The sequence below is a fragment of the Strigops habroptila genome, chromosome 8 (genome assembly GCF_004027225.2).
Source record: "Strigops habroptila isolate Jane chromosome 8, bStrHab1.2.pri, whole genome shotgun sequence".
In the NCBI taxonomy this organism is placed as follows: Eukaryota; Metazoa; Chordata; class Aves; order Psittaciformes; family Psittacidae; genus Strigops; species Strigops habroptila.
The window spans coordinates 19,699,403-19,843,581 of record NC_044284.2 but is presented as its reverse complement, the minus strand read 5'-3'; the positions used below and the strand labels follow the sequence as shown (position 1 = coordinate 19,843,581).

At 38.5% G+C, this 144,179-nt stretch overlaps 2 protein-coding genes across 7 annotated transcripts; one reads left to right on the top strand and one right to left on the bottom strand.

Moving 5' to 3' along the window:
* The first annotated feature begins 32,669 nt into the window (after positions 1-32,669).
* On the top strand, positions 32,670-104,966 carry SPHKAP (SPHK1 interactor, AKAP domain containing). 6 transcript variants are annotated; one of them, XM_030494860.1, is made up of 12 exons: positions 32,670-32,867; positions 52,217-52,319; positions 59,110-59,220; positions 81,893-81,952; positions 85,216-85,350; positions 88,126-88,381; positions 88,661-92,399; positions 95,699-95,878; positions 97,786-97,872; positions 99,881-99,933; positions 100,018-100,202; positions 102,786-104,966. In XM_030494860.1, exons 1-12 carry the CDS (start codon positions 32,806-32,808, stop codon positions 102,927-102,929), a joined length of 5,115 nt encoding a protein of 1,704 aa, XP_030350720.1. In that variant the 5' UTR covers positions 32,670-32,805; the 3' UTR covers positions 102,930-104,966. The 6 variants fall into 6 exon arrangements, with proteins under 6 accessions (XP_030350720.1, XP_030350724.1, XP_030350725.1 ...); XM_030494861.1 differs by having other exon boundaries at positions 32,811-33,161; positions 102,786-104,962; XM_030494862.1 differs by lacking the exon at positions 32,670-32,867 and adding an exon at positions 32,978-33,085 and having other exon boundaries at positions 102,786-104,962.
* Positions 104,967-131,957: 26,991 nt separating this feature from the next.
* Positions 131,958-134,103, bottom strand: CCL20 (C-C motif chemokine ligand 20). The gene is made up of 4 exons (XM_030495409.1): positions 133,982-134,103; positions 133,607-133,721; positions 132,780-132,857; positions 131,958-132,483 (listed from the first exon to the last, which is right to left on the bottom strand). The coding sequence occupies exons 1-4, from the start codon at positions 134,061-134,063 to the stop codon at positions 132,456-132,458; spliced, it is 303 nt and encodes a 100-aa protein (XP_030351269.1). The 5' UTR covers positions 134,064-134,103; the 3' UTR covers positions 131,958-132,455.
* Positions 134,104-144,179: the final 10,076 nt, after the last annotated feature.

Here is a 144,179-nt window from a genome sequence, read left to right as displayed (position 1 = left end):
GAGAGTGCTCTAAAGAAAGATACAGCTCCACATCAGCCTGTTACTACATTCGTCGCCCTTTAGGGTGCTGTAGAAGAAAATAGTAGTATCATAACTAGAAATTGAGTTGCTTGATTTATTCCTCCTTTCTATTTTCTCAGACTTTTTGGATTTGTCATTTTACATTTGTTCCTACCAATGATGTGCTCTCAAGCTATTTCCCATTACATACTTACTCACTTTACTGTTTTCAATATTGAGCTATAGTGACTTAATTCCACCCACACTACACAATTTCTCTAAGGCCCCATCTTTGTTATGACCAAATATACCAGTATATGGTAGTTTTTACCTCTAGGAAGTTAGTACTTTACAAATTTAAGAATAAATTAAAGAGTAAGGAAGATATTAAGACACTATGTAAGATCTTTGGAGAAATGAGAAAAATGCCATTCGGAGAAAATTAAAATACCACTTACCACTGTGGTTCATACTCTTGAATGGGAAAGTGCAGAAGCTTTCAGTTGTGATGAGCACCAATTTCTCTCTCAGCTGCATAAACGCCTCTAGCATACATTGTTTGCAAGGACCCTAAAAAGCTTCTGCAAGCCATCAATGACTGCCTCTTCTTTATGATGGGATACAGACAGGAGGGATGCACAACCCAGCCACACTAACGCTGCACCCCAGGGCCTTCCTATGCCTATGGAATTCTCCACCACCACAACACCAGGGCAGCATAAAAAGGCTAGCACCCAGGACAGCCTCTGGTAACTCTTTCAAAGTGACTTATTCCTTTTAAAAGTATAGATCTTGTAAGTGAAGCATCCAAGGTTATTACGTCCAAGAAGTACCTATTATGCGAGCAGCTGTCATTTCAGACAAAAAAACATTTAAAACAGGAAAGGAAAAAACAACATTCAACAAGCTAATTCAGCTTATATCACTACTGCCCAAACTATTTCCTCTACAAACTGTTTTTTAACCCATTCATACTCAGAGAAAGGTTTGTGACCTACTTAATTTTCTGAAATGAGCTTCTGAAGATAAAGACAGTTCTTAAGAACTTACCCTCTAAATCAAAGCATTTGAAACAGCTGGCAATATCTGAGTCCAGGTTATGAAGGTACTTTGTAATAGATTTTGCTAAATTCACAAACATGTGGCTACACCCTATAACTCAAAGATGTGCTGCTAGGGTTCACACCAAACAAAACAGTTTTCTGGAGCATTACCATATCCTTTACTCTTCCATCAGACAGGTACTGAGAAAGAGCTTTGCAGTGGCAGAGCTATGCAGGACACACACAGCTCCTCCTGCACTGCTTCCAGATGGGTGGCAACGATGCCACATGGACCTCTGACTGTGGTGGAATCTGACCAACCAGTCTTGATATATAGAGAGCACAGAGAGGAAGCAGAAAAAGACACAAATTAGTGAGTTCTCCTAAGGTTGCTTGGACTGCTCAACATCCAAGTAACAAGTTGTGGATCCTCAGACCTGTGTAAACAGCTTAGCTCCTGGGCTTTCCTATTTCTTTTCTCTTCCCTGAAACTTTTAACCTGCTTCTTCACAACTCCTTTTGTCCTGAATTTGGCTGGAATGGAGTTAATTTTCTTCCCAGTAGCTGGTACAGTGCTGTGTTCTGGCTTTAGTCTGAGAATAATGCTTACAACACACTGATGTTTTAGTTGTTGCTCAGTAGCACTAACCCTGATCAAGGACTTTTCAGGCTCTCATGCTCTGCCAGTGAGGAGGGGCACAAGAAGCCGGGAGGGAGCAGAGATGGGACACCTGACCCAAACTAGCCAAAGGGGTATTCCATACCACAGCACGTCATGCCCAGTATATAAACTGGGGGGAGTTGGCTGGGAGGGGCAGGTTGCTGCTGAGGGTCAGGGGTGGGCATCGGTCAGCAGGTGGCAAGCAGTTGTATTGTGCATCACTTCTCCTTCTGGAGTTTTAATCCTCTCTTTCCAATTATTATTATTGTTGTTATTATATTTTATTTTATTGCGATCATTAAACTGTTCTTATCTTAACCCACGAGGTTTTTACCTCTTGGAGTTTTTTCCAGTTCTTCTCCCCATCCCACTGGGGAGGAGGGGAGTGGGTAAGCAGCTGTGTGGCACTCAGTTGCTGGCTGGGCTTAAACCACACGCCTTTCAGTAGTTATCTCCACTGTAACATTCTGGATATATTCCAATGTAACTGAGAACAGAATTTTCACTTTACACCCAGTTTGACTTTTGTTTGATTTTTTTGTTTGTTTGGAGTTTTTTTGTTTGGGTTTCTTTTGTTGGGTTTTTTGTTTGTTTGTGGTTTGATGAGGGGGTTTGTGTGGTTTGGGTTTTATTTTGGGGTTTATTATTATTATTGAAGATAATTCAAAAGTCACCTTCAAGTGATTTCAGTCATGTATAGAGCTGAGAATAAACATGATGTAAACCAAATTACACCTGAAATAGGAACACACTGTTCTAAATGACATATGGCTACTGTACGGAACATTGTGTAGAAGTTTAAAAGACTAGAAGCTGGGGAATTGACTCTGCATCTAACAATACAGGTTGCTATGGTTGCTCCATTTATTTGAGTATTTTTTAAAAACAAGAATGAAACAAGGTTGATGCCACATTTATACTGGCATCACATATTTTAGGTGAGCCACTTACAAAGTATGCAGAGAGATATGGCATTTTAACTTCAGAAAAATGTATGTTTTAAAAACCAGACACATCTTTGTTGGGGCAAGCGCAGAATCACATAAAGTGAATATCAAAACACTCAACAGCAGTTTTGCCTCTGAATTCAATCTAAACTAATAAATTTGCTGTGCCTCTGCCTTCTCTGTTCACTTTGCCTCTTACCTAAATGCCAAGTCATGTCCATGTGTCATGGATAAGTATAGCATAGTGTCAGGAAAATCGCAGAAGCATCCTAAGTTCTGACAGACAAATCACAGTAGATGGAACATTACTTTTTCTTTGGTTATTTGACAGTGTCATCTGTAACTCTAACTGATTTTCATGTGCTACTCAGAGTGACTGTTTTCCTTTTGTTGAGATGATAGCAAGAGCTAGCCATCATCAAGTCAACAGTTAGGGCACCCATTTTTGTGCAACTTTTCAAACACTCCTACCTGCAACATGAAAGAGAGACAAAATGCCAAACAACGTAGATGAGGGAGTAAACAGACTGACAAACAAACATAAATTTAGGAAAAGATTTGTGCTCAATGTTTTGTGATTCAGGAAAGTGTTATAATTACACTTGACTTGCTTTGTTCTTAAGGGCTAGAATAGGCACTTGATTGGAGTATCAGTATAGGGAACAACAGGCTTACGTGGCTGAATGCGCACAATCTAGTATAGAAACAGTCTGATGCATTACATATGAGTGAAGCCATTTCTCCCTTCTCTCTGGAAAATTAACATCAACTTCCTCCATGACATTTACCCCACAATGAGGCACAAGGCTATGGTAGTCCAGTAAACTGGAGAAACTTATAACAGGAAAGACCTAGATATGTATGTCTTCAAACCAATAATTGCAGAGACACTGACTGAGCAGTTCCAGTACCTCACGTATTGCAGGAAAAGGTAAGAATGGAAGGAATCTTCTATAACAGTATCATTGTCAAGGTATAAAAGATAGTCTTCTCTACTAATGCTACACTACGAAAAGGTGGACTTGGTCTCAAAATTATTAAACACATTGATAAGGTTCATCTTGTATGTGCAAGACCACTGTGGGAGGACTGAAGGACTAGAGTGTACCAGACATGCATAGTCACATGCACAATTTCTACCTGACTTTTCCTGTGATACTGATTAAATCAAGACAACCTTTTGTTTAAAAGTGTCTCCCACAGCATAGATTTCTGCATTCTAATGGCTTTTTCTACCTTCCTCTGCTCAAATAAGGTATTAGTCGTCAATATACACTTTGCAAATAGATCAGAGCAGCTGTACTCTTTGTCTCAATGGTGGTAAGACATGACACAGGGAACCCAAATGTTTCTAACACTAACGCAGCAACTAGCTTTCTGCATGAACTAGAGTACACTTTGCAAACTGGATGCTTAAAATCAGATAGGCACATATTTAGAACTAGCATTTAGCTGCATATGCTTAACAACTCTAAGAGGCAAAAGGGACTTCAGTACCTAAAAGCTGTTTAGACCTGACTTCCAAAGACATACGCAAGAGACTGGGTACTTTCTAAAGTTACAACGAAAGAACCACAGTCTAAATTTCAGAGTGTGTTTAGGTTTAAGCAAGCATGTTTGAACCACTTAGTCTTAATTGGTTTTTTTTCTGCAAGCTTTTTTTGGACTAGTCAAAGTAAAAAAAGCTCAAATCTTTGTCATGCAAGCTATGATGGATGGTATCCCTTTGGATGCTCTCTTTCTCCACTGCAGAGATTCAGAAAGAGTATCACTCTGTTGCAGAAATTCACCACAAAAAGTCAGATGCCTTAATAGAAGAGATGTGTTTTTTTAGCTTTCTTATGAATTAAAAGTTGCGCTTAAAGTAAAAGAATAAGTTCCTCAATGGTCTTACAGAGCATGTTATAGTCCTTGAGCTGGCAATAACATACAAAATACTGCAGAAAATCTAACCTGTCATGTTCTGTCCTAATGCCAATGATGTAATCATTCTTGTCAGAAATGTTATTGTGTCATACAGTAAAATTTGAGCATATTAAAATACCAGAGCAGAGATTTGATATTACAGACATTGCTCATGAAATTACTTGCTGCACATTGACAAAATCTGAAAGCCCTGTGGGCTTATTCCTTTAAAGTGATACATTTGATTCTGAAAGGAAGAAATTTAAAGACATTATATACAGACTAATTTTCTGGTAATAGCAGAAACACAAGTCATGCTCAAAAAACAAAAATCCAAGTACTGTAGCCTTTGAGGATTACATTGAACATAGTGATAGATGAAGTGTGAGTAGGTGAAATTCCCTGTATGAAAAAATAAATATAGGGATTACAGAAGTCAGAGAAAATCCTGCACAAGCAACTCTCTAGTGCATTAATATTTTCATTTATGTCAACTTGTAGCATCTTGTTTCTTTGAAGCTGTAACAAGAACCATATAAATTCTCCTGAAGCCATTAGGCACAGAGTGATACTAAGATGCACCTGTAAGTGCAGTCAAGCCAGAAGTCAATGTGTAAATTAAAACAATTAAATTAGGAAAAAAAATTTGAAGTTTTAGTATGGAGAAGCAAATGATGACTCAACAACTGCTAAAGGCTAAATATATCTCTTCCTTTTTGATGGAGTTCTTAAAAGAAACAGGACAGCATAGCAAGCTGGGAGAAGCTTAAAAGGTCACCTCCCTCTGCATTACATTCTTAAAGATTAAACTAGAAATACTGAGAGAAGCATTGTAAAACACAGGTCCTCCTCCTCGAGCCACACAAGCCAGCTTCCATGTAAGGAACTTACATTTGCTCCTAAAGAAGCATTGAACATATTCTTTTAGTCTCCTCTCATCACACTATCATTCCAAAGAGAGGTACATATTTAAATTAATCTCTCCAAGCCTGTTTGTCAGATCCTTTAAAATGCTTTCTCTGTCTAGTGTCAGACTGCTCTTCATGCACCTAGAGGCCTTTCTGACAAAGGACGACATTGGCCACATCTAATCAAAGAAGAAAAAAATATGGGATGCCTAAGTGCCACAAAGAATTCTGCACCCAGATTCCTCCCATCCTTCCAGGATGTCCCAAAAACATGGCTTCAGCCTGTTGGTAAGAGATAATTTTTTCCCCCCAGTCCTCTTTTTCTGCTCTTCTAATAGTACTCCCTCTTGAATAAATTAAAACATTTTTAGATACATAAAGCATGAAAAGTTGGAATCATTTTTTTGACCTAAGTTTCTTTTTGGTGCAGCTAAACCTATTTCTATAGTGCATGCCAAAATACAATTCTCATATGATAAAGCAACAAGACATGTCTTATTCTTACCCTTACGCATTGCGTAAAGCTAGAGAGCTTCATATCAAGGTTATTTTTTCCATTATGTTAGAAATCGCACATCCCTATCACTCTCACTGTTTCCTCAATCCAGAGCTGTCGAACCTCTGATAAAAAAATGTTGTAGGTTTTTTGCTGGGCAAACCTTTTATTAGTGACATATTCCTACATTTTGATTCATCACTAGGGGCTCTGATAAAAGAGTTTCTTGTTAAAGAGCATGAGTAATCTCCAGTGTATCTGGCCTGCACTTCACTTGCTTGTTGAAGATCATCCAGCGTACCTAACAAGCACGTGATCAAACTGAATACATAGATGTGCAAACACTGAGATTCTGCATCAAAATAAGCATCAAACTGGAAGAAGAACACTTAGGTAATTGTGGAATATAAATAGTTTGTTTCATGAAAAGTGTGGGCAACACCAAAATAAATAAATTGTTCTTTTATATAGACAGAATTTAAAGGGTAGGTATTTTTAGAGCAGCTGACTGGGAACATTTCATCTGAGATGTACTCTGAACACAGGGACAGGTCAACCATTTACACTAATGAAAAGTCATAAACGTCTCTATTAAAGAGTTATTTCCTGCATAAAAAGGAGTAAGGGAGTAGGGGGTCTCATAGGTGAGTGCAGAAGGAGTAGGTAAGCTATTTTTCATATAATAGTTCCAAACCAAGCACTGAACAAGAGGTCAGGTTTGAAACCCCTGTCTGACATTGATGCAGGTGCTAGCTTGAGGCCATGCTGTGAATAAGTGTAGTATAACTCTCTGTATGGAGCACAACAGGTTCAACTACCACAGCAACAGCAACAAAATTGCATTAAAAAAAATTAAAAGCTGCTTATTGAGCTCTTCTGAGGCTGTAAAATCATGTGACTTTGTGCCAAAACCTCCATGAAAAAAACAACCAAACAAACAAAAAAACCCAACAGATTTATTTTGTCTTTAAGAATATTTCCTCTGATAAGATTCCAACACTTTTAAGAACAGTATCCTAATGGAAGACAATATTATATAGGTCTTAAAAAAAAAAAAAGAAAAAAAAACCAAAAAAACAAAAAAAACCCAACAAACCAAAAAAAAAACCACCACCAAAAATCAACATTCTACAGCATCACTTTCCACAAGCACCACAAGGCTGGTGACTGATGGGCCTGACCTTCAGACGCTTGAGAGCATAACCTGCAACAGATAACTTCTACTTCTAAATATAAGACTTCCAGTAAATATATTCACTGATGGGAGGGGGAGGCAATGAGAGGGATAAAAATCTCCCTTAAGCTTTAAGGGAATGGCATACACAAGACTTTTGGATTGTGCTCAGATTTTTCAAAGTTAACTTTAAATCATCAGCTTATTATTGCCACCTGCCAGGGGTTATTTGTAGATCTCTGGGGTATTCAGAAGTAGAAAAGAAGAGCTTTTACCTCACAGCGATACTGGTAATCTGCCTTCCTGGCCCCTGAAATTAACTGAGAGAAGTTTTATACAAGCTGCAGTCGTCAGCAGGTGTTCTTTACTCTGGGCCATATTTTACAGCTTTAAGTCCTTTAGCTGTGTGCTGTGATGTTATCTCATTTGTTGACTCTGCATTCATACTCATAGGACATAGAATGGTTCAGGCTGGAAGGGACCTTAAGGATTGTCTAGTTCCAACCCCCTGCCATGGGCAGGGACACCTTCCATTAGACCAGGTTGCTCAATGCTCTGTCCCATCTGGCCTTGAAACACTCACTGCTGAGAAGCTGCTCATAGCTGCTTCCATGCCACTACTTAACTGCCCACTATTTGCAAGCTTTATATAAAAAAGAATAGCAAAGAACTAATAAGTCTTTAAAGAAAGGCATTTTAATACCCTTCCTATCATTACATTGTCATGTTCCTTTAGTCATATTAAAATCTCACAGATATGTTAAGCCTTTTCTGGTAATGTTACACTTTTTTGCCCTTCATTGTTTACAAAAGAAACACACATGGCTTTTCCTCTTGTAATTGCTCACCAGAGCACCAGGGCCAGGCAGGCTCGGGGCAGGCAGGGGCCAGTGCTGCTGGAATGGCAGGGTGGAGAAACCCCTGGGCCACAGGCATTTGCTGATGTTACATCTTTACCCTTCGTTTGCCCAACAGACTCTTTGCACAACCCGTTTTCTGCTGCCACAGGCCCAAGGACACAGAATGGAAACTCTTTTGCAAGAGATGCATTTTTGCCTAATGCATTTTGAGTATCAGGCAAGTACTGGCCTCAAAGAATCCAGTAAATTTCCCATATGTTTTCTGCCTTTTTTTTTTTTTTTAATGAATGAATTTTGATTATTCTGGTGGAAGTAGTCTTTCAAGCCTGGACAATCACAGATTATTTTTCACCTTCAAAGAAAAACATAGTCCTTCAGTCTTGCACACTACAAATATCCAAAGGGATCACACATGCACTTTTTTATTTAAAGGGATGGACACAGCTCCAAGGTGAGGGGGAAGCTGCTGGGAACTTGAAGTCTGTCCCATGGACATGTTTTAGAACATATTTAAGGTAACACAGATCAACTCTATCACTGACTGCAAACCACGGGTTTCTTCTACGGGATCTAGAAGCCCTTATAGTAATTAGTCGATCTTTAGCACTACAGAGCTCCAGCCATCAGGAGGCTCTGAAAAGAATAATTATAATTACATCCCTCTCTAAACCACCTTTTATGGTTCATCCATGCAAGGAAAATGCTTCATGGCAGGGTAGCCATCAGACTGCTGCAAGGTGAACACCCTAAGCACATTTCACACACCTTACTGTTATGGGGCAGGGGATAGAATGTTATTGTTTGCTATAAGTTGGCCTGGATCCTTGCAGTACTGCCACATCCCAACACTATGATATAACCAGTGAAGTAGTAAGGGGATTTTAGTACCTGAGCTGAGATGAACAGTGGTAGAGATTCTGACTCTCTAGGTGTCACAATCCCAGCTGGAGCTTTGCACAGATGACACGCCTGGCCTCATGCTCTTGATCATTCTGAAAAGCATCATACTAAAATGACAGTTAAGAGCTGAACACTGCTGGAGCTATTTTAAAGTGTTTGTTAATTCAGGTGCCACAGTTACACTAAGAAAAAACAAAACCAACATTATTGCTAGCGCTGTCAGGCAGGCAGCTTGAAGAGTCCTCAGCAAACAAAACCTACCTGCAACTTCCATCCTACTCCCTCTACTGCAACACTGGTAGGCCAGCTTGCTATTCCTGACACTCACTTAGCTCTCTTGTTATCTTAGCTTAAAAAAGAAAAAAAAATCCTATTATTCACTCTGCTATCTTGTTTTGAAGAGATATGCAGCTGTTTTCAGTCTGGCTATTTATAAGGAACATACTGTTGGCTATAGCAGATGCTGGTTCCGATTCAGTAAGTTTACACGCAGAAAAAGACTACGAAAACTTCAGTCAGGTCAAGAATTCAGAAAAGGGTCACAGAAGAAATATCTAAATATCTTTAAGTACCAAGTTAATTTATGACCAAGCACCAAAACCAGCTAATGGTGCAAGCAGCTGAGACATGAAATCTATCCATTTCAACATTTCCCCTGAAACATTTCATAAAGCTGGAGGAGACTGGAGCTCAGCCTGACAGGATTTGGATCTCTCTAAAACCAATCTAGATAGTAAAATAAACACTGTGTGGGGGGGTATTCTGAGGAGGGGGACAGTTATCTAAAGATAAAGCTTTGAATTTGAATTGTCATTTGATAGAATTCTGCACTTACAGAGGAAAGCCTCAGTTGGAGAAAACACAAGATAAAGGCACCTTTGTTAAAATATCTGTTTCCTTCACATCTGATGTTGCAAGCCTAAATCCATACTTCGATCATTTAGTACAAGCAAACTTGTCCTATTTCTATGAAAGGTAAATATACATACAGCTGAACTGCTAAAAACTTGAGGTCTTAAACACTACCAGTAATTTAGGAGTGTAGAGCAAGGCTGGAAACAGGATATTGATGGAGTTGTTTAATAAATACTTCTGTGCAATGTCAAGACAGTGTTGCTTATTCCCTATTCTGCTTCAAGTTTTGTGCTATTTGGTTTGCTTCCAAAAGGCACAGCTTCTGACATGAGACATTGAGAGCCTTAGCTTTCATTAAAAACAAAAAAATACTGTAATATTCATGACTGAGAGAAAAAATAAACTTCAAAGGAAAAGAATCTAGACGTGAATATAACACTATATTTTTTTTTTTTTTTTAGTCTCCTATTTGTTTACACAATCAATACACAATGTTTGGGTGGGGGTTTCTTAATCCTTGAAGTAGCTAATACTGAAATTTGTACTTGGCAATTTTATTGCAGATCCTTTCCAACAGAATTAGTATGAATACAATTCAATTCACTTGCTAGTGTGGATGACCATATCCCAAGAATTGGAGAGATCCATTCCGCTTCAAGAATTTTGTTATTTTGCACTGCTCTGCACGTTACAAACCCCAGTATATTCTATCAGTTACTCAAAGAAAGGTTCATAGAGTAGTTTAACTAACCAAAAACAACAGCTTGCCACTAAAAACAAACAAGACTCTACACACAGGCACATACTGGTTATTTTTATCTTGTTGGTCATGCGAGTGTTAGTAAACACACCTTGCTTTCTTTCAACAAATACTTTCATATACAGTCATATGTACAGAGAAATCTGAATCCTTAAACCCCCACAAAAAAAAGGAACATAACTATATTCATTTTCTAATGCCAAAATTCTTAATTATAAGCAAATCAGTAAATAGCAGTAAGCAAATAATTCCTGATAAGCATCTCTTTAATCTATTCTAAGATCTTATTTGTAGTACTGTACCACACAATGTTCTCAAGCAATGATCAGACAAATGGCAAAGTCATAGATATTCCCATCAGTAGAGACAATTCCAATAGGAAAAAACAGGGCAGCTTGAGAATACGGGAAAGAGAGGCTACTCAGGCAGCTGAAAAACTTTGGGAAAGCCCATGAGCTAAATTGCAACAGAGGGACATAAATGAAAATCATGAGCAAGCAATGCTGCCTACAGGTAACGTTACAGTGTCTAGCATTATAAGGCATAATGTTATAATGGAAGTATCAGACAATTTTAGAACTTTGTCATATTGCAAGAAATGGAGCTGAAGATTCCCACATTATCTGTCCCCCACTAGCAATTTGGACTAGGTCTTTTTTTGAGACATTGCATCAGAAGTATTCCTGTCATTTGTAAAAATTAGCATTAGTAGAAACTTGTCTTTTGCCCTTTCACAGATTTCGCGACACAACTATTTTCTTAAGCAGCTTGCTATGTATGAGTGTTCCTTGTCATCAGGAACTTATTTTTCACCATTTCTATGAAAAATACTACTTAGCTGTTTCCACGCAGTTCATGAATGCTTAGTCTCCTGGCACTGAGCAGCTACAGCCTAGGCTGTTGAGGTAATAGGCATAGAAATGCAAGCAGAAATGCTCTCTCGCTTCTGGGTTTCAATGCTTCTGCTCCTCTCAGCCAGGCAATACAGTGGGGAAAGCTGACTGGCAGGTGGGACAAGAGCCAGGATGAGAGGGTGGAAGGAAGCACAGACTGAAACAAGGAAGCTGCAGGTGGAATACCTAAAAGCACAAAGTAACTGCAATATTTTTTTTGTTTGTTGTGACTATATTTGACTGGTAAGTTTGTAACCTTACTGTCCTCCTAGATAGCTTCTGTGATATGAAGTCAAATGTTTTACTAGATTTCTTTTCTTGGTCTATATTTATCTGTGCATCATCAGACTCAAAGGACAACATGACCGTTTAAGTAGTCATGTCTTCATCTGCCACTGCGTACGTGTTAAAACCTCCACATATGTAGGAGTCTTCATCTCTGCAGTGTTTTCAGTAAAAAAATATCATGTTTGTGTTCATGCTCAGTACAACTTTAAATATAAAGTGACAACATATAAACAGTGCTAATTCAAAAGGATGACTAGGTATTCCTAATAGCACTCCTACTTAGATGTAAACATCTTTTATAGGATAACCAAGTATTCAGTGGCCTCCTAATATCTGGAACAACAGATCATATGGGCATATGAGAACTAAAGATTAAATGATGCTTCTACGCTGAAGTCTTTGTTAGAACTTGACATTACTAACCCCTTGGAAATGCACGTGCACCCCAGGTATCTAACTGACATGACTGACATTTGTGATGTTGAAGCAGCAGATTGTTAACCTCAGCTATAACTAGGTTTAGCCTGCAATATAAACCCACTATTCTTTCTGCTCACAAGACTAGCTTTGAAATGGTCTGTGCCAACACAAGTAACTAGGATGTAAATATCATGTAAAATTGGTTTTGGAACAGCTCCTCATTTCTCCTAAGACCTGTTTACAGAGACACTCTTCATTACACCTCGCTCACTCTAACGGCTTTTTGGGTGCCACGTCACATGCATTGATCCTCTCTACCTTCATGCATTTAGAAGGAAAATTCAGTGCATCAAAAGCAGTGAGTCAATTCAATTATATAAATGACTAGCAGCACTATACATACACACTTGATACATCATCCCATCAATCCCCCAAAAAGTGAGAAATCAAAAAGCACCACTGCCCCCACACCCACACACTTTGTTCTTGACTAGGATTTGCTATATTTGCCTCATTCGGCCTTTCCCTTGGGTTTGATATTGGCCTAAATAAAAGAATAATGACCCTGGATATGAAACCTTCTTGCTGTCACACAAATAATAATCCAACAGATCTTCTGTATACTCAAATTTTCTTTCTGACATCTCTATTTATACTAGTAGCAGTAGCTGTTGCTTTCTCTGAGCCACATAGTCATTGCAAGAACCAAGCTGGCTTTAAGCACCTGGGAACTGCTGCTACCGACTTGCCTAGTACTGTTGCATATCACCTACAGCTTCTAGGAAGCAGCCCTTTTTCATTTACCCTTAGCACTCCCGTTTTCAAAATTACAAGGTCATGATTCTTTTACAAGTTTATGCTTGCATTTCTGCAGCTTGTATAGCCACTGTGATCTAATAAATGACTGTTCAAATTCAAATTCCCAGTAGCCTGGGAAGCCAATGGAGTAAAATTTGGAGAGAAACCTGTAGTTAATCGATCACTTGGATCCCAGCACATGCATTCCAAACAGTGCTTGTTCTGACTTCAATGAAGTTGGCTTTCACATGGCTAATTAGCATCAAAACATGACCAATCAGGGCATCTGCTACATCACCAGTGAACATCTGATTGACAGAGCAATTAAGGTGCTTGTAGTCATCTTATGTTAAAACTGGCCATATGAACACAATAGCTGCTGTATGTTTTGTGTGGCAATTACGTTACAATTAGGACAGCAGCTACACATCTGTCAAGTATTAGACAGTTTTCACATAGACCCTCTGCAGAAAGATCACTGAATGAAATCCTTTGGGAGATGCCTGTTCAGTCTAATCACAGGATAAAGCAAGATATGTGAGTGTAACTGAACTGTGAAGTCACTGTGCTCATCTCTCATGTCCATCGCCAAGAGATGGGAATAAGCATTTTGCCTGCCTGAAGCAACACCACACTCCTGCAAGAAAAGTCTCCACAGCTTTGGTCCTTTCCATCCTATGGACATTGCAGGCAGCTGACTATTCTAGGTCATCTATCCTGAATGAAATGTTAATGCATTAGAAAAGCTGATTAGTTGAACTGACCCATCTTTTTGTCAGCTCTTCACTCTGGCTTCAGAAATCCCATAATAGGATTTACTCTTCTCCAGCAGTTTGCATAGGAGGAGTTTCCATCCGAGGGCTTTTACTGCAGGAAAATAAGCTGGTATATAATTTCACTGCAGTACCTTTTAAACACAGCGAAAGCACAAAGTGTATCCAGGTTCAGCACTGATTTGCATGAGGTCATATGAACATGAGCATTATTCCTGTAAAAAGCACATGTGTTGTAGCAAATTCAAACTGCACTGCAGGAACATGATGAAAGGGGACATCTAATGGAGTCCTGGATTGTAACATTCTATTCTATCTTCTATTCTTTACTCTTCCCGAACACAGGTCTGTCCTGACTTTGCTCCTTGTATACATTCCCGAGTCCCAGGAACAATAAGGAGGAAAGGAGAAGCATGGCATGAACTTTGTCAGCTTACATCCAGAGGGGTCACATTAAATCAAGAGGGAAAAGTTATTCTGCCTAACTTTCAGCTGTTACGTAAAGGAGGCAACATGCCCAACAGAATAAAAAAAAAAAAAAGGGGAAAAAAAAAAGAAGAAAAAAGAAGCTCCGATAGGCTCTGGCTCTCCCAGACAGTGATTCAGAGTTCAACACCTACTCAAAAATCCTCTGAAGGTGTTTCCATCTCTCCTAGGCAGACTAAGAAACAAGCTGGCAAACACAGAAATCCAAGCAAAATGGCTAAATTTAGGCAGATAAATACCCTTTCTTTTGCAGATTGGAAATAAAGACAAAGCCTAAAGAGAAAGCCATCCAATAAATTGCTAGTGATTGCTTTTAAACTGCCCAAGAATGATGGTATTTTATCACATCATCACATTAATAAATGGAAAATGCAATTGAGTCACTCAGTGGGCAATTTGATTTGAGTTTTCATTTCTCTTTGATGCTTGTAATTCCATCTTATATTAGCAGCAGAGAGGGTTGGGCTGTGACAGCAATAACAGATAATCTACTAGTGCATATTTTTGCCTACAACATCATGAAAGTAGCAAGTCGTGATAACCCCTAGCAGCAACAAGGACTAAAATTGACACTTTCACATGGGGGCTTTTGCACTATTACTGACATCATTATGCTACCACTCTGTAGAAATCAGATGGCATTTTTCAGTATAATAGAGCAACATTCCTTCAGCAAAATGCTGGTGCTAGCTGAACTACTCTGCAGCTCTGGAAAGCCTGAAAAGGCTCGTTTATACAGAGGTTAATGGACTGAATTTTGCACTTGTATACCCAAAATCCAAGCCTCCATGCAGATATTCTCCCAGTTTTACTACCATTCAGCAATCTTTGCCTTCTGTCTGTCTGACCAAATACAAATTGCATGGATTAGCCATTTTAACAGCTGTATGAGCTACTTGAGCCAACGACTACCTACCTTTCACAAGCATAACAGCACTCATATCACAATCCAGGCACATACTTCACACATTGCCACTTCTAAAAGTTCTTGAATTGATGTAAGTTCATAATTACCCAAGTATACACTTAATTGTTTTCAGAGCAATTTTTTTTTAATTTTTTTTTTCCCCAATCTCCCTCAATTAGGTCAATTTAAATGTTTCCAGCTGAAACATTCTAAGATAAATACTCTTGTGACTACTACAACAATAGACAGTTCAGAGCACAGCATAAGTGTAGCAGAATTTACCTGTTTGGGAACACAAAAGTAAGATAGTGTCTTGAACTTGATAGTTTAATCAATGAAGTTATGCCTACCTGTCTCCTGCTGGTTTAATACAGTGAGTACTCTGTATTTCTGAACTGTGGTACAAAGACAACTGCTATAATACTGAAGGGCGTTGCCTATCCAATGCTCTAAAGAGCAGGAAGAGATTACCTGCAGCGGTAATGGAAATGTCTAGCAGTGAGAATTTTTAAGAATACATTGGACAAACTGCTTCTGACAGTTGCTGAAGTATAGTTGACGTTATTTTCAGAAAAGTGGATTATCGTTCATGGTTTTTCCCAGACCTGTTTTGTAGAATTTCATGGTATAGCAACATTTAAACCACAGTACAAATTTATAAAACAGCAGCAGTTTGGATACTTGTTAATTTGGTGTGACTATATGGCCTTCTGAAGTTCCTTCCAGCCTGAATTATCCTCTGATTCTCTGTACAGCTATATGGATTGCTACATACCAAACTGTTCCCCCCTCTGTACTCCACTGATTTTAGAGGTCAAAGCATCAAAGATGGAGAACTATACAGGAGACTGGTAACATACATGCCTGCATAAATCTGATTTTTCTACTGTACATTTTATACGCTTAATCTTGGTGTCTGTCTGTATATGCATCCCCAGCTTTTTCTTCTGACTTCACTGCAGTCTGCTTATACTCCCCCTCTATTTTTCTCATTTGTTCTCTTTTCCTCTGGAAAGCACCATATTCTAAGAATTTCAATGGATGTTTCAGTCTTCACATCTGACTGAACTGTATGTACAGATGAACACTCAGAACAATGAGAAAAGAATATTTGTTTGAAATTTAATTTGCGGTGAAAGTAGCATCTTGGCTGCTACAGCAATAGGCTTTTATGTAACTTTGTGAGGCAGTAAACACTTTTCCCTATACATAATGGTTAAGAGTATGTAATACATAGAGCTGGCTCTAAAATCAACACAGAAATAAAGACAAAAACCCAAAGAAATTATCACTTTGGAAAAATGCAACAATTCTTCAGTTCAATCTTCAGTGTAACTAGCTTCGTAATATCACTAGTATAAACAAGCTTTTGATAAATGGTGTAATTTACATGTACTTATAGCATGTTCTAAACCCACGCAATATTTTTATTTCTTTCTCTAGAATTTGCTTCTTAGCAAGTGTTTTCTGACAAGAAAAACAGCTTCATAACTCCATAAGAATGAGAACATTTGGAGATTGCTTCTGGTGACAGACAAAATTTAGCTATGCCCAAAGCACCATTAAAACTGTAAAGCTAGTCTATTTCTTTTTCTAAAATTTAAGGACTATATAGCTGGTATCTCAAAGACAAATTAAAGTTGATTTGATTTTTTCCTCATTATAATTATTGCTTAGGTTAAGAAGGATGACAAGATTCTGAGAACTGAATTGAGATGTGAAAACCATGCAAAACACCATACTTCATACAAAACAGATCTTGGTCAAGTTTAAGAGGTTCATGTGATCTGCCCTTGTTCGTGCAAGTCAGGGAGGAGAGGAGCTTCCACTAAATCACATGGCATCAATAACTTTGTATTCCAATCACAAATCAACCAAGTCTGAACAATATAAACCTTAGTTCAGTCTTATGTTTATTTCCTGCTGTTTTCCTTTAAATGAAACATAAATTAAGTATGAAAGCAGAGCTTTCTTTTAGATTTGTTAAGTAAAAAATTAACAAAACTCCCAATCAAAACCAAACAAAAAAACCCACACCCCTTTTCCATAAAAAACCCCAGCCACTACATATCGCAAACACACAAAATAAGCTTACAAGCTGAAATTCCAGTATTGCACACAAAGCTGAACCCTCTTCAGATCCCACTGGCATGTCAGCACTACTTTTTGGTTTACTGAATGCAGGAGCTAGGCACCTGTGTAGCTGTGTGGTGTTACATACATTTAAGTTATTAAAAAATTAAACCAATTTTACCAAATTAAAGAATTTTAACACAAAAGCTCTACTATTGCCATTTTCCTGTGTATTATCATTTTAAAGAAATATGCCAAAACAATTATTTTGTAAGTCCACCTACAAGAATGAATAAAAGCCAATTGATAAAGACTTTAAAGACTTTTAATGTGAGCATTTTAACAAGCTTTAAATTACTTTATTAAGGGAGAACACCATTTTTCAGAGTTATTTCATAAAAGGAATTAAATTCTCAGTTTAAACTCATGACCTCATTTTAAACAAAAAGAACTAATTTTTTAGGTTAAAACAACAAAAAGAATTTTTAAGAACCAACTGAATTAGAAACACAAACCATGAAACTGCTGGTTCCACTGCTTTAATAGGTTTGCATTCATTCCTGGATTATTCCACATGTAGATCTATACTAATCCTTCAGAATACCTTTCCTGACATCAGGATAACCTTACTAACCAGGCTTGCAGACATCCTTCCCAAACACTGGTCAAGTCAATCTAACCTGGTTGGACGGAGAATTATGACCATATCACTTGAGTCTTTAAAAGCATCTTTATAACATGTTGGGGAAAAAAAAAAAAAAAAAACAGGGTTGTTCCTGAAGAAACTGTAAGTAATGTTTATATTTCACCATGAGGAACATGATTTAAAACCTATATTATGATTCCAGAAAAACACTGGATTCCTGAAAACCACAAAAACACTGACTTACACCTTAAATATAAGGAGGACTTCATACCCACGGTTGTTTTTTTAATGAAAAGACCAAACATGCTTGGACCAATATCTACCAGTTTTACATCAGAGGCAAAGATCAAGCACTTGTGCGCATGAATATGTAGCGAGAGCCCCTCATCACAAGGACTTCCAGACATTTTGATATATAACATCTGACACAGAAGAGTTTAGGTAATATACAAAACATTTTGATGTTCCTTCCGCTGAGAAACATCAATAAACTACAACCAAACTGAACATATTTGCTTCAACAAGCATGATAAAATCACTGCATTAATGATGGATTTGAAGATAATTATACAAGATACCACATAGCATATATGCAGGTATATATTCAAATATTTCTATTTTATCCAAAAACTTACATATGTACTAATGTTTGACCTTCAGATTAGGCACCACATATTAATCTGCATTTTTTAAGTGTTTGAAGGTATTGGAGTGACACTCATTTCCCTATGCACACTCTTGCCCTCCCTGCTCCCCAACCCCATGTGTTTAAATGCAGCCAATGAAGTATAAATAGTATGGCTGTCCCAAGAATTTCATAAAGCAGTCTCATATATCCAAACAAGCAGTATTTATTTGAGTCTTATAAGACTCAAACTGTGCTAGGGAAATTCAAAAGAGTTCTGTCATTGGCAATGGAAAGTGCAAAACTGGATGTTAAAGTGGATTCAACAATAGAAAAATAATCCTGAGAAGCACAGGACCTGGTAACATTACCCAGTGTTCAGCTTTATATAAAAAGAATAGGGGAATGGTTGCATGGATTTTGGCTTGGAAGACTGATAATAAAGAAATTTGAACTTGTACTATGGAGCAGTGCATAAATGCATACTCCTGAGGTCTACTCCAAATGTTTTATAGTATGCATTTACAAAGTGTAACCAAAAAGATCTTCAGTGTGGCATAAAGTAAGAAAGTAGATCATTCAGAGAAGACATGATATAGTTAGCATCATCTTAGTCTTTCCCCAAGGTTTATGAACCTGTAATTGAGAGCCATGGGAAAAAAAATGAAGTAGGTTTAATTTTATCAAGCTTTAATTAAACTACTGAACTACTAACTCAGTTTAACAAAGCTGGTTTTTGTATGGCAGTATTGTTACTCCATTTTGACTTTTTTTATAATAAGTGAAATACAAGTCCTACATTCAGGAAATAATTTAAACCTTAGTTGTAACGATGGACTACCCTTAATGAGATCTACACGTGCTTTACAGTATCTTGCAGAAGATGCTTAAGAATAGATGCTTAAAACAGTATAAAAATAAAACAAAATAAGAAGAAAGAAAAAAAGCACTAAATGAGAAACTTAAAGCCCAAGTCTGCACCTACTCCCACTTGGGCTCCACTGCTGCTGTGCTATAGGTTTGAGCTGCTTGTTGGATATTCAGGTTGTCTGAATTGCATCCAGAAATATGCTGAACTACGAACATGGCAGATGTCAGAGAGTTGCACAAGTGGAATCTCTGGTGTGTTTAGCAGGAAATTTTAAGTTTAAAATTGGCTATGAATTTCAGGAATCTAAAGGCAGGTTTGTATGCTCCAATTTGAATCCCTGTAAAGGCACAATGAAACAGCCCACTCATTTCTGAAGTATAAATATTTTGGCAAGCCAAAAAGGTGCAAAAGTCAAATAGAAGCTCTGTCCTACTGTATGTGCAGCTCACTAACAGGAGTTGTGAATGGCACTAAAAATTAGAGGAAAAGAGCAGCCTCTATCCCTACTCAGCCACTCCCAGCAACAGGTATATTTGGAAAGATTGTACAGATGCTTCTGAGAGCTGAAAATTGAGCTGTTAGTGCAAAATTTTCAGGTAACACTGTCACAATTTTAAACATAAAAATCATACATGATAATTAATGTCAGGAGCTATGCAAAGAATTTTTGCATTGGCCAAAATATCCCCAGCAGGTGGCATGATCACTAAGCATAAAAAGTCCAAAATCAGTGTTAGCATGTACACACACCCAACACCAGAACATAGCTGCTATATGGATGGGTTTAAAGGGCAATAAGAAGTCAGTGCAAAAGGAGTTTGTCTGTTAGCTGTTCTCTTTTCCGAGAACATTTCAGGAGCGCTCAGGGAAAAAGATATAGACTAGATTAATTGCATTGGTAACATCTGTCTCCGCCTCTAAAAAAAGCCCCCAAACTCTTAGGGCAAATGTAGAGTATAAAAAGGTTTGCTGGCATGCCAGGGTAGCAGAGCATATAAGGAAAAAATTCAAGATTAGGCGAGTTACATTTCTCCTGTATGTGCATATACACACACAGAGAGCACTTTTGTTGTTCAGGAGATGCAATTAGAAGAGAGAAGAGGTACAATTTACAAAGAAGAAAAACTTTAATCCTGCAGAGGACCAAAATGAGTGTGCTGTGCCTATGAAATGGCTTGCATAGAATAAGGCGTTTTCCAGATTCAAAACCAATTGGCAATTCTAGTTTCAAAGGTTTTAATTATAGTCCAGCTTCGCTTTGCAAAAAGTAGTGGAGCTGGCACGGTATCTTTCATGCTTTTAGATGATCAGGAGAGCAAATATGATAGAATGACAGAGAAAAGTCTATAGAGAAAGATGAGACTATCTTAAAGATTACAGAACTATCACACTGGGATGGGGAAGGGTGGATAACGCTGACTGCTTTTGAAAAATCTGAACCATTGAAAATGTCATACAGGAAATGTAGGAAAAGCCACCAGGCACATCATAAAAGCCAAAGCTACATGTGATAAACACTCAATGCAAAATTTGAGCGTGGTAAAATTCTGTGGTTTTGTATGGGATTTTCACACAACTCTTCTGAGCCATTAAACTTGGAATAACCTAGGTTTTTGCAGTGGTTTTTAAATTATCATAGTTTTCAAATTAATTATGCAGTAACTCGTTACAAACTTCAGTAAGTAGCAATACTGCACCATTTTAAGTCTAAACTTATTCTTAAAGGATAACAAAAGCTCTTCCTGATTTTAATAGACTTAAAATGGTATGTGCATGACATATTTTTACAAACTCATTCTGTTATAATTTGTGGTCTTGATTTCTGCTGCAAAATACTTTTCCCTAGATGCAATATTTTCATTTCAAAACCAAATATGTACTAATTAATGTTTTTTGCTTTCGGTGGGGTTTTTTGTTATCTTTCTTTTTTTTTTAAGCAACCTAAACTCCAATCCTTCCTATTCCAAAATAAAACAAATAACTATCTATTGCTTATCTACTTGATAATAAGCACAGCTCAGCTTTGGAAAACTGAAAGGTTAGTCACAGGCAATAACTAATCCTTATAAGTCATCTTTACCAGTATAATAAAGCATTTCCATTTTTGTCAGACCTTTTGTCATATTGTTATGTACTTTCACCATCAGAATATCAACATGCAAGAATGAACTTCTTAATAATAATCTTCATGTTATCTATAGCTCTTTAAACAGAGCCATTTTTTTTCTTTTCTTTCTCAGACTGAAAGCTTATTCTTACTTTAACACACACCTTTACTGTCACTAAATTACTGTGACCTGATTAAAGTTTAATGACATGGCTACTCTGGTGATGAGTCTCTAGAGATTACCACCTACTGACAGACCTATGTTTCAAAGCCAGCAGAAGTGCTAAAAGTATATAAAAGCAGTAGCTGTACAGTGACAAATTAGAAGCACTGTCTTCTTTAAGCCTGTGATGTTGTTTGCACACTGCTCATGTGGGGAGGTGGGGAAAATAAATAAACAAAAAGAAACAGCCCCAACCAACCAAACCCACATAACACTACACACACACATCAGGTTAGATTAAAAATTACAGAGGCCTTCATTATCAATAGCTAGAATTTTCTGAGAGGACTATTAAGAGCTTTGCCTTTCGGAGATCCATTTCATCAATTTGAATAGCATCTTTATCACATAAGCAATTTAAACTGTACTACAAAAATCTCCAACGTGCAATAAAAAAACATCCAGTATTTACAATGGCTTTCTTCGATCTTGTTTGTTCATACTACAGCAAACTAGTGACAAACTAGCCTCTCCAAAACTGACAGATCCCCTTCTACAGCAACTAAAAACACTAACCAGAATCTCCTAATGCAGACTCAAATTTTCACATTTGCATCAGAGAGATAACAATGGTATTAGCAACAATGTATTCTTAAAACATTACAAAAGCAAGTGTAGATTATCTAAATTAATAGCATATAAATAAGAGATCAACCTAAGAAATTCATTTTCTATTGGAGGCCTTTGACATTAAACAGTATGCTCATTTTCAAAAGGTTATTATTTATATACTAAAGATTAAAATCCATTCTGGACAACAACCAAAAAGCACTAGCTTATGCAAAACAAACTTTCATACAAACCTTATTTTCTCACCTCTCGGCAACAGTCATTTTACCAATTCTGTAATAATTTCTTCACGGTTAGGGCCAAAGATGCTATTACCTTGTCATAGCACTTTAGAAATGCATTGGTGCAACTGTGAGCAGAATCTAATCCAATGTGTTAAAATAGTTTTAGAAAAGTTTTCAAGATGCAATAATTACTTCACATGGACAACCAATAAACATCTAGTAGGAGTCAGTAAAAAATCAGTAACAATACCTTCAGCTATTAGAAAGACTTTACCTATAAGCCAAAACTGATGATTTCTGCTATTTTTAACATTACCACTTCACTTCAAAACCAAAAATAAGGCCAGATATGAGCCATAAATCCTACAATTGTCATTCCTGAAGTAGGAGGGCCTGCATTAATACATTCTTTCTCCATATCCTCTGGAAACTGAAGGCTAGATGAGGCTTGTCATGCTTCCAGCTGGAATTTCTTGGTGCAGGCAGTAGAAATATAACCCTTCCAGTGAGAACCAGGCATACTGTGCATGTGCCATGCACACAGTCTGTGCATACACTGTACATCTAACCCTGTCACACATTAAATATACTTCTCATGTAGTGATCACCTGTGTAATACATTTTCTATAAGTTAAACATTTCTGCACACCATGCAGTTTCTCAGCATGTGCATTGTAGGAATACCTTGGGGTTTTCAGCAGGCAGCAGCCCAGGGGAAGCTCAGTACAGCAGTTCTTGTTGGACTGCCCAACATACAGAAATGTTAGACAAATTGCTAATCCACACAGACAAAAATCAACAGCCTGAGGAGACTCCAAGGCAAAAATCAATGCACATACGTCTAGAAGCAAGATCAAAAGCCCTGACAACTCTCTAAGGGAACCAATCACCTATTAGACTAGCTTCATGTTCACCTCCTGCCCTGATCTATTTATGCACTTTTCACGCTTCTCTGACAAAAAACTTAGAAGCTATTCACTCAGCTATATACTTAGTGGATGAAGCCTGTAAAATTAGTGTGATCCTTGAATGTTCAATAGCCTGCCAATTAGAACAGTAATCCAAAAATTTACAACCTGGGTCTAATATCCTTCAGAAAGTTCACAATCATATAAGCAAACTGTCAGGGGGATGCTCTAGTCATCCCAGGCAACACAAGATGGCAAAAAACATCTTCCCTGCTGAAGCTATGCCATTTAATGGAAAAAGATTTTGAGAATCAGTGGGACAGAAAAATACCAGAATGGGAACAAAACTCACCTGGGAATGTACACCTTTGACTCCATTAGACACCCCAAAGCTAATTATCCGTTTTGAATGAGAATAAGCACTATTTATATGTTGTCCCTTTGAGCCTACAATCATGAGCCTGAGGACAAATAATTAATTTTCAGTTCGATTCATTCAGTTCATTTCAATTCAATTTTCATGATGTAAATAGTTGAGTGCTGCACAAATATACACACAAACACACCCCAAAGCCAAAACAACCTGTAAATGCTTAGAGCTTTGCAGAGTAGTTTTTTGCATCAAATCATATACATTTGCCGATGACATTTTACTACAACACAAAAAGGTGAACTATAGTTTACAGCAAAAAATGCTACATTTACTCCAATCTCATTATTTTCACATAAGAATACCATAATCTTACATTTTAAAATAGTATCAGCATTATATTTGTATGACTTAATAGTTAGTAACACAGATCCTTTCACCATAATGAAAATTCAATGGCATTACTTATCTAGATCAATTTTTAACGTCGCATATAAACAGTAAGGGCCTGATCCTCCCTTCATGTTAGTTTACTGTATCTTAACTCAATGTCAGAGCCAAACTCACCATTTACAGCAGCATCAGACGATAATCTCATAGGAGAGGTCATTAAAGTGTGACTCCTTCCCTGATTATGCTGATACAGTTGGGTTTGCAGTTTGCAGGGTTTTGGTTTTTTTTTTAATCAAACACACAAAATCCATTATGAATTTTCTCACTTTTCATGTAGAAAGTGGTACCAGAAAGAAGCTAAAGAAGTCACCTGGTCCATATTGTAACATGGTTGTATATCTTATTCCTTTGTCCTTTACAAATTCACTACGTATGATGTGATCAAGACTTCTGTTAAACAATTACAACTAGCATTCTAAAAGCACTCTGAATTTAATGCAGTCTAAAACTTTCTACAGACAAAAATCTTGATTTACCATTTTCCTTTGTATCACTCTCTTTCTGTTTATTGAAAATGAGAGGTGAGGGAGGAGGAATAAGGTGTTTCAAAATTTTACATGAAAAGACAAACTTTATTTCACTCATTCCTTTTCCAGTCATAAGCAGCTCATCCAATTAAAGTGAAGTGGCATTGAGCATCCACATGAATCACTTATTTCTCAAATACACCATTCCCTAGATAAGACTTCAATTATATTTTTAAATTAAGCATCTCTCTGGCTCCAGCTAATGCTGTGGTTAGCAATTAGAAATCAGATACATAGCAGAGGTATACATGTCTTGCTTCATTTTTATTAGTTTCCTACATCAAAATGGAACTTCAATGCTGAAGTGCAAATTCACTGGCAGAAGTCAAAAGGCATATATTCAAAAGCAGAGGTTTGTAAAATGAAATGCCTGCTTTCACATGCAGTTATGAGATCTTAATTTTGATTTTTCCTCATAAAACAGAAAAGTATTTCAGGACCTCACCAAGCTCTGAACACTCCCTCTTTCTCCCCAAATCTATATAAACTCTTTCTATTCAGAGATATAAATGAAATTGCCTTTACCTTCTTGAAACCTTCCCAAACTTTGCCTTATTGTTAAAGTTATACATCTGTCTTATTTCTAGGTTGTCCTACAAGCAAATTTTCATTCAAAAATGTTTAAACTCTCTCAAGTTTAGGCTGTTATGCAATCCCAGTTCTTGTGGATATCTCAAAAAGTTATCCTGTAACTAACAATTTTACAAGCTTCCTGAGAAAATACAGAGAATTATTGGTGCAGGGACTGTTCTTTAAATTTTCCTAAGAAAACAGAGTAGGTCTCTACTACACGAAAAGGGGCTGTGCTTTCATGCCTGTGGCTCAGCTGTACCTGTTACTCTGGAAATATGCATTTTAGTTTAACAACGGGTATTTATGATTCTGGAAGTACCATTAGCTCTACTATGGTGATGCAAATTGATTTTATAGTAATTCTGAAGCAAACTTTTAACTCCATAGAATTTTGTACATGACTGTTGGCATCTATTTACAATCTTCCCTCCTGCAGCTATTTAAACAACTGTGCATGGTAATTTAGCTTCCGAAAGTATCAAAACCAGGAAAGGTCACAGTTATCACATGTAAGTCCTTCTGGTTTGCACAAAGGTTGCTAGCTTTTTGTTATTCTCTTGAGAGTTCAGCCAGAGATGTCCAAAATGAGATTGAAGGACAGTATATAGCCAAGAAAAAAATTTGGTTTGTTTTGTTTTTCACTGGTAGTGCCTTCCGTGCTCTTTTCATACACCTGCAATTTATTGTCAGTATAACCTGTCACTTATTCAAATATATTGCATAAGCAATTTCTCACATTGCATCTCATAAATACATAATCCACGCAGAACATTAACACAGAGCAGTTAGTATATGCTTACATGAAAAATCTGCCAAAAAAAGCAAACCATTTCCTTCACATTTTAATTGTATGTTCTCACCATCTATGCAATTTTAATACCTCAATAGCCATCTTAGAGAGTACAGAACACTATAGTTACAGAGAACCCTATCAAATTAGACTTACTTCATTATCTACTGCATTGGTCATTGAAATTTTTTTTTCAGCCTCTTTTTCTGAGCTCTTCCAGTTTTTCTTGTTTTCTGCTTGCCTGTCCACATGAGGAAAACTGAATAATTCTTATTCATAGCTGTTGTGAAACCCTTTCAGTATGTCTTATGGCCTCACCTCTTCTTCTAGGGACATAAGAAGTATAATTCTTTTTTAAAAACAAACTGCTCCCAGCACTTGAAATTTTCACCCAAGAGAACAGCCAAAAATATGAAGCCTGAGGGGAACATTATGTTGGAGGATAAAACTTCCAAAAACAGTTTAGTAATGAAAAATTCCAGTGGTTTTCAGGTAGACTGAGAATTCCAGACCCCCTTTTCAGTAATTATTCAGAGAATTTTAGTATTCTGTATGTATTCTCAAAACAAAGCTGACCCATATAGTCACAGCCTTTTAAGTAAGTACCAGCACTGAATGACCTCTGGAGTTGTAGGAATGGACAAGAGTGAGCACAGCAATATGCAATATATTCTCACAGCTCATGTGACATTAATTTTAGATGATCAGAGAACAGGGGGAAGCCAAAAGCATTTTTTCATCTTTATCCAAAAACCCAGGACAGCATAGATGAACTCAAAGAGTATATTTGTGAATGTTCCTCCTTCTGTCTACCCTATATGCATCATCACCTTTCGATGCCTAAAAGATTTCAGTTAATGCTACAGATGATGGCTCATTGCCTGCCAGCTGGTTATTATTATCAGCTTCTAGCCCAATTCTGAATAAAAGTGAGTGCATTAGTTTTGACCTAAGAGGAACTAAATGCCTCAGTTTGAGTTTATTGCAAACACCTCTTTCTTTCCTTGTGGAATGATAGCAGTTGAGATCATAGAATCATAGAATCATAGAATAGTAAGGGTTGGAAAGGACCTTAAGATCATCTAGTTCCAACCCCCCTGCCATGGACAGGGACACCTCGCACTAAACCATGTGGCTCAAGGCTCTGTCCAACCTGGCCTTGAACACCGTCAGGGATGGAGCATCCACAGCCTCCCTGGGCAACCCATTCCAGTGCTTCAACAATTATTTCAGATTAACTGAAACGATTACAGGAGCTCTGGCTCCTATAGTTTACTGGCATGAGAATGACAACAAACCAATCAGAATTTCAAAAATCTGGGAACAGCTTGATATTCTTGATTTATCTTCCATAATTTAAATGCAATCTCCTATCCCCTTCTCTTCCCCCTGTCTTCTCTGGGAATGCAGATAGGCTGAAAATAAAGTGTAGGTTTGGGAGTTAGAGAAGGTTGAATATTTAAACTTGTATAGTAATTCAAAAACTTTGAGGTTATATTAGAAAAAAATCTCTTCGTAGTTACAAATATGTATACAGATGAAAAAGAAATACATCTACCACCCATCTTCTACAGCAATGGTCTACATTTATTAAATGGGGAGCCATGTCACACTAGTTGAAGGAAAAGGACTTTGATCGACAGAACAAGATTTTGTAATTAGATCACCAAAATGAAAATCCTGTTTTTATACACATGCATGACATGCTTAGATTTCCACCTCTATATTTCTAATTAGGAGAGTTTTGTAAAAAAGCAGCTCATGGGACAAGCAAAGGGAAGTGAAAAGCAAAACACCATTATCCCCACCCCTTTACAACATTTATCTATCCCTGAAAATACCATCCAGTTACAGAATAGGTATAGGCTGGATAGATTTCTGGGGGCAAATCAAGTCATGTGTAAGCACAGTTTTCAAGGACCGTTTTTTACTTGAAATAAAATTTGAAGCTGCAGAAACACAGAATTGCTTAATTTGAAAGTGATCTCCTGAAGTCATTTAGTCCTGCTCAGCATGGTCAGCTAGAGCAGGTTCTCCAGGACCACGTGCAGAGGGGTTTTGAATAGCTCTAAGAATGGCTGGAACCAAATCAGTCTTAGTTTAAGTTTGGCTCCCTCTGACTTTTCAGGAATGATTGACATATTTTCTCAGGTGACAGTCGACTGTGTTTGGTGCTATTGTTTCAGTTTCTGTCCGCTCAAATTAACAACTCTGCAGCAGCTTACTCTGCCTGTCTTCTCAACAGGGCTGATAAATTATTTTTAAGTTGCTCCTTAGATTTTTATAAAAGCCTAAACCAGCAAAGTCTTCAGGCAAACAACTGAAATACTCTGTATCCAAATTATCAGAGTATTGCATTCTCTGGCTGTGACTTTCTGTTACCCAGTATGGGAACAGCGTCCTAGGCTGACATGCAAAAGACAGCTAACTAAAATGGCACAGGATTCTCTTCCTGTTGCCAATTCATATCTAAAAGCTGAAGGAAAAATATACTCCCAGTGACAGCTCTGAAGTAAGTCAATGTGTGACTGTAATCAGTTCTCTTCTGTCAAGTCAGGTTCCAGGAAGAAGTATAGGTTTTTTAGGCTATATGCCAACACTGTCAAGGAATAAGACCAACGGCACAAAGTAGTATTTGACTATTTCCCTCAGAAATGGAGATTATAGGCTTTCAGCAAAGAGAAGAGCTGGCTACCTGAAACGAAAAAAAATTCTGGTAGATTGTGAGGAAATCAAGTCATAATGGCTGGCTCAAAGATGGGCTCTGAAATGGTGAGAAGCAATAGAAGAGCCCATGTCTGTACAAGACAGGTTTGTGGAGTTCTTGCAGAATGGTGGAGCCAGACAATAAAGAGTTACTAATGCAAAAAATGGAAAGATAGAAGGAATCAAACTACAAGATAAGAATCAGAGGGCTTCACATCAACTATAAGCATGTGACAAAAATCAGAGCAAGAACCAGTATGTGTGTAATCTCAGTGCTACCTGCCAGAGTAAGGGACAGATGAGTGGCAGTGTCTATGATGGAAAAATAATGGTTCAGAGCCATATCGCATCAGGGAACAAAGACCAAATGTAAAAGTGAGACGCATATCCTCGCCTCTCATGAGGAAAAAACTCTCTGCCTCTCTTTTTCTGTCACAGAGCTCTTCCCCCGACAACTCACAAGAGCAGACAATCTGAAATTAGGGAGTAGAAAACCTATTATAAACTTCTAGAGTACAAACATCACTGACAGAAAATGGTCATTTCCTTTCTCTGGGATGTGTCTAGCTAAACGTGTCTCTGTCCTTGTCTTTCACAACGGAAAAAAAGCATTTCAACAATACTGAAGAAGCTGTTATGAAACCCAGAAACAGGAATGTGAAAACCATTATAAATTTAAAAGGACTTAGAGCAGAATAGTTGAGAGGCCAGAAGTAAAGTGAGTAAAAAAAAAAAAAAAAAAAAATTTTAAGGGAGTAAAAGAAGTAAGGGAGAAAATGGGAGAGACAGAGAGAGTGAAAAGAATTGTGCTGTACTAGGGAAAAGAAGAGTAACACAAGAATTAAGGATAAAAGATGATGTGAGATAGTCAAACAGAACATCTGTACTCAAGTAATGTCTGAGCCTCTTCAAAATCCATGAAGAAGATAAGTAAAATATAATATCACAGGGATAAGTTAACATTAACCGCCTCACCCTTCATGGTGGCAAGGTTTAAGTAACTACGTACATAAACCCATGAAACTAAACAAGGGATATGCAGAATGGGGAGATGTTGTGATGCTTGGGATGTGTCCAACAGAAGGTATCAGAAAAGTCAGATAAGAAATCTGAGCATATTAATGACTGAAATAGACAGCCATGTTACATGACTGGTAGTGTCTGTATGCGCTGTCTATGTGTGTTTAGTCTAGCATAGCCCCATGATCAATTGTACTCTTTAATTATTGGTGTTTTCCGTTCAGAAAAACAAACCACCACCACCAGTCTCGATGAGGTCACACTGCTTTAAAAACTAAGGGATTTTAGGCATTAGCCATGCTCTACCCTCTACCCATGGGGCTAGCAAACATCCCAATGCAAGCTAAGAGAAATCTAGGTAAAGTCACATGTGGACTCAATCTGAGCTAACAGTAAATATCTGGGGCAGAAGAAACGCTTGAACAGTGACAGTGACAGAAAGAGGATAAGAAAACGACAGCAAAGGAGGAGCAGGCAAGCTACTGAATGAGAAGAATGTGTGAAAAATTAGAAGTTTGATGGCAACAGAATTGGATTTATCAGAAAGGGAATACCATGACAAGGAAGAGAAAATAGGACACTTACAATACAGAGCTTGAGATGCAAAGTCATGCAAAAACAACTTAAAGAAGATACATGAAATTAAAGTAACTGATCAAGTGGAAGCTGATAGAAAAATCTTAAGTACTACATAGGTAGGGCAGTGGTGTCTATGAGAGAAGAGCTAATGAGAGAGTCAACAAGATTGAGGGACATGACAGACCTGGGAGTCTGAGTGATGCCAAAATGTGGAATGTGCGTGGTGAGAACTGAGGAGAAAGAAAGGGTATTACAGCCTGTTTCCTGGAATGGAGGGGTGCAAGGGCATTAGAAGAGCATGAGAAAGTTATAGCACAGTGCTGACAGGGTCATGTCAGACAGGTTGACATTCAAGTATTAAACAGAGTGGGTAACATTTCCTGCAGGCAACCAGTTTCAACACTAACTTTGGCTTGCATTTAAGAAGGTAAACTCTGTGCTTTATCTGGCTCTGGATTTCAGAACTTTCCACTCATTCAGAGCCTGAGAAGATCCCTCAGGTCTCTATGCTGTTACATGGGCAGCCTTTCAGCATAATTCAACTGCACCCCTAAGATGCTGCTATGTCTGTAAGTTTTCTCAGCTTCTCCACTACTCAATTAAAACCCAGTACTCTCTGTTGCTTTGATTCCCTTTTACTCTTAACCATGACTATGTACCTATCAGGCTTGCCATCTCTCATTTGTCACTTCACAAGTTGACAGATGACTGCTATGACAGCAGGCATAATCCATATCCTTAGCATAAAGTCTTAAAAATCATTTAAAGATTAACAAGAAACTTTCACTTCTTGGTTATGCAAACCAAGGACAAACCCTTCAGGTGGCCTTTTTAACAATGAAAAATGTGGATTCAGTAGTTACATGATACCATGCCTCTGGCTACAAAGTTGGTTTAAGAAATTTCTGCACTGTAAATGAGAAAAAAATATATATACATAAAATAATTCCACATGCCCTAAGCCCTTCCAAAACTCAATAAACTTCACAATTTCATAACACTGTGGCAACTAAAGGGCATAGCAAAGTGTAGAAAAGACACAGGAATGACACATTTCAAGGAGAGAAACACGGAATCTTTATTGCAAATTAAAAAGATGGTTGTCAAAGCTCAGCTTTAGTTGCCCTTGCCACTTGCCCTTTGTCTTTGAATTCACTCAGGAAATCCCTGAACACTGCAATGACTAAAGAACAAGGCTCACCATACCCAAGTCAAGCTTCCAGCAGTATTTGTGGAAAAGTCTAAGTTCTTGCCATGGTTTTACTGAATTCCTTTGTCAAGCACAGTGATTGCTAACTTAACTAAAACACTCATCGCTTGATAGAGCAGACCTTGGGCTCTGACCTAGATCTTAAACGTATTAAAAACAAATCTCAGCAAAAGGTGGACCTTGCCAGCAACTTCAAGGTGATGATACTTGTCTCCAGTCCTGCAAATTCACACCTGAGCCAAAGGGCTCCTACTGAACCCAGGAGGCTCTGCATACGCTCCAGCTCAGAATTTGTAAATAATTTATGTTTGCACCGTGCATCGCTTGTGACTCAGATGCTTTTAATCTCACCTCTGCACGACTACAAACCGATTCTAATAATTTGTACGGCACAGATTTTCAGATGTGGGTGCACAAACATGACAAAACCAAGCCACAAGACATTCAGTATTTTCTTCGGGGGGGGGAGGGGGAACGAAAGAAAAAGGAAAAGAGAAAAAAGACTGCTGCAATTGACAAAACAGTCTAAAGGAGCTGAAAACGGTTATAAGTTGTAGTTACCTAAGTAGGCTCCTTTTCTAAATTCTCAAGTCTTGTATCTAAGGCAGAAAGAAAGAAACCCCCGTCATTTAAATCACGTGGTTTACGGGGCTGGGACTCTAAGAACATCATGGCATTCATAATGAGGAGCCAGCAACGATCGCCTGTTTCTCGCTGGAGTCACCCAAACACCTCGCTGTCAAGTCCCAGTTCCCACACCACAAACACAGCACACGACCAGCAACTTCTTCAGGTGTTCTGAACTCGGTGCAGCCCTCTACATCCCTTCAGCGAAACCGAAGTAACCCCGATCAGCGGCCTCCAGCATCCCTCCCTCGGGTCACTCTCCGGCTGGTCACACGCAGCCCGGCGGCGGGTCGCAGGTGCGAAGGGTCCCAGGGACTGCGCTGCCACGGGTGACGGCGGCTCGCCCGGCCAATCCGTGCCTGAGGTGCCGTTTTCCGACCCGCCGCAGCCCGCACCAGCCCGGGCGGGAGCCCACGCTGACCGCTGTCCCGCGGAGCGCAGCCCCCGGCCCGCTGCCAGCGCGGGACCCGACAGTGAGGGAGGGACGGAGGAGGCGGCCGGAGCGGGTAGGGGAGGAGTGAGGCGGCGGGCAGGGCCGGGAGGCGCCTCACCGCAGAGCGCCGGGGCCGCGCTCTTGCTGGCCCGACACCGCCGGAGAGGAGGGTCCCGCAGCCGTCACTGTACCCGCTATGTCCGGCCGCTCCGAACCGGCCGCCGCCGAGACCGGTCGCCCCCCGCACGCCGCGCCCAGGTAGGGCCCGCGCCCCTCCCCGCGAGCCGCCGCCTGCGCGCTTGGGGCTGCGCCGCGCCGTAAGGGGCTGCCGCCGCCTGTGGCGAGGAACGGCTCCGGTGCCGCCTGCCCCTGCCCGGCGAGTGACGGCTGCCGTAGTTCCCTGCTTGGGTGCCCGCTGCCTGCCCAGTGAGTGACGGCTGCCGCCCGCCCCTGCCCGGGTGCCCGCTGCCTGCGCGGTGAGTGACGGCTGCCGCCGGTGCCTGCCCGCTAGAGAGCGGCTCCGGGCGCCCGCGGGTCCCGGCTGCCTGCGCGGTGAGTAACGGCTCCGGGCGCTCGCAGGTCCCCACCTGGTAAGGAGCAGTGCCGGGCGCCCGCCGCCGCGGACTCCTGCCTGTGCTTACCACAGCACGGGAATCGGGAGCCCGCAGGGAAGCGGTGTCCCCGGCCTGAGCGCGGTCGAGGAGAAGCGGAGACTCCGCAGCGGGGCAGCCGCGGAGGCACCGCGCTTCGCTCCTGCGGTACCCGTGGGGTAACGCGGCCGAGTGACCGCGGGGAAGGCGGGGGTGGCCGGGTGTGCGGAGCCGCTGCCGACGAGAGAGGCCGGGCTGGGGATTGGGAGGGAAAGAGAGCAGCCGGAATGGGCACCGCAAATTCGTGTTCAGCTGCAGAGGGAATGGGAATGTGCAACTACTCGCCAGAAGGTGGTCAACCACCATGGCTTTACTCCTACACGAAAAGCAGAAACTAAAGGTCTTTTCTTAAAAGAATAATTAAAAAAAGGGGGGGGAGGGGGAGGGGGATTTGTCATCTAATTTTGCTATAACAGCTGGTTTTCATACCGTAGCTTCTTAAGAGACTCGGTAAGTTAATTAGTGCTTAATAAAATACCTTTAGGATATTGTGCTTAAGCCACTTCGATGCACGTACGCTACCTAGTGAATCAGAGTATTTCACAACGGAAGAAAAAGCTAAAAAATCACTGTACTTTTCTTATCCCAGCTCATGTATTTATAGCCCTTATGAACAGCAGATCAGAGAAAAACTTCCTTTAAGACGGAAATTGATGCACAGATAGAAGTAGCCTACCGGAGATGCAAGATGTGGTTAAGCATAATTTTCAACAATCACAAGTAAATTGCATTTTGAGGATGGCAGACAAAAAGCGTTATAGAAATTGTAGCATTTAAGTATGATACAGACTATCAGAGATAAAAAGCATATGTTGCAAATTATTACAATTTGTTTTGGTTTAGTTGCTTCCAGCGCAGTGTCCCAATGAGAAATGAATGGTAAAAATAATAAAGTTCGGAGAAAACACAGACATAAAAAGAAGGCAGTGAAACCTGAATACTCAAGAGGAACTGGCTGGGGGAGGGAGGGACGACGACGTTTAAATGGGTGACAACCACTTGCAGGAGAGATAGCTTTTGTTTACTCGGAGGAAACAAAAAGCTTTAAAGCAACCCCTCAAAAGAGAATTGACTGAGTAGTGTTTCATATCAATAAATATTTATGGACTAAAGCTTAATAATGTATTTCCACTTTGATCTGAATTGCCTGATCTAGAAGTAGCCCTTCCGATTTTTGCCTTGGCTTTTCAGGTGAGGTGAGAAAGATTCAGCTTGTTGTTGTTAATCTTGGTTAGTAATCTTATATGCAACTTTTATACACCGAATACCAAGGTGATTGTACAAAGTTTAGGATTTTATGGGAAGCCAATATCTGAAAGTGAGAGGGACTCAGAGTTTAAGGCCAGAGAGACTTCTAGGTTACGTGATCTGACATCCTATATTTCACACTCTACAATAAAAAATGGGTAGAATGTAATCTTGACCCCAGTAACCTGGATCAGGACAAAACAGATATTCCAAAAAGACAGTCTTACAGATATTAAGAAATAGAAAAGCTGCCACTACCCTTGCTTGTGATCTTGCTTTCATTGTTGCACATTTACCTCCTTATAGGCATACAAACATCTTCCAACTCCACACAATTGTTGCTAGGCTTTTCATCACTGTGTAAAGCTGAAGAAACCAGTTCTACTCCACTCCAGAACTCTGCCATCAGGCCATCTCTTCACTTCAGCTAGGCCTATTACCCAAAAATCATAATCTATTTCTGTAGTAAGGCCAAGACTTATCTTGCTTCTGTGAGTAGCATACCTGTTTCTTCTTCCTAAAGAGTGGGAGATTTTTTCCTTCCATAGCTTAAGCAAGTCCGACTTCTTCATCAACAACGACAGTTTTCTTTGTCATCGCTTTTATCTCCTGCAGCTGCTATGTTGACAGTGGCTTGTTACTTGTTAATCAAGGCAACCCTTTCTTTGCTGAACAACTAAGCAAGCTTCATACTTTCTGTGAATAAAGGTAGGAGAACTCCAGGAAAAAAGGTGACCAGAACAGCAAGTAATTTATTCAGACCGTTCCTGTATTCACCAGGAAACCTTTGGGAAAAAACACACCTGGGAATTCAGGTGGCAGATAACTTGTCTTCACACACCTTCAGCTCATCATGCCCACCATAAAATATTTGGGCAACTTTAATCAGGAAATAGTTACAGCAGCTGTGAAGAAATACAAACAATGAGTGTTAGCATTTAGGACTTAGCTTTACAGACCTCACCAAAGAAAGTTTTCACTACTGAACTGTTATAAATCAAATAGTATTTTGCATCTTCCCTACAGAATCAGTTTGGGCATTGGCCTGTTTCTGTGGCTATTCACACCTGGTCTCACTCAAAAAAGCTGCAGCTCTGCCCACCTTGCTCACTCTCCTATCACACACTACGATCACTACCTGAGTTCAGCATAAACCAAGAGTGCATGTTAATTCCTGCTCAATACCTTCCCTTGCTTTGGCTTCCATACCTGAGGCAAAAACAAGCCCCAGGTATGGATGCCTTGCAGCTACTGTGGAGCACAGCAGAGCAGGCCAGTGGCCTTTAGGCATCTACTGGCATAGATAAATGAACATTTCTGGCAGTTAGCTTCTTGCAGTGAATGCATACCCTGAGGATCGAACAAGCAGCTGCAGAGAACTGCACAGAACCGGTAGCTGTCACTTTTTATTCAAGCGGCTGCAAGACATTTTTGATGCACATCACAGCTGGGAAGCTGGAATTGTGGTCTATAATGATTTATTGGGGGTTTTTTATGGTGGAGAAACAAAACCACATTAAGACCTGAAACATACTATCTCACATTTTGCCTCTTCAGGTGAGAGGCAGGAAGAAAAACACTTGAATTTTTTACATATGAGCCAGGAACATTTGTCTTTCTGTCCCCTGTGTAAGCCAGTGACTATTTGGGGTGCTGTTGAAGAGCTGCCTAAGGAGATAGAGCTGCCCCTTTTGGTAAAACTGCAGTTTTTCTGCTCAAGCTTGTGAAACTAAACCTATATATGTATGCAATTTTTGGCCAACCCTGTATATTTGAAAGTAGTCTTACCTGACCAGTAAGAGTCTTCAGACATGTCTTTTCGAGTGGCATATGCTTTCAACACACCTTTTGTGTGATTATTAGAAAGAAAAGGAGAGATGATAAGTGTTCTTCAGTTCAGAATTAGAAACAGTACTGGAGCTTAGAAGTGATATTAGACTGAACACTAGTTCAAAAGAGTTAAAATGCATATCCATCCAACAAAGCTGAGAAGTGACAGATTGCATATTTTAAACCATGAAAAGACAAGCCCAGAGAATGCCTGGCCAAAAGTTTTGTATCACCAATACAAAATGAAATCTGTACTACCTCTCAGTAAAATCTGGCATGGCAAAAAAAACTTCTGTACGTAGAGCTCTGAGAATAGTTAAGAAAAGCCTTTCTAGTTTTATAAGGTTCTGTTGAAAACCAAGCATTTTTTACTCTGGATGAACATGCTAGGGCTTACCACAGATGCAAAGAGGTAAGTTAAGATATTCAAAGAAGAGATCGAAAAGCTGCAGCTGTATTAGACCTTTTCTACAGACAGTAGCCATGTGGCACACACTCATGGCCATTTCTAACTTACACAGTAACACTAATGTCACAGACTTCAGCTGGCAGCTGTGCTTGTGGTCCAGCAAAGCAACACACATCTTGTATAACAGAGAAAATGGATTTGGTGGCTTTGTACTAAGAAGCTTTTAGAAACAAGTTAAATAAAGCTTTGATCCTTTAAGGAAAAAAATTTTAAGCAAAGACTCAAATTATGAAGTTCAACAGTCACGGGTGTAAGCTAGAGATAACAGTTTCTTGCAAGAAATTGTTAATAAATAAATAAGAACTTCCACAACAAAAAGAACAGCAGCACATAAACCAACAGGAATCTGTACGAAGGATTTATTTTGAACAATTGTCGTTGATGAGTGGAATCAAATAAGCAAAGACCCAGGAGATGATGGGTGGTATTTGGTGAGACTGGTGAGACATAGCTTGCAGATCTGTTCTCCATATTTATCCACCTATATGAGTAGAAGAGAAACAAATGTATTACAAATCTTATTTAAATAAGAGAAGGCAAATAAAGAAATCCCCTGAACAAGAGTGTAATATCAGAACTTCATTATCAAGACAACTGCATGCATTAGAACAGTAGCTGATGTCACATATGAGGGTGAAATTTGCTTTTCTGCACTCCTGCAGAACCAGTACTGCAGCCCAATCAGAGGAATCAGTTTAATACTTGCTGGGTATGCTTTTCATTTGCAAATTAGCAATTAATTTACCAGATGTTTTGAGTGAAGTGGCCAGAAAATTTATCTAATGCTATGTGATCATTTTGGATTTCACTACCTTCTTACAATGCCAGTTTGATTGTCAGTGGTGGGAATTCTTGAAATGACATGCTGCATCCTGTTTTCATGGTGGATTACTTTAAACAGTTAATTAACCTGGCTAACCTATGTTGTCAAACATAGGCAACAATCATCAAATATGTTTTCCTTCAGTGAGGTAAGGGCAGAAAAATTTCAGCTAAAACAGGAAGGAACTGAAATTGTCAAAGGTCTTAACTCTGTAGATAAGGAATCCCACTCCCTTCAGAGTGGGACTGTGGGTAACAGAGGAAGGGAGACCTAGAATCATAGAATCAACCAGGTTGGAAAAGACCTTTAAGATCATCAAGTCCAACCATTACCCCAGGACTGCCAAGACCACCACTAGACCATGTCACTGAAGGATTTCTTGACTACTTTACTTGCAGAAGTAGTAAAGAAATGAACTATATAATTTCCACGCTTTGTTTCACTAACCCGATAGGCACTGCAGTGACAAAACCATATTGCCTATTTCCAGACTTGAATCTCCACTTCTTCCTTTATTTCACCAATTTCACCTATTTTGAATTCTTTAATCAAGGCTACCCTAGCCTCCTACACAAACTTCACACTTCGTTTCCTGAAAACATCCATTAATCTCTTTTGGTTCCTGTTCTACTCCCATACATCACTTCTCCCCTTTCTGACTGCAGTGCCTGCCTGTAATAGTGTCAGTCACTCTGTTCACAGTTCTGTCTATATGTACCAACCCCTCTTCTGCATTATTTAGTCCCCTCCTCTTTGAAGTTCTTTCCCCCAAGATTGAGTTGAGAAACCGTAAAAAGTATCAGTGACAGTTTGAGATGTCCATAATTTGTTGCTAGGCTGTTGACTTTGTAAATGATTTAGACTATGACTTCCTTCCACTAATCACTGTAAGCACACTCTTCAGGTTAGCAGGGTTTTGCCATCTCCTTCCTCAGCCCTATGTTATCTACTTTACTCTTTCTTGTTACATATAATCTCTTCAGCTACACCCTGAGTAGGAGGGAGTGAGGCATAGTTACACTGGTGGAAGCCTTTAATGTACTGTGGATGACAATAAAATCTGCTTCAGGTCACTCCCTCATGCAGCTGTCATTCCCTGACAACAAACGCTGTAAATCGGACAGCCTCTAAAGAACAGTATTTTAAGCCATGATTGGCACCTTTAACAGCCAGAAGTCAGAACAGTAAAGTGCCATGTTCAGACAGCAGAGTGTCGTCTTGTGCTAGAGGTCCTGAGGAGCAGACACAGGCTGATAGGAGAGCTCCCTCCATTGAGGATACCAACCTGGGATGGCAGGGATTCTGGCAGTGGTTCCTCCAGGTCCACTGCTCTATGTTACACTTGTTCAAGCTTGGCTGGAATGCTGCAGCTGCCCCTCAGAGACAATACGTGCTTATTTAACCTCACAGAAACAGCTTCAACCTGAAGGACCAGGAACCGAAGCACTAATAGCCAAGAAGTTTTGAGCATCTACCCAGAAGTGGAATAGGCAAGTTTAGTTTTCTCTCAGAAGAAGAAACATGAATAAAACTTCTACATCAAAACAACAGCTTTAATTACCAGCTCATTGGATAAAATACAGCAGCAGCTCCCCCTCTCCCTGCGTGTTGTGCAGGTTCCTGGCCGGTGCTGGCTGTGCTCTCTGGGAGGAGCAGGAAAGGAAAGCCAGCCTAGCACCAGCAGTGACAATGCACTTTGAAACTCTTTATATATATCAAGAGCTCAGTGTCAGGAAATTATGGGGGTTGTTTCCCTATTTTTTTACCACATCTTTGCTTATCAGTGGATTACATAGTGCTTCAGACTGCATGTACAGTATAACTTCCCTTCCTCCTGCTTCACTGAAAACAGAGGGGAAAAAAACAATACAGGATATTTCTGGTTTTCTTTTAATGACAAGTATAAATTTAGTATGTGCAGTTTAATGCTATGATTGCTAGGATCTATTTGGTACCCAGTACAAATTTTAAACCTTTTTTTTAGTCTTGTCAACCTTGGATTATTTTCATTAATCTCTTTAGTTTCCCTCATTTTTCTTCACTTCAAGACTTGCCTGATTATTATTAAATATTTGTCTGCTGCCAATGCCCATGACACATGATAGGTTATCAGTGTCTTTTTGTCAAAGCTATATTTCTTCTTTGTTGTGGCACTACAATTTATTATATATCTAATTATTCTTGACTGCTACATGAGAAAGTTTCCTTTGTAAACCTTGCTTAAATTTAATTTATAGCTGAAAGAAAAAGGTCTTTAAAAAAAATTCTAACATAGAACCTCATTCTGCAGTGCACATATCACTGCTAATGAAATTCAGAACTGGTCAACGAGTCCTGTATAACTCTAAGTGGTCACTTTGAAGACTAGGACCTACCCTGTATGCTCTATTCTGAGCTGGCTCTATGCACTTGCAATAACTAGTTTCTAAATATTACAGGAGGGGTTTTTTTTTTTCTGGAAAAGTTTTGATTTATTATATGAATTGCTGAAAATCTGGATTTCATTGAACTAAGACATCTTTGTGTTACAGTTCAAATTTTTCAAACAGAAAGATGCATGGAGTTTAGGACGCCTAGACATGGATAATAGTTTAACTTCAATGACTAGCTGTCCCAAGGGTACACCAGACACACATGTGATTGGATATTGTATAGAATTAGTTACTCAGTGGCAACTATGTAACCAATTAGATTTGTAGTCTCTTTTTTTTTTTTTTTAACTCATGGAGTTTAATCTTCTTCTGGAGTGGGTTAGGTGAGTCCAGAAAGCTTGAGCGTACCGATTCAGCCCAGGGACTGGTTTGTTGGAAAAGGAGCGTTCAGCAGGACAAAGGGAGCTGCAGTGCTTGTTTGTGCAGTAATCATAAGTTGCTTGGATACTGAATTTTTACTTCAGCAAAGGCTCAGTTTGCTTAGAACATCACATAGGAGTGGACTTGTATTTTCTTTCATCAGTGAAAAACTTAGATTGTCTTCTTGTAGTCCTTGCGCGATGGCATAGTTGTCAGAATTCCATATACTAGGCACAGTGCATCACCAGAAGTGGAGCTGTTCAGTACATGCAGCAGCTCTTAAGAATATTAAAGGGAGAAAGAAAAGGTGTCTCTCAGTTTTCAGAGCTGTGTTTAAATTCAGTTCAAATCCTTTTCCCCCAAGATTCATTTATAACTGTCTATGCTATTTCAATTTGAAAAGTGAAGAGATCAAATCAGCAAAGCAACATTTCAACAATGTACTTATAGATTGTTCCTCCTCTATGTTGTCAAGGCAGTGTCTTCCTTCTCTGTGAAAAATGCGCATTACCATTGTAGACATCCAATAAAAATGAACAGCTCATTTATTTTGAAAAGGAAAAGATTTGCATGCTGTGATACGTAAACAAAAAACCCATCATCCTCACACAAATTCTGGGATAAGGGTCTCCCCTCAACTAGAAAAAATAATTGTTCCTTGAATAGGTATAACTACAGAAGTAATAGCACAGCTGTTAAGGAGCTTAGTTAAATGGTCACACTGTATCTGCTAATAAATTCAATCCTAAGCACAATATATGCCATAAATTCAGTGAAAACCTATGGTCACATTATTCACATTCTTCAAAGTAAGTAGCATATATGAAATGCATCAGTGGTTTGCATAATATAATCTAAATGTTAGTAGAGTTACCAAATACAAAGTTTTAACACTTTAAAAATTACATATTTCTAAGACTATGGAAATCAATACTGTACATTATGAAACAGCTATATCCAAGTATAAGAGAGAGATGTCTTTGGGTACTTCCATCAGTAGCAGAATTTTATTTCATACAAGTAAAATTAATTCATAGATACGCACATATTTGCTGAGTAAAACAAATGATTTTCTGATTCAGAAGACATGGCTTTTAAGGTACTCTGTATTAGAAAAATATTTGAGTAATCACTCCAAAAATAGAGATGGACCATCAACAAATAATACAATAATAATCCAAATCCACTAATTAAAACAATCAAACCAAACCAACCAAGCAAAAAAGACGCCATAGGATGAGATTTATTTTGGCATGGATTGCTTTTGGATACGTAGAACTAGAACTATTATACTGCATCTTTCTCTAGCTGAAGTTGTTACAGTGGACTCCCCTTAGTAAAACAAAAGTAACTTTGCAAAACCTGGATTTAGAGTGCATACCTCTTGTTTTGTTCCTTTGAATCAAAAGAACTTGGACTTTTCAGTGCTGATCAGAGTAAAACCTAAATGCATACAAAGACACGAAGCAAGAGGCAACCTCTGCTCATAATGAAGTTAATAGGAGGAGCATGCCAGCTGCTGGGCTCTGCTGAACAGGGTGATGTCACTGCCCCAGGGGTAGTAAGCACCTTCATCTTCCTTAGTACTGTGAGTTATGGTTATTTGGCATTTTAGGATGCATTATGAAATACTAGAATTTCATGCTGCAATATTTTTATTTTTTATGAAAGAAACCTGGACAAGCTAACGGTTGTGATGCATATGGTTGATTTAGATACCTTTTTTGCTGTACAATCCAACTGCATGGTCAGCTTCACTGAAGTTATTGTAGGATCATTCCCGGATTGTGGTGCGAATGAACTTGTCTGTATCTGAACTAACATCTAATTGAAACACTTCTATCTGCAAGGACCAAGCATGAAAAAGAACTAGTAACATCAAAGAGCAATTTAATCTCGCTCAGATCCTCTGCAACCAAATTGCCTCTTGATTTCTCAGTGGATAGCTGAAAATCCATGTCTACACATAGTCTGGTCTATATTTTTGCATTAGGTGTAAATGCAAGAATACTAATTAAGCAAGTACTCAGTTAATCACACTGCAGGCAATGTTAAGGTTATCTGAAAGCTTAACCTGAGCTCAGTGGTGCAGATGGTCCTGCTGGACCTTGTGCATCCCAGTGAAAACAAGTCAAGCATTTCAAGCCCAGTTATCACAACAGTTTCATAGTTACTCTGAGTTCATTGCAACACAGTGTCTGAAAGAGCTCTGAAGTTTATCTATATCATGCCAGCAGGTGGAAAAATGAGATTAATTTAATTAACAACACATTGATCTGATTCACCTTTAGACACTCAGAGAAAATGTTCTATGTTCCTTACGTATAGTTAGAAAGTCAGTAGATCTTAGGAGGTAGAAAGAAGAAGGATTCATCATGCCCAAAATAAAGCCCCTCAATCGCAATTTCTTGGACTGAAATCTTTATTCCTTAGGCTGGTATAAGATAGGAAAAAAACTGAAAACATTGCCTTTATATACTACTCAATCCTGTTACTCACATTGCAGTACATTGAAAAAAAGTTTCACAAATTCAAGCAAGCTAAACCAAAGACAATGTTTGTAGTATCTTGACAAAATTATACAAAATCATTTTGTATCATATTAGAAGCCAAGATAACTAGAGGCAGTTTCATTTTGTTCACATCTCTGACAACGTTATTTGCTTTTTCAAATACCCCATACTTTTAAACAAGTGGGTTTTGAGGCCTTGTTTTCTCTAAGTTATCATAGCTTGCTATTTATTGACATATTAACTTAGCATCAAAATTGTTAAGATTTTAGTTTCTTTGTAATATTAGTAGTGAATCAGAATTGTTCAGGAATATTTCAGGCATGTGAAATAAAATTAGATTTGTTTTGAATTCGCAATGACAGAATGTATTCTTTGGCATTAAAATAACTTCAGAATGTACCCTGATGTTTTAACTAGATAGTTTACATATATAAGTGCAGGTGGTCATAGAAACAATACTGTAGTAAAGAGAACAGGAAATTTCTATGAATATTTTAGATGAAGACCCTTATTTTTAGCCTATTGTTTTACTTATCATTAGTTAAGGTAAAAACACACTGTTTTCTGAACACTATTACAATCTTAAACGTTTTGAAAGATTTAGCGGGAATCTAAACCAATTTGGCTTTCTTTCAGATAAAAGGAGCTGGAAACCAGAATGGAGTTGAGGAAATAATACATTTACTAGTTAGGTACTTTTGAAAGTACTTGAAATACCGTTAAAGTAAAATGTTTACCATAATCAAATTAAATTTAGTAGGGACCAACATCACAGATACATAGAGTAGGTTTGACCAATTTTTTTTTTAATATAGAGATGTGTGGGTGAAGCTGCCTGTCCAAGGAAGTAAATGACAATAGACTATGAATTTCCTTATTTTTTACAGCTGTAGAAATGATTTTGCAATTAGGTAATGTTATTTCTGAGAACTGAGGAAAAAGCTTAGACTCTCCATGGAAGAATATCTACCAAAGCTTCCAGATTTGCTTACAGCACCAAAGTCTTGGTTCTCTCAGGGGTAGGCGGAAGGGAAGAATTCAGTCAAGTGGGTTCAAAATACCTACTTAGATCTGCTGCCAAAAAGAATATCAAAATATCTTTGGTGGCTCATCAACGTATCTGCAAGCCACCATTATGTCGAGGATGAGGGTAATCTGTCCATTTCACTTAACATGCTACTCCCTTCATGAATTAGAACCACCATACAAGCTAACATGTTTATTTGGTGGTTGGAGGGATCATTCTGCAGTAGCACTGTCCTCGTGTAATAGAAGACTTGGTATAACGCCAGCTCAGCTATTTGCATGCCACGCAGATTTCTGATGATAAGATCACCTCACCCTATTCTTTCTTCTCCTACTTTGATCGACTTGTACCTCAGAAATGCTCCCGCCTCCCCAGCCCCAAAAAAAGAAAAAAAAAAAAAAGGAAAAGGAAGAGGAAAAGAAAAAAAAAAAAAAGAGAAGAAAGAAAAGGAAAAGGAAAAAGAGCTTGAAATGCTTTGCTGATTAGTTCTGTGGCTTACTGGTGGCTGGGGAGTCTTCGGGCAGTTAGAATAAATATTTTATTATCATTTCCTTTAAGATTCAGCAACATTAACTTCTGTGATATGAAAAACTGCATCTTCAACTATGCTATGCTGAAGTCAATTCTAAGATCTCATGACCTGTAATGAAGGACACTATACAGCATGATATGATGGCCTCTTGACTGGTCATACACATACTTTTCTTCCAAGAGCTCAACCTGTTGTATAATTCAGATTCAGTGTTTAACAATTATTTTTTTTTCCAGTATCACCAGTCCCTTTTCAGTAACAGCTTTGCCCTTTACCTTTTTTAAAATTGGTTGAAGTGATTTTGTGACAGTAGGAAATTCTCAAGCTTTTCCCTTAAATATCTGGGGACAAGTCAGTCCTTTGTTAATCTCAGATTTCCAAAGCCAGATTTATTATTTCTCAGGAAATCTGGTACAAAGAATTTCAGAAACTGACGAACGTTAGAAACACACTGTTCAAAACATGAAAGCTCTGTTCACCTTCCTATCACGCATATAATCCTGAGTACCTACCAAATTTCAATAACACTTTTATGGTCTACTTGATTTGTAATCAATCTAAATAGGAAAACAGTGCAACAGCGATCAATTTTTGATTAGCTACATGCATTTTCTATCCAAATAAAATCATGACACGCATTCACTTTTAAGTTATGAACATCTTCGTCATGTATCCTTTCAGAAATATGTAGTATCTGCCTTGAATTTAAAAAATGAAAAGCTTTTATGAGTAGATTTGAGATCTTTAAAAGGTAAACTTTAAGGAAAGGTGTCGATAGTGTAATACTTTATTGAGCATGCAGCTTGTTTTGTCAGTAGTCGCCTCTTGTTGCTCTAATGCTCAGAATCAGAAGTGCGCTGCATGGGTCAATGGTAAAAGCAGGTTTAGAAGCCTGACTGTGAGGTTCGGCTATATAATATAAACAAGATGCCAGAAAATACTCAGCAAATCAGTTAAGCCAAGATTAACATCCTCCACACAAAATCACTCCTTTCTTACTATGTCATGTTCTACTGGTTCCCCTGAAATGCCAACCTGACAGTTTGTGCATAGGAAAAGGATGAGAGGAGCAGTCAAAGAACACAAGTTTTTTGTCAGATACAAGAGACATTTAAAACAGACTTTAAAAAATTTGTGGTTTATGGCATGAAAGCCTAATTTGCAACATCTTTGACTTCATCTTGAAAAATGCGGAGAATTTCCATTTCTGGTTGAAATCTGTGGGAGAAGGTTGCACATTTCTTATGTATTTAATTTGGACCAAATTTCACCAGATTCCAGCTATGTCACAATGTTTTTTCTATTACCTTTGAAAGAAGTAAGATCAAATAATATAACATACTTGGCATATTACACTGTGCTGCACTAACAACATAATCTATATTAAGAATAGCGTTGCCATCAAAAGTGCAGTTATAATGTAAGTTGCTTAATAAATACACAGTCATGAACAGTCTTGAACAGTCATGAACATTGTTTGAGATGAAAACCAAGTGTTTCCTCTATGCCCTCCTTTCTATAGCACAAGGACAAGTGCTGTTGTAGCATATACCTACATATGTTGAGTGAATAAGGAATTTTTTGTGGGACATCTTTTTAAGAATATTTCTGGTTTTATATTGCTTCTTGCTGACTTAGTATGCTTAAATAGTGGCAAACCTATTGCTCTCCTATAGAGGAAATGAAACTGCCTTATTCTGTTTTTTCTGTAATACTTCTGACTAGATATAGTGAGTTCAGTCTTTATCTCTCTAAAACCATCTTCCTGATCAGCACTGCCCACTTCCTAATCAGCGGTGCCCACTTAAGTTATGTACATACAGAGTAATTAGTTTGAAGAATCTTATCTTTCCTGCAGTCAAACCTCAACAGTGCCTTAGTTTCCCGCCTAGTTGGCACTCCAGATCTGAGTATAGATCTCAGATCTAAATTCCTTGCTTTTAGGGCAGAAAAGCAGTCTTGACTATCTTTCAGTCCACCTCTGCAAGGTGCAGTCCTTTGCCGTCTAGGAATCTAATGGTCTGTTCCTTAATCTTTCCCAGGTTCAGTCATTCTTTGTCATCAGACCTTGTCTAGTACCTAGTTGTTGATCCAGGTCTTCTTTTTATACCTTCTAAAAATCCTTGAAATTAGGAACTTTTCAAAAATTATTGTTACCAATACTGCATCCTACATATCATTCTAGGCATATTCTTTCATTGCCTTATGCACCCTACCAGGAAGGTATCTCATGGTTTCTTGTGTGCTTTTTCTGTAGTCTCTTCTAAGGTCCAAGCCTGTCCTTTCTAGAAGGCTTTCTTAGTAAGTAGCTATTCTACCAGCATAACAAAGGTCCACCAGGAATTGTCCTAAAGTCATGTCAAAACCAAGGATAGGTGGGAAAAAGGCAGAATGCCTATCAGCTATGTGCAAAAGCACAGCTGATACTGGGTTGTCTCTCTGCCAGTAAACTACTGAAATATAGTTAAACATCAAAAAAGCTCCAACATGGTCACCTGTCATTCAGGTCCTGATTGCCAACTCTATGATTTGATTTGATTGTCAACTCTTTCATCAGAGTATACCCTGCCATAACTATTGAATGTGGGGAAGTTTGTCAGACTTCTACATAAAACCTTGTTTTTTTCCTTTGATAATTCAATTAGTAAATAAAGGAAGGAAGGACTATTTCTAAGTAGATCATATAAAATTTAGTTAGTTTGGTTTACATTCATTCTTCAGTAAAACTTGTCTGGGTATTTTTTATAGTATTTTTAAAACATGATTTGAAAGAAGGCTGATCATTGCTAATTCTTGCAGAGGTTTCTAGATTTGTTCGCCTTTTTTTTTTTTTTTTTAAATTTAGAGCGGAATAAAGGGCGTTCAGGGCTTGAACATACGAACATGGAAGGAAAAGGCTTTTTTGTTGTGTGGTGTACCATAGTATGCATTATCTTTGCTCTTGTTTTTCATTAAAACTTAACTAATGACCTGGCTTTTTGCAGCTGTGTCACAGGTAAAAATGAAATGTAAATCAAGAGTTCCAAACAGACATTAAGAAATGAGCAATCTGAACATAAAGCACTTAAACTTCTACTCTTTTTAGTACAGATATGTAAAACTAGCAATCCAACCCTATACCTGTTGGACACTCAGCTCTGATAACAATGGGAAGTATTCAGTATTTTCAGTTCCCAGTGAAGTCAATAGTAGCCAAGAGAAACTGAAACAAATCTATGAATACCTTACAAGATCAGACCCTGATATTGCCAGTGATTATATTCTGCATAAAGGTTCCAAATCCATAACAAGAAAGATGTTTGTTTGAGGTATTTATAGAACTTCTGCTTGACTAACCATCTGTGCTCTGATTGAAGTATATACATAGATCAGACTGAATAAAAAACTATTATAAGGATTAAAATAGTAACTTTGACACTGTTACATCTAAAGATTTTACTGCTAGTGACTGTTGACCTGTTTACATGTAAAGGTAAAATTTAAAATCATAAAATCTGAAAGGTAGCATGAAGAAAGAGTGTGACTAGTCTGTCCACTTCAAAAAGGCTTTGAAGTTAAGGGATGCTGTTTGAATGCGGCATGCCTTTTAAAACTGCTGCTTGTTTAGGGTCTGGATTAAGCTAGCTACCTTCCTCAGTTTCTGAGTAGCTTTCAAATAGATTTGTGAGTGTAAAGATAAGAATATTCTAGGGTGTTTTGCCATGCTTTCTTGTCTCAAATTTTTATTCCAAAATGAAATCCATTCCTTTTTCTGTTGTTCATGGGGTTCAGTACAATATTAGCAAAACATTACAGATGTAACCATTTGATTGTCAACTCTCAATTTACTCCAATAGCTTGGAGTAAATTGTACTGAGAAACCTTGCAGTGTTAGTTCAGTTTGCTTCTTTCATCAAGATTATCTTTTTCATGGATCAGTATGTTTTATATGTTCAAAATGCTGAGATTAGGAATCATAATGAAAAGATGAAAAGCACTAGGCTATGATAGGATTGGTTCAAAAAAATACATATAATGGTCACTTATTATTTATTGAAGTTGCTCCTTAGGAAAGATTATTGAACAGCATATTTTTGGAAGCTGGTTATGCTTGTGCAAGATGGTAGGAAATTGAAGTTTCTGATATTGCTTCACAAGATTAATTTTCTTTAGTGGTAACCTGGGGAATTCTTCAAATTGCCTCATCTTAGTTGATGTAGCACCATCTGCCACATCTGCAAAGAAGAGAATTATTTTTAGGAGCAGTTGCGGTGTTTTGGGTTGTTTTTTTCTTTTATTAAGTCTTGAGTCACCAAGGTCAGTATTTTTGGATTATTTAGTAGGAAAATAGAGGCAATTGTTTTGCATTTTGGTCAATAATAAAGGATGTGTTATTACAGTTAGTGCCATAAACCTCATAACTATTTTCTACAGTTCTCTAATTTCCAAAAAGAAGTTTGTATTTTTCATGAGAGCATTTAGCTTTGTAGCAAAAAAGTATCAGTCAAATTCATGAATCAGTAAGACAGCACCTGGTGGCAAATAACGGACTGTGGAGACTTTTCTGGTGAAGGAAATATCAATGTGAAAATGGCGTACTTCTTAACGCCTATGGGGTCATAGGTCCAGGTTCCCAGCTTCAGTTTCAAAAACTGAATTGTAAATTAGGATCTCTCACATGAGCCATCCTTTGACAGAGATTGCTTCTTATGCCTGTGGCCTACAGTGATAGTTCCAAATCAGATGAGCACATCTAAGTCAGATAAGCATTCTCCATCACATAACAAACAAGGGAATCCAAGGCAAGGTGAGAATTAGGACCTAAAACCTTCAGCAGCTTTTTTATCTTATAGTGAAAAGTCTCAGATCTGTGCCATATGCCTTATAAGTCTTAAAAGATAACAGCTTTGTATAAACTCTTAGAGTGAAGTAATGAATATAGTAGGTGAATACATAGCTATCATTTGATGATGAGATGGCTACATCTCCACAGCAGTTTCTTTCAGCTTCCTGCTGTTGAGAAACTAATGAGAGCAGGCAGCTTCTCAAAGACAGAATAGTTTTTCTCTTGGGAGTTAATGAAAAGTAGGTTTATCTTACTGGATTTGCTACAGAGCGAAGGTGGCAGAGCTGTATGGCCTGAGGAGGGTCTCTTGAAATATCACATACATTTTGAAAAATAAAGCTTAGAAGGGGATAAAGAAAGAGAAGAAACCTTGATCTGGGATAATTGAAAAAGAGGTGTTGAAAAGCCAAACCTGTGTTCCATTTTGAAAGAAAGACCCATGAATCTGAAGGTATCTAGACAGAACCTCATACCCTGCACCGTTCTGAGTTATGGAAGACCCAGGTGTGTAACATTTCTTTCACTCACCATGCACTTTTAGCAAACTTTTCTAGATTTACAAATGAAAAGTGGGCTTATTTTGGAAATAACACAGATTTTAAAGGATTAAGTAGATTTTAAAGATCTTTTCTGCTTTCCACATGACTAGGTAGACAACTTCTGTGTGGAACACATAATGTGCTACTGTTTACTGAAGCATCATCCAGAGAAAGCACAAATTTATTTATACTCCAGAACATGACTCCTCAACTATATTTTCCAGCTATGCTTTAATGCACTATTCTATTCTATTTGCACTGCTTAATGAAGGTCCAAAAAAGACCTTTAGTTAGTGGCCACACTATCATCTTTGTTGCTTTTAGACTCAGCAACACTTGATTCACTAGAAGTTCAGTTCCCTGCACACAGTGTAACTGAGAGCAAATAGACACTATCAGCATATCAACTCCCTGTAGGGCAAAGCAATGGCAAAACCACTCAGTCTTTCTCTCAGTGAAGAGCAGGAGAAAACAATGGCTCTTGTACTTCAACCTGAAGGTCAGACTTAATTTGTAATTTACTATTAGATTGCAGAAGTGGTACATCTTATAAAAAGAGGCAGTGCACAGCTTCTTCTGGGAGTACTGAGCTGTACTTAGTGCAGAGGCTGGACGGAAGGTACTTAACTTATACAATATCTGACCCTCTGAATATGAGGGTTTATTTTTAATGAAGGTAGAAAACCAGAACAACTTCATATGTTTAATGTCCCTCATTTTGTTAAAGAACTCTGTATAAGGCCTATAAAATGTTATTTTGCTTTGTCAAATGCCAGAAAAAATACTGCCCAGAAAAGCTACCTTTTATCTAGATAATATGAACAATACAGCAGAATTTCGTAAACAGGTAAAAGTCTCCCTCCTAGATGCAAATGTTGCTCGTATCTTAGAGAGTGTTAAGCGATATCACACTTCTCAAGTGAAGTCAATTAACCTACTCGTCTCACTTGTGCATCTGTATTCAATCATCCCATGCAATTCATGAAGCTTTTCCCCAATTCGCAATTAATAAGTGCTAAGTTAGTTATATATTTTTCATTCACTTTTCTAATTCCAGCATACAGATACATACAGATACTTTTTTAAAAAAGTAATAATTTTGGAATAGCACCACATGTATCAACAAAATTCTTATTGACAAAGTTATTTATCAGTGGGAGTGGATATATTCATAACTGGTCCTAAGCAATATCAAATGAAATATACGTATATAAATCTTTAAGAGAAGGGTAGCCTTACTGACAGATTGAGGCAAAAAGTAGAAACAACCTCCTTTTAACATATTGGCTTAAGATCCAGCAAAGGTGACTTATGAAAATGCATTTTAGTTTTTAATTGAGCATACAAGGAAATCGCACATGGTCTGTTAGCCTGTTGGAACTGATGAAAGATTACTAGTTAACCTGGTTGTTTGTTATGGTCTATCACAATGCGTTCCATATCTTCTCATAGATGACTTGCAATAAATTAAAAGCAATCTGGCAACCCAATTTGGGAAGCAGAACTTGAATGTGTAGGGCATTCTTTCCTTAGTACATTCCTGGAGAAATAACGCTTCAGCACTGTGTCATCTTTAACTGTAATCACATCATGTCCAGAAAGAGAAGCTTCAGAAAGCTTGCAACAATTTGACTGTTATATGGAGGGAGATCTTACAAGACTGGCCTGAGCTATTCCAAAATAAGTGTGAGGGGTGGTACCAACTGTACATGCAAATAACTTGGCTGAGGGAGCTTGTTTCTATGGGGTTTGTATTTCACATCTGCACAGTCCCAAAGCAAATATTGTTGCATCTGTTGTATATAACTGACTCTCAAAACAGAGTATGTGCATGACTTACCTTTGCTCTAAACCTAAACCGTATCAATCTATTCCATCTATATTACAGAATTCAACCACTTCTGTTGTGTTTTTTACATTTTAATTACTACCCCTTTACCTCTATCCGGGCAGGTAAAAATGCAGCAAACATTTCTTTTTTCTACCAAGCTGAATTAATGCAGAGAGTATTTCATTTGCTGCTACAAGGTGCCTGCTTGTGAAAACAAGCTAGTACCACTTTTTACAGTGTCATTCAAGACAGGCAGATATAATTATAGGCAGCCATATGCTATCCACTAATCTTCAAAAGACTCTGGTCTGCTATTTCATATCCAAAGTACGTAGCTCAAGAGAGTCTTCCAAAATGTAAAAATAGAGTAATAAATAGACTAGTAACATCAGCAAGGAGAGCATAGACAGCTTCTTGTAACCTAAGTTACGTCTCTATACTGAACTGTATTTTGTTATTAGTTGAGGCATCTATGTAGCCGAGTCACTGGAAAGGTTTTGGGGCATCTGTGTCTTTTTTGTTCTTCAGCAACTTTGAATCTCCGCTGATGCATGAAGTTCCAGAGCACCAAGGCAGCAGCACAGACAGTTCAGCAAGCAGTTTGGGAAGCTCTGTCACAGCATGTAAGAAGGTAACGTCTAAGTTTGTTATATTCAAAGGCAGATACATCCCAAGTTATAGCTTTGCTTTTTAGCTTTTGTCTTTATTGGAGAACACAAAAATTAACCAATACCTAAAAAAGAAAAGGACTGATACAGAAAAATAAATTCAGGGGGCTGTTATGGTATCTTGGAATTTTGTCTACCTGATCTATGCTGGTCTGGTCCTAAAATATATTATACATGTACAGGAGATAATCCCCTGCTGCAGATTTCTGCTTTTCCTCATAAACTGAGAATACGAAATAAAAGCAGTGCATGGAAGAAATACCTTCAGGACTGATCTTCAATAGGTGGCAAGTTTCTGGGATCCAGTCTGAGGGTCCAGAACTTTGCTTCTCTCAGGCCAATATAGTGGAGGGTCCTTCATGAAACAGCTTCTCTGCCTTCCCCCGTATCTGACTGGGAAGGTTTTCAGCAAACCAGGAGGTCATATAGATTTGACTGATGCTGGCTTTGTTGCCTCAAAGTAGGTTTATATGTAGTTATGTAATTTAGAGGATGGGGGGGAAGGGTGCCTGTATGTATGTCGTTAGAAGGAGCCAGATATGACTGGCATTATTTTGTGCATGTAGATAATTTCAGTACAACTGAGAAGACACAGGTGAAGACCATGGATGACTGCTTTTATTCCTTCTCCACAGGGACAGATTATTGCCGTATAGTCTGAGGGAAAGAGGCACTACCAAAGACCTGTTGAGGAGGGCAGGCCATCTTTCATCTCTCACTTTGCAATAACCCTCAGAGATCTGTTGTCTCCCACAAGCATAATTCTAGAGTTGATAAGAAAGCATTTGTTCTAACACAGAAATTTTATAAAACTTCACATTTCATTCAGTTTTCCTATAATTCTTTCTTCCTTTTTCTTTTCCTTCCACGAGTAATAATAATGTTTTCCTTTTGTGGTTTGTTTGGTGGTTTTGTCTGTTTGTTTGTTTAAAGAACAACTATATATATTTATATACGTAAGCAGAGAGAAAGAAAAAACATGTAGAAGGTAAAGATTTTTCTTCAGCATCCTGAAAAACCACACTGTGGGTGTGGGGTGTGAGTATTGTCTGTCTACAGATATTTTGTTAAATGTAAAATCATGATATAAAAAAGAACTCAATAGAGTGATGTATATGCTGGGACTGAGCTTCTCTGAGTCCCCCCAAAAAGACAAAGTGTCAATATTTCATTTGGTCTAATGGTTTGTGTATTTGCAAAACAGTACCTGATTATTAAAAAAATGCTGCTGACTCTAATTGGAATCTTCATATACGCATAAAAAGGCAGAAAATTCATTGTGTGGGAGAAGATCTTAGATTGTCATTTAATTTCAGAGTTGTGTATTCTATGTAAGACCGAAGGACAGCAGCACAGCACTGAAGTGCCACCACTGTGTTTACAAATGCTTCCAGCTTGGTCACCCTCAGAAGCACCTCTCTCTTTTAAAGGCTACCTTTACCACAAGATTTTAAGCTGCTTCACATGTCTGATCATTTGAACTTTTCATTGTAACACAAGTCGATTTTATGATTGTTGGCACAGTAAAAGAAGTGATTCGCTTCTACCAATTCCTCTGACAAACAGCAGGAGGTTTTGGGCTTCTTTAGAGCATTGTCACAGAATGTGTTACCATTCTCTTTTTTTTTGTGTGGAAAAGGATAAAAAGTTACCAATAGCCCATTATACTCTCTTTTAGCCTCTGTTAGTTACAGTGAATTTTTAAGTTAGATGTGCAATTGGTGGTGGAGAAACGTTATGGGTTCCTGCTGCAAGGCAGCAGTTTACACAGTTGACTTGCAGGTTTGAGTAATTGTATGTGACATGAAGGGCTCCTGTCAGAAACCGTATGATATGTGGCCTGCTAGAACACAGACTAATCTGAAAAATGCAGAAGATGTACCCCTTGATATCTCATCTTGTTCTGTATGTCCCACTTTCATATCTTTTTTTGATGAGTAGTAATTAACCAAAGCAATTAGGATGATCAGCCATGAAGGCGCAGATGTTTCATTTGTGGAGCAGAGCCTTTTTAATGTTCTCTCAGTTATAGATATTTACTGTATTTTAATGTCTTATGATCTAAATCAGGGAGCAGGAAGCTGTTACACTAAACTCATATGCAATATTTTCCGCTGGGAAAGAGTGACTTTTCTAATCCACACTCTGCTAGAGGCTGATTTAGTTCATTGATTCACAACACACTGAGTAATGCTGACGGCTGAGTCTCTAGATAAGAATGGAAAACTTTTTTTTTAGAACCATGTATTACTGCTGATTTCACATTTAGTGCATGATGCAAATTCATCCTGAATTATTTTCCGAGTGTGATGATCCTGCTCTGAACCAGATATACAGCAGTATAGTGTGTGCAGCTGTTAGACATAAGTATGGTCAATGAATCCAGTTCTGCTTTCAATTGTACTGTTGCAAATCAGAAGCAACCTCGCTGAATTCAGCAAAATTGCTAAAATGTTTGTCAGTGAGATTGGCCCAGAACTTGTCTCAACTAGAAAATAATGAAGAGAAGTCTAAGATAGGAGGGGGAAATTTTGTCCAGTGATACTGTTTGCCTTAAAAGTGCAGGCTACATAAAGAAGGATGCTGACTGACAGCTGAAGTAGTACAGGTTTAGGTTTCTTATCCTTTGGTACAGACCAGCTCAGTATATTTCTAAAATACGCTTATATGCAAAAATGAAAATCGGAATGTACTGATAGAGTTACATCTCTGAGAGATACCAGTTCTCACATTGCATTTGATTAATTAATTAGCCCTGTTAATTTAGACCAGCTCCTTCAACTTTCAATCATTACAGTCATACATTATTTTACTATAAGGACTTCGGTATAAGGACTTTAAAAGCATGAATATCCCACAAAGATTTAATACATATGCAAACTCCCATTTTATATAAACACATGCACCTAGTCAACAGGGAGAATTGCCTCATAATAGCAAGATGCAAGTATTACATTCATTCTTACTGTATGTTTGTCTTTGACTCTGATAACATTGGTGTCTTACCAAAGAAATATGCCACAAATTCACATAGCTTCTATAAGTGCATTTTTGCATAGCAGGCATATGATCAGCATTGTGGGGTGGCCCAAATTATCCTTCCTCCAAAGAAGTACTAATGGAAAGATTCTGAGCAATAACAGGTCTGAAATGGTCATAATGCAGAAACTTGCATTTCACAAGGTAAAGTTTAAACTCATTCAAAATTTACACCTCTAATTCATATAATCACCTCTAATATGTATAATCACATAGAATCACAGAACAGTTTGGGTTGGAAAGGACTTTATGATTATCTAGTTCCAACCTCCCTGCCAAAGGCAGGGACGCCTCACACTACACCATGTCACCCAAGGCTCTGTCCAACCTGGCCTTGAACACTGCTAGGGATGGATTCCTGCCACTGCTTACTCAAATGCCACTTTCTGTCTCCTGAACACCATTTGATACATGTAAAACTAGACCGTATGCAAGGAGGTCTCTCCCACATGTTCTTGCATGCCTCCCTTACCCACAGTGCTGTCTTTTCTAAGTAATTTCTGGAAACTTTCTAGATGACTTTCGGTCAGCCCGTGTTCCTTAGATTGCTGACCTCAGCTAGCTTCTGCTGTGTGTACTCAAGTATGTCTGGTTTTGGTTTTCTTACCTGTCTTCTTCAAAGCCAAATTGTTGCAAACTATTTTCTCCAACCTCCACTAGTAAAAATGTTATGCCATTATACCTTCTTCACATTTCTGGCTGCATTCTCAAGTGCATGTGCAGAACTACTTATACACATGAGAGCAGAATCTGGCCTAGAGAAAACATCATACAGCTAACATTTTTGATTTCCTTGAAGTTACTTAAAAAAATCACATGCTGTCCAAAACTTCCATGTAAGAATTTCTACCCCGATTTCAAAATCTATTATGAAAAACTACATATGAAAATAAACTTATATGTAGTATAAAGCCTTGCAACTTATAAACCATCCTGGAATGACCAAAGATTGTCAGCTGTGGCCTGAGCTGACTGAAAGATTTATCAGGAAAGTTATTTCTTCTGTTAGTGCTTTACCAGTATTTACTTCTTGATAAAAACATCCTCTGAAAGAAAGATAGAGATACCAAGGATCATTTAACGTCCCACAGGTGGAAAACTAGGTGAAGTTTGGACTGCCCAGTTCATTTTGTGGGTTTATCATCTACAATATACATCTGTTATGATCTAGCTATTCTGAAACGTTGGATGTGCACACCAAGTCCTTATGAGACAGGAAGTTTGTTTCTACATGATAATTTCTGGTTTCTCAGAAACTGACTGAGATTTGGGAAAGAAAGATCTGAAGTGATTAAGGCTGAAGACAAATGCACTCTGATTTTTAGGGAAATGAAACAAGACTGCTTGTAACAGCAAAATCTATTTGAGCTAGAGAGAACTGTCTCCTATGTATGCAAAATTATGTTTTAACAGGTAATTAGAACTTCAACCCTTGAGGATGAGAAGATCTAGAATTAGATTAAATCTGAAATCAGATGTGTAGATGTATCATAGAACGGTTTGGGCTGGAAGGGACCTTAAAGATCATCTAGTTCCAACACCCCTTCCACTAGACCAAGTTGCTCAAAGCCCCATCCAGCCTGGCCTTGAACAGTTAGAAGGATGGGGCAGCAACAACATCTCTGGGCAACCAGTTCCATTGTCTCACCACCTTCACAGTAAAGAATTTCTTCCTAATCTCTAATCTAAATCTACCCTTCTTCAGTTGTAAAGTGATTCCCCTTGTCCTGTCACTACACACCCTTGTAAAAAGCCCCTCTCCAGATTTCCTGTAGGCTCCCTTTAGGTATTGGAAGACTGCTCTAAAGTCTCCCTAGAGCACGTCTTCATAAAAAACCCAGAGGATGGTAATTTTTGGATGGTAATTTTTGGAAAAAAATGCTTGATTCTAGATTTTACAAATCAGTTTACAATGGCTCAGCATTTCCACATTTGAAAACATTTCTTAAAAAAAAAAAAATATATCGTTTATAACACTAACAGAAAATGGTTTCTTTGTGATATGAAATATATTATTTTCCACATCTAGTCTCAGCATTACTTATGGTGGCAGGAATCTTTTTGCGCTGAGACAGGAGGTTATAAAATTTATTGAGTGCAGAGTCATTTAACTGGTAAAAAAGGTTAGCTAGCAGTCTCTCAGAAGACACTGGTGTTGATGTGAAACATTCATGAGCCTTTGTCATTCTCAGAACAAAGTCTTTGGGCACAGTACTTTTCTGAATACTTTATGAACCTAAAATCTGTATTCAGAGGCCCTTTAGAAGAAATCCCATAGCAAGACTGGAGTACCAAGAAACACGCTGGAGGGACTGAAGCAGGCCAAACTTTACAGACTGTGGTGTTCCCCATTACCTCCTTATCCATCCTCTGCTGACTTTTAGTAAGCAATCAATATAGAATAACACAGAGAGTGCAGTATTAATTATCTAACTGTCTTGATGCCAGAAAGATAAAAACTGTAGCGGGTGTTAGACTGAGGGTGGCAATAAGCTTACTTCTGGATTGCCCCTGAGTATTAGAAAATTGTGTCAACTGGCCAGATCAGCTTTCCACAGTTATTTATCTTCACTGAGAAATGAAGAGGCCTCACAAGTTCTTCTCACTTCTCTTCCCAAGGAAGGGATCTAGGCTTATGGGTCAAGTGTTCTGAAGTAGGACAAAGTCATGTCAAAGCAAAACATGCAGCAATGTAAAGGAAAGTACTGTGCATAGATTTTTTTTTTTTTCCAGGTAGAGCAATAGATTTCTATTTTAAAATAACATAATCAAAATTAAAGGCTAAAGAGCTAGAGTACAGGCTGTTTCCATGCAATGCAAGAATAGCAAGAAGCACAACTAAAACATACATCCATTTCACAAACCTAATTCTTAACTTTGCTGCCTGAAGACAACAATAACCCATATGAAATGTTCTATAAGTAGCATCATTGTTGCAGCTATTGTTTACCCCCGTTACCTAGTTGTTTTAAAAATACTAAGAGTCACTCTTTTTTGTGAAAAACTATTAGTACAGAGCCAGCAAGTAAGGAATTCAGTACAATCTAAGCATCAGACTTGCAAAACTGGCTTTCTCTTTTTGAGTCTACAAATATCTGTAAGCCCATTTCGGTTTTGTTTGAGCAAAGCTTGTAGCATAAGTCATAGGACTGAGTCAATACACAGAGATTAAATACAAGCTGACTTGCTCAGTACTCATTACAGAAGGTCTTAAGTACTTTAGCTTCTCACAAAACAGAAAAATAAAGAGTTCATAGCATAGGCAGTCCCGGAAAGAAGGCTGCTGGTAGAATGGACACTACTGATCTATTGTGGAGAGAGATACAGTAAATCACAAAGGTACAAGTTTGCACACTCTGGTATAGTCAAATAATTTGGTTTCCCAGCATCTATGTTTATCACTCTAACACGGAACAAAACTTCTAGCAAGATTTTTCAATTAAAATATTTGGATTAGGCATCTCCTTTGAGTATCTCCAAGGACTTTCAGTTTTGAAGGAAAATATGCTGATACTTTAGGGGATATATAAATCACCTGATTTAAGGTACATTAACTGGACATGACCAAAAGGAGCAGGAGTCCCAGTCTTGCCCTCCCCAAATTCTGTAGGCAAGTTTTCCTTTGAGTTACAACAATAGAGTTCAAGCCTCCAAACCAAAGTAGGACTGAATAATTTTTTAAATTATTTTAACTATTTTTAACTATTTTAACAGATTCTCTGCAGTAACAGTCTGCTAGAATCAACAGACTACTGGCTGCAGAATCAGAGGACACCATGCCAAATTGGCTTTCTGGAAGACAAGTCAGAAAGCAACTGTGCCTCAGTAAGTACTCACTATAATCTCCTCTGTGGAAAAGTCTATTGAGAGTTATTTGGGTATAATGTGGGGCAAATCACAGTACATATTAACTTAAAAAAGTCAGTGACCAACTGACACTGAAATTATGGCAATCTCTCTCTAGTTTCTGTAATTTCTAGCTTTCTGTTAAAAGCAAACCTACAAAGCAAAAATACATACAGATTTCTATACAGAGCACATTAATAAAGATTATTGGTTTCCCCACATTTGGCCTTCAGACTTTGTGGTCCTCCTTACTTTTTTATGCTCAAAATCTGCAACTGACAAGAGAGAAAAATCAGCCAAAGAGAAAATTATTCCAAACCATAACTTGTTAAGTGGCAAGTTGGAAAAAGCAGATGTTTAAAAGGCTGCTCAACATTCTTGAAGGCAGAGAGATACAATTAAAGAGAAAACTCTTTCCATATTAGATGAGAAGAAGCAGCTAAAAAATTCAAACAGAATTATTTTACATCTGAAATAAAATTTTAATCTCACTGTTGTGGGTTATAATGCAATTAAGAACAGCTTTTGGTTAAGAGCATACATGAAGAAATAGGAGTTATTTTGGTTTACACAGTCTACATGAAACTGGATGGAATAGGTTTTTATTTGATGAATGACTCAGGAGAGCAGATCCTTACTCTGAAACTCATTTGATTGCTACTCCCTGGCCCCAGTTGAGCCAACAAGTGCTTCAGAAAAGAGCAGTTTTATCTCAGGCAAAAGGTTTCCAGCACTGCTTGTGCTGCACACAACCTGAAGACTAACTGAGGGTTCTCATGGAGTCTGCTGGGATTCCCTCAAGGACATGAACATTTCAGCTCTAGCTGATGAACCCCGACACCTGCTGTCAAGAAACTGAATCTCCATCCCGTGGTGGCGATGACTGGAATCTGTGTGTCTTGCCTGGGGGTGATGCAGCATGCTTGAGAACAGCAGGAGTGCTACAACAGTCTAACTGCTGCAGTTAAAAGTTAGGAATGGCCAAAGGTTATAATGGTCCATGCACTGTCATGCTGTCCACTGGACTATCAGTTTCCACAAGACAAAGTGAGCATAATACACAATCTAATCAGAGTGTGCTAGTAAGCAACTATACAAGGTATAAGGTGAGAAACTAAACAGACACTTGTGTCAATTTTGGATGATGCTGGGTTAAACAAGGAAGGGGATATTAAGGAGTAATATTTAGTGGTACTAATTTCCTAAACTCCCAAAACTAGACAGCAGTTTCCTGTTCTTTGACCATTCTGCATATATTCTCAAAAGAGTCATAATATTAGAAACAGAAACGTTGTTCAATTGCAGCTGAAATGCTGTCATTTGAACAGTATCCCGAATACATTCTTAACCAGAATGGGGTCACCAGTATCGTTGTTTGATAGAAGGATTGCTTTTAAAGCAAAAAACACTGACCACAGTCACTTGGTTTTACTGTTTAGCTAGCTGCTTGATACACACTTCTTGCCATGAAAGCACAGATCAGGTTTTATCTAGCCCTGGTCAGTCCCCTTGCAGGGAAAATAAGCATTACTCTTACTATTCTGCAGATGCAAGAGAAGAGGTAGAAGTACAGAAATTACTTTTCATTACAATCCCAAAAGGAGATTCTAAGAGAGGTTTCAGCAAGTCACAGACCCAAATCCCATATGTGTTGAATGCCTGCAATTTTCCCTGGCAAAGTCATGCAAGGTGATAATTTTCTTTTAATCCCCTCTTTGTTGAAGAAAAGACAAAAATGACAAAGCTCTTTCCAATGGGTAAAGGTACTCCGCGAAGCTTTCAGTTCCCCCACAGTTCCTAATGCCATTCTAATCTACAATACCATGACTGACTGCTTTCTTACACTGGAGAAATATTAGGATATGCTTTGAAAAAAGGTCTGCCAAGTCATCTTCTCCCATTGCCTACTCCTTGCGTAGTGTGCATATAGGACAGGCAGCTTTCCCTATGTAGATTTCTGAACACAGTGCCAACTCTACACGCACAAAAAGTTTTGCAATCTTTGAAACAAAATTTTAGTACCTAGTTGATTATGCAATTTACAGTTACAACTACAGAAGAAAAGAGATTATACTGAAAGAATTTTGTATTAATGAGTTTGAAGTGGAATGTACAATAAAGCATTAATTTAGAAGCAAAGAACTGAAATATTATTTTGGAACATTGCTGTTCAAATCAAGAGAAAAGGTATTTGGTGGCCTGGAAGTTCTGGTTTTGATCTGTCCGTGGAAGTTATGCTTCTGAATTACTGTTAAATAGTTACTCATGAACTGTTATAAGCATAACTGAAGTTTTGCTCATATTCCTGGTTAATTTATTCTGAGCGGTAGTACAGTACAGAATTTTAATTTTGCTGCCTAAGAAGTTGCACAACTAATGTAAATGCAAGGAGTAAATTTGAAATTGGTCATCAAACTTGATATGTGGATCAGAGTGTAAGCACTTCCAACTCACTCCCCACCTCCCCCAAATTGCTCACCCCACCTTAAATACATAGGTGGTTCATTTAGCTGTGCACAGTACAAGAGCAATCCGGGAACACGAAATAATTAACTGTGCAAGGATTAAACATTAGTTCAGTATCACACTCAGAATCTCCAAAGCATTTCATTTTGAATCCTTTCCAATGACTGAGAGTAAACAAGCAGAAGCTGCAGGAATGAGGGACTAAGAAGGATATGAATGTGGAATAGTTTTGCCAGCTTCTCAATGAGCAAGCAAACCAGACTTCCCTTAGCAGAAAATATGTTCTATCTTCTCTTTCATGTGGAAGATTTTATAAATTGCTGTTGCTAATAGTGCCAGGGATGTTTTAATAAAACTGTCTCTGAAAGTTGTCATTAGGTTTGCAGAAGGAAAAGAGAAATCTCAAATGTGCTATATCATTAACGGTTGCTCTTCCCAGAGATAGTTGGTAATACATTTAGCTACAGTGTTCAGTTTTCATTTGGAAGAGTTCATGTTTAGTTATAAGGGGTCTAATCTTACTGTAACTATAAATGCAACAAGACCATATGAACACAGCTTTCATAAATGTTATACTCATTATGTCCCATTACAGATTAGCACAGTTCGTACAAGTAAAAATAGACTCACAGCTGTCCTACATATACTCACCAAATATACTAACATTCATTTATTAAAATGCTAAGCATTTAACTCAGTTATAGCAAACTACTTTTCAAAGAAACTTTTTTCTCTAGCAGAATGGGCATTTTGGTATGTGTAATAGTCCATTAATTTCCAAACCGATTAATGAAAATTTAGCCATTATTATATGAAAATAATAAATTGTATTGCAGGAATGAACAGTAATTCCTGTTTGCTTAAGTTGGAAATCTCCTGAGCTCTAAAATTGTTATTTAAAATTCTGGTTTGAAAATTACCCCACCGTAAGAGAAGAAATACTAGCATGTCCATATTTAACCCAATGTTTCTGTTCATCTGCAAGGATGAACAATAGAAACCATATGGAGAAATAATAGTGAGATGTAGTGTTTGTTCTCCATTTTTATGCCAATTTAGCAGTATGTTGGTGAGTTGTCTGTGAAAAGAAGTGTTATATGTATGATGAGTATGATGTGAACAGAGTTTGAAAGATTGTCTTCTCCTGACTTTCTTTTTCTACATTCTATACATACTTTTTTTGTCCAATTCTGAGTTTATATTTAGGAAATCAGATTAGATATACTGGGGTTGAGTCCAGGAGGACAGGGTCAACTGTCTTAGGTTATTAAGGCTTTCTACAGACTTCTCATAGAGACTAGTCAGGAAAGGGCAGCTGAAAGAGATTTCTGTGTTCTTGAAGTGAAGGCTCAGTGTGAGAGAATGAAGGTAAATCCCAGGCAGTAGTGCTGTTTGTTTTCATTTCTGTATCAGAATAAAACATCCTACCAGCTCTCTTTAAAGTGTCCCCGGGTAGAAGTGTGCTACCCTCCTTTATTTAGATGACCTTATCTGATTTTGCCCTGCTGTTGGCTTAAAAAGTTTAAATGTGCTCAAAGAATTTCTACACTGATGTGGTTTTTTCCTCCTCAGAGATTGAGCAATTGCTAATCGTTAAGCTTAGTTCAATCAACAATGATAGTTTAGCAGCAATTTACTGCTGTACCTTAGAATACATAATTTGATGCTAATATCATAATTAGATATAAATTTTAAAAGTAGTTTAATTATGGAAGTTTTGTTTTATTTGTTTCCATTGAATGAGAACTTACTCAAAATCCACCTAATACATGGATTCATGAGACATAATCATTCATAAGCTGCACATAGTGACTTATAAATGTAATTAAAATATCTGTAATGTGACATTATTATTACCCTATGGAGAGACCTTACAAATGTCATTTCACATAAATATATATACCTTAGTCCACTCCATTATTGCCCAATATCATTCTCTGGACATTCATCAAACATTTCCTGCTTTGACCATGCTTTTAAGCAAACCTGATTTGAAAATAAAAAGCCTATAGATACTTTGTCCTTACTTCCTAGATCTGATTATTTAATTACCAGTTCTGAACACGTGTAGTTGGCTTATGTTAGTACAAGTTAAGAAATTTAAATTCTTCCTTAATGAGATGATTTATAGTTTATTCTAGCACTGGACTCTCTTAAAGTGCAAAGTTTTAATTTTGCACAGAGAAAAGTAATTTATGATTCTTCTTAGAACTTCCTCGGGTTTGACTTTTTTCTTTTTGATGCCTGTGCAGTAAACATGATTAAGGTGGTATTGCCACACTGCTAGAGGTGTATCTTAATCATCTTTAATAATTCTTAATGAAAAGACTTATTTAGAAAAAAGTAGGATACAAACCAAAACAAAACAAAAAAGGATCATATTAGTCCTGCAAGACATTTGGCATTTATTTACTTCAAGATACATAAGTCACAACAGTAAATTTTCCAGAAATTCTCTGAATTTTCACACTCTGGAACAGCAACAGATAGAAAAGCCGTTAGAAATTATATTTGCACTGAATAAACATCTTCTTTCAAAATGGACTGAGATTCCAATAGTCTCCCCACAAAATCTGACATCATGCTCTCTCCCTCTTCACATAACCATCTTGCCCCAGCACAGAGGCTGGGAAGCAGGCCTTCCTTCTCCACACAACCTTACAAGGAATTGCACTTGAGAGCCACTGATCTAGGAAAATACACCCTTCTCTTCCCAGGCAATGTGCCTCCTTGTGAAGGTTAATGGCTTTTCCAGACTGGCAGAAAAGCTGAAAACTTTTTGTCAAGTATCCTGGAGAAGCAGACACACAAATCTTACGCCATTAAATGGCAGTGATAGATAGGGAAGGTGGAAAATCTCTACTTTTAAATTAAAACAAAGCAGTAAAAAACAGTGCTCATTTCTTACTTTAGAAGCAAGATACCAATTTTTAAAGAATCAGGATGTGTCAAGGACTCCAAAGCTCATTTTAAAATAATTTTATGTCTCCTTAGAGCTGGAAAAAAAAAAAAAAAAAGAAAAAATGGCTTTGCAGGCAGATGGGTGAGAGAACAGCTTCAACAGAGTTTAAAGATTTGAATCATTCTTGAAATAGTCCAGCAAGTTTTCTTCTTGCAAGTACTCCTACTCTATAACAACATAAATGCTTACACCAGAATATTCCGCACAATTATGCGTATAATGTAGGCTATACGCATAGACATACGCGGTTGTATATTGGTTAGATCCAGCCCAAGGGAGCAGCAAGAACACATGGCCAGAGTAGAGGGAAAGGAAAAGGACAGCAGCCCAAACTTTGATAAAATTCAGTCTAGTTAAAGTACCTTCTCATTTAATTGTTGGCAGTTTTTGTCTGACTCCATGCTATTTGCACATTTTCTCCAAGTGGTCTGATGAGTGCTGATGGTAGCACAAAGGAAAGTGAAAGACAACATGACTAGGGAAATGGAGATGGTGGAGACAGTAACCAGCCACTTGGTGGGCTTAGGCCACGTGGAAGAACCCCATTGCATCCACAGCATGGGAGGAAGGAGGAGGGAGAATTGTATCTTAGAGTTGTTAGCTAGTTAGCTGGGTACAGAACATACCCAGTCTAGGAGACAAAAATTGGCTTCTCAAGGAAAGGAAGCAATGCTTATATTAGTGAAGAGTAGCAAGTCTGTTTTCTTGGTGAGAAATAAAACAGATTGTTGAGAAAACAAACAAGTGAGGTAATTAGGGATCACATATTCTATGGTCTGTTTACTGAAACAAAGAAGAATGTCATTTTGCCATCATAGCAGCTGGATTTTTAGAACTGGCTGGTTACCTTGTGCTGCACAGCTTTGCTGTCCTAAGCAGGTACCTAAGCATTGCCAATTTCATTGGAGTTTAGCCATCGAGCTTTTATCAGGTTCAGGAAGAGGTTAAGGATGCCATTATGCACTAATTTAACCTTGTCCAAATCCGGGCTTCTGTGGTTTTACCTCCATCTCTAGCCCCTACTTCATCTTTTTCACTGCCCTAGTATTTGTACAGAGATGCAGGAAGTCGGTTCAGAGAGAAAACTAACTATGAAATTGAGAAATTAGTTTTTCTGGTCAGTTCTTTCTTGAATCATGACACCATATTGTCACAGCCAAATGCCAGTGCTCACAAATCAATTCAAACTGAATGATAACGTATGCAGAAAGGGAAAATCCTTGGCAAGGTATATTTTAAGGGGAAAAAAAAAGAGAGAGCAGTTTTCAGTTGAATTAAGATGGATTAGGAATGCTTTTCATTCACTTCTTCACCGAAGTATTTTTGAAGATTTGACACTACATATCTTTAGATTTTTATTGTGTTTCAATGAAGCTTTACATTTCCTAGTAAATATGGCAAAGTCCTATTTGTCTGCATAAAATAGACAGACCTACATACTAGGATGTTTGCTCTCCCTCAGGAGGTTGCATGCATGCCCTCAGCAGTATGTCATATAGACAGGAGATTACAAGAGTATTTATTTTACCTTTCACTCAGTAATTACTCAACCATCTTCAAGAACAGCATTGTCTCTTTCAGAAATCAAAATCCATCCATTTATTTCCAAATCTAAGCTATAATTACTAGAGGTATTTTTAGTTTTAAATCCCATCTTCCTATTCAGTCTGACGATACCTTAATTATATCCTGACAAGGAGCAGGAATCAACAGCTGCAGGCTAAATTGTGGCAGTGAGTCTTAGTCCTTTCTCAGGCATGCGTGGGTGTTCATGCTACTGGGATAAGGAATTGCACCTTCCTGAGAGCCCTTCTCTTGCTTGCACAGAGAAATAACCCCCCTCTGCACCAATTACTCCCTGCCTTATGGAGCCCAGTGCTGGCAGACTGAGCACTAGCCTAAAAGACCACTGAAAGGATTACTTGTATAATCTGTAAAATGTGTTTCTCTTTTTGCTCTTGTAGGTACTTGGCTCTGAAAAATATATCTTCATGTTCCTTATATAGGTATAAAGGAAGAATATATCTTCCTTTATACCTATATAAAAAGTATATTTTTATGAGCTAATAATAGCTCATATTATATTAAATGAGCTAATATTAAGGCAGAATTTAAATATACTTTTAAAGGGTTGTATTTCCACATTTTCAGTACCACACGTATTTTTATACAGCCGCCGAAAGCTGCCTCATGAATTTTGTGGCAGGGAAGATTGGTAATAGATTTTCTTCCCTTTCCTTGTAACTTCAGACTTGGACACTCTTTACTCTTCTGTCTAGATCTGCCACCTCATTTCATATCCCTCTGTGATACTCATACAGCAGAGTTTTCCTACCTGTATTTAAGAGAACCAGATGCTTAGCCTCACTCTGACTAAGCTATAAATAAACACCAGGATGGCCAAGTGTGGTATTGCAGCTGTATCCTCTTAAGTATTTCACACTAGCATATTCTCAGTGCCTCCATGGTCTGCTTTATCAAGAAATTGGGTTCTTTTGGTACCTCTGGAGTGGACATCTATAACTGCTTGCTGCTGCTATAACCACAGGCTCCCTCTAACATGAATTGCAATGTGAGGCTTATAGGAATTTGTTAAACATTAAGTATACAGGCCACCAGAGAAAGCAGATGGTGCATGTGGCATAAATTTTTATTGGCATATTTTCTTTAAGTCATAAATGACAATTAATTACATCAAACCCAAAGGAATAAGCCTTAATGGGAAGAAAATATTCACAGCTGGTTTCGAAGCAACCAATTATGAAAAGATGGGATGATCCATTAATGCAGTCCAGCTATTGAAATAGGGATAGTCATTAAAATATCAAGAGCAATCCGCCAAGCCATTTGAGATATGCATCTTCTGAAGAGTAATTTTGGCTAAATTTCAGGTACCTTACTGCTAAAAATGCTGGAGCGAGAGCAGTATAACACATCCTTCTGACAACATACACTGTGTACCTAAAAAAGAATCGTGGCTGAACTGGGGAGACACAGAAAAGTAACTTCAGAACCTTATTTGGGTGAACTTGAGTGGCTCACAGAAGATAGTATACAGCGGGTTATCTGCTTTTGGAAACACTGCCTTAGGGATTGCAAGGAGAGCAATTGAAAACCTCATCTTCACGTTACATAGCAGTTGTGCAGCTCATGGGAGATATTTTTACATAAAATCTAGAAGGAGCAATGTGATTTTTGTTGCCATCCTAATAAGATACAGGGCAAGGAGGGAGAAAATACTTTCTCTACCCACAGCTAGAGGGAAATTGTCAATCACTAATCATGCAAAGGACTGTACAACAAAAGGAAGGCCCAGACTTGGCTTCAGGTTGACGTTTACCTATCCTGCCCTGCATTCTGCTGAAGTTCTGGGCAGAGAAACTGTCAGTAACATGCCTTGATCCTACTTTGACAAGGAAGGATATTTTTGGTGGTTTGCAGTAGCCTGATCTCAATGAGATGAGAAAGGTACCACTGTATAGCTGAGGGATACCTGTCATGAAGCCTTTTGAATTAGATTATGGTGTGGAAGGTGTGCCTAATCTGCTTTATACTCTGGGGCAATTTATAATTTTACATTTGTAAATTCTCCTACCTATAATACTACTGCCTCACACTTCCATTCACGTACACCCTTTTGCAAGCAGCTACATGGTATATCTAGTATTTCCAAACTCATGTCTTTCTTTCTACATTTCTCAGCTGGCTCCTCTGCCAGCATCATTTTGGCAAGCATGGAAATTTATGCAAGACAAGCATTGCATCCAAATGTTAATGGATAATTAGCTCTGTTTTCCAGAAGATGCTTTTTATTCTGAGTCACTATCAGGGTATTCCAAACACCTGATAAAAGACATATTCCAACTCAAGATCTTCTTTAAACATTTAAATGTAAAAGATCAAATTCTACTGTGTAGAGGAGGGAGCTACATCTTTTGTACCATTTCCACTCTACTATCTTCCACAAAGTTAAGCTATGCATATTGGTTATAACTGTTAAGGACTCCAAAAAGAAGTGATGAGAGCCAATGTCAGGGAAAATAAGTCTCCAAAATTTATTCAGTGGGGGAAAGGAATTTGTAATCCAAAAGCAAATAACTGCAACATAAAAACAACAACTGGTAATTTTCAGTTTCCTTATTTCTTTTGAAATATCTCAGATCTCCACAAAAAGGAGATGTCAATCCCTATAACACATACTTCCTCAATAGGCATTTATCTCTATGCTCAGGGAAGGGAAACACTTGGAAATTACCTCATTATGTTCTTCCATCTCATGACAGCACATCAATTCAATAGCAAGGCAGGAAAAAACATCATGCCTGCTTCTACTCAGAGGTGGAGCAATAGGAGGCTAAATAACAGTAATGACCAAAAAAAAAACAAACAGTGGGAGAACACTCTACAGAATATTACCTGACAGTCACCTGATTTCAGCTAGCAGTTTGTGAACAGGTTGGATCTCTCTCTCTTTCTCTCTCCCTAAAACCACAGGAAAGTGTCTTTTCCCTTACATGCTTTATGATGTAGGTGTCACAAGTCCCACTGCTCTGAATGAAGACATTTTGAAGAAGCACAGTGTAAAACGAGAAGGAAGCTGAAGGAAAATCACACATTAGGCATTCTGAAACTGTATGCACAAGAAAGCCACACACGCACACTCCTACTTCAGATAATCCTCATTTCCTCTTAATTAGGGGGTGTGTGACTGTGTGACTGCACAGTTATATCTTTAAATAACTGAGAAATTTGTGAGTGGGCCAGAGTTAGTGCAAAGATCGCCTGCCCCCAGGCAGGTTGTCTAACTGCCTCTGTTCCAGCTCAGTCTGCTGCTGGCTGCAACAGTAGAGCTTCCATCAAGTAAAATGAGCAGTTGTTTATTACACGGATAAACACACATACCTAATGTCAGTGTGAGAACTTGAAAAACATACTAGGGTTGGAAGTTCTTCTGTGTAGCTTTGTGCTCTTAGTATTCAGAGCATGAAATCTAACTTCTACTGTAAGTTACACCTAATTGCAGTTGAGTGTTTTGCCATAGGTGTTTTCTTCTCTAGAATTCAAGATCTTGTTCAGACAAAGTGTTTGTTCATGTGCCCTTTGAACTGAAAGATCCCCTACAGCTAACCATACAACATCCTGAGCTACACTAAGAAAAAGTTACCAGGGTTAAGGAAAAGCAGGGATAGGGGTTTCTGTTTTGTGGAGATATTTACCTTTCAGAGTACCAGCAGAAGTTAGAGAACAATCAGGAACCAGACCACACAGTGCTACTGACATTACCTAAAACACTGCTCCTGATCACATTGCAGGAAACTTGCTTAGGTCGAGGTTGCTAACTCCTTTTCTAAAAAGATACAATCCAATCCCCAGTTGGGTGTCAGTATTTCTCATCCCTTTGCTATTCTGCAAAGAAACTGGGGGCTACAAAAGCCCTGACTTTAATCATCATTACAGGAGCTTCCAGACCCTCTTCGGTAACATGAGCCCAATTTAGGAATGATGCCACAGAAAGTACACACAAATGGGACTATGAGGCAGCCTCACAGTCCCATTTGCACCACTGCTCTGGACCTACAGGTTTAAGAAGGCCATGAAGAAAGCAGATGTCCTGGTGGAAGCTTGTTAAGGGGAAAAAGAAAGTTCAGACTAGAAAATTTCCAGCTTTGTCCTTTCAGATATGAAAAATTGAAAGCTAGGAGATTCTTACTTTATTTAAGGGGTTTGTTCTAAACCCCTAAAAAGCATTATTCAAATAAATAAAGATTTTTTTTTCAATATCAAAAGATATTTTTATTAAAAATGTCAAAAGATATTTTTTTCTCTAGCCACATATACATATGTGGAATTAAGTCTTTTTTTTTTTTTTTTTTAAGCTACAGAGCTTATAAGTGGGAATGACAACACTAATAATCCAACTCACTCATGGACAGAAAGATCTTTATTTCTGACTGCTGTTATTTAACATACTAGAAGAAGGTCCATGATTTCAGCAACTGTGTGGTCTGACTCTGGGAATACAGAGCTTGTGAGAACGGGCAAGTGAACTGATTTACAGATACTTCTGCCTAACACACACAGAATAGGGATTGTTTTGATAATTCTGATGCAGTGACCACCTCCTCCACACTCCAGCAGTCTTTTAACTGAGATATTCCATGCTCTTTTTAACTGATGGTATGCAAATGTGGGTAGAATCATGTTTTTCTAAGTAATTTTTCTAAGCATTTGGGAATGATCAGTATCAAACCCACCAGAATGAGGTTTCCGGTTAAAATCACTTCATGTATTATGAAGTTTGAAGAATTTCCCAGCTTGCTTTTTAAACAGTGTATTTGGGTAAGACGAGGCCATCCAGATCCATACATCCCTCCCACCCACCCTTCTCTTTTTTTAACCCTGAAAGGTGCTTAAAGACCTCTGCAAGAGGAAATTATTTATCTTTACTATTTCATATTGGATTCTGGAAATCAATAGGTCAGACTTCAACTGGGGCAAGACATAAATCTATCAAAAACTACATGCAATTGGGCAAAACATCGTCCCAAAGCAGCTGTGGGTCTATGTGCATAAAAATAGTTTGACAAACTAGTTGAATCAGATTTAAATTAGTTTGACTATTTATTTATTTATTTTAAGAATCAAGAGAATACCTGGGATTACAGCTTCAGTAAAGAAGCATAATTATGGTTTCTGGTTGCCTGTTTACCAACACAAATTTGAGACTCAACTGAGAGCAATCAAAGAGCAAATTCAAGTTAGGGAGAGAGCAAATAAAGGAGAGAGCAAATAAAGGGGGAAAAAGGAAATTTCAAAGTTCAATTAAGGCTTTCTTTCTAATTATGCAGTGGCATTTAGGGTTTTGAGAGCGTGTATTTAAGATGTCAAATTAACTGATTTGAAGAATCTTTTTAATGCGGCTGAACAACACATTCTGCAGGCATGGTGATTCATGATTTCATTTTCAAAAATTTGTGGGATCTGAGTTTGTGGTATCGTAGAAGACTTTTTTTTTTTTTTAATGGATGCTAACAAAAAGCAGTCCTCTAAATATAGGCAGAGGAAAAGGAGAGCAGCACCAAAGTAAACCCTTAGCTATGAAAAAGCAGAAGGCTCCCTCTTTTCAGGGACACATTTAGCAACAGAGCCTCCCTTAATGGCTCTGAAAGACTCACGTAGAAAGACAGAGGGGTCCAGTGTCTTGAGGAAGCCATGTCAAACCACCTCCCACAGCAACAGACTCCATCCCTGGAAGCTGAGCGCTGGCTTCAGCTTTTTTCAGACCAAATTTTAAGCCCTGATGGTCTGTGGGAGGCAGGTGAGAAGAACAAAGAAGGCTGGAGGGTGGGTAGCTTTGATAAGGAGACAGACTGTGCTGACAGTGGGAGGAGGAGGAACTGGTTCTTCTGCCCCACAAGTTTTCTTCTTGTGACTCTTCTGCAGTTTGCAGGATCTGGTATCTGATGTGCTTGGTATGCCACATAAAGCTACCACTCTATATGCTAGAGATTAAACCTTTTCCAATCAAGACATAACTTATGAGTACAAGTAGTCAAGGCCTCCATGTGACAACCTGTAGTCACTTTCAAACTTGCTGGATGATACCTAATACGACAATAGGCCAGAGGCTGCAGAGGTAAATGTTCCACAGGTTTCAGGAATAGAGATGAAACTGGGAAACTGTAAGTGCATCAGCTGAGTATGAACTCAAACCTTGCTTATACAACAGAGAGAAAAGACAAAGCCACAGCTTCTTACACACTCTACTGAAGGGGAAATGACAGTGAGAGCTTACACCTGAAGATGCTGAAAAGTTAACCTTGAAATGTTAATAGGAGGCTTTTCTAATCCCAACACTCACATAGCCAATCAGAAAGTCAGCTGTTTTCCAGACCACTTCATAAGAACAAGAACATGTGATATTTCTTATTTTTCAAGTAATCTTGATGCTTCAGAGCTCTACCTATTTATAATCTGTCTAACAGCTGGGGCAGAGCTGCCCTGCAATTTGTAAAGCACACGTGAGCAGACAGATGCTCTGCAAGTCTCCTTCAGCAGAAACAGAGGTCAGTCCCTAAAGGTTTACTTTAAAATGACTGAAGCTGTTGGCAACCATATGCTCTCTTTATTACAGAACTTCAGTCAGAAATGATGAAAAGAGAGATTGGTGAGCCACAGCAGGAACAAAGCCCACAGTGAAAGACCGAGCTGTGAAGCTGGGCAATTAGCCTTTTGTTTGAAACATACCGTTATGAGGAGAAAAAACAAAGGGCGTTACTATTCTGGGCTAATCCTTGACTGTGACAAGCCTTGCACTGATGGTTCTGGTTTTCTGCTTTCATGTTACTGTTTTTCTAGTATTTTTTGTCTTATCTTCATTGGCCTTTGTGTAACTGAAGTAGTGTAGGTTAGTAAATTTAAGGCTGTATAGAGACAACATGTTGCTGAATTTAGACTCTATGCCATGTGTTGTGATCTCAACGTTCAGAACAGGGTATGCTATCTTCTAAATTGCAATGGAGACCCCTAACTATTTGCTAAGAGTTTGTTTTATGTGAAAGATGTCTCTAAAGAGCAAACTGGCTCAGTCACAGAGTAGGTGGAATTTTTTATTTTGTACATAATCTAGAGATTTCTACAGGGTGGCTCTGATAGTGACAATAAAGTGCATGGAGCTAAGAACACTGTCACCAAACAATATCCATTATAAAGCTGTAATTTCCATTGCTTGTAATATTGGTCAGCTTGTAACATCATTTGTGTGCTGAATGCAAGTAATGTTAAGGGAAGGATGAAGAGTTCCTTTTCAGAGGGGAGAAAACATGATGATCATCTTATGATCCAGAAATCCAGAAGTAGCACTGGGGTCAGGATGTGCATGGTGGGGAGAAGAAAGAGTTTAGGGCATTGTCTTGATCAGTTAGATTTACAAACCTGATTTTTGTTCTTAATCGTAGAATTGACTAGGTTTTAATTGACATGATCTAAGATCATGAAGTCCAATCTTTACCCCAGGACTTACAAGTCCACCACTATACCATGTCACTAAGGGCCTCTTAATTGTGTATCCTGATGCATATTTATTATACAACCAAGCTCAGTCAAAACCCCTAGTCAGACCTGTGTGTTTCCTTCCTTAATACCCACATCATTTTCTCAAAAGCAGAGAGAACTTGAAGAATGGTATTGGGTATAATAGTGAGGAGATAAGCATTATTGAGTAGAAAAGGTAAGTAAGAAAGAACTAGCTCAGTTTAAAAATGCCCAAATACACTTTTCCAGATATTGCTGCTTTAGCTTCTGATATAACAGCTTGTACCTAGTTGTATAATTCACAATTTCATCTTTCTATCCAGCTCATAGATATACGTGTGCTTTGGTAGTGCCTGCCTAGTCATACACCCCAGAGACCTGGAGCAGGTGGAACTTGAGTCTGATCATTCTCTCATAGTTTTTGCTGTGGAATATTTTCACTTGACACCTTTGTTTAGCAAAATCATTTGCATTTTTAAATTAGGCCTAGCATCATTTACTTAATCTTTGTCAAGCACTGAAAACACCTGTAGACCACCATAGAATGGTTTGACATGCACAGATAAGCAGAATAGATTTCAGTACTTATAACTTTTTAATTTCTTTTTTGCTTCTAGATGACATATAAGTCTTTGCAAAAAAAATAATTGATTTTTATAGTAGTTTAGAGCAACACTGTACCAAATGAGACTGACTACATGTTAAAAAAATAGTAGGCAAATACTCAACTGTCCCAGAAATCTGAACATTCATTTAAAAATGCACCAGTGTTCTTTTCTCTATATTTCCAACATCATAATAATTCCCTGATTCAGTTGCTTGTAAGATTAAAGAATGCATCTGTTTGGCTTTGTAGACTATAGGCAGTTACATTTCCTAGCTTACCAAGACTGACCTGGGCAAAGACTGCCAAGACAATCAGAATTTAGGGTTACAGGGAGTCAGTCTTTTACCTCAGTTTCATTGTTAAATAGCTCTTTTTTCCAAACCCTTACATATTTTTTTGGTGCAGTTACTTAGCAGAGTCTGGTCTATAGTTAACCACAACAGTTAAAACATTGTGGTGTTTGACAACTGAAAATTTCAATGCTTTTTATGAAGTCTTTCCCTGGAAACGTAGAAAATTCAGAACTACTATTTTATGAATATTTAACTTTGTCTTTCTGGAGCAGCTTGGACACTCACATATTGTTCCAGACTGGGCTGGTATTTGGGTAGCAGCGATCAGCCTGTTCTGCTGAGCGGGAGATCAGAGGAAGCTGGAGAAGGGTTAGGAGCAGGACTGGCTTCTGTGCAACTCGCAAACTGGTCTCAGGTTCTTACTATTTTGCTTAGAACCAAATCCTCCTTGAAAACAGCATCCCCTGCAATGGTCTGATGGAACCATAATTTTTCCCTGCCAACAATCTTCAAATACAGAAAGTGGAAAAAAGACAAGATTAACTTGAACAAAGCTCAGTGATAGTATCAATTGTGGTTTATTGGTTTATATTCATCATTGTTTTATTGGGACTGGCCTTGAAATCAGATTTATTAGCTTTAACTGTCACAGTTACATTATCTAGTCCTCTGAGATTCTACTGGACATTTAAATGAGTACAGAAAGAAAGAAAATAAATAAGCATAAGACCTAGCAAAAAAGTAATAAGACACCTAATGCAGACACATAAATTATTTGTTTGGGGTTTTTTTACAGAAATGTACATTAACTGTAGTTTTGCACAAGCAGTACTACTTTCTATTCATTTTGCAGCAAGACCTACTTTTGACTCCAGTCTGTAACTTAAAATGGTGACAGAGAAACATAAACTTTTTAATGGTAATAACAAGTAAAGGGTAGAAATATTAGGCTCAATATTGCTTTTGGCCTTGATGGATGGCAGAGTCATTTTTGTGAAATAAATTTCACACCCAACATGTACATATTCATTGGGGCAGTCATGAAGTCTTTAGTAATAAGATTTCCATCAAACACAGTGAATTTGCCCAAGACCTCAAATTTCTGAAGCTGCAATGTAGAGAGACTTCTACTCTCCAGAACCTGAGTCACAGTGAAAACCTGATAGCAGCTTTTCAGCACATGAATCAGAATTATAGTGTACAAAATGCACTGAGAAGTGCGGACATATTGGCCTCAGGTGTCAGTTACGAAAGTTTTCTTTTTAGTAGATGTGATGAAATGACCAAAGCCCCAAGCTTCCAAAACAAATTCACACAAGCAGCTTTCTTTCACGCAAATCCGACAAAACTGAGACACTAAAAAAATGCCTAGGATCCCCAAAATTATGAGGTCATTTGTTTACCTATTAGCTAAAGGGTAACCTCAGGTGATATATTAGAACATTTATTTAGAAATCATCATTTTAAGCTATTTTGTTTATCTTCCTAAAATAATAAATAAATGGTGCTTGAAACGCTGTTGAGATTACAAGACCCAAGAAGCTGCAAGTTTAAAGAATAGAAAGGTCAATAATTAGGGGTCTTTACAGATGGGCTCTAGAGATATATACATAAGTGTGTGTATAAATATATATCTCACAAGAAATCCAACAATTTTTATTGAGCCTTCACATTAGCTTAAATAATTCAAGTGAAAAATAAATGCAAAGGTCTTCTAGGGAGCTCTGCATATCAGCATTTCTATAACCATCAAAACAAATCATCTTCTACAGACAGAAAAAAAAAACAATGGCTGCATTGTTACAATCTGCTGGAAAAGGCATTTTTTGCCTGTTACAGCTGAAACCAGGACACTGATATATGTAAAAAATACATGAATGTTGCTGACAATTTGCAAAGTGACAAAGCTCACAGGAAATTTCTGGACAAAGATGACATGTTGCCACTCCTTTGATATTTTCTGTGGGTTACAGTTTGCCTTGTCTCAGATGCATGGAGTAAAATGATATTTTTTCCTAGGGTTTTTGCTGACTTTAGCTCCTAAAGAGCACAATATGCAGCTCAATGAAATAAACACCATTCCAGTAAATGATGCCTTAGAGTAACTGTATTTGGTTATTGAGCTGGAGGAAATTAGGGTGATCTTAACAACCTTTCTAAAGCCAGGAGACTCTGACTTTGGCGTATAAAATCTAGAGCAACTGTATTGTTTTTCTACTTCTGCACAGATGAAATTAGGATGAGACTGAACTCAGAATTCCAAAAATGCCATCACAGAGTTATTCCTGAGAGCAGAAATGAATGAGGTCAGACACTCCGCTAAATTCTTGAAAACAACTGTCATAGCAATCATAGTTGCTGTAAAATTTCACAGGCCTCTTCAAAAACTGCATCTTCACAGTTCTACATGTAAAAAAAGGGTAAAGTGTTCAGTAACAATAGTGTATAAGAAACAATACGCATCCTGAGAACAACAATACCTGCTCATAACATAAAGGGGAAACAACGTGGAAACAAGCACCAAGCCTTTAATTTCTCAAACGATAGTGCTAAATAATCAGAACACCATCGCATTAATCTAAGATGCATATTACTTCCATTGAGCACAAGGAGCAAGGGAAGATACAACCAACCACAGTCAGATACATATCAATTTAAAAGTCACGTTGTGAGTTTCATACCTGCATCACCCAAAAGAGAGGAGATGGCCAACTGCCCTGACATACAATTACCTTCCTGCTCCCACCACTGGACCCATCAGCAACAGATGTTAACATTTAAAGTGAACAAAATAACTACCAACTGTCATTGGGGAAAGCTTAAAATAAAAGGAACAGCACAGTTTGAACTTGCCTTTCCCATTGTGGAGTTACAGTCGCTGCTTCAGTTCAAACCCAGCCTGCTAGTAATACCTAGGCCAAATCTGAGGAGGATCAGCTGTATGGATACAGTGGTAGAGTTATAGGGACGAAATGGTTTGTAACACCTAAATGTACCACGACCATGCAGATTAGAAATTAATAAAACATGTTTAAGTGTGTCCTTTAGGTCACAAAGTCATAAACTCAAATGTTAGAAATTGGCAGATATGCAGTTCTCTGCTTCTTCATAGTTCTGTACCTTTTGCAGTCAGCACTGAATCAGACAGAGATGCTGTGTTGCATAAATGTGGGCATATGAGGTAGAATTCAGGTTGCACAGGCCATCTGTTCTAACTTTCAAGTCTTGTCTCTCCAGTTTAAACTTCTTTCTTTTAAAATAGATATTGAAATTTATTTGGGAGGGTGGTATATAATGTATATGTGTTTGGATTTTTTGGGGGTGGGAAATAAGCACCTCCTGTAGCACTTCAAACAAGTGTTGACCAAAGTCCTTTACAGTACAGAACACAAGACTATGGCTTTCACTTTGCTTACCAGAGTAACTATACCAGCTTGGTGCAAGGGACATCTATTATCCCAGTGAGAGGAAGGAATATTCACTACAATATCTTCCCTAAAAAGAACCTGGAAGAACCCATGCTTCATGCGAGAAAAGCTGTTTATCTTCTCATAAGCTGCTAGCAGCTCCTAGCCGTTGCAGCACTGTGCAAGAAGCTACTACTATTGTGGCAGGATGAGCCCAGCCTTCAAACATCTCTGCTGAGTTAGTATTTTGACACAGAAGAAGACTGGAAAACACGCAGATTTTCTTCTTCGTTTAAAAAAAAAAAAAATAAAAAAAAAACTAGTTTAATTAAAAAAACCCACAAGCTGGGACTTGTTTTAATCTCACCAAAGATAAGATATTTCAAAGACAAGCCCTTTTCTTACTGTCAGGCATTGATACAGACAATAGGAAGAGGCATTAGCACTTCCTAAAACAAAGAGTAGTATAGAAATCTTTTATCTGGGGAATCTGCATAGCAAAAGGGTTGCTATTAACCATATGATTATGTATTAAACAGTTTCTGGATATGTAGCATACTGCTTTCCGCCAGTATAGACACTCCTGATTCGAGTGCAGTGGTACATGTTCAACAAAAGTACTGTTCTCACTTGAGCAAACAGGTAGATATTAGCATCTAAAAGGGAAGTTGTTGGGTGACTATCTTACTACATAAAGCCAGAATTCAGATGTTTGGGGTTTTCTTTCTTTTTTTTTTTATTACATAATACCATTTAATCTTTGCTGTTTTCTCCCCCCAAAATAAGTATTTCCTAAGCCAGAAAAAAAGGAAATATCTTGACATTTCTGCATGTTTCTAGACAGTAGCTCAGTATGAGTGGAGAGCAGGCACATTTTGGAAGTAAAAAGATGTTTGTGGGAAGACAAGGATTTGAGTTGTAAAGGAGAAGTGTATGGGAAAGGACTGACATTTAAAGACACTATGACTAAGACAAGGTTAGATTCTAGTTAAACTAAGCTAAAATGCATTAACTTGCATCTGTTCCAAAGGAAAAAGTTAGAATTAATTTGAAGTTTACATATACTGACCTGACCTTGCCTCTTTTTTCATAATCTATGCAATATTTCCTTCCTATAGATTATTAAATAATCTGCAGTGGTTTTTTGCCTTGTTTTGATGGAGGTGTCTCTGATAATTACTAGAAGTCCATCGAGTAATGCAAGCTAGTGAGAACTTAAATTTTGTATTACATAAGCAGAAAACAGCGAGAGATTTTTCAGATGGATCTTTTTCTCTTTGGGCACCTCTAGTGAAGTATCTCCAAGAAAAATATCTTCACAGTGAACTTTCCAGAAGGTAGCAGTAGTGCAGCGCCTGCCAGGTTGGAGCTGTAGAGTTAATTTATGATTACAGTAGCCATCTAGTCCCATCTACTGCTCAAAGCAGGGCTAATCTCAGAGCAAACAACAAAACAGAAAAAGTAAATGAGCTCTTCAGTGTCTTTCACCAGTGCAAAACTATTTTTGTTTAAAAATTGCCTATAATTAAAACTGCAAAATCCGCAGAATAGGAAAACACTAAGAGACAGCATTTGCAGTGTAATAAATCAATGTCAATGGAATTTGATAAGTGTATTTGGAAACTGGATTCAGTACTGCCATGGGTTTTATAACAAGTTCATTGGGCTCTGAGGGTCTGAAAATAAATTTAAAAAATAGATGAAAGAAAGAAAATATTACTTTAAATGATAGATATTACTGCTTATGCTGTTACTTCTTTTACTGAAGCATTAGTGAGTTAGATGCCATCCACGCCTCATGAAACAGAGATGATGATTTTTTGGCTGTTCAGAAAGGGCATACCTTTAGGATGGTAGTCACTGTCACTAGTAGGAGTGCTAGTGTAGAAGACAGCAAAGACATGTACCGTTGTACCGACACATAGGTAGTAAACGGCAAAACAAGGTTTACCAGAGAGTCAAGCGTTTAGTTGGAATGTACATGGCATGCGTGCTTGGAAACAAAGCTCCTAAGTAACAGCCCTACCTTCAGTACAATAGTGCATATGCTTGAGACGAATAGAAACTGGACCCACCCACACCTTCCAGCACTCCGACCCTGGTTGCCAAATTAATGCTTCCCTAAGCAAATGCACCTTCGTGTATATGTGGACTCAGAACCACATATCATTGTGGGCACTGGGGAAGTACATGTGCAAATCAAAAGTGTAATTTTCTAATTCTTCGTAATAATTACCTATTGCTGACATGTCAAATGCTTACATGCAAAATCCCAGTGGAAAGCAAGACAATTTTTTTGTGTGTGTAATTAACATGTTTAGGACATTACATAGCTATCACATTATGTTGCTAGAGGGTATTTTTAATATTTTAGTTTAGAAATTTTTATAACTATTTCTTAAAATTTAGCCAGCCACAAAATGCAAATGACAGTGACTTCTCCTGATTCCTGACATTATCAGGAGGAGAAATATTTTTCCTAAAGTTGTAAAAATTTTGGAATATATATTTTTAGTTCATATGAAGATGCCATTAAACTATATAAAAGTATAAAAAGCTTTCTTTTTCAGTGGTTCTTGGTTTTTTTTTCCAATGGGAGATCTGGCTGGATCTTTCCATCTGCTGTGCTGGCTGTTACTGCAGATGGTCATAATCTGTACATATGGTATGTGCATATATAAACTGAAATCAGTGTTGTCTTGGAGTAAAAGCAGGCACACAACAGGAACTTGGATGCCTAACACTAAAATGTTTGTGAACGGGATAATTCAGAGCATTTTAATTTTCTAGAGGAAATTTACATAACATTAGGGAAAGAATCATTTACTGTTTGCTGGAAAAGAAACAAAAAGTAAATCGCTCCCCTCTTAAAAGGTAAATTCTGGATCTGCAGTTTATTTGGAATCAAGTGCTAGCTTCAGCTGAGCCCTGAATCTCTGCCAGGTTTTGGAGTAAATCAAGACAACACCAAACTTTCACAAACTTCTGAAGATATATCTGCAGTGTTCAGAAGTAGGACAGACAGCCTAGGTTTGGTGTCCCTACTTCTAACTTGGAAACAAAGCTGGAAGAGAGATTTTCTTATTTCTGATGATTAGAAAATGGCCTTCCAGTTATGTAAAAAAAAAAAAAGAGAGAAACCTTCAGAAATTAAATTATCTTTGGATCTGAAGTTTCTGCTTAAGTCAATCTAACTATCATCAGATGGTAGCTGAAACTCATAATGATCAAAGAAGGGGCAAAAGACCTTGTCATTAAAAGTAATGATTTCCAGTGAATCACAGGTAAACTTGCAAGCTGTTCTGCTACCCACTGCAGTGTGCAGTTAGCACTGCTAAAAACTTCTGCTTGCATATTGGCTCGTGAACCAGGTAAAAAAATTATATCCATAAAGTCTTAAACTTCTACTTAGGAAGTTTAGAAAACTAGGAAAACTACTACAATGATGATATAGAGAAAACTCTAAAAGCAACTCACAATTGCACTTACAAAACATTTAGCAAAAATTGCCTGAAAATAAGAAATAATTGGAAAAGCAAGACATGAAGAGTTTATCTGATACATGACCAAATGCATTTTTAACATTTCCTCTATCTTTTCTAATATCCTCTGTATTACAATTTATTGGCACATTTGCCCATTCATCAGACAAGCTAACTGTCAGAAGAGGTAATGTTATCACTTTTTTTTGTTCCTTTTTTCTGCTTTCCTAATATCTACTCTGCCATTCTCTTTGCTAACCTTTCAACCTTTTTTGTACTAGGAGAAGGCTTCATGTATTCAGCTACAAGGTTAGAAAAGGAAAATATATTGACTTTAAAAGGGTCGCTGCCATTCTAATACAACTTTATAAGCTACTGTTTCTTTTTCTCTCTTATTACAGGTTTGTTTTGTGAATTTAGATGCAAACAGAGATGATTGCAGCGATGAGCAAGTGAAACAGGTAACAGGTTTTAACAACATGCACAATGTGTCTAGGCAGGAACTCCAGGTATCTCCAATGCAAACCCAGATCAAAATTCTATGGACAAATCGAAGTCAGCCCTAGATTTTTAACCCTTACAGAGAGCAATGCATCAGGAATCTGAAATTATCTCAATGCCAGGTCATATTTTTTAGCTTTTCCTACTTTGATCCCAGAAATATCTAATGGATCGTTACCGCCTGTGAATTTACAGCTGTTATCATGTGAGTGGACTTCTTGCTTAGCCTTGATTTTATCAGAGAAGTGAGCATGGATATGTCATACATTCAATTTTTCAATTTGACATAATATTACATAAAAGTAATTTCTGATGTTGCTCTTTCTTACTGTCAAAAAGCCTTTGAGAAACTTCAAGTCATTTAGGTCTTGTTCAGCTGACCAGTCTTACTCAGTCCAACTCCAACAGTTTGATTATGTGATATTGAGAAGGGTTCTAGGTAAAACAGAACTAATTAAAGGTGTGTTTTACCAATTTAACTGAAAGTTTGGAGGGTAGAAAAAAGGGATTAAAAAAAAATTAAATAAAGGTTTGTTACTTTACAAACACTGAAACAAATTACATCATGATATGCTTTTTAACATACATGCCATTAAAAAAAAAAATCTGAGGAAGTCACATTTTAAAGATACGATGGCCTGGTCTCAGTTTTGAGTTTACATCATCCTTCATCAATTCATTTTTCATTTGGTGTCTATGATCAATACAGCAATATGGTTGCAGTATGTGGTAAAAGGACAAAGGTGGGACCTCCTCACAGTATCCACGGAGCAACTCAGTAAAGTATTACGATTAGTTTGCTGATACCACTTTTAGCTCATGGGAGGACAACCAATGCTGGGACCTTGTCACCTCCTGCAACTCATTCATTAGCAGGAACTGGTTTTCTACGCAGTTTTCTGCATCCTAGACTTATAAAAATTCAGATGGCAAAAATAAATACAGCTCTTCCAGCAAAATTATTTTTCTGCTGAATCAGCAGGTTAACTGTGCAGAGCAGCTTGAGAGATTTAACTTTACTAAATCCACAGAAGCACTGGTTGGTTTCTAATAAGCAATGGTTTTGTTGTTTTTTACAGTGTTTATTAAGGAACAAAAGCTATACCAAGTGATAAGAAAATACCAGGAGTTTCTCCCTCAATCTCAGAGCTAGATATCTTTAAAAGCCAACTTAAACTAGCTTTACGCAGCTAGCCTTTGCAATGCCTAGAAATTAGATTACTCCGTCACAAGCAGAAATCACCTGCAGATGCATGATTTTTACTTACCAGCCCTCCAAGAGTGGTCCATTCACTGCCTGTGCACTCTGCTTAGCCCTAAGCTCTTCCTTGACAGCAGATCCCAGTTGGGTCCTTGCAGCGCTGCATCCCAACATGCCCACAGCTGCCGCTCCCTGCCAGGCACATGGGGGGACTGGTAACAGAGAGGCTGCCAGGTTTGGTCGCATTTTATAAAGGTAGTTTCTGGTGCAAAGTCAACACATTTATTAACCGTGACTGGAAGACAATACTGTTTGTTCTTTTAGTTTTCAGTGTAGGTAATAAAAATTCACTGCTAGCACAGGTACCGAGTATTCTTCTCTAAGAGGAAACTCGATCATCACAGTTTTTGTGTATAATATGCATTTTGTGTAAGTTCACTTTGGGTGGAGTGGATTTTTATACAACACACTGATGTGGTGAAAGCATTTCATAGAAGATTTTTAAAGATGTTAGCATAGCTGTTAGCATAGTAAATAGTTATATATGAAATACAACTTTTTACTAATAGGTACTGTTAAGATTTTGCATTACCCATTACAACAGGTTAAATTGTGGGGTTTTGCTGTAAAGTAATCATCCTTCCAGACTCTGCCTTTTTTTATTCCGAACAAAAGTTAAGGAACTGAAGTAAGAAATACACAAAATGCTATGATTCCCTACATCAGAAATCTCATAAAATGTGGCAATTTAGGCAGTAGAAAAATGGAGATACATAGAGAAATGTGTGTGATAAGAGAAAGGTTATAATTTGAAAAACGAAAACAATGAGAACTTTTTTGTTCTATACTGAAATGTCAGTGAATTGAAGCACTGAATTTAGTCATGTCAAATACAAATACTTAGTCTCATCTGAAGATCACTCTACTAAAAAGTGATTTGTTCCCCAAAACTGAATTAGCTTTGCTAAGCCAGAAATTTTTATTATATCTAATTCACTCTGAGACAAAAAGTACTGCAAGCTTATTATTTTGAAGGTGAAAAGCAAAAAGTGGGGTATCATTAAACTGCGCAGTAAAAAAAGCATATGGCTGGGTGCCAGAGATCTGTATTCCCCTGAATGGCTTTGCCATTTTAGGGGCTGTTCTAGTGCATAAAATGGATATCATATTTACTCCTCTGTAAGGCGTCATCCCTAATTCCTTGTTCATAAAGCAAGCACAGTGAGATCCTTGGCAGCAAAGAATTGCAAGCACTCTTAGGGTAGGTATTGTACTTTTGGTCTGGTCTTTGTACATGAATGAGCAGGTTTCTCCTCCATACACTGGGGACTCCCAGCAATATCATAGTATGATTCTCCTGTTACATAGCATCATTGGTGTTGTGACTATTACCACTCCTGGCTCTACAAAATACATAACAGGTAGAAAATTACTGTATCATTACAAATGAAAGGTCATGAAGGTGTCCACTGGAACAGCAAAGAAATGCGTATTTCATCTCTGTATTAAATACCTCTGTTATTCCCAGCTTAGTATTGCATCAGTTTGATCAGCAATTCCCAGTTAACTTTCCCTTTTGTTGCTTGCTTGTCATACGCTTGGAGGAAAACTGGAAGCTCTGCCCTGTTCTCATTACCATACTTACTAAATCTTTTCTGGTTTAAACAGTAACAGGCAGTGTGTTCTTAGTCTCTTAGGAAATCACTTGTAGTACAAAGGCTAAGCATTTGAATGCATAAATACAATCAAGCTGTTTAGCACATGACAATGTAAGGGACGAAAGATTGTCCTGCTGGACAGTTGTGCAGAAGTTTATACTGCCATCGTCTTGCCTGGTGGCTCAAAAGAAAGAATGTGCATTTTAATGCTGGCAGTTCCATTTTTAACCAACTCAAAGCAATAAATTCCACTAAGCTTTCTAAAGGGATGCCTGTAAGTGCTATTTCATTTTGATATTTAAGAATAGAACTGTGCAACTTAGACTTCATTACCTGAGAGAAAAATTTATCTTTCATGCTGCAGAGGTTGATCAGCGTCTCTCCAAATCTCCCCAAACTCATCAGTTCAATGAATGTACAGCCACCAAAGGAAAATGAAATAGTCCTGCTGAGTGGATTAACATCAGGAAACCTTCAGGCCGATTATGAAGTTCCCCAGGTAGGAATCAAACTCATCTTTAATATTACATCACACCTCAAAGGACGGATTTGGAAAATGGAAAAAAAGGAAGCTGAAAGCAAAGACCTTGCAGCAGGTTAAGAGATGAGTGGGAGTTTGCAAACATAAAAAAGTAAACTAACAAGAGTCTTAAGTGTGTGTGGCAGGGCAGGGGATGGTGGGGGTGTGTATGACACAAAGATAGGAAAGAAATCCTGCTATTCCCTCTAGATCCTGTGAACATCTGGGTTGCAGCTGATAATGCATTAAGCCATTAGTGGTTGATCCTTCAGTGAATGATCCTTCATTCACTAGCGAAGGCAGGCATTGGTGGCAGAGGTGATTGATTCATAAGCCTAGATTTCAAGAGCTGCAGGAGTCAGGAGGACAGCACAGGGCAGGGAAAGGAAAGATGTAACACTTTTTCCGTGCACATAACCAGATTGAGGCACAGCTCCTACAGACTCCCTTTCAAGTGAAGTCTTGCTACTTCCCACTTTTGTTCCCAATCCATCTTCTCCCACACATGCACCTCGGAAAAGAGCTGATGATAGGACTTGAAAATCCTAGTAGCTACTGTAAGCCTGAATGTGACAATGGAAAATACCAAGCTAATTTAACCATACCAGAGCTAATACCTCATTTAGATTCTATCAACTTAAAAAGCAATTAATGCATTAACTAAAGCTTAACATTTAAAGGAGCTAAAGGCAAAATTCTCGTTAACTCTTTCACTCCTGTTATTGCCAATTAAATGTTCCCTATCTGTGATCTGGAGGCTGAGAGTTCCTCTTACTGGCACCACATAGAGAAAGGAAGGAAATTAGAACATTTGCTGGAAGGGAAAAAAAAAAAAAATTAAAAAAAGAAGGGGGGGGCACTGAAATTAATTGGTGTACAGAAGTCTTCATGCAGCAGGTCCTGAAACAGCTATATGCAAAGATCATTGCATTTTATGTTATACCAAGAAGCTGATCTTTAAAGGGAGAAACTGCCTGGTTATTGAGCTTTCTTGCCACTTGTGACTATTGGCTGAATTTAGAAAGATTTAAAAAAAATAAGTGCACAAGCTTGTGGTAGGAGCAGTGGAGCTCCAAACCCCACTTCCCTAGAGGGAAGCCACTGCAGTACACACAAGGGTGTTTTGAGGCCCGAACAAGATGACTCGAGTTCCCAAGTCACCCCCACTTCCGAAAGACGGCAGCCATTGAGACTGGCAGCCTTCCCAGAGAGACTGCAAGCAAGACACAAATGGGAACTAACCAAAATTTTGATCTTGAGATAAAGATACAGAAAGATAAAGAAAGCTTTGCATTGAGACTGGCTGAGATTTATTGGTCAGATAAGTACATGCTATGTTCGTCCTTACATTTGTTTGGCTTTCCAGAGAATTTCATTTGTAAAGAGACTCACACAGTTTTCATACAATGATTATTCTGCTCCCCATCAGCCCTTTTCACAAGTACAACCCTGCAAACTGTGGTCTGGAGCAACAGCAGGGGAACATTTGATCTGAGGCTGCATCTGCTTTTATTAACATTTTTCACAATATGATGTATGCTGAAGTCTGATTCAGCAACAATTTCTTAGCTATCTAATCTGTCTTTTCTGTTTGACTTTTAACAGACCAATTTATCTGTTTTTCTTTTCAGACACATTTTTTAGGTGGTAAGAAAGAGCAGGCTAACAAAATATTTTATTCCAACATAATACTCATCCCACTCCCTTTATTACTGATATTTGCTTTGTATTCATTTTCAAAGACAAAAGATCTAGGATGCGGTTACGTTATGCATAATACTGTGCAAGTGCACAGGGGGTCTAGGACATCTTTTGCACAGCTTAAAATCTACTGTCTCAATCCAGAGTTGGTTTGGATTCAGGGTCCTTCCTGGGGGCCTGACGCTAAAGTGCAAGATCACAAGCTGCGAAAGCTTGGCTTTGCTTCAGAGTACATCCATACCACAAACGTGGCCCCATGCAGAGATATCAGCTTAGCTCTGTGGTTGTATAAATATCCAACAGTTTCAAAATCAATAAAATGAGAATAACAAGAGTTCCTTTCTCTTAGTTTTTGTTCAACTTTCAACTTAGTTGTACAGCTTCTCTAGGTAAGACAATTTTATATAAAGGCTGAACACAGTGCCCATTGAAGCCTCATTTCCGGTGGGAGGTTTCACCAGTCTGAAATAATGGAGCTTTGGGCAAATAAGAAATGAGAGGAAGGAGAGCAAAAAAACAAAATAAAACACCATTTTAAAACAGTTTGTAGGAACATCTAAAGGTGACCTGCTCTTAACAGCGTCCCAGCCAGTACTTACCAGGGTGCCTTTAAACAAGCATTGCAACAGAAATTATCCTGAAAATGAATTCATGCCCACAAACAATTCCCTCAAGGGATAGGTAATACCAGGTGATACAAGGCCATTAATAAAAGAATGTCAAGTGAATAACTCTGACATGACTAAAAGCAAGTGTCTGCCATTAAAACACAAAGCTGATTGAAAACAAACAATTTGGTAATTTCAACAAAATAAAGATGCCCCTGTGATACAGCTGGGTTCTCTACTAAGATGTTTGTATAACAAAAGCGATCAAGTCCAAGCAGTCTTATTTTGGCATATATGTAACTGCACACTCTGTTACAGACATCTAAATAACAAATTGGATTACATCTTTGCAACAGAGCATTTCTAAGATATTTCTACAGAGAGAAGCTTAAAATAAGTTTTATCTTATAATTAAATAACTATTTGAAATTCTTTTCTCCTCCAGTGTCCTTGGCTGGCAGATGTCTGCTTGGTTCAGTGTGCAAGGGGGGACAGGAGAAACAGTGCAAGCTGCATCATTTTTGAAATAAACAAGTTTCTGATTGGACTTGAGCTTGTTCAGGAGAGACAACTGCAGATAGAAGCTCATGTCCTAAAGCCCGAAGATGACACAAACTGCTCAGTGTCCTCAATAGAAGAAGATTTCCTCACAGCATCTGAGCACCTAGAGGATGACAACGAGGCTGATGAATGTAAAACTGGTAAAAGCAGTGTGACTGACCATAATTCTGCTATTCTTCCTACTGCAAAACAGCCATGGCAATGCTCACAGAAATTGCACTTGACGTTAATTCATGTATGCATTTGCAATTTAGAAAATGAATGGCCATTCATATTTTTAAATTGTTATTCAAAGACAAGGATACATGTTTCTGCAGTAGCTTTAGAGAGCAGTAATGCATTACACAGTTGTGCAGCCGTTTTCTTTTTAAAGTTACAGGATACTCTGCAAAACTAATTTCTTCTTTTCCTTTTAACAGGTCATGAAAAGTTAAGTGTTTCAGAAGCATCCTCAGATGTCAAAAAAAATAAAGTAAAGGGATTTGAAAATAGCCGCTACAGAAAAACCAGGTTGCCATCTATTCTTGAAGGGAACTGTACTAATGAAGATAATGCAGCTACTGGAGTCTCTGAAGCTGTGAATGTTGTGCCTGAAGGTAACATCTTACAACCTGAAGATAAGTCAGACCAGGAAATACCACGGCAGAAGGAATTAGCTGGAAGAGCTACTTCATCCTTTAGCACTAATAATTTGACTAATGATGTTGAAAATTCCTATGCAGCACAAGATTTAGAAGATGTATCTTTAACCAAAATGGCTAAAGAGGAGCTGGGGCCTCTTCATGGCCCAACAGCAAAACACAATAGTAAGACAGATGGAGACGATTGTGCAGGTATCAGGAAAACTGATCCTCTCCCTCAAGATGAGCGAGCAACTACAGGTCAGTATGCCACAAATTTAGCAGAATCTGTTCTGCAAGACGCATTCATTAGACTGTCACAGTCTCAACCCACTTTTAGTGAGGAGGCTGCTGTCAGCATCTCCGTAGGAAGCTCCTGTAAGTCGGAAGACGCATCTGCTTCCCGATCATGGAATGAACTTCCAAAGATCGTCATAGTGCAAAGTCCAGACAGTTCTGAGCATATATCTGACTGGCCAGGGTCTGCCTTCCCCAGCCTGTGTCACTGGACTGAATCAGAAAGTTCTGCTGAAGTTTCAGATTACTTTGAGGAAGGACATTCAAACGGACACGGCCAGAGTGCACTGGAAGTGGCTCTGGCTTGTGCAGCCACTGTTATTGGAACCATTTCTAGTCCCCAGGCTGCAGAAAAATTCAGGCAGGATGAAGAAGCCACACAGTCTAACAATGGAGCAGTTGATAACGAAGAGCACACAACACCTTCACAGCTACTTGACTGTGCTGGCACAGAATATTCATTTCCATCTGCACTGTGTGGCATGACTCAGGTAGCAAGTGCTGTAGCTGTCTGTGGTCTGGGGGAAACAAAAGAAGAGAAGTACCCTGCAACTTCAAGTGGACTTCTGTCTGCTGCTCAGACTTCTGCAGCCATCACTCTACATTGCAGCATAGCTTTAGGAAGCAGCATGGAGAAGCTAAATGATAGCATTGCAGAGGCACTTCTCAAAGAGGCATCAATAATTCTGACAAAACCCAACACATACAAAAATGTAGGGCATTTTATGGAATCCATAAATGGAAAAATTATTGAAACAGCAACAAGACCACAGATTCCACACACCGATGAAGTAATCAGGGATGAACTTGCACAAAACTTATCCAATATTATTCTACGACATTCTATGGAGGAGGTTAGGAAAAAGAGGCAGCTACACCCCTGTTCAGAAAACTGCTCAAATACACAAGACATTTTCATGGAGACTGCAACTGGGTTGCTTTTTAACATAGTATATTTCACTTTCAAGAAGATGAATGACATAAGACAAGTTGAAGAGTGTTCTCCTCTCTTTTCCGGGGGGACAAAGGCAGAGAAAGTAACAAGAGCAGAAGAATGGTCAACACAGGCAACAGAACATGAAACTTCACACAGCCCCCTTGATCACTCTGCTGTTAAACCATTTGATACATCCTACAGCACTAGTTCTAGCAAAGATCTTGTAAATGTCACAAATACCAGGAAAAGTAATATGAAAGATGTAAATAGCAAGGAAAGTGCTACACTAGATTCAGAACCAACACGTAGAGCTACAGGGCATAATGCACTTGTTGCAAAAACATCTCCCAAGAAAAGATACCTGAAAAGAACAACACGAGACTGTTACAAATCCCCAAATCAGAGTAATAATCATCAGAAGAAGAAAGACTACAGATCATTTTCAGACAGAGAAAATACCTTAGCAAACAACGAATGCAAGCATGGTGTTCAAAAACAGCTGTCTTCCAGTGCCGTCATGAATGCAGAAAACCGGGCCAAGCATAAGTCTGATGCTCTGCTAAATAATGATGTCGAGGTTAGCTTGTCTTTATTAGGAAATCATGTCTTGCTTCCTTCACAGCCTGTACTACAGGTGAAACATTCAAGGGACAAATATTATATAACAGATTTTGCAGAAGAATTGGCAGAAACAGTTGTCTCTATGGCAACAGAAATAGCTGCCATTTGTCTTGAAAATTCAAATGGAAAGCAACCTTGGTTCTGTGCGTGGAAGAGAGGCAATGAATACCTGGTGACCCAGAGTTTATCTTGCAGAACCATGAAAAGGAAAAAGGAAACCCATGCTAATGGTTCAGTTGTTCGGAAGAACAGGGCACCTAGACTTAGTGAGATCAAAAGAAAAACAGATGAGCATCCTGAGCTAAAGGAAAGATTGATGAATCGGGTAGTAGATGAATCTATAAGCCTTGAGGACACACCAGATTCAGTCAATATCTTTGCTAATGAAGTGGCTGCCAAGATCATGAACCTCACTGAACTCTCCGTGGTTGATAGCATCTGGCAAGGTCCAAACCACGCCAGGAACAGGCTGCACTGTGAAAGATGGAGTCGAGCCAAAGCCTCAAGCTGTGAGAGCATACCTGAGGAGGACTCGGATTCCAAAGCCTCTTTCAATACCTTAGGCCTGATGAACACCTTTGGTCAACCTGTGAGCCAGACAAGTTCTGTCTCAAAGCAGTCTAGTTGTGAAAGCATTACAGATGAATTTTCAAGATTTATGGTGAACCAGATGGAAAATGAAGGAAGAGGTTTTGATTTATTACTAGATTACTATGCAGGAAAAAATGCAAACAACATCTTAACTTCTGCTTTGCAACAGGTAGCCAAGAAGAATGGCCATCTTAATGTAAGACCGAGTTGCCCATCCAAACAATCCAGCACAGAAAGCATAACAGAAGAATTTTATAGGTATATGCTAAGAGAAATAGAAAAAGAAAATAAAGATAATGTATCTTCTCCTTGGAATTCAAAGGACTGGTGTGGCAGTTTGCTATCACCCTCTCTACGATCACCTTTTTGCTTTAGGCAATCATCAATGCCTGACAGCAGATCATCAGGTTCTAGGCTAACAGTTAGTGTCCCAGTTAAGGCAAATTCATTAGATGGATTTGCCCACCATCACCAAGATTCCTTTAGTGTACAGCCAGTCAGTACCGTGGTTTCTTCCGGTCTTTGCAAGTCTGACTCATGCCTGTACCAAAGATGCAAGACTGACCAGATAACAGATATGTTGATTCACGAGACGTGGGCAAGTTCTATTGAATCTCTTATGCGCAAGAACAAAATCATAGCAGATGAGGCAGAGGCTGCAGAGGCAGTCCAGTTTCAGAGTGATTCCCCACCACATGTGGAACAATATGCAAACAGACTGGCTGCAAATATTGTTGAAAGTGGTAAAAATTTAATCGTTGTCCAGCAGGATTCTTTTGATTATAGAAGCCAAGAACATGTGCTGGAAAGCAAACATCCTCAAAGCACAACTCAGACGCAATCAAAACCCAAAAGGGAGGGAGTATATTTAGATGAGAAAAAACAGCATATGAAGAAGCCTGGATGCCTCCCTGCAGGTCAGCATAGGGAAGTGCCTTTAATTCAGATAGAAACTGATCAACGAGATGAGCCAGATAAAGGCTCAGAGTCCTTAATTTCATGTAGCCCTTCTGTAAAGGAGCACCAAAGCAAAGAAAAGCCTCCAGAAACTTTTGATGGGAAACACGCAGTTTCCGGTTCCCTACTAAATAGGTAAGTGACAAAACAGTAAATCAGCACATTGCTTTTGTGTTTGTTTTAATTTCCCAGTAAAAATTATTTTGATAAAAGAAGATAAGAAGAGAAGCACTTTCAAATAAATAAAAGAAAGAAAGTTCTGACTACAGGTTTCTCATGGCATAAAATCACCCAAGCATATATCACAGTACCCGTTTCTGGAGCAAACTTACATGGTGTATGACAACATGGTTCCAAGATTCAAATCTAATACTGCAGAGACAAGTAAGTTTTCTCTCTACAGTTGTTTAAGTCTTCCATAGGCAAGACAGGAAATATAGATGAAGTTTGAACTTTAATTTAACACTGGCTGATACTGAAATTTAAAAAAAAAAAAAAAAGAAACAAAAACCCACAAACAAAAACCAAAGGTATAAAACAAGACAGCAGAATTTGACCTCTGCTGTAGTTCTCTGCTGTGCTTGCTCATATAACTAATGCTTTGTGTAGCTGGAAACAATACCAGACTTTTGAGACCTTGAAGTTCAGCTTTGTGTTTACAGTCTGGAGATACAAGTAATAAAAATTCTTTAGTGGAAGAAATAAAATAGTAATTAAAAACACTCCTCACCTCATTTGGTTCAAGACTTCTCTGGTAGAATTTCGATAGAGAAAATAATAAAATTTCATTTTACTACATAACACAAATGTAGAGGATTGCTGTGGATGTTGAGGTTAAGATCAAGACTCTCTCTCTAGACATTGCCTGTTTTTAACTATACTTCATCGTGTCTGTTACTTTAATGGTATTTAAACTGCAAACACTTGGATCATTGCAGCACCCTATTATCTCAGAGTGCTTGAAAGAGTGCATGTGCTAGTGTTAGAAACCATTTTGCAGCTCATTTTATTCTAGGAAGTGCTCTGTTTTGGCTTTTGACAAAGCTCTGCTTGAAGTGAGAAAGCATGTACTTTCCTGTGTATGGTAGCGATTAGGTGGACAATCATAGTGTCACTGTTCTTTCATACTGACTGTCCACCATTAACCCTTCTTTCCTTTGAATGCAACCTGCTTTTAGTAAGATAATTTAGAAATCTACATATTTGGAATCTTGACTGTTATTTTCACACAGTTTAAGAGCCCTTTAATAACAACTTTTCCTCTGCCTTTGATGCAGAGTTCCTAAAGCAACTATGGGAAGTTTGAATCATTAGGATTGATTGGGCGGAATTAGTAACCAGAGGCTACACCTACATGAGTGTTTTGGTTCAGCAGTGCAGAGCAGTTCTGAATCCATTTGTCTTCATTTCCATGCATTGGCTCCATTTGCAGCATGCAATGCAGATTTCTTCTAAAGGACTCTCCACTAGAAGCTGCACAAGTGTGTACCAGATATGCTCATAACCCTACCAGGAAGGCAAAGCTTCCAGTGTTTCTTTACATGGATTTGAATTGCTTGTGGCATGGATGTCTGGACCAAGTCTAGACTCAAGTAAAAACCTAAAGATATATAAATAACGTAGATGGAAATGTATCAGTACTGGTTGTTTTGATCAACTCCTACCGCATGAAATTACTTGCTAGTGTAGATATAGGCACATAGGGCTCCAGGCAAAACATCAAGCAGACATACAGGCAACAAGAAAAAAAGAAGTGGAGAGGGAGAGAAAGCTGTGCAGGCCTGGGGAAAAGGTCTTCAGCAACTTTAAAAAAAAAAAAAGAAAAGTAAGTAGTTTCTTGTACGTAGGCAGTGCAACAGACCCAGTCCTGTCACAGTTATACAGAAACTGTTCCAACTGACTGTTCAGAAGTAAGGAACTGTCAGTTCAAAGCATTGCTAGTCTGAGATGTAATTGCATAATGAATCAAACACAACCCAAAATGCCATGTAACAACGCCCACAAAAATCTCTCATATTTTGGAACAAGCAATAGGTGCTGTATGACCTGTATTAAAAATCTGAATAACACCTGCAACCTCGCTGCTCAGTGCCTTCCTGTTACTACAGATGCCTAGTTTTGTACCTGAGGGGTCAGGGATGACAGGCATAGTTATTTGACAGATGCTGACTGCCTGGAAGAACAGAGGCCCTCAGGCAAACAAGTCCCTTTCTCTCCTGTACAAGAGGCTGCCTCTCTCTCTAGCATCCAGCATTAATGCAGCAACTTCTCAGTTGTCGCTAGAGTGAGGGCAGGACAAAAGGAAATATCCATAATTATATTGTCTCAGTATATTCTTAATCTAATCAACTACTTGGGAGAAGTAGAATTTTGGGGGTGATCTCTTGCTCCAGTTGCAGACAGGGTGCCTCAGCCATTACTGTAAATAAAAGTCGGAAGGCGAGAACTTCTCTAGAGGGATCCTGCAGAGGGTTGCCAGTACACATTACATTGTCTTAATCACACAGCTGCAAATGCAGACCATCCAGTAAATTTAACAAAACTACAGTTTTGTATTAATTGCTATTCTGGTGCTGCAGTTATATAATTATTCTTTTCCTAGCATTCAAAAAAGGGAGTTTGGATTATAATATACTTTGCCGTCTACATATCATAAGTCCTGAAGCAAGTATCGCAAAGTCCAGTTTGGCTCTGAAAAGTTACCGTAAATATAGTTTTTATTTTTTGTTCGTGTGTTTGTGGGAGTGTACAGAATTACAATACATTCAGCCACAACATCTCTTAACCCTTAGTTTTCTAAACTCAGTCTAGACCTGCATATGCAGTCTGGTTTCTGACTACCTGCTGCACACCTATCTAGAAAAAGAATACTTCATCCTTCCGCAATCTAAACAGCAAAGATCCTAAAGAATACAAAAGGCTAAGAATCATTAGTGATTCACAACCCACAACATCTTATTTTTGCTTCTAGACCTCTTTTGGATCTACAATGCTAACAGAGTTAGAAAACCCTGTCAAGAACTCTGTCAAGAAACCTATTCACCCATTAGTAAGACAGGGATTTGGAGCCAAGATATACTTCCAAGAAATGCTGACATACTGTGCTAACATATACCACGTATTTCAATTACTGAAATGACTGAAGTGCATTAAAAAATAAGCCTGTGCAGTGAGCAGTTCTTTTTGTACAAGTTAAACCTTTTCTATGCATGTTACTATGTTTTGTGTTTGCTTATAGCAGTCGTAAGATCCTTTTTTAAGACCATCTCAGACCATATGCTCAGCTGGACTTTGTGTATAGATTATAAGTCTATCCAATCTCTTGCATCTGCATAATTTTGCAGCTTGGTTGATTTTAATGAGCAGCATTGCCTGAAGATTGGTGGCACCACTTTGCCTACATTATCAATGTGCCTTCCTTATCACCCTACCAGCAACAGTCCTCAGAGCAGGCCGGATGCTGAAATCATAGGGGAAACAAAAACAGCCGAAGAATTTCCAAGCCACCTCAGCAGCAGTGAAGAAAGCACTGGCAGCTGGTCCCAGCTAGCTAACGATGAGGACAACCCTGACGACACAAGTAGCTACTTACAACTCAGCGAGAGATCCCTGAGGTACCCATGTTGTCTGTTCTCAGTATAAAATATGATCTAATTAACCAGGACAATGATCTGGCTACCATGTATCAGGAATGAGGGTCAACAGCTCGAGATCTATTCAGAATACTGTAAAGAAACCCTAAAGACAGAGTTCATCTCCTTCATTTTAAAACAGGGAAAAAATTGCCACATTCTGGTTCTCAGCAGGACTTTTTAGTATTGTAAGCAGCTAGAATCAGACAAAGAGAAAATTTCCTGACACTACTCAAGTGCCTCAGTCCTGCAGTGAAAGGGCCATTGGACAAGCTAATTGCTGCAGTCTTTCCTTTTCTGTATTTGCTATTTGCATAATGTTTATTTTGGCATTTTCTTAGCTGAGATTGATGAGACTGATGTTCCCACCAGGTATCTCTGCACCAAGAGCAGAGATAGAGCCTTGATCTGCTTAGAATGGCACAAGGGAGCAGATTAACAGAGGATAACAGAGTTCTCCTTGGGTAGGCATAAATTCGAGAGCTCCCATTGCAGTGTGCTGCTTTTTGTTGCAATTCAAGTCAGGACATGCGTTTAAAAATGTTATCTAGTCCTTAGAGTTTATATAAAGTGATGTTAGTTTGACTTCAGCCCTTTCATGACTTCAGATTGAGCAAGTTTTTTTCTTAACATGCGCTTAGATTTGGTTTTAAAATACTGTAAAGTATTTACATCTTTCTCTTGGGTATAAAGATGACAAAGAGGGAAGTTAGTATAGTAAAGAGCAAAGAAACTAAAGAGTCTCTGTCAGAGACCACTGTTGGACAGCTGAAAAAATAGTGCGCAAAACCTTTCTGTCAGCGTGGGTGAACATTCATGCCATTATTATAATATCAACCTTTAACAAAGTTCTTGGTCTGAGAGAGCTAATGTATTGTGCCTTTTGGCTCTGCACTGAAACAGAAATTGCTATAGCAAGTCTGAATGCATGGCATGCTGACACTGACTCAGAAAAACCTAATGGGGAAAAGAGCTAATCAATCTTTCTAACGTAAGGAAAAATACTATTAGTTGTTTTTCTGGTAAAAATTAAATGGTTCAATTTGGCTTGCTCACAGAACTGGTTTGTGCTAATTCACTTGCAGCCAGCAAATTCACAACCTGTTCACAAGACTAATACAATATCTGCGTAAACATTCACTATCAATTTTATAATGATGTTATAAAGTGAACTGGTACTATTTTTTCCAAATATTCTCAGATGTCATACTTGATCCTTATGAAAAAGCCAAGGAGAATACTTTTTCTTGTTACTGGTCCCAGTGAGCACTGGCCATAATAAAAATCTCAGTCTTTCAGAGTAGTCAGAAACACAAAGGCCTGTCACTGGACCTGCAGGTTCCATCAGATCCCTAATAGTATTTGAGGTATGATATAATACACTGAAATTGCTGCTGGTTACACGCATGGAGTCACCCAACAGGTAAGCAGTATGATGGGCAACCAAATGCCTTGCTATAACTCACCATGTTCAGAGGTATCTGAATCTCTGCAGGTTTTTCCAGGGCATCTCTATACCTGGTAATCCTTTTTGAGGATTCCAAGGATTCTTTTCAAGTCATGCAGACTCTTTTTTTGTTTGAGGCCAAATGTTCATTGCATAAGGCATTCACACGAAGATAGTCCACTTTTTTTTTATTTCCTCTAGTTTAAATCACCACTTGATACATGCTCTATCTAGAACTATTTTTATAAAAGCCTCATTATTTTGAGCAGATTAGTGTGCTTCATTCTGGGAACCACTTCCTGAGCGGATAGGATTTTGTGGAACTCTGCATAACAAGTGGCACCTCTTCACTTCGCTTTGTACATACATAAATTACAAAAAAGATGTATGGGAACATGTTCAGTGCAGCTTGGCACTAATATCTAAACTTTTGCTTTGTCAGCAATGGCAACAGCAGTACTACTAGCAGTCTTGGCATTATGGACCTGGAAATTTATCAGGAGAACGTGCCATCTTCTCCTATGATTAAGTAAGTAGTCACTGAAGTGAGACTTGATGTTTAGTCCATCTTTAACTGCAGATCGTTTACACCATCTAAAATGTGCCAAGCCCTGCTTTGCACCTGCTGCTGAGCCTGCTGTTAGCTTCAGAAAAACCACATGAAGGTTTCTGTGCAGAGTGATAACACTAGAGAGTGAAAGATTACAGGAAAGTTCACCCAGGCAGATCTATCAAGAGAGCGTGGATCCACCAACTGCTCTGCCTAAAAGACAGTTTGCTGTGGTATGGATTTCTCATTGTGCTAACTTGCTTCTCCCAGAATCTTCAAATATTATCAAAACTACTGTAATAGCAAGTAAGGTCAAGCAAATAAGGATCTATTAAAATCAAGGGGAAAAAAAATCTGATAGCGTTCATTCAAATAACAATAATCATTTGGCCCCAAGTACAGCTTACCTATTGTTTCTGGGCATGTTTCTACTGGGCATGCAATTAACTTATCAAGAGATGTATAAGTACCTACTTAAAAGATTCTGACACCCTGAAACCTGCCAGCTGGTGAATGTCACAATTTGGTCAGGACATGGTCATTGCAGAAGTGTACAGACCATGTGTCAAGTATTGAACATGGGATCTTTGTGAAGTCAGTGATATCAGAAAATCTTCACAGCTTGTTACCAGACTGTACTACAACTACCCTGCTTTTTTTGCAAAAGGCTCTTTTTTTGTACGAAATCTGGGCATTCATATTTCTGCAGTTATGTGCATTCTCTCTCAGCTGACGATTTGTAGAATAACCCTGTTAAAACATTGCAAACTTCACAAGTAGACAGTGATACCTCCTGCATACATTTCTAAAGATGACCTCTTTCCTTAAAATTTCTGAGGAACAAAGGGATAAATTTTTGATTCCCATTGTTAGCTTTCAGGAGTTATTCTCAGCTGTTGGTCCGTAGGCATGAGAAGCTTGTACTTCCACAAATCAAAATCAAGGCACAGAATACATCTGCTGTTCAAACAGAAAACTGAAAAAAGCCTGATGGGAAGGAAGTAATTAAACACCTATGATTCTAAGTCATGACAAACCATGCTGCTATTTTATTTTTTCCTCTCACATCTTGCAGTAACCACCACATGAGAATATATAATCTTGATTCTTTGAAGCCTTGGGGGAGATTCTGAAATCTTGTTAATGAGGGTGATAAAGAGAGCGATAAAGAGTAGTGTCCTGTGCTAGAAACAAAATCTTATACCTGCAGTGTTCCCCCTGATTGAGGGCAGGATAGGACAGCATGGAAATGTGTACTGCAAGTGCTATCCCTCCACAAATTGTGAAACACATGCAAGAGCCATGACAGTAATAGTGAATTTGAAGTCCCTTGCCATATATACATAAGCATGGATATTGCGTGCAGAAATGGAAGCTGAAGCAGTGACTACATGCCGGGAGTTTGTTTTCTGTAGTTTAGGAAACAGATGGTACACAAGAAATTAAGATCTTTGGAATTTTTTGCAAGGTATAAACAGAATTTGTTTATCCAAACAACTAATACATTTAAAAAAAGCAGTAGTTGAAGTAATTGATAGTTATGATTGTATTTAACTATGAAAGATAAAAGTAGAAAGCAAAGCTGGAAAAGATTCAGCCAGGGAGTATAGCACTGCAAAATGAAGGCATTGGAAGTTCGGTATTTCCGCACAGGTTCTGAGATTTGCTGCATCTTACCATAATGTCATTTACTTGTCATTATGAAAAATGTAAAGCTGCATAGATCCTGGTGAAATACAATACACAGCGCAACCATTGCAAATACTCTGTCCTATTACAGGAAGAATGCTGCAATTCCCATAGCTTTTCCTGATTTACAGATAAAAAAAAATGAAAAACATTCAGCATTTCATTATTCCATCCTATGCAACCTTTTTCTTGCAGTTTTCTAGGTTTTACATTGGGGGAGAAGTTTATCCATCATGAAGCAATGTTGTAGACTGTTCCTAAATATCACTAATAAGCTTTGTTGTTATTTGTTTCTAAGTGAATTAATAGAAGAAAAGGTTTTCCATAAAGAACAGACAGAAAATACAGAGGGTAAGTTGAACCGTATCAATTGAAGCATACGATTTGAAGTTAACACAAGTAATTGCACAGTAACTGTTGGGATTATTTTTCCAGAAAGTACTTCTGGGCTTTCAGTGGGAACAGCTAACTGTCAAAAGGACCTATTGGTCATAAACTTTGATCTGGAACCAGAGTGCCCCGATGCAGAGCTGCGAGCCACCCTGCAGTGGATAGCTGCTTCTGAACTTGGAATTCCAACCATCTATTTTAAGAAATCTCAGGAAAACAGAATCGAAAAGGTAGTATTTACAGAACCAGGCGTACTATTAAGTCATTTTAATAACAGTAGTAGTTATGACTTCTTTAAGTTAGCAAGCTTAACAGAAGATGCAAAAACATCTTCATTACAGCAAGATGGCAATGCTACTGTCTATTACAGAAAGAGAGGAGAGGATTAAATGTGTCAGAATTGAAGGTATGTGAACTAGTAGATTGTCCATGGCACAAGAAATAGTATCATTAAGAGACCTTCTCCAAAGCCTCTATAACATGCTTTGATGAATCTGTTCACTTTTTCAATGATGTAAGTATAAACACCCAAGTCAGAATTAACAGAGAGCCCTTTATGTGGCTGCATTTGAAAGGTTGTAGATGGCTTATGTAAAGTTTAAGCATGTAGCTTAAAAATCACTTGCTTGTGGGCATCTCACAAAGTTCTGCTACTTGGTGACAATAAAGGCTGACTGCGATGTGAAGACATTAGCTGGTTTTAAGATTGCCAGCTTTGAAATTCCTTAGTTGTTATGCAGGTTCTGCCTTGCCTGCAACACTGATTAGGGCAGCCTCAGGCAGGTCTGAACTTGTGCCTGGCTGTCCATAAATTGTTACATCTGGGGATATAGCAGGGCATCGCAGGGGCCTGGCACTTTCTCCTACATTTATGTGAGATCCACCATGGCCAAAAGCAACGGCTTTATAGTCACTTTGTGCTCGTAGAAAAGGATTACTTATCACCAAGGAATGAGCCCACTGCTCAAATGTACAGAAGAGACTAACTGCAAAATACAGAAAGATAACCTCTATTAGCTCAGGTTCACTGTCTAAAATTACAAGATTACAAGGCTTCTGCACCAGAGCTGATGGAAAGCTCAGAAGACAGGCAGAATGGACCTATCTGTGTAGGCATATCCTTGTTATAACTACCCTGAGAGACAGTTTTAGTCCAGGCAGTGACCAACCAGTGTTTCCAGTGGAGCCATGTTTGCAATCACATCTGTTACTTGGCAAATTGGGCTGAAAATTGAAATATTTTGCATCATTGATGGAAATTATGAAGCACCTCCCCTGGCTTAACAATAAAAAAAAGTATTATGTGTGCCAGTACCCTTTTGCTCCTGCTCACATGTAGCTCAGCCTCTGCCATTTTGAAAGCAGAAGTCCTATTCCAGAGAGAGGCAGACAGACACAGACTACCAGAACAAAGAAACCTTTGAGATATTAGTCGAAGCCAGAGCACCAAGAGCAACACTGAAGTCCAAAATGGTAACAAGAAGTGCAGACTGTTCCTATTCCTAAATGATTCACTAAGTGCTCCATTGTAGATAACCCCAAATGACACCCATAGCATTCCAGGAATAACCAGAACAGCCCCATTTCCAAGGTCAGCAAGAACATCTCCAGCCTTACGGCTTTCAAAAAGTGCTCCAGAATTCCAATCAATTAAAAAAAAAAGTATTACAAATCAGTATTTTGGTCTTTTATGGGAAGATCATTTTGAGTAGCAGAGATATTGTTTGATTTTCTTGAGTACATGCATTTGGGAATCATAAACATAATTTAAAATGCATTCAGCAGCAACAGTCCAAATTGCATCTAATTAAAGAAACAGCTGTCAGCTTTACCCATGTGCTTTGGCAAACAGCTAATTCAATTGCAAAAGTACACTAGAGAATAATGAAGCACATCCTGCCAACAACAGTGCTTTTGGAAATCACGTGCCTATTAAATATCATTAAAATACATATTAAAAGTTTAGGCTTCAGTATGTAAATAGCAAACAGCCACACTAACTAGAGACCATATTTTCTCACGTGGTTTAGAACTGAAATCATAGAAGGAGCAAGCTAATTAGATATTGATTTTGAATTTCAAAGAAATCGAAAGCTTTGATTTTCATTTATGTGCTTCAGAAAAAAATGGGACCAGATGTATGACACTGTGAAGCCCTTTCTTAAGTATAAAGTGGACAAAATCCATGATTTTTTTACAGCTGCATAAGAATATATATTTAATCTCTGGTTGATCTGGAAGTTTAAAAAAAAAAAAAATCAAATACAGATGCTTTCTGTGATTCAACCACAATTGTAGAAAATGTGACAGAAGTTTACCCAGAATTCCCTCTTACCAGTACTATGTGAATATTTAAAAGACTATTGGATGTATATGTGGAAATACAGAAAATTAAATAGAAATTAAAATATAGGTAATGGTAACAAAGTGCATTTTTTTTTTTTTATTTTCTTATAAAATGGATAGTCACACTTCCATTATTTTCACAGCGAGTTGTTGATAAAGGAAAGCTGTGATCCTTTACCAAGCTCACTTTCACTGTTCTTAATTTCATTGCAATAAATAAGAAATAATTGCTGAGAGCAGCTCATCTAGAAAACATCAAGATATGGCCAGTCTTTGGGGAGCTAGAGAACTTCAGAAATGAAGTTTTATAAATAGAAAGAACCTGTATGTTGCTATGTGATGAATTGTGTCCACTCCCACTCACAGCAGTGCATTTTCAAAGGATGGTCTGTGTGTATTCATTTCACAAAGCATTAGCAAAACATTAAGCAAATCCTGAGCATGTTTTGATTCGGTTTTTTATTTAGTTTTCAGATGTTGTGCAATTAGTTCAACGGAAGTCCTGGAAAGTGGGGGATATCTTTCATGCTGTGGTGCAGTACTGCAAGCTCAGTGAGGAAGGCCAAGTGGCGACACCAAGCCTGTTTGATTGGCTCCTCGAATTGGGTTAAGAAAGTTCAATCTGTTCAGCATTTTTGTTTTATTCCAGTTTAAATAAGCAGTGGTTTGTGTAATGCTCCAATTTCTGAACATCACTGAATAAAATGAGCAAAGATATACAAACTAGAGAAACAGCACAAGCCTGTTCCAGAACTGAACAAGAAGCAAAGTGAAACCAAGCTGTATTGTATCTTTCTGTATCATGAGGGACTCATGACACATTGTGCTAGAGGGTGTACTGTACCAGAAGGTGATGGATTTTTTTAGCATTCTGAATTAATGGACTACACAGTAAAGGCTTAATTAAGTGTCTAATATGTTCCACTTTCATCAGTTGTTTTAAATCAATCAGCTAAAATGGGATAGTACACCAACATTCAGTTTTAAATTGCCAATATTTTTACAGCTTAACTATTAGAGCCAGAGTGTGTTCCAGGATGCCTAAAGGTACCCATATCCCTAGATATATAATTTTTTTTATTTTTTTTTAAATCCCCATAGCCTACTAAGGGGTAAAAACTTTTGAACACTTGCAGTTAGTCAACACAATAAAAAGCTGCTGAAAACACATTGTAGTTCCCTTCCATGTGATTCTCTTCCATAACCATTCCCGATGCTTATCTTCTTCTCCTCAAGGAAATAAAACCTAGACTCTCAGTTACTACCCTTAAAAAACTGACTCCTTTTCACTTGGAGGCAGTGCAGTTCAGCATAGTTACACATGGTATGTCCCTGAACACAGCTCTGCAAGCCAGAGCAGCAGATTTCTAAGCCCTGTCCTGCCACAGACCTGCCGCATGACCTTGGGCGAGTCATTTCACCTCTGTGCCTCAGTGTCCCTACCTGATAAAAAGGAGTAATGATTCAATTGTTACGTGAAGTGCTTCTGTTTAAAGCACTATATAACATGCTACATATCAGTTAAAAATCAGTGAAGAAAAATCTTATTTTAATTAAATCAAATAAATTGTTACTAAGGTGAAGAAATGCATATTTGAATACAGTACCATCTCATCATAAAAATTTTAATGTTAATTTTTGTAACTTCCAAGAAAGCAAAATGATTGTTAAAATTTCAGCAGACATACTTGTTCATTTTGGATATAAGTGTTTGGACTACATGTGATACTTCACATTACTAGAACATTTGTATAACTGTTTGATAAGATAATCTATGGTATCGTCTTGTTGAGATGATCTGTTCGTATCACGCATTTAGTGATGCATTCTCTTGACTCTGCCAAAGAGATTGGTTTTGAATTTAAAGATAATTATATTTATCACATCACAGCTCTTCTATTATTTATTTCTTTGATAATATTTATCTTTCACCTCTCTCTACCTAAATAGCGTACCATAAAACATGCCTGCTTTTCCCAATAAAATATTTAAGAGATGTTTTATTTTCCATATAACAGTATATGCTTCTGTAATATTTCTTGGAAAATGGGAAAAAAACCCTATTCTTTTGCACTAAATATTTTTGAAAATTTTAAAATAGTTTTAAGTAATTTATGAAAGAGCCATATTCTCAATTTTATCTTTAAAACCATTCCTAAACTTGCATGATTGCATCACTCATTATGAAACACAAATTTTTAGTGAATTAAAATCTAATGTGGAACATTAAGCAACATGACTAATCTACATCTACTCTGCAGCGTACACAAAACAGTGAAGGTTGCTTTACTGTGAGATAAAGGTCATTTTATTGCATACACTGAACACTACTGTGCAGTCACTGGGTAGTAACTCCCACTAACATGAGTGGCAACTCCGAATGCTCAGCATTTCTGAGGCTGAAAGTTAATAAAAAGCACCAAGTATTATAGACTTAAAGTGCTTTGACTAATAAATGGGAAAGTGTTTTTATTTTTAAACCAAATACAGTTAGTGTCAGTATACAAATCTTTGCTGTGATAGAATAAATGTTTACTTATCCTACAAAGCACAAATATAATGACAGAGTTGTAAGTGTGATGCAGTTTCTCTGTACAGTAGTTCTTAATGTTGCAATTTATTCAGAAATAAATTTATGTTATAATGTGTGTCCTCTTTGCCTTCCTAAAAAGTTCATCATGTACTATGGAGTTTTTGACCCATTAAATAATATTTGCTTGCCATCCCTGTAGCTTCTCAAAGCTCTGCTTTCGAATGAAAATCTTGACCCATGGCCCTGACTAAAAGAAGTCAGGGCAAGCTCCAGATCTTACCTCAGCATCAAAGCTACAGCTTTACTCAGGTTCCACAATTCATTCAAGAGGTACAAGGCAAATCATAACATTCTAAGTATCACAGTAGAATAAAGAGAAATTACATGTTCATTTCTGTGAACTAACCCTCAAATAACTCCCAACAGAAAAATCTCTGCAAGTGCTCTCTCTAGCTGCTTTTAGTACTTGCAAAAGCAGGCAGGTGGGTCGGAGACAGAAGTTCAGGAATTTCTTCTGCTTGTTTAAGTTTGTACAGGTATTTACTGCACTACTGCCTAAGTATAAAGGCATTTATTTCTGCTTCTAAGCCAAAAAGGAAACCAACACTTAGCTGAGTAAATCAGAACATGACTTGTCCACCATTAAAACAGGCTGAAAAAAAATAAAGTCAAAATTAAATACACATAAATAAGAACATCATACTGCATACAATTTTAGGTAAAAATCACAGAGCAAGTTATCTGCAGTTCAGCCTCTCTGTATACATGAGCATGATGCAGGCTGTTAATACCACGAGGGTGCAAAGAGAGTGGCTGCTCACTATCTTCCCCAAGACAAACTAAGACCCAACAGATGGAACTCACACAAGTCAGATTCAAAGCAAATAAAAAAGGTTTGCACAGATGAGAGGTTACAATACTTGTACATAGGTTCAAGTGGGAGCTGATAGGTACTTGAAAAAGATACACCACAATTTACTAAAGACAAACCCCATGCGCCACATGAGACACCCTGGGCATCAGAAGCCACCCGTGGGAACAGCAGAGATGTTTGCCTCAGCACCTACCCAAGTTAGGGCTGCCCCGCTTCCCTTTTCATCCTCCAAGGCGGTTTCGGGAGAAGGTGCCTTTCACCCTGGAGCTGACTCTACCACACACTTAATGAACAGTAGAATTTGGCCTGCACACACATTAATTCAAACTCAGGAGAAATTACCTATTGAAAAATAAGTATTTAAAAACTTCATTTTTAGTTTGGCTTTGTTTAGGGTGCTTTTAATGGTGGGATCATTAGAAGCTGAAAAACTATAATCTGCTTCAATTTTGTCATACCACCAAACATTTTCATAGTGTTTTTAAGGAAATTAACCATTTTATTGGCATCTATGATGAATATGGTCACCTGTTTACAGCCATCCTATTAAGTTCAGCAGGTAACTTCTGGAGAGGCCGATTTTACTCTTTCTCCAGTTTCATGCAGAGCTGCATGACAGACAAGCATAGGAATGTCACCATGAATCCTGTACTCTGACTTTCAAAATATTGGGGGAATAAAAAAACAACTAAAACCAACAACAGCAAAAAAAAAAGCAAACATTGAAATATAGAGCCCACATGAGCTACTTGATAAAAAGCTGAGAAGGAAAGCACATCCATACTAGCCAATTTAATAATTTTAATTCAAGGCAGAACAATTCCTAAGCCTTCTTTAAGTGAAGGTTAAAGCAAACTCATAATGCTACTACTTTAATTTTTCAAATCCACTCATTATGTCAAACAGGCCTTCAGAAAACAACTAGCAGCTGTACAGCACTCAGCAGGACAGTTAAATTAGGCAGCTGGACTATCAAACTAATTAAAACAATTTGCCATGAAGACAGATCTGGCTGATGGATACTCTTCCCAGCTTCTGCCGAAATTTAGGCAGTAAAGTGCAGCAAACTGGAAAATATAACCAAGCTATATAATGGTGGACAACAAATATAATCAAGGATGTATTTCATATCCTTTCAGTAGCTACCCAGGAACTGCAAATGACAACAACAGAAGGAAGCAAATGAGAAATTCTCACAAAATGCCACTTTTAAAACATGAGTGAGCATGAGTATTATCCTCACCTATTCAGAGAAGAATTTGAATCTCAAGAGATACAGAAAACATACTTCAACAGTCCAAGTACACATCATATGCTTACATGGAAATCCTTGTCTTGTAAAACCCATGTTCTGTCCTGGAGAAGTTACATGACACAGGCTAAGGGCTTCTTTCCCAGAAAAACACACTTGCATATTTATAGAGGTATATGATGGAAGAATGCGGAGGTCTAAAGGACAGAAACAATACATCAAATATGATTTCTACAGTCAGTCCTTACTAAAGCACACTTCAGGAGTCTCCGGAGGTCATCCTTTTCAATGAGGTCACCGTGAATCCAGTTTGCCAGGGCTTCAGGATAATGTTGAAAACCACATCCCAATCCAAACACCCAAAAATTAAAGTAGCCGCTTGGAGAGTGTAAAGTATGTAGAAGGCAAATGTTTTTATAAGATTAAAAAGGCACCAGGCAATATGGCTAAAACATACACATATGCTAGTTTGGTAGTGCAGAGACTGAAGTGGAATTAAAGAAAGAGATCAAGCTGCTACCAGAGACACGGAATGGTTTCAGGATGGTATATCTATACAACTCACTCCCAATGTATACCTCTATAATTTATTAAATCTTCATATGAGTAAACCAAGGTGCAGAAAGCCTAACATCAATGCATTCATATGATAGTACCTAGATTACTACTGAAGTTCTTATGAGGTGCCAAGCCAGAACACTTTTCAGCAGTGCCATGAATCACACCAGATGTGAAAGTATTTCATATCTGAGCAGGAAACCTGGATAACTCAGCCTGAAAACCAATTCTACTCACTCAGTGCATCCAGGGAGAGGCAGAAATAGAACCCATATAGCCTCCCAGTCCAATGCTTAGTCTCCGAAACCTCAAGTCACTCACAATTTCACATAAAAATAGGATAAGAGCTCAAAGCCAAAATCTACTTCAGATGTTTCATTAACTGAATCACTAACATAGTATGAGAGAAAAACCGTAAAGGAAAAGACAGAAAATAATCTAGCCTGAAAGATTAAGAGAGGGAAGAAAAAAAAAAAAACCCTCTACACTTTCTAATCACAGTCCAAAATTTTTTTTCGCTTTTTGATGGTTACACAAGTCAAATTTCAGTTTTTAACTATGTAGCAGTATTTGTACACATTTCATTACACTGATTTTCCTCCACCTGTAAGCACAGGTGAAAACTGATCCAGGGACATTGGGCAATTTTTAAGTAACAGAGAACTGCCTTGCCCTTCCTGCCCCTTTCAATTCCAGATTACTGAGATACACTTCTGACATCATAAATCTTTGCACAAGACAACAGGAAACACCACAAGCATTACAGTAACATTAATATCAGTCACTTTGCCTACTGGTAAAGGTTTAATTTGAAATGATTCTGCAGCACACTGCTTAGTTCTCCCACAACATGACGCTACTTGAAACAAGTAGGATATTTGCCAACTGATGCCAGGCACTTTTGTTTCTTTATTTACACACAAGGATGCTGGTAATCATAAGCACTCAGAGATAGTCAGAACACATCAGCAACTTCCTATTAAATGTAACAACATCTAGGAGTCAAGTCCATAACCACCCAAAGATATACAACATAAAGTGCTGCACGCTTTGCTTCTTCCTCTTTTCTCTGCCAACACCCATACTTTCTTTGATCCTACCTCTTTATCCTTGTTCCAAGACTGCTGGAAGTCACTGGTCAGCTCTGCTCCTTTGCTACTCTCCTGCAAAGAGAAACTGCAGTTTCAGGTGCTCTGCTAGGAAGTGGGGAGAGTTCTACACAGGTGAGACCTGTTGGCAATTGCTGGCAAGAGGTGAACTTGCGTGAGAGCACATTGTACGGTGGTAAATAACTTACAGAAATTCCTCATACGCTTCTCAGATTACGTCATGATCCTTGGGTCCAAATCTTTTGTGCATAGAGTTTTTTCGCATTGGCCATAATCTTTGGGCTGGGATTCAGAGTTGGAGTCAAAACCCTATTGTTTTATTTACCTCAGATGCAAATGGGAGTATGAAGGCTGAGCAGAAAGGAATGGAATGAATGGAAAGATTTGCACAAGTGTGAAGGGGTAGGGGTGTGAGTGGGAGTTTAACTATAGCATGCATGCAATAGTTAATAGCAATGCAAATCACAAATGGTTACTGGTTTTCTCCAGAAATAGTGAGTGGGACATTGCATTACACTCACATTTTTACTCAATACCTTATTACATTAAAAAAACAAGAAAACACAAAAACAAAAAAACCCAACAAACACAAAAACCCAAAAGTACTCAGAGAAAGTGCATAACAACACACCCTTCACACATGAGAGCATTATAGTGTATATAATATAGTATATAATATAGTATAAATATAGTATATTTATTTTATTAAAACGGATACGAGTTACAAATTATACACAAAGAAATGGGGCCACCCTACTCAGTTCATTAACACTAATCATTTCTCTGAGGTGACTGAGGTAACCAAGCCACTCTTCTTGACAGTACACTGTAAAAAGGCAACATGCACAAATTGAAATATATGACAACATTCCATTTTATCTTAAAAGAAAAAGACTGAGTTTATTGACTATGAAACTCACAAAGCAGGCATATACCAAACTGGATCTTTCATTCGCTTCAGTCAGGATCATATTCTGCAGGAGTTATCCTTGCTCCCTAGTAATAAAAACAAATTGCAAAGGATTCATGTAGGTGTATCATAAAATTATCCATTTTTGTTAATACCTACATCAACATACTACCCAGAATGCCAAGGAGCCAGGTCAATATGTTTCTGTCCATGACTAACAAGAGACGCCAGGACCTACAGCAATATATTTAGCTGAAATCATCCTGCATCCCATATTTTGGTAGTTCCATCAAAAGATCAAAGCAATCACAAATATTCTGTTCAATTCTTTTCCTACTCCCAAGACTTTTTGCCTGAAATGAAGGAAACCTGAACAGAGTTCAGTGCCAAATACACAAAAGGTGTGCTCCCTTAAAAAACTTTGCCTTTTGCTCATCTGAACCTCCGTCACTGCAACGTATTGAGAGAAAATGGCTTAGTCACTGGTCTGGTGCTAGTATATGCCCATAGCAGAGATGGTAGGGTGTGACCCTGCCTTTATACTATTGTTCATGGCCCTATTGACTTAAACCTCTATTCAAAAGTGAGTTTCTAGCTTTTCTTGACTATATTTTACATCACCGCTGGTACCTGAATTTGGGTTATGGTCCCAGGAAACTTTCAGGTAGTTGTAGAGAGCGGTAAGGTCCCCCCTGAGCCTTCTCTTCTCCAAACTAAACAATCCCAGTTTCCTCAGCTGCTCCTCAAAAGACTTATTTTCCAGACCCTTCACCAGCTCTGTTGCCCTTCTCTGGACCCGCTTCAGCTCCTCGATGTCTCTCTTGTAGTGAGGGGCCCAGAACTGAACACAGGATTCTGGGTGCAGCCTCACTAGTGCCCAGTACAGGGGGATGATCACTGTCCTGGCCCTACTGGCCACACTATTTCTGATACAGGCCAGGATGCTGTTGGGCTTCTTGACTGCCTAGGCACAAGCTCATTCTCAGAGGCCGTTGATCAGCACCCCCAAGTCCTTTTCTGCCAAGCAGCTTTCCAGCCACTCTTCCCCAAGCCTGTATTGTTGCATGGGGGTTTTGTGGCCTAAACGCAGGATTAGGTTGGTCAAGCAGGACCTGCCCTTCATGAATCCAAGCTGACTGGACTTGATCCCTCCATTTTCCCACACGTGCTTAATGATTTCACTTAGGATCACCTGCTCCATGACCTTCCCTGGCACTGAGGTCAGGCTGACAGGCCTGTAGTTTCCAGGGTCTTCCTTCCTGCCCTTTTTGTAGACAGGTGTCACATTGGCCAACCTCCCGTCCCTGGGACCTGCCCACTAGACCAGGACCGCTGACAGATGATGGAGAATGGCTTAGAGAGCTCCTCTGCCAGCTCTTTCAGCACTCTTGGGTGTAATCCATCCGGCCCCATAGAAGTGCATATGTCTAAGTGGAGCAGGAGGTTGCTAACCATTTCTTCCTGAATTATGGGGACTTCAATCAGCTCCCCATCTCTGCCATCCCACTCAGGGAACTGAGCACCCTGAAAAAGTGGCAAAAGCCTCAGTGGCAATAGCCTTAAGACATTATCGAGAGACTAAAATCCTGTGCCTTTTCTGTCAGAGCATCTGGGGACTCCAAAGGCATAATAACACAAGTGCAATTTAGGACAAGCTACACAACAACTCTATTAACTAGGGTCATAGTGAGAGAACATCTGGACAACATGTCCCTTTCTGCTTTACTGTTCTCTGCCAAGTGATTCATAGACTCATAGAATGGTTAGGGTTGGAAAAGACCTTAAGATCATCTACTTCCAACCCCCCTGTCAAGGGCAGGGACACCTCCCGCTAGACCAGGTTGCTCAAGGCCCTGTCCGATCTGTCCTTGAACACTGCCAGGTATGGAGCATTCACAGCTTCCTTGTGCAGCTTGTTCCAGTGCTTCGCCACTCTCACAGTAAGGAATTTCTTCCTTATATTTAACCTAAATCTCCTCCATTTAAGTCTGAACCCATTACCCCTTGTCTAATCGCTACAGTCCCTGATGAAGTGTCCCTCCCCAGCATCCTTGTAGGCCCCTTTCAAATATTGGAAGGCTGCTATGAGGTCTCCACGCAGCCTTCTCTTGTCCAAGCAGAACAGCCCCAATTTTCTTGGCCTGTCTTCATACGGGAGGTTCTCCAGCCCTCTTATCATCCTCGTGGCCCTCCTCTGGACTTTCTCCAGCAGCTCCATGTCCTTCTTATGTTGGAGACACCAGAACTGTTCACAGAGACCCAATCTATACATGGTTTCAGAAAAAGGAAAAAGATAAGAAAAACCAATCATTTTAATGTTAACAAAGTCAGGTATCCATCCCTGGGAGGATGGACTTCTTAAGTAGCTTGCTGACTGCCACAATTCTAAGGATCAAATAGTAAATAACATGACAATATGGAGAGGTAGCTTTTGGTGAAGCCTATAGGAGTAGCACACCTAGTATTCTCTTAGCTCAGAAGTTGGAATCATTGACTGATAGCTTTTAGTCAAAAGGAATGTTCTTTTAGTAAAGATATCTTCTTAGCCAGACTTCTCAATCTTAAATACTAATGATTTTATCACCACATTCTTTAACAGTATTTCTGTGTCATGGAATAACTGGGGACTGGATGTCACATGTAATCAAATAGGAAAAGGTGCAAACCACAATCAACTTACCTTTGAAATTTCACCTCTGTGCCCTTCTAGCTTTGCAATGCAATTTTTTGGTTCTGCATTATAGACTTGCTGATCCTGTTAGTAGATTAGGAGCCATTCGTGATTGTCATGCTTAAGCATGCATTTCAATAAGAACATTTTAATAAGGTCAGAAGGGCCTCATCCTCAAGCTTGATTTCGATAGACACAGAAGACAATTTCCCCCAAGGATAAAGTATTTCAAAAAGGATATGTAATATGATTGGAAAAGGTTGATTTCTTAATGGTTTCAGCTGGAAAGCTTATAAAATGTAAAAACAAATATCCACATAGAACATGGACTACTGAAGTAGATGCATGTACAATATATTCAGAAAGCTTTTATTACATTTCAGATATTCATTCTATTTAATAAGTCTTATGTCTTAATTTAGCAACTACAGCAAATCAGATACAAATAATCCCTCCCATCCAGTGTGGTATCCTGTTTCTGAAAGTGCAAATCATAACACTTAAATATATTAAAATAATATGGTATTGTCATTATGCACTATAATATAACACTATGCAGGTGGATACAGAAAGCTAATTATTGTATCCTAGAAAGATAATAAGCATGTAAAACTGCTGCATACCAATAACAAAATAAAATTTATTTCACTACTTCTTTATTGTGTATTCTCTTGCTGTGCATTTGGAAAGCCTAGTAGCAAATACACCATTACATTTCCAACTACCTTTTTTATTTAAGAACGTAAGAAAGACATAGACCTGTTGGAACAAGTCCAGAGGAGGCCACAAAGATGATCAGAGGGCTGGAGCACCTCTCCTGTGAAAACAGGCTCAGGGAGTTGGGCTTGTTCAGCCTGGAGAAGAAAAGGATTCGGGGAGACCGTAGAACGGCTTCCAGTGCCTAAAGGGGCCTACAAGAAATCTGGAAAGGGACTTTTTACAAAGGCATGTAGTGACAGGACAAGAGGGAATGGCTGAAATTGTAAAGCTGAAAGAGGGTTAGATTTAGATTAGATATTAGGAACAAATACTTTACTATGAGGGTGGTGAGACAGGTTGCTCAGAGACGTTATAGTTGCCCCATCCCTGAAAGTATTCAAGACCAGGTTGGATGGGGCTTTGGGCAACCTGGTCTAGTGGAAGGTGTCCCTGCCCACGGCAGGGGAGTTGGAACTAGGTCTTTAAGGTTCCTTCCAACCCAGACCATTCTGATTCTGTGATTTATGCACTTCACTTACCATCAGTAGAGGCAGTTGCAATACACTGGCCCATGTAATTAAAGCAGACATCTAATATTTCCTCAATGTGATCTCTTAAAGTCGCTATATGTGTCCCAATCACAGCATTCCACATCTGCATAGATAAACAAGGGTATAATTTTTGTGTATTTTGACAGAATTACTTAATAGATGTCTAGTGGATCCATAAAGCAATATGTACAGGCTCTTTCTGATGTCTGACAATGTATTAACATGAAACCTGGATATAAATCAATAAGGTGTCACTATTTAGTTAGTTTAATGAAGTCCTATGTATTTTTTATTTCAGTGTACTGATTAAACAATCCTTAAAATGTATATTGTTATTTAACTGGACTTCACTGAAAGGATTAAGCTTATAAGTTTTGCATTTAGTTGTCAATTCTTTAATGAATTACATGTACTAGTTTAAAATAATGCCCTTCCATTTACTAAATATGTATTTTTGTATATCAAGTAGCTGTATTCGGTACATACTGAACTTTCTTCCCATGCATGTTTTATCCATTGGTCCAGTGACAATGAGAGAACAGTCCCAGTTGAACTGTTCACTGCTAATCCCTCCTTGGCAACCTTTCAAAGTACGTAATATACTACAAAAAAAAAGAGAATTTATGTTTTTAGTGTGTATCTTGATATATCCATATAAATTAGAAGTAAGTTTATAAAATAGTGTAGTTAAGGCGTCAAGTCTTCACCATTTTATCCATTAAAGCAATTATATGAAGTGGTACAGCTCATTTAGGATTCCAGTACTATATCAATTCCATTTTTTATCTTTGAGGCAGAAAGTCAGTAAGGAATAAAATTGAAAAGTCTTCTTTCTGTTTCAAAAATATTTTGAACTTATTTCCAGTGAAATGTGGTGACTTCACAGTGCCAGAGACAGAATTCTTGTATTCATCTACATATGAAGCACACACAGCAAGTTTTTCCACATTACTCTCCCATTATCCTACTTCAATGAACTGTAAACAGTACACCTTTAAAACTCCATGTAATCTAAACCTTTCATAAAATCCACAGAAGATCAAATGGAACTTAATCAGGCACTTAATGTGAGCATGTTCCCAAGTAACAGGCAAATGACAGCCAAACTGAAATATGGTTTCTAATCCTCATTAATCTTTTTGCTGCACAAGACTGGCAATACTATTTCTGCTAAATTCTTCAGCTTTAGCTGAATAGAGAGGGTACAATTTGCCATTATTGCTTTGTATGAATTAATGGCCTGTAAGGCAATGATCCCTAAAAAAGATTGATATATATATTAGAGGATTAGTAAATTGTGTTATTAATAGAAAACTGTGTTAACAAATGGATAAACTAATGACTAGAAGAACAACTAAATGAGTTTAAGTGACTGAAATGTTTTTATTCATTGCACAAGATATGTAAGGGTAGCTAAATTAATATACGTGCTAAATGAACAGCAAAGCAAATATCTTGAGCAACTGATTTTTCTATGTGTTTATGATAACAAAACCTTGATTATACTTATGTCATCTTATAGAACTACTCTTTTTACTTTCTTAAAAATGTGAGGCCTGCATTGCTGTGATTGTGTACACCTTTTTACAGTAAAATCAGAAATCAACAAGCAGAAAACAATAGTGGAAAACTTCTTAATTTTGTGAACATATCATTTGGCCATTTTAAAATTTAAAAGCTTTAACTTCCAAATGTCAAAAAGGTAGTACATGCTTCAAGCTTCTATGTAAATATCCAATCAATAAGCAGAATAAATAGCAACATGTGAATATGCCAACAAATATAAAAAATCAGGTGCATCACTTAAGCAGTGAGCAATTGTCCAATGATGTCATCAGTGCAGTGCATATTTTTCATATTTGATTTAAACGGAATCACATTTGTTCACCAATACATACTGAACTCAGCTGATTCATCTACACTAAATTGCAGTACAGCTTGTCATTGGTGTTGGTGGATAGGGTTGGAAAAAGGAATGTGAACATACTTCCAGGCTAAAGCTTCACACATTCTACCACTCTTGCCGGTGATCAGGACTCTGAGGAAGAGAAAGTCAAGGAGGAGAAAATGCTTTCCTCACTCTATAGGCCAAGGCCACATATACTAAAGGAAGCTTATGCACTACCTGTTATTTAGGATTTCTGTGCGAGAAATGCATTGAAACAGCAGAAACAGTCAATCTGAACCTGTGGAACCCCAGCAAACCACACAGAACAAACAGATATCACAATACAGAGATCACTGAATGGCTGTCCTCTGCTGATGTTTATAGGAAGAAGATCTATCCAGGTGCAGCATCTGATATTAATGTTCTCAGAGTTACTTTATGTTGATGTAGAAGAGGTCATAATTTACAGTAAAGCAACGTGTTTTAATGAACAATAGAAGGTATTCTAGTCTATAGCAGTAACGTCATTGAAATGAGAAAATCTTTCTTTTGATAAATGGGGCTTCTTATAAAATACTATAGCTTTATCATTCCCTTCAAGTTTTCTTAATCTGTTTTGTAACTGCAGTCACTGTGGGACCACCTTGTAAAATAAACTCTGGAAGTTTTGAAATTGTTGTAAGGATTATATTGTTATTTATCTCAGTTAGAAAACTAAGAAAGCAAGGAACACCTTTAAAAACTTAAGGAAGGCAAACATACACTGAAAGTGACTATTTCTTCTCCTTTCTCTATAATACCATAGCTTGGCTGTGGTACCCATGCTCCCAGTTGCCAGAAGATTAAATGATACACATACCTGTAGCAAGAAATGTTGGATCAAAAAAGTGGGAAAGAAGAGTATTTATATACATTTTTTCAAAAACAGTGGGTCAGGATTAATATTTTTAAAGAAGACAAAAGTTGGACTTAATATTTTATGGCATCCTGGAAAATTGCAGAGTTCTTCCAACAGCTCACTAGAAGAGCAAAAAATCATTATCACATAGCTCTAGATAACGACTCAAATCAAATGGACTAGTTGGTTGCTTTGCAATGGCAATGCATTAAGAAGACTTACTGGAAGATTTCCTGTATTGTTTTCTAATCCTGGATTAAACCTTGCATTGCTTTGTTCTGTGTCCAAGGGAGAAATTATTTAGTTCACAAAGTTTTTATGAAAATCAGGACTGAACTAGTTTGTTAATATACTAACAGTGCATGGTTAACTGGCAGAGAACTATGTATTCATATCAGTGACTGTAATACAATAGATAAAGTTATGCAACCTATATTAACAACTACATGCTTCTAAACCTCCTTCTCTAACTCCAAGAAGCTTTAATCATACACATCATCCTCTCACAGAATGAGTGGGTTAAAAGTGCACCCCCCTTTTCTAGGAGTATATGTTCCCCTACTTGCATACACCTCCCCTGGGAGACATGAATGCTATAGCTTTAGTTGAAATTGAACCCATCCACTTCCTACAATCTGCTGATCCACATGCTAGGGAGAAGGCATCCAAATTCAAATATGCACATATCAGGAGGAGGACAACAGTGCCTTTTTGTTGAACCCCATACTAACAATCCATTAGCCAGACACAGACTAGTGTGTCTCTAAAACGAAGACTATGCTTCTGAACTAGGCAGAGACTGTGATGTCTGGGGTGACTTCTGGAAATACCAGAGCAGGATTTGACAGCTGCTGCTTCCAGACTAATATCTCCCCCACCCCATTATAAATTGTCTTGATTCTTTTATTTTCTTCTACTTCTTTCTTTTTCTTTATTTAAAAATTCTACTTCTTTATTTCAAAATTCTCTTTGAGATTCTCCAGTTATTGTTCAATCCGATTGGCTGTCCTCTCTAACACTACAATCTGCAGGCTTCCTTTCTAACTTGATCAGTTTGAGGCAAAGACCCTGCAGACAGTTTAGTGTACCTGCCTATTCTGTACACTCACTCTCTTATTTTAACAGGTGTCATTATCCACGCCATTTGCCAAAGGCATCACCACAACATTATATTTATTTATGAAAAAGCAAGAAGAAAATCTCAACAACTTCCTCAATTCATTCTTCACATTAAAAAAAAAAAAAAAAAATGTAGTCATCTTCCTATTCTCTATAATTATTCAGTATGACTGTTCTGCTAATAAAGAATAGGGGGTGCCATGTAAAGTGAAACAGTAGCTGAGGTCTCTGGTGCCTTATCACTGTGTCCATTTCTTCTTTTTTTTCTTTTTTTTTTTTTCCTTTTTTTACTGAATAACTATGGATGTGCCCTTGTCAGCAATGTATGCTGTAATAATGGCCTTTCAGAAACAGGTCTCATGCAGTGATCGTTTGCGGCTGGCTAGTATCTTTTACTAATTACGTGCTGGCACTACTCATAAGACTTGGGTCTAATCTAACTCCTCTTGAAGTCAGAAGAAATTGAGAGGCCTTTAAATATTTAGCTAACCAATACATGGAAACAAAAGCACTGCAGCCTGTCTCAATAAGCAAACATGTTCTCCACTATAAGGGATAACTGTCTCAAAGTATTCAAAAAATCAAAAACCCACTGAAACAAACCTCACCTTCCACCAAGGTAAACCACCATTTCCACACTAGATATAGGCCTTGCAATCTGCAATTTAAACAAAAATAGTTTCCAGAAATGCTCTATCAAATAATGATTATATAGCGTTTTGTGTTAAAAAGTATATTCTGGATTGAAATTGAGTTTCAGTGGATTTGCCCTTATCTTTTAAATCAGAATTCTGTGCCTATTGCTAATAGGCTCCTAGTACATTGGAAAGGAAACTAACCATTTTTAACTGTTAACATTTTAAACTGTTTTCATTTCATATATCTTTGACATTTCAGTTTACCAGTTAACACACTTAAAATTTCAGAAATTCATTCTTCTATGGTTCCATTTAGTTCTGTACATGAAGTACAGATCTCAGCATGAAGACAAATACAAGGAATGATGTCCTTGTGTACTTAGCTCTCAAACATGAGAGGCAATGCATGACAGCTAGAAAAAAATGAGATATGTAAAAAAATCAAGAATAAATATGTGCAATAAATAGAAAATTCTGATAGTTACAGTATTTTTCAGAAATATTTTAACATTGAGCAAACAAGGGAAATTGTATACAGATTGAAATGATCTTCTTTTTTCTTTAGTTTGTTCCAGTGTTTTATTCTATTTCTTAAGAACTGTCAGACTATCTTTTCTTGCAGTGCAGAAATGTTCACAATATCTGAATGTGTGAATAGATGCAGCAGAATAGCTGCCCCTTCAAATGTCAGTTTACAGGGACTTGGAACCCACAGCCATCAGTGGTGGCGTCAGGAAACATAAAGGAATAAGAAACATCCATCAGTAGTCACTATCGCTGCCCTATGTCCTCTATGAAAGTACATATGAAAGTATGAGAACATTTTCCTGTTTCTGTACTCCATAGTTTTCAGGTTTTATCAAAAGATGTGATTTCAAAGACAGTAGATCTCACAGAAATAATACCCAGTTGATGAAGCTTGCATGCATTTTGGTACATTTTGCCACACCACAAGATCCTGGAGCAGGATTTCACAAATAGAAGTTACATTAAGGGAAAAAAATAGCAGACATAATTAGTTTCTAAACAAGACACTGTGCCTGTCTGTTAGCACAGAAGTGTTTGTAACTGATGACTAACCTATGTTAGGAACGAGGTTATCTCATCTACTTCCAGATGAATCTAGAAGTTATGTGATTTTATCAGATAACATCTGTTCATCAACAGTTACAAGCTCTTTTTATAAGCAGTTTACCCAAATTTCAGTTGAACTCCACTCCCACTGAAGTCAGTGGAAGTGATCAACTGCAGTCAGAAGTGAGGCACCCAGAAAATGTAACAGGGGACACTATATTGAAACCTAAAGATTAGCAGGAAAAAAAGTCTTTTGTTTCTGAACTTTGAATGTAAAAGTAGCTCAAGGTTGTTATCAGGTTTTCACTTGCTATATATTAGAATCATAGAACACATTGCTTTTCCCCTTTTATGTTATAGTTTAGTTATTGATCTTTGCACGGATTTTTGTCACACATTAGTTTCTTTGACATATATAAAAGGATTTTATTAATTGCCTTTTTAAAAGTAAAGATTAATACCAGAATATAAGACATGGATATAGCAGGTTCTAGGTTAGATAAAGCCTTTTAATTTAGAAGCAAAATATAGTGCTCCAAATCGTATAACAAGTCTTTAACATTTATCTCCTGATGTTAACTGTGTATTGCTTAATAATAAAGCGGACATCTGACAGCGAAAGAAGCAACATGATTCAATATAAAAACAGGAATTCATTTCTCCTATTTTGCAGAAAAGCAAAATGGTTCACCTGCACACGACAGCTTCCCCAGGAAGCAAATGACAGTGAAACTTCAGAGACTAACATATTATTCCGTTCACCTACCAGGTAGCAATTCTAATCTAGGGCAAACAGTTACTGCAAAAACAAAAGACGCACAGGTTCATATTTGATATTCATACAGCGGCACCCTGTGGATTTTATAGAAATTACTCATCAGCTGTGACACCCAAATCATAGCATGGTTTGGGTTGGAAAGGACCTTAAGATAATCTAGTTTCAACCCCTCTGCTGTGGGCAGGAATCATGTCCTAAATAATAATAGACATGTAGTACCAAATGGAGAAATCCACTCCTGTTGTGACAGAAGTGTTTTTTCTCCTTAACTGAAGCTGTCGCTGGTTTTTTAACATTGCTCCTAAGATCTTTTAATCAGACCATGTATATGTTTCACCTAAATGATCTCATAGCCATGATAATACACATTAAGGTTTATTAAACTTAAGTGAAAATGGTTTCAGACATTGTCTATAAAAGTCAGCATGCTATGATACTTTGGAGATGACCAAAAAAAAAAAAAAAAAAAATCATAATCTGGTATGTGTTTAAATACGCTGGCTGTTATTTAAATTAATTAAATATAGGATTTGTATTTGAACAACTTGCATCTGTTATAAAATGGCTTCTGCTAGAGCCTAAAGCATAATAAAATCATAACCTGGGAAATTACAGCAATTGCTGACAATGAAGTAAAAGGATGTTAAAATACAGCAGTAGTCCACTAGGTCTTCTCTGTAGTGTAAGAATGAATAAGAAATTATTTATGAGCAATACCATTTAATCACTGACATATTACCGGAGCTTCAACCTTTTGTCCTTATGTCTAGCTTTCTTAGCTGCCTGTCTCCAAATGGAAAATGAAAGAGGCTTAGAGATCATCTACTCAAAAAAGTAGGGACTGATCAAAATGAAAATAACAATGGCCAAATAAAGGATGGAGAGAGGTAAAGAAAAACAGAAAATGTATTTTATGTTAGGGAAACAGCAATTTCTGTTCTCTAGAGAAAGTAAGACAAGTTGTACTTTCAACTACAGCAGTCGGAATGGGCAACCAAGACACAGGAACGATAAAAATATTTTGCCACGGTATACAAGTATCTATCTGCATATGAGAATGGATACTTATGAAAATTTATGGAAATTTGATCCATGACATGTTTAGGGCTCCATGCAGGCAGCTCTGAACAACAGCCATATTTAACAATTATGAAAAAAGGGAGGAAAACAGGATGTGTTTACATTCAATTTCAGATCATGGGACTAATTCTATTCTTCCAATGCCCAGTGCTGCAGTTGCTTAATCCACAGAACTCTAAGCCAGCAAGAATTGCTTGCACAAATGATACAATAATCAAACCCTGAGACAATATTAAAAAAATGTACCTTGGTTCTGCAAAATCTGCTACAGCAGTCCCTGAGATAAAAATACGCAAATCACTAGAGCATACCATTGCTAGGTAATAGTTTAAATCCTGAGAAATTGTTACAAAAGCTTGTTTCTCTGCAGGATTCCTAACACAACACCATCACCACAATTACTGGGAATAAAAAAAAGATGGGTTTATACACTTATTTCAGGTTATGCTCCAGTGCAACAGGAGAAAATACTCATTTCCAAACAATGCAAACACAGGGAACATTTTTGGCAAAAAAATAAAACTCTCACTCCCACACACCTCTTGTATTTTATTAGTATCTCAGAAGCATCTGAGACTCATGTTTCATTTACAAGCCTTAATTGGAACTGAAACATAAAACAAGTTCTCTTCACATACTTCTAACTATTCGTGAGTGAAGGAAATAAGCCAGCACTGGTTTGCCTGTCTCTAGTGTTTCCAAATGCAGAAGCTCAAACATGCCACTACACCTGACAAAGAACAAGTACATTATTTACACAGGAATTTGAGCAAGTATTTAATGATTTGTCAGTCTCTGTGATGAATAAACAATTTTAAAAGCTTGTGAAGAGCAAGGCATTATCTCAGTTGAGAGCATACCTTAAAAGAGAACAAACTTTTTAAATTTAAGATGCCTTATTATATACATCTGGTTTCATGGTTAAATACATAGATCTTTGCAGAATTCACCCAGATCTGTATTGTTGGTCAACAGAACCCAAGTTATATCTGGCAACATGTAAGAGGTTTTTTTAGTCAAACCAAGCAACACAAAACATCTCCCTTTTCTCTGTAAATTTAAGATAATAATTGCATAGCACTGACCAGCAATTTTAAACAGCTACACATTGCTATCTGCTGACATAATAAAGATACAACAATAATTATTTCATATGGCAACATGCAATCTCTGGAAGTTATTTTATTTTTATTTCCACAATTAAATACAATTAAACCTATTCTTTTCTGATAGATGGAACCCTGGATTTGAAGTCATAAAATGTGTCTCTAATAATTGTTCTTAAAAAGCTTACTTATCTAAAAAATAATTAAAGTGCTGTCTGTAAGCTGAAAATCAACCTATCAAAATTCAAACATAATAATAATGGCAGAAAGTAATGACAATGAGTATTACTGTATGCGGCAGAATACATAAACCCCCAATAATTTTCACAACATGAAGAACAACTAGACAAGAGTATGAAAATAGTTTGGGCCTTTCCCAATAGCTAATTGACTTGTGAACTATTTACAGGTTTTGTTTAAACAGAACTATGGGTGTTGCTGCTCCGCGAAGTCTTATTTGACAAGTAAAAGAATCATTTGTCTCCATCTAAAACACATACTTGTACATAAGCCTGTGTGAACAGCACCTAGGAACAATTATACCTCCCAGCCTTTTGAGAGAATTCCTGACAGACATAACCAGGCCAGCCTGAACAGTGCAGCCACTCTGAACAGTGCAGAGGTAATTGAAAAGAGTCAAGAATTTGGTCATAAAGACCAAATTTTGCTCTCAGGCACAAAATACGGCAATAAAAATATACAACATCACAACCGAAACCCCCCAAAGTGGGTTTCATAATAAATATATGGAAGCTATTTGAAAAGCAAATAGTCACTTGATTAGTAAGGAAAATAAGAAAAGATTAAAAAAAAAAAAAGGAAAAATAAAATTAATAAACCTAATCAGCTTAATTTTTTTAAAGGGAAACTCAGGACAGATACTTGAGCATAAAAATACTGTTTCATAAAAGGCAGAAGATACATATATTTTCAAATATATATTTGAAAAGAGATAACCAACATAGAATCATTAAAAATGAATGTATTAATAGAACTAAAAATTTGAGTCAAGTGGAGTGAGACCAGAGGAGGCCACGAAGATTATCACGTGCTGGAGCACCTCTCCTGTGAAAACAGGCTGAGTTGGGAATGTTCAGCCTGGAGAAGAAAAGGCTCTGAGGAGAACTTTGAGCAGCCTTCCAGTACCTAAAGGAGCTTAAAAGAAAGCTGGAGAGGGGTGTTTTGCAAGGGCATGTAGTGATAGGACAAGGGGTAATGGCTTTAAACTGAAAGAGGGTAGATTTAGATTAGACATTAGAAAGTTCTTCACTGTGAGGGTGGTGAGGCACTGGCACAGATTGCCCAGAGAAGTTGTGGCTGCCCCATCCTTGGTAGTGTTCAAGGCCAGGTTGGATGGGGCTTTGAGCAACCTGGCCTAGTGGAAGGTGTCCCTGCCCATGGCAGGGGCGGTCAGAACTATATTATCTTTAAGGTACCTTCCAACGCAAACCGTTCTGTTTCTGCGATTTATGCAGGAATTACTGTAGAGCACCAATAGGGGGAAGCAGTGAACACATTTTCATTTAGTAAATCTCCTCATAGCCCATATTGCTGACGGGTCAACAGAAGACAGCTGTGCTCGGTGTTTAACAACATGTGATTTTTCCAGAAACACCCATATAGCTCCCTACAGCTTCACTTTGAAGACAGTCCTTTGGTTTTTGAAAGCCAGGAAGTAAAATACAATGGCTAATCCCAGATTTACTTTGGGATATGACTGGAGGACAAAGTGGTCTCTTGGTTTTTCGTTCCCATTTGTTTGTTTAAATCTTTTGTCTTATTTGTATGTGGAAAGTCCTGAGGCTGATAAGAAATACTTTCATTGAAAACAATCTGAACATTTTTCCGAGTGAATTGACTTACTTGGACCAACCCTTTTCAAAAATAACTTTTTCAACAATCCCTAACCTTGGTAGTCAGTTTCTTAACAGCTTTTTGTATTTGTTTAACATAATATGTATCCACCCAGATTATAATTTCAGAATATAAATATTTTTCTGTTCTTTTAACATAAGGGACATAAATATTGAACATGGCATGGGTAATACTTCCTACATTAACACCTCCTTTGTTCTTTGTAAACACACATTCATGCAGCCTTTTTGGTACCTTCAGTATTACTTGACATGAAATAGAAGTACCAGATTTAATTTTTTCAGTCAGATTTAAAGGCTTCATCCTTCTAAACAGCATAAATGAGTATCTTCAGTTCAACTATAACCTATGTAGTTAGCAGCTCTTCAATTCTCTACTTCAGCGTTGTATCTGCATCATTGAATCAATTATTGTGATATTCTTAGGCAATCATTTTTTCAATGTTTTCCATATCATAAAACAACAAGTTTTTTTTTTGTTTGCTTTTCACGAGACACAGAAACAGACAATGCATCTCCAGTCTAAACAGGGGAGATTGAAGTGGGAATGCCGCAAAGCTGCATGACATGAGTACCTGGCAGCTCAGCACATTCTCTCCTCACTTTTTTTCTCTAAATCTCCATCTGAACATGCATGCTTCGCAGCTTGTCATCACGTGGCATCAAGAGGCAATAATGACACTAGAAGACGATAAGTCAAAAGAGGCTCTCACCTCATTTCCTTGCTTCTGTAAACAGAAGATTCAAGAGCAGTGGAGTCACAAGAGAAGCCAGTCCCTCTTCACTTTGTAGCAGCTTATCGGGACCGTCCCAAAGAGGCACTGGCACAATGGCTATGTTTCTTTATTCCTATATAGTAACTAGAAAAAATTGCTGACCTCCTGAATGGGGGACAAAGAGCTAACACTATACTGAGATGTGTATACAGGCCTGACTGCAAAAGAAATACTTGGTAACTAACAGTATGTCTTTCTGTCAAAACAGAACCAGAGTGGTAGCCTGGGTAGGTTTACCGAAGGAGACTTTAAGCAGCAAAGGTAAAGACTGTAGTGATGGAGTGAAGGAAAGGGCATAAACACAGCTGAGTACTTGAGGAATAGTCAAGCAAGGAGTCTGATGATACAGCAGACTGAGAAGTCTGTATCACTAAACCTTGATGGTCAAGCAGAAATGCCATTCTTTTTCAAGTTCAGGGAAATGGGCAGCTAGCGTATACTTTTACAAGGAAATTTTTTAGACTGCTGGGGTAAAATTGTTGCCCTAATATTTTTTAACATGCCAAGAATGCACACAGCCTCTAAGCCATGAAAAGTCAGCTTCAAAGAATCTGCACACACACCATAGAAAGTTCAAAAAATATCTACACTGGAAAGAAAAATTGTATGCTGAGACATTCATCCAAGATGAGATAATCAGGTTTTATGTACAGAGATCAAAAGTATTGATGTCATCAGCCTGAAAAGATAACTTATACATCAGTTGCTCCCTGTTCATTTTTGCATATGTCAGCATTTGGCAGGAATGGCAGAAAGTTAAGCTACTTTAAACCTCAGTACCAGTCAATATTGCAAAGCCTTTGAAAAGCTGCAATATACAGTTACCTAGAGCACTGGAGACAACTGTGTTGGCCACAATGAAGTAAAATAAGTCCAGTCAATGAAGAGCTCCCTTTTGAGAACCCTGGGTTCTTCCTGCCAGCACAGGTTCTGAAAACGTCTCTTTTCTTAAGCCACTGTACCACCCTGAGAAGGATAACAAGAAGCAAGTGTTTCTGACTCAAACACACTCTTGCTTGCAAAGCAAAATGGGTTTTAGGCTTCCTGATTTAAAGTTGTATCATGACCCACTTGTTCTGAAGTAGGTCAGTCTGTGGTATGTTGAAATAAATGAGAAAAAGGCCAGCCCAAGGGTAGTTTGAGTTAAGGGAAAGATATAGAAAGCCACTTCCTATTTCTGTTATGCTAGTAATGGGTACAGTGAATTTTTACTAAGGGGAGTTTTTGCGTGCTGTCCTTTCTCATAATTATCAGGTCTGTCAGATGCAGAAGGACTGTGCTCTGATATTTCCTTTTTTCTGCTTTGAATTGAGTGGGTTTAGGTAATTTTTTTCAAGGTTTTCTTCTGGCGTAGATAACCTGCTTCCTCTTGCCCAAACAAACGCCGCTATACACATATACTTCTCTGTGCATTGTTAGAGCTCCTTCTCACTTCTGCTCTGTTATTTCCAATGCTAATCATGACACCACAGCCATTAAAAATATTAAAACTATATTACTTGTATAAGGAACATGATCTTCTGGGAGTCTGCTGTTTGCTAGGTAAGAGCTATTCTGGGAGAAAGAGCTGACTGTGTTATAGAACAAGAAAAGTGCTCCCTTTCACAGAGGTTGCTTTTCATTCTCGCATGGCTATTTTCATCATTTTAAAGTTACCTCAAATTAAAAGAAAAAAATACTATTTGCCTAGAAAGTCTGTCACCTACAAGTTTCTGTTCACATGGATGAATGCATGTGTTGTTTACCTACAGTGAGATAAAAACAAATACCAGAAAGGAACAGTAGTTCTCTTCTTTGCTCTTTTCTTTCATCTTCCATTTCTGATAAACTGCTTATGTATCCCATGCAGTCAGACAAATTCCATACATTCTTATTTGTTTCAGTCAAGTTTCACTTAGCTGAAAAATTTTGTCTTTGCTTTCCACTTTTTAGAGGAAAGACTTTCCTCTTAAATCTTGCCACACTGATGGGCAGACCTGACAACAAAAAACCTCAATTAAAAAAAAAAAAAACAAACCCTAAAAAAAGGGGAAAAAAAAAAAGGTACAGTATATTTATCTTTTTTCCATGGTCCAGACTGTAGGGGGCTGAAGATACTTCGTTAAAGCGAAGCTGACGGTATCAGGTAGTTACGCAAGTATTCTGTGGTCAGCTTGTCTGAGCTGCAAAATGAAAGTGAGTGAGTTATCTGGATGCATCTAGAGAGGAAAATAGATAAGCACTTCTATATGTACCTAACAAGCAATTGAGACAAACCACTTTGAGTTGGGAGGAAGCAGATAGCTCCTAACAAATAACAGGATTTCTAGTAACGCTGCAATAGAATTGAAAAATATAAATAGTGAAAGCCACTTTGTATTAAAAAAACACAGCTTCATTAAAGTGAAGTTGCTTTCATCTCATCATTTTTTTTAATAAAAAAGTTGAAATAATTCATTTGGGCTTCTATATTTCATTTTTATTATGCCAATAATTCATTAAGAATTTCACATAAATCATCATGTTTCCTACATATCTATATGCCTTCACTAAGTGTGTTAGTTCTATTGTATTCTGTGTTTCTTGTTTTCCAAGTTTCTTTACCATCATTTTGAAGTACTTCATATGGATGTGCAATATGTATGTATATCACCCATTCATTGTAATTAGCATTAAAACAGTACTAGCCACTTTCAAATTCATAAAACATTTTTGCCTACTCCTGTACCAATTTGGAATATGCTAGAGAGTGAGCAACTCTGAGATTTGCAGTATCTCAGATATCTTTGAGATTTGGCTTGTCTCTGCAAGACATTTTGACCATTTATTTCTAGTCATTACAATATGAAACATTCAGATGACCATTGGAACACATAAACATATTTTTAAACCAGCTCTAGTAAACGCACATTTGAAAGAAGAAATCAAGTAATAAAGTATATAGCTAAGATATAATTAATTTTCAGATCTGCATGACAAACTTTTAAATGAACATTTTGATTTGTACTCCTTAAGTACAGCTATATAACAAAGCTTTTTCATATGTGAGAGACCGACACATTTGAGAGAACAGTTGAAGTCACCACACTGACCACTCTACAGCTCTCATTTATCTGCCACATTAAATCTGTCATTCTCAAATTGCTGTTTACCTACTTTGTAAGTTTGTGGCATTCTCACTAGCTTTGTGCCTGATGAGTGATGCTGCAAGCATATTAAACTACTAGTTTAATCTTGAGACTGTAATTAACAGATTCATTGAAAATTGGACCACTTTCTTGAACCCATCTCCACTGACACAACTCTAATTAGATGGCTTGACTGGTCCTATCTGCTTCTTACAGGTTTGTAATGTTTCTCTGCCCCTGGTACCTAATGATGTTATCTGCTGTCACCTCAGTATTTGTTATATGAATTTTTGGTACAGAGTTTATCCTCTTGCAAGCCATATTCCTTTAAGAAAAATCTATGTTTTGATTAAATTTTATCATCTGGAAGATATATGCGGAGTCTAATGCAATTTTGTTGTACTAGACCAATTTCGTTGTATTAGACCATCCCACATATAAGATTTTTGTATAGACATAAATGTTTTTCCTTGGCTTATGGGCACATGCAGAGAAGAGAAGATAGGTATATTTGTGATGCAAATTGTAACTGAAGTTTGGCTCAGAAATAAGAAATACTCTGGGTTCTGTTTCATACACTTTAATACATGTCTTCACTAATCATTGTGCCCCCAGTTTCACTATCTCAATGTTTCTTGTTTCCTAATTCACTTTATCCTGTAGCTATTTAGATATTAAATTGACCCTACCATTCAGGCTTCCCCACCAGGGAGCCCAAGTGCTGGGCTACGCTGTTCCTGTTTCCAGAAGCTGATTTGTCTCTCCCTTATTCTTACCATGAGCATGTCTTACCAAGTGAGAAATTCTTCACAGGCTGAGAAACACCAAAAAAACAGAAAAGCATATCTGCTATCTTAATAAAACTATCTATGAGTGTCTTCTCATTCACTATGGCGCAGGAAACAGTTAATGTTGGCCCCTGAGCAAGTTAAATCAGCTCTGAGCAAGCTAAACCTTCTCTGAAGCCTGTGGTACGTTACATCCATCTCCAGCAGAAAGAAGTGAAAAAGGAAAAAAAAATATAAACTGAATAGAAAGAACATACACATCTTCAGATTCAGCTAGAACAGCAATTTTTTTCAATGAAAAAGTGGCACAAGATTAGAATTTCTGATAACAGAAAGCAGTGTCCACTGCAAGAAACCAGGCATTAACCTTCCCTTTAAATTTCATTACACCTGCTACTCAAAAACACATACAACTAGCTTTGATTCTTCCTCTTTTGTTTTCCATGGCTTTCTCTGTAATTTTGAGGGCTAGAAAAAAGAATCACTGTGAAGCTTAGATTTTTAGGTAAATCAAGATAGTTGAGGAGATGGAGTATTGTGAAAACCTAGTACACTGGGATGAATTGGGTCCGAAGGTCATACAACAGATTTAACAAAGAGATTAGGGTGCAAACCCTGTTTTCCTCACTCTTGTATGTGCAACTGTATGGTCATGACAGTAGGTAAAACCCCTCTATTATAGGACATGCATTGTAAGTGTAACCAGCAAAATTCTGTATATGGGACACTACATAGAGCTTATCTGTTTTTTTTCAGGGGATCTCAACCCAGACTATCAGTTGTCTCCTAGATACAAGGCGGGGGAAAGTAGGGGAGGAGAAGAGTTTTCAATTTAAATTTATGAAGTAGCAAAATTTCAGGAACATAGACATGTAGACACAGACCCTTACAAATGAAACTATTTCTTCATTTCAGGGGTATAACTGAAGTAATATAAGCAAAACTATAGAAATTCTGTTTTAAATTTAATAATCATAATTAACATTATTTTAGTCTCTACTTTTCCTGTGACATATTTGCTTTTTAAGCATAGAGTATTCTAAATTTCATCTGATGTTTTTACATTAAATATGTATTTTGGATTGCATAATCTGATTAATGCTATAAATTCAAGGAAGCTAAACGTCTATTAAACAAGTGTTCAGGTTTTTAATTTTTTTATGATAGTAGCTACCTGACAACACACTATGCTTAATATATAATAGCAGCCACAGTACCATATCTCTTCTATATCATATCTACATGCTTTAATGCCTGCAGCTCTTGGTGACCTTTGAGTGAAAGCTATCTTTAATTGATAATGCAGAAGGAACAAACACAGCAATTTAAAAACGTTTAACAGAGTTAGGACTGCAACACTGGACAGTTAAGCCTGACACCTCCCAGAACACAGCTATCACAAGATCATAAGAACACAGATCATACTTTTCCATTTATGTACCATCATACCACTATAATTGCTTAGTAAACTTAGCATACACAATGCACTGGTTTTAGTTTGAAGACTAAAAACGTCCTTTATGATTCATATTTTGGCAAAGGATGTTGCCGGTAGCCTGGTATTTTGAGAAAGACTGCCAGGGTGTAACAGCTGAGCTCAGCATACAGAAGGCTTGTTACAATTGATCATCTGTATCATTTTGATGTTTATCCAGCTGGGTGTATGCCATTAAAATCAAGTGACAGTGTCATAAGCCTAAAGCCCTTCTTGGTGCATGAATTCCCCAATTCATTTCTCAACTCAATCACAGCTGAACAATGCACTTCAGTTCATCAGAAGTGCAGTTCAGTTACATGTGGGCTCATGGATATTGATAACTGAAAATAATTGACCAATTATCAACACCCCTATGACAGAGCTAAAAGTGTCATTGTCACTAAGCACACCCAGTAATGTCTGGTTTTCAGGTATACTTGAAAACATGAATACTGCAAGCGAAGAAGGGCCTTCATGCATTTTTCTGTTTGATTCGCACATGCTTTACAACCCCTTTTTGTGTGGGAGGTGGAAAAAACAAGAAATGAGGAACAAAAAATAGTCTTCAACTGGTAGGAGCTACCATCAAGTGAACAGTAATGCAACAAATAATTTGTTAGTACTTGCCCAGCAGATGAGAGGTGGCAGGTTTTATATTTTAACAACAATATTAAATCAGCAGAAGGTTTTCTATTCCTTAAAAAAAAAAAAAAAAAAAAATCACTTTCCATACAATGCTAAGTTATTTTTTTGCTTTGTGCTGGAGTGGGAGAAAAAATATTAAGAGATGAGTAAATCTAATTATGATTCCATATAAAAAAAGTTTTCTGTCAAAGATCCAAAGCTAATGAAGTGCTGCAATGTCCTGGCTGGGAATGCTGCAAGATTGCTTTAGGAAAAAAAATAAAAAAGGAATTAAAAAAGAGGAAAAATAAATGAACAACACAAAACAAACAAACAAAGAATTGAACAAATAGGATTTAATAATAATACTCCAGCAGGCACAGGAATGACCGATCTCAACACAGCAAGAACGGGTGGCTTTGGAGCTGGAGCATGAAGTTGTGCTGAGTCTTTGAAGGGAAAGCTCCCACATCCATTATTCAAATGATATCCAACCAGTAGTAAAATGCCTTGTTGGCATTTCGCAAGAAAAAAATAATTAATTTTTTTTTATTATATAAATAAACAGGGAAAAGTCCCCATATAACTATCTAATATTGCATCTCGAATTATTCAACAAAATTCCACATGCTGAATTAGGAGTTGAGGACCAAAGTTACAGAGGAAAAAGATACTTACCTACACAAATGCAGAACAACCCCACCAAAGTTACCAGGATTCAGGTGTTCCTGGAAATGGTCATGATTTTCAGAGCTGGCAGAACTTTCAATCAGCCACTGAAGGTTACTTACAAAAACATACAAAATCTGATTATTTTGGAGATACAGCACTTGCTTATAATACTTATTTGTATCCTCAGGAATGCATGGATGTACATGCTAGCTTTACATGAAATTTCCTACCAATAATATAACAACCTGATCAATCCATGTTAGTGAGCATAGTAACCAACTTTCCTTTTTTTTTTTAACTCCAATAAGGTTGGTTACAAAAGAATATTCAACAAGAATAAGAGGAACTAAAAAAAGTCCCATGAGTCATAGGTCTGTGGATAAAGCATCTGAGGTTTGGTGGCAACAAAGCCATGTCTGAAGAAGGACACAAGAGGAAGGACAAGCTACAGAAGCAATACAAAACTTCTAACAGGTGTGAATACCCTTGTATAATTGTTTCAGCTGGTGGCTCATAAGCAAAGCAATTCATTTCAAGGGGAAGTTACCTTTTTCAATTAAAAAATAAATATATCACAGAGAGAGAGAGACTGATTTTAATATTTATTGGTTTTAACTCCAATTTCCATTTTTTTTCACAAGCAGTTTTTTTAACAATAGTTCAAGAGGTATTATAATGCCAACTACAGTCAAAAGAAAACATTTTGGCATAAGACTGTGCCAAAGAAGTAACAAAATAAACAGAATAAATAACCCACTTAACACATGCTGAACAAAACAAAAATTACATGCAATAAACTCAAAATTCATACTCTGTACGACCACTTAAGGTGGTCCTTTCTGAATAGTACTCATATCATATTAGTAACATACACATATTAGTAAAAATAGAAACTTTAACAAAATGCTTAATTCAAGCAACACAGTGATGCAATATGAATCAACTCAAGAAGTTCAATGGTCCCAAAGAAGCCAGAGATAGTGGCAAGCACACAACAGTGTACAAGAAGACGATCTCAACTGAGATGTTGAACCAAGTAGTTCCTCAGCCATGCTTGTTTGGTTCCCTGCTAGAAACCGTATCACATTGACATCCTCTTGAGCTTATGGCTGTTAAAAGAGTGAGAGAACACACATAAATAATGACCTCAGCCACAGGTCAATTATAGATTTCTGTCTCCAAGGTATAGCACCTCCTGAGACAAGAGCTCAGACAGAAAAAGGGACATGTGACATAACTGCCTCCAAGAAGACTCTGAAAAAGAGTAGCTATGACTGACCAGAGATGGAAAGACAAATGTGTTCTGCATTGCCATCAGAAGTGGCATTCAGAAGATGTAAGAAACAGGCTTTCATGCATGCTCCGTTTTCATAGGTTGGTAGTATGTAGATTTTTAGATTCCTACCTCAGGAAAAGAAGATGCTTCTTCACCCAACCTTCTTTAGGATTTACACAAGCATTCAGCCCACTATAGGTGTGGAAACTGGAAAAAAAATAATGATAAAGAGATCAGTAAACCATTAGACACCCCTGCTAGTGAATACTGTGAAGATGCATTTGGTCAAAAACATGCATCATAGTTACTCTACATAATAAACAGTAACAACTGCTTTCCTAAATGACAAATATGGGATGTTCTACAACCCCTCCAACACTATATGAACAAAAAGAAACTCCTAATTAAATTTAAATGTAACAGCTGCTTCAGTAATTTTTTGGACTATAAAGTTGTGTTCAATTTATTGGAACTGTTGAGACAAAGAGCTTTTCTGGATGCCAGAAGTATTTTGTGAGACGGAGGAAAATAGTTCCTGTCAACTATTAAAAGGGCTAAAATCTTGTGGAAAAAAAACTAGGTCTCTGTGAATTAAGCAAATTTTTGTCATTTATGAATCTGTTAACAGGTTTTGGCAAGGGACCACTCTGTGTTGGCTAGAGTGACCCTCAGCTGGAGATGAAGCATGTCATTATTTGCACAGCTGATTCTTAAAAAGTCAGATTTGTTATTTACACTGTACGGCTGTCCTAGATGTTAATAGTCCTTATCAAATAGAGGTTTTTGGTTACAGGTATTAATTACAATTTATTCAGTTAATTTAACCTTTTGAAAAAGCAAGAAAAATCATGCTTATAATGTTGAAATTACTGTTCTGTCCAAACAGACGTCCTAAGACTAACACATGGCAGAAAAAAAAAAAAAAAAAAAACCAGAAGATCTAAAAAGTAACTTACATGATTGCATGGATATCACAGACTTCACTAGAGAGCTGTTCAGTATAACCCTTTAGGGCCCACCGAGGCAGACGCACCTTGGTGTAAGACAGGCAGCAATCCTGGTTGCTTTGTGCTGGAATGAAGCAAAATGACAAAGTAAATAAAACCCATTTGGACCATGCTGCCTAGAGCACTCACTGTTCAGCTCCCTGACTATCCAGCTCCCCATCAACAGAAGAGGAGGATTAGGCAGCATACTTGGCTGAAACAATTCCCTTCCACCTCACCCTTGTGTTGCTGCCAGCTGTGAGCATGCACACCCCAGCATGGCTGGCACGCTGTGAGGTAGCACCCAGAACCACTTCATGGGGCCAAATGCCCAAGCTCACTCACCTTCAGAGGTGCCACACAGGAGCAGCACCAGGAGCCCCAGCACGGAAACCAGGACCAAGCTCTTGCTGCTAAAGCCAGCCATTTCCACTCCACCCAGCAGTTGTGCTCTAGTGAGTGCTTGGCTGCTGCCTGCTTGTCCTGCCAGCCTTGCCGCACCTCCACCTGCTTATAAAGGGGTGGCAGAAGCTGCGGGAATTCACCTGCGGGCAGGTTCCTTTGTCATCAGTGGGTTTTCCCATGCCAAATTCCATCATGCCTGGTTCGGCCCCTTCCTGGTTCTATAACTGGAGATAACAGTGTGCTGGGGAGTATTTTTTTTTTTTTTTAAGTAGGTTAGAAGATTCAGCCAAAAAGAAAAGGAAATAAAAGCCTGTGAGGTAATGGTTCTGTGGGTGAAGCATGTGTATTTTTAGGGGTAGGAGTGTGGGTTGTGAAATGAGGGAAGTCAAATGTAGGTAACTCTCAATGTTACCTACAGAAACTGCGTATCTGCTGTGCTCTAGTTTATTAAACCGAAGTTGGGGTCAGAGGGAGGTGGGCCTAACCCGTCCAGATTCATTTCAGTATGGCATGCTCACAGGAGCTGGATAAGTATCTGCAATGATATAAAAGCCCTACATTAATATTTACTGGTTGGCCAACACAGTAACTTCAGACTTCTCAGATTACTGCTTTCTGAGCACTAGATTGTAGTATTTATGAAGACATGTGAGCAATATTGAGTACTCGTGGAAATGAGTTTCTTTATCCATATATTCGCTGCTATCACTTTTTGCCAGTTTCTTACACATTTGAATTATTTCATCTGAAAACAGAATTAGCTTAAAAGCAACTTGAAATGGGGTGTATATTTTCTGCTGAATCTGTACTGTCCAGAATGTATTAATGCTGCTTCATAAGAGATAGCTGTATCTTGTTACTTTCCCATGCCAACCTGTACCTGAGAATTGTGGCTCCTGAGCATTTAATTAAAACACACACAATCTTAAAACCTCCTCACATGGTTCATAAGAAACCCCCGAGGAGAGGCTCTGTCGTCACAGCATGTACACTGTTTGAGCTGCTACTGAAAGCTGGTACTTTCCAATGCCATTTAGCGACTTGTGTGAAATGAATGCGATGGCTACAGGCCATGTCCTGGTCAGCTGGTATACGCGAGAGGTCCTGCCAGCTCCAGGTGATTATAGAGTAAACTGAGCTTTAATTAGCTTCTCTTAAGTTAGAGCTCAGGGATACAGTCATTAGTTTGTAACTACATACCTTCGATTTTTCACAGATTACCAGTACCTCTCACGAAGGGTGCATTCCCATTATTTCTGCCTAGAAATGTAAAAAATCTGAACTCTGGAATAGAGTATTATTCAAAGACATTAATCTTTCAACATAATAGCCAGAATTTTAGGGAAGCTCATATGGCTGGGGTACATATGAGCAGCCTTGCAGCATGCATGGTGTCACGTATGCTGGGGATGCTTCTCCTCAGGGCCACTGCTACTGGCCAAGGAATATAGAATCATAGAATCATAGAATCGTAAGGGTTGGAAAGGACCTTAAGATCATCTAGTTCCAACCCCCCTGCCATGGGCAGGGACACCTTGCCCTAAACCACGTGGTCCAAGGCTCTGTCCAACCTGGCCTTGAACACCGCCAGGGATGGAGCATCCACAACCTCCCTGGGCAACCCATTCCAGTGCTTCACCACCCTCACTGTAAAGAACTTCTTCCTTATATCTAATCTAAACTTCCCCTGTTTAAGTTTGAACCCATTACTCCTTGTCCTACCACTACAGTCCCTAAGGAAGAGTCCCTCCCCAGCATCCTTATAGACCCCCTTCAGATACTGGAAGGCTGCTATGAGGTCTCCACGCAGCCTTCTCTTCTCCAGGATGAACAGCCCCAACTCTCTCAGCCTGTCTTCATACGGGAGGTGCTCCAGCCCTCTTATCATCCTCGTGGCCCTCCTCTGGACTCGCTCCAACAGCTCCATGTCCTTTTCATGTTGAGGACACCAGAACTGTACGCAGTACTCCAAGTGAGGTCTCACAAGAGCAGAGTAGAGGGGCAGGATCACCTCCTTTGACCTGCTGGTCATGCTTCTTTTGATGCAGCCCAGGATACGGTTGGCTTTCTGGGCTGCAAGCGCACACTGCCGGCTCAGGTTAAGCTTCTTGTCTACCAACACCCCCAAGTCCTTTTCTGCAGGGCTGCTCTGAATCTCTTCTCTGCCCAACCTGTAGCTGTGCCTGGGATTGCCCTGGCCCAGGTGTAGGACCTTACACTTGGCTTGGTTAAACTTCATAAGGTTGGCATCGGCCCACCTCACAAGCGTGTCAAGGTCCCTCTGGATGGCATCCCTTCCCTCCAGCGTATCAACCGAACCACACAGCTTGGTGTCAGCAAACTTGCTGAGGGCGCACTCAATCCCACTGTCCATGTCACCGACAAAGATGTTGAACAGGACCGGTCCCAACACCGATCCCTGAGGGACACCACTCGTTACAGGTTTCCAACTGGTCATCGAGCCATTTACCACAACTCTTTGCGTGCGGCCATCGAGCCAGTTTTTTATCCACCGAGTGGTCCATCTATCAAATTGATGTCTCTCCAATTTAGAGACAAGGATGTCATGCGGGACAGTGTCGAACGCTTTACACAAGTCCAGGTAGATGACGTCAACTGCTCTGCCCCTGTCCATCAGTTCCGTGGCTCCATCATAGAAGGCCACCAAATTGGTCAGGCAGGATTTCCCCTTAGTGAAGCCATGTTGGCCGTCACCAACCACCTCGTTGTTTTTCATGTGCCTTAGCATGCTTTCCAGGAGAAACTGTTCCAAGATTTTGCCAGGCACAGAGGTGAGACTGACTGGTCTGTAGTTCCCTGGGTCTTCCATCTTCCCCTTCTTGAAAATGGGGGTTATATTACCCTTCTTCCAGTCATCGGGAACTTCACCTGACTGCCAGGATTTTTCGAATATGATGGACAGATATGGGAAGAGGCAATAAAGACTCCATGCCCTGAAGTACACTGCTTTTTGTGACTGCTTTATGGATCATAGTGAAATATCATAAATATACATAAAAATCAATGCTCTCTATATGCAGCTATTTCTGAACTGTTTTAAGGATTATCTGACAGCATAGGCAATGCTACAAAATAGTTAACTAGAATGGCAATGCCCAAAATAATGGAAGTTTGGCTTGATAGCTTTTTCCTTTCCATAAAGATAGGACTAGTTAGACACGAATCACAACTCTTCCTAGATTGACAGGTAGCAAGAAGCATCAGGTTTGCAATAAGCAGTTTTCTACCTCTTCCCCATCAGCACCACTTTTTTTTTTTTTAAACTGGCTGTCCGGTAACAACCTGGGATTTTTTCATTACTTATTTTTAATCAGGAGTTCACACCATCCAGTCTCTATCAAGCAAGTGCCTTTAAGATTTGAAAATTAGGCATTGGGTTGTCAACCTGCGTTCCTCTACTTCCACTCTCCCATTTCTCTCTAGCGTCAATAATTGGAAAGTCTCCAGCTACTTTGAAAGAGAACTTCCTAAGATTGTCAAGACAGTAACCACATCTTCTTATCCATGGATTAGTATCAACAACATCAAAAGCACCAGGCAAACAATAATTTTTAAAATTGCTAAGAAAGTCTTCCGGAAAAAGATATCAGTTTGTCTCCTGTCTTGCTAATGTACTTGTTACTCCTTAAGTTCATGTCTCCCCTGTTAGCTTGGAGACTTGAGACATAACTGATTAGGATGATTACTATGCTTATTGATTAGGCAGCACACATTTTAAAAGAAGCTAATACCTTAATTGGCTAATAAAAACACCACTGTTACAAGGAATATTACTTCACAATTATAAAGTCATAGTGAGTTACAATTCTATTGCTTACTATTAGTATAAATATAGTGATTAAATCTATTGATTAAATTATTATAAAGAAAACTGAAAAATTACTAGTAAGTGCTACTAAATTGCAATTCTGCTGCCTCTCCTCATGCATTGAGTATTAAGGTACAAATCTATCCTTCCTTACAAGTTTATGCCTTCTTACTCTCCCCTCGCATACTGTTGTTCAGACATAGAGCTGGTGGAGATTCTGGTGGGTTATCCACAAGGGTTACCCCTGGCATCCTGGGAAGTTGGGTCCACAGGCTGGCTTGACCACTGCCTGGAGGCAGCTGCACTTCTCCTGTCAGAAGGTCCTCTCATTTCTTGGTCTCCTTAATTTTATACCTTATTCCCCATTTTTTGTTTTTCTAGAACCCACCGTTTCACTACCCCTGCATCATTTTTCCTCTGCCCAAACAACTCACACCTAATTCATTTTCCTCATTGATCCCAAATCTATTACACCCATTCCAAACTTTGGTGTTTCTTATGCCATTTCCTAGGCAAATACAGCTTAACATGTGATTACCAACACTGTTATCTAGTTGGAGGCAGCCTTGTATCTCAAGTCTCCCTTCTCACTGTACAGTTCTGCTTCTTCTCCATTCAGAAAACAGAATCTTCTCACTTGAGCTTTGACACCCCTACCTACTCCTAACTAAGCACAAGCAGTTTGGATACCAGAGCAAAGAGACCACCTATTTAATGCTCAGCCCATACTTCTGTCCTCAGGCAATTTTCACTACACCTCTGGTTCCCACCAGAGGCCAGACTGGTGTCTTGTGTCACAGCAGGACTCTTGCCCATGGTACGTCTTTTATCTCATGGTTTGATTTAGGAAATCAGGTTAAAATTTAGATTTAAAACAAAAGCCATGAGGAGGGCCTCAACTTCAGGAACGCTGTGTGTACAAAGTACCTTTAGTTTGTTTGCACAAAGTAGTTTTAAAAAAAAAAATCAAAAAAGGTTTTTGAAGTTGCCTGCTAGGTCCTGATATGACTCATAACCATATCTTATCAGTCTTTACAAGTCCATAATGCAAACAGAAGGCAAAAAAGTATAAAACCAGGTTAACACTTCTGTGTTCCAGGCAAGTGATTGTTCCCTGTGAATGAGGGGACGGTGACTGTTGTCCACCCTGACCCAGTGACACTTTTGGTCTGGTTTCCCTTAGCACCTGCGTGGCCAAATGGTGCTGTATGGACTGGCCAGAGGACTGCACCACAGGTGTGCTGGGGTCCAGCGTGGCAACCAGCACCTCAAGGTCTGCTCATGGTCCAGCTGTGGATGGTCATTGCTGGGCCAATACATTGTGTTTGGTGTCCTGGTACGGATGCAACCAGGAGGCTGCACATGGAGCAGAGGTCAGGGAGGAGGCCACCAGGTCAATGGAGACCATTACCTCCCTGCACTGGGGCCTGCAAGGCTGTGTGCAGAGGCTTGTGCCCAGACCCTCCTCAATGGGGCACAGCCAAAGCACAAGAGGCAGCAGACACCAGTTGCAAAAAGGGAAATTCTCACCAGACGTAGTGAAAAACCCTCTTCATAGCAAGGTAGGTGAAGCTCTGGGACAGGTTGCCCCAGAAGGGGATGTGAAAGCCCAGTTTGAATACTCTTGGAGACACTTAAGCCTCAACTGGACCTGGACCTTCCCTGAGCATGATCTTACAACTGGCTTCCTTCCCAAGCCACAGTCAAGCCCACGCTTTCTCTGATTTTGTCATGTCTGACTTTTCTTCTCTTTTTAGTTTCCTAACTTGTCTCTTTCCCACTTTCCTTTGCTGTGAATTTCCCAACTTCCCTCACTCCTGTTAGGCCTCCTCAGATTCCCTCACAAACCCTGCTCACTCTCCCTCCCTGTTGCTGCACTCACAGTAAGACAAAGCATTAAAACACAAATCAATAAAGTTTTCAGGCTCTCCTAAACCTCCCTTCCCCTGAGGGAACATGTCAAATCCCTCCTGTATGTACTATAAAAGATAAGGCAAAGATAGCGTAGGTTCCTGTGTTGTAGAGCCATTTAGTTAGAGTTGAGAAAGGAGATGAAACATATCAGGGAAAACTGAGCATTTTCCAGGGTAATATTGGGAAACCGATAGTTCTGAGCAGTTTGGGGATGTTTGTTAAAGAGGAAAGCTGGGGAGTCAGACTGCTCTTGGACACCAGCTGCAGAGGTACAGCCTCTCTGTCCCTGCTTTCGCTGGTCACCAGCTTGCTGTCTCCACGTTAATACGTTTCTTCTCTTTTAGCAAAAGGCTTTTACTCACAGAAATACCTGATGAAAGTCTGAAGTGCTGAAGGAACTTAATAGTTCAACCTTGAAAAATGCCGCTGTACCAGTGGAAAAATGGCCATTATTTCTGAGGCATGGGCTTGCTCCATCACTCTCCCCATTGCAGAAGAGTACAGAAGCAGACCGCCTCGTTTCTAGGTAGGAGTTTCTAGGTAGAGTTGTGACATTAAGCTATGTCTGTTTTCATTTAAAATCTTGCATATGAGAAGCCATAGGCACATGTGGAATTCAGAACTGCACATGACTGGGAAAACAGTTTGAAATGCTTTGAAACTGTGGCCCCACAATAGTAATCTATTTAACTATGCAGCTCTGCCATGAGATCCTAAAAGCCATACAGTGCAAGACTTAAAACACTCTTCTGAAGAGAGATACGGAGAAGGAATTTTATAATCATTAACTATTTGACTGATAAGCTACAGCTTATAATCACTTCTTTATGGGTTTAGGTCTAACATTAAACACAAAGAACTTTAAAAAAAAAAAAAATTAAACAAACCATAAAAACATCTCTTACCTATCCTGATCTTAGATGCTGTCTATAATATCTTTACCTATCCACTACAGTAAGACAGGAAACACATTGATAGTTTTGGACTGGCACTTTTCTAAAATTTCCATCATTTATTACTTATTTCCTTGCAAACAGATGTTATTGTATTATGTATTACTGCCCTTGTCTGAAATGCTGGAAATAAAGCATTATAGCAATACAGCTGATGTACAAGGAAGAAAAGAATCAGAGGAAATTCCCTTCTGTAATTTCCAAAGGTTTAGAAGACTTTTGACAGAGCAAAGAGCATGAGAAGGCACTAGACCAAAGGAACAGGGCCAAATGCGGGGTTTTAAACATTGCATAATCCCCAGTGATGAAATATATCTTAAATCCCAAGCACAAAAGTTCCACAGGTAACTTACCCAATATCTCTGGAGCTTTAGAGGCTGTGATGCAATATAGTATTTTCATGCAGTTCATTTGCATGGCTGACAAAAATCCTTATCTGAAGGAAGAAACCAATTTTCACTAATTATACGTTGCACTTGATAAGGAATAGACCTAGAAATACTATTGAATGACATTGGTTTGATGCAATTATGAACCAATTATATGCCTGTTGGGAGAAATTAGTCTCTGATATATCAAAAGTGCAGGTTATGAGAAGGCTGGTGCATCTGCTGTGAACAGCCCAGCACCCATCCTAGCTTGTTGCTTGCCGGAGATACATACAGGAGTTGTATATGCCGGAGAGTACATACAGGAGATGAATATTTGGTGTTCTGAGGGCAGGTTTCTCTCTTTCAAGATTAACTCCCCGTTATACAAATCACTTTTTCACAGAAATGGACCTCTCAAAGTTGAAGGCAAAACCTATAGTTGGAAAGAAGTATGAAAAAAATAAACTACTGGGTTTCTGTGGCAAGGTTTTGATAGCAGGGTGTCTAAAGGAGTGGCTTCTGTGAGAAGCTGCCAGAAGCTTCCCCTAGGTCTGATAGAGCCAATGCCAGCCAGCTCCAAGCCGAACCCACCACTGGCCAAGGCCAAGCCCATCAGTGACAGTGGTAGCACCCCTGGGATAACACATATAAGAAAGTAGAGGGAAAAAAAACCACCTGGCAGAACAATAGCAGCTGAGAGAGAATAGTGAGAATTTGTGAAACAACTCTGCAGACATCAAGGTCAGTGAAAGTAGGGAAGGAGATGCTCCAGGCCCCAGAGCAGAGATTCCCCTGCAGCCCATGTTGAAGACCATGGTGAGGCAGGCTGTCTCCATGGAAGGCCATGGTGGAGCAGATATTCACCTGCAGCCCATGGAGAACCCCACGCCAGAGCAGGTGAATGTCCAAAGGAGGCTGTGACCCCATGGGAAGCCCACAGAGAAGTGATTCAGAGCAGCCCTGTGGAGAAGGACTTGGGGGTGTTGGTCAATGAGAAACTGAACGTGAGCCAGCAGTATGCGCTCGCAGCCCAGGCGGCCAATCGTATCCTGGGCTGCATCAAAAGAAGTGTGACCAGCAGGTCAAAGGAGGTGATCCTGCCCCTCTACTCTGCTTTCGTGAGACCCCACTTGAAGCACTGTGTGCAGTTCTGGTGTCCTCAACATAAGACATGGAGCTGTTGGAGCAAGTCCAGAGGAGGGCCATAGTGTGATAAGAGGGCTGGAGCACCTCCCGTATGAAGACAGGCTGAGAAAATTGGGGCTGTTCTGCTTGGAGAAGAGAAGGCTGCGTGGAGACCTCATAGCAGCCTTCCAATATCTGAAGGGGGTCTAGAAGGATGCTAGGGAGGGACTTTTCATTAGGGACTGTAGTGATAGGACAAGGGGTAATGGGTTCAAACTTTAACAGGGGAAGTTCAGGCTAGATGTAAGGAAGATGTTCTTTACTGTGGGGGTGGTAAGGCACTAGAACAGGCAGTGTTCACAGTCAGTTTGGACAGGGCCTTGAGCAATCTGGTCTAGTGGAAGGTGTCCCAGCCCATGGCAGGGAAGCTGGTACTAGATGGCCTAAGGTTCTTTCCAACCCAAACCATTCTATGAAGGTTTTACTCATCCACACTCAACATAGAACACTTGATCGCTCTGGAGTGCTTAGTGTCCGATTAACACAGCTGGCATTTTGTCACATATTACTGGAAGGCAAGCTTAAAAGTAGTCAGTAACATCTGCTTATTTTTGACTGCTAAACAAAAACCAAACAGGTTTGGTTTTAATAGGTATTCGTTAACACTATTGACTAGCTCTGTCACGAACATTGGTAGAATAGCCACAGACACAGGCCTTCTCAAGACAAATGTTGCAATCACTGTAGATTTTCAGCACTACACAGTTACATTATAGGGACTTTCCTGTGGGGAGATTTAAACCACGGTCTCCCAAACCAGCCGGCTCAAACTTCCCTCTGTCCAGGAGTCCTGCTCTTTTTCCACAGGAAACCACAACCCTAGGTCCTTCCATCCCAACTCGTACAGGTTCTTTTGCATAACACAACTGAGATACTGCCCTTCTTATCTTCCTATACCCTCAAAATTTTCTGGACCTTAGACTGAACCTCTTGATTTCTGCAAGAGGTATTTGGGGGCCCTAACAAAGGGCAGCCTTGTCCCAGCTTCCATTAAGGAAGTGTCTGCTTTTCCTCTTTCTAAAGGTTCCCCTTGGCTGCTTTAAGCATGTGTTGCTTGTCCTCATTTTCAACGTCTTTCTCACCTTATTGCTGTCCTGGACAACTTCAGTCAGCCTCAGTAGTGCCCTGGTGGTTAGGCCCTTGGCCAGAGCTTTAAGGATGGTGCTGTTCCCAACCATGCAAGACTGCTCACAAGCTTCAGGGGCTCCTGTAAACAACGGCTTATTCTGCAAAAGCCAGAGCCAGAGCCAGAAAAGCTGCTGAAATGCAAGATGTTCAAAGGCAAGCAATCTGGGCTTGACAGAAATCTCCTATTCCAAAATGAACTATTTTACAAGAACGTCTTTGCCTCGAGTAAGTAGACTTAGTCTTCCTCAGATCAACGAACAGTCCTTTTTTTCTTCATGTTTGTACACAGTGCACACTAAAGGACCTGGGAAACAGGGCCACAGCTTCAGGATATGACACATACACTGTAACTGCTGTCTTTGAAACGACTAACAGGAAGACAAAGGCACATGGAGGAAAAACTTGGACCATGTAAAAGAAAATATATATATATTATATATATATATTCTTCATGAAAGGGACAAAACCCAATACACTCTGGGGGGATTAAAAGCAAACAGATTTTAAAATCAGCCAACCAGAACAAACCCCTGCAAGTCTTTGGTTATCCAAACTCTTGTGAGCTGTCCAGAAATCAAGCTATTAGAAGAATCCAAAACATTTTAAGTGCAAGAATCGTTACTTTCAAACAAACACTAGCAACATGATGCATTTATTTCAAGTCTCTCTCAAATACCATTAGAGATTTAGCATTAAATGAGGTACTCCGCTACTTGTGTGCACTTGTCAAGATGTGGCAAACATTCTTCTAGCAGGAC

Bases quoted from the DNA above. Each gene is read 5' to 3' on its own strand.
- SPHKAP (XM_030494860.1), top strand. From the start codon at position 32,806: ATGTCCGGCCGCTCCGAACCGGCCGCCGCCGAGACCGGTCGCCCCCCG. The intron at 32,868-52,216 runs GTAGGGCCCGCG...TTTGTTCTTCAG, and splicing joins CCCCCGCACGCCGCGCCCAG to CAACTTTGAATCTCCGCTGA. The intron at 85,351-88,125 runs GTAGGAATCAAA...TTTCTCCTCCAG, and splicing joins CCGATTATGAAGTTCCCCAG to TGTCCTTGGCTGGCAGATGT.
- CCL20 (XM_030495409.1), bottom strand. From the start codon at position 134,063: ATGGCTGGCTTTAGCAGCAAGAGCTTGGTCCTGGTTTCCGTGCTGGGG. The intron at 133,722-133,981 runs GTGAGTGAGCTT...GCTTCATTCCAG, and splicing joins CCTGTGTGGCACCTCTGAAG to CACAAAGCAACCAGGATTGC. The intron at 132,484-132,779 runs GTAGGAATCTAA...CTCTTTTAACAG, and splicing joins AAGCATCTTCTTTTCCTGAG to CCATAAGCTCAAGAGGATGT.